Raw genomic sequence first — 144,179 nt, forward strand, 5'->3', positions numbered from 1 at the left:
TTAACCTTCTCCCTTCCCCAGATTATCTGCAGGGTTGGGATGAAAGTCCCACCTTGACTGTCTTGATGTCCAGCCTCCATCCTGAAGCTACTTAGGGACTATCTACCATCAGCCACCATGTTAGCTGAGAAAACAACAGAACACAGATTAAAAGTTCCAGGGATTTTAGGAGTTGTATGCCAGAAAATGGGATCAAAGACCCTATGTATGTTTTGACAATATGGTGTGGATGGGGCTATCTCAGATGCTTAGCTCGCCAATGAATGAGTCCAACTGACAGCCTTAGCTCTTTAGGCAGAGATAGATACAGATATTAAGAGCAGATTTCTTAGGAGAATTGGCTCGTGGAATTACAGTGGCTGAGAAATCTCACTGCCTGCCTTCTGCAAATGGAACAACCAGAGAAAACAGTGGTGTGATTCCATCTGAGCCAAAGGCCGAGAACCATGAGAGATGGAGGTATGAAATCCAGTGTGTGTGTTTGGGGGGGTGGGGTGGGGGCGCTCATTTAAGTCCTAGAATTCCAAGACCTGAGGCTGGAGAAATGGTTGTTTCCATCCCAGAAAAGAGCAAAGTTCCCTTTTCCCCCATGGATGGGGTGTTTGCCAATGTTGGGTGAAGAGTGCCTTTTCCTAACTCAGGCCATTGACTCAAATGCATGTTTATTCCAGAAATAGCCTCTAAGCCACACCCAGAAACTCTTTCCCAGCTATCTGGGTACCCTTTAACCCAGTCAAGTTTGCCACCTAAATGAGCCTTCAGACTTGCCCTGAGGCTGAGGCTCCCTGCCTAACCTGAGCAAGGGCACCAGCTCTTGGAATCATCAGGTGCAGGAGCTGGAGCAAGGCCTTGTGGGAGGCCCATGTTGCTCTTGGGGTGGGTCTTGCTGGATGACCTTGACTTTTAGTTCCAGGACTAAGCCATCTTTCCATCTCTAGTTTGCATGGCTCTGTGGAACTGTCAGATGCAAGTTTCAAATCACGCTCAGCCCCCCAAATCCTTTCCATTCAGAATGCTAGAATTTTACCCTGCCGAAGCAAGCCCCCCGAGGGCTGGCTTCACTCTTCCTGCTCCTTGCATTCCCTTTTCCAGCTCAAGCGCTGCTCAGTCCCATCTTGACATTTAAGGCTTCTGGCTGCGGACCTCTTTTCTCCCCTTTCCCGCTCCCCCCACCATCCCAACAAAAGAGAGTTCCCTGTGGATTTTTTAAAAAATTTAATTTATTTATTAATTGAACACAAATTTTTTTGACAAGGTGTTGTGCAAAAAGGGTACAGTTACATAGTAGGGCAATGTGTACATTTCTTGTGATATCTTACGCCCTGTTTTTCTTTCCCTTCTCTAGGTCAGGTAGACATATATACAATATACAATGTATCAAGAACATATACAGTAGCCACATGGCCAAGCCCAAGAAAATTTGCCTAGGGCTTTAAATGTAATGTCGATATTAGACAATATGTCAACATTAGTCTTATATGAATGTACATACATAGCTTTTGAGCTATTGTGATCCACTGAGAGGTCGATTTTTGACCTTTATATGTTGAGTAGTTGTTTGGTTTTAGTTACATACTGTTGGGTCGCTGCCCCAATCCTGTGGGAAATACCATTTGACAAGCAGTTTTTGGTTTCACAGACCTGGTCTCTACTGTCTCTCCGTCTCCCTTTGTTAACAGTCATATATCAGGGAGATCATGCCCCTTTGTTTTCTGTGTTCTAGGCTTGTCTCACTCAACATTATTTGTTTGAGTTCTGACCATTTCCCTGCAAATAACAATATTTCACCATTCCTAATCACTATGTAGTATTCCATTGTGTATAGGTACCATATTTTTTGGATCCATTCATCTGTGGAGGGGCATCTGGGTTGTTTCCATATTTTGGCTATTGTGAATTGTGCCGCGATAAACATGGAAGTACAAATGTCTTTTTGATATCTTGGGACTTGCTGTTTAGGATAGATGCCTAGGAGTGGTATGGCTGGGTCATAGGGTAGGTCTATATTGAGCTTTTTGAGAAACCTCCATACTGTTCTCCAAAGTGGTTGTACTAATTTGCACTCCCACCAACAATGGAGAAGGGTTCCTCTTTCCCCGCACCCCCTCCAGCATTTGTTGTTGCCTGAGTTCAGAGTATAGGCCATTCTAACTGGGGTGAGGTGGTATCTCAGGGTTGTTTTTATTTGCATTTCCTTTACTACCAGGGATGTTGAACATTTCCTCATATGTTTCTTTGCCATTTTTATTTCTTCTCTTGTGAAGTCTCTCTTTAGCTCCTTTGCCCATTTCCTAATTGGTTTATTGGGCTTGGAGGGGCTTAGTTTTTTGAGTTCTCTGTAGATGACAGATATCAGGCCTTTGTCTGTTGCTGTGCTGGTAAAGATCCTTTCCCATATGGTTGGCTGTCTTTCTGTTTTGGTGGCTATGTCCTTAGCTGTGCAGAAACTTTTTAATTTATAGTAGTCCCATTTGTCGAGTCTCTTCCCTATTTGTTGTGCCCCTGGGACTCTATTCAGGAAGTTCCTTCCTGTGCCTATAAGTTCTAGCGTCTTTCCTACTCTGTCCTTCAGTAGTTTCAAGGATTCAGGTCTGATATTGAGGTCCTTGATCCATTTTGAGTTGATCTTGGTGCATGGTGATAGGCTTGGGTCTACTTTGAGTTTTCTGCATTTAGCTGACCAGTTCTCCCAGCACCAGTAGTTGAAGAGTCTATGTTTATTCCATTGTATGTCTTTAGCTCCTTTGTTGAATATCAGCTGACTGTAAGAGTGTGGTTTTATTTCTGGATCTTCAATTCTAATCCATTGGTCTTCCGATCTGTTTTTATACCAATACCAGACTGTTTTTGTTATGATGGCCCTGTAGTAGAGCTTGAAGTCTGGTATTGTGATACCTCCTGCACTGCTTTTTTTTGCCTAGAATTGCTTTGGCTATTCTAGGTCTTTTGCTGTTCCATATGAATTTATGGATTGTTTTCTCTATTTCAGTGAAGAATGTAACTGGGCTTTTGATAGGGATTGCATTGAATTTGTATAACAATTTGGGCAATATGGCCATTTTCACTATATTGATTCTGCCTACCCATGAGCATGGAAGGTCTTTCCATCTCCTTGTGTCTTCTTTGATTTCCCTTATTAGATTTTTATAGTTCTCATTAAATAGGTCCATCACGTCCTTGGTTAAGTTGATCCCTAGGTACTTTATTCTTTTTTTGGCTACTGTAAATGGAATTGTGTCCATAATTTCCTTTTCTGCTTGTACATTGCTGGTGTACAGAAAAGCTGCTGACTTTTGTGGATTGATTTTGTATCCTGCTACTTTGCCAAAATGGTTTATTAGGTGTAGGAGTTTGAGGACTGAGTTTTTTGGGTCCTTCAGATATAAGATCATGTCGTCTGCGAATAGGGATAACTTGATTTCTTTCTTGTCGATGTGGATCCCTTTGATGTCCTCCTCTTGCCTTATTGCTATGGCTAGGGATTCCAGCACTATGTTGAAAAGAAGTGGGGAGAGTGGGCATCCTTGTCTTGTTCCTGAGTTTAGGGGGAATGATTTAAGTTTCTCTCCATTTAATATGATGTTAGCAGTTGGTCTGTTGTATACGGCTTTTATTGTTTTGAGGAATGTTCCATCTATTCCTGTTCTCTCCAAAGCTTTTAATAAGTATGGATGTTGTATTTTGTCAAAGGCTTTTTGGGCATTGACTGAGATAACAATGTGATTCTTGATTTTATCTCTGTTTATGTGGTGGATTACGTTGATTGATTTACGGATGTTGAACCATCCTTGTGACTGTGGGATGAAGCCTACTTGGTCATGATGTATGATTTTCTTGATCAGTTTCTGGATCCTGTTAGCTAATATTTTATTGAGGAGCTTTGCATCTGTGTTCATTAGTGATATTGGTCTGTAGTTCTCTTTTTTTGTTGGGTCTTTGCCTGGTTTGGGAATGAGTATGATATTAGCTTCATAGAATGAGTTTGGGATTTCTCCCACTGTTTCTATTTCATGGAAGAGTTTGAGGAGTATTGGTATTAGCTCCTCACTAAAGGTTTTGTAGAATTCGTTGGTGAATCCATCTGGGCCTGGGCTTTTCTTTGTTGGGAGGTTCTTGATTACCTCCTGTATCTCACTGTAAGTTATTGGTTTGTTTAGTTGATTTATTTCTTCTTGGTTCAGTTTGGGCAGTTTATACTTCTCTAAGAATTGATCCATTTCTGTAAAATTATTGTTTTTTGCTGAGTAGAGGTTTTGGAAATAGCTCCTTATGATTGTTTGAATATCGTGTGCACTTGTTGTAATTTTTCCGGTGGAGTCCCTGATTTTACGTATGAGTCTCTTCTCTTCTTTTTGTAAGTCTTGCGAGGGGCCTGTCAATTTTATTTATTTTCTCAAAGAACCAGCTTTTAGTCTTATTTATTTGTTGAATGGTCTTTCCATTTTCGATCAGATTTATCTCTTCTTTAATCTTTGTGATCTTTCTCCTCCTAGTCATTTTAGATTCGATCATTCCTTGTTTCTCCAGTTGTTTTAGTTTCATTGTGAGGTTATTCACCTGCTCTGCTTCCATTCTTTTAATGTGAGTGCTGAGGGCAATGATCTTGCCCCTTGGTACTGTCTTACCTGTGTCCCATAGGTTTCTTTGTGATGTTTTTCATTGTCATTGTGGCTTATGAATTCGTTGATTTCAACTTTAATTTGGTTTGTGGCTCAAGTGTTAGATAACAGTGAGGGGTTTAGCCTCCAAGAATGTGTATAGCCTCTGTGGTAACCTTTGTTATTGAGGGTTACCTTTAATCCACTGTGGTCAGATATAATACATGGGATGACGTCAATACTTTTGTATTTGCTGAGGTTCTTTGTGTGGGCTATGACATGATCTATTTGGAGTATGATCCATGTGCTGCTGAGAAGAAGCTGTATTGGGTCTCTGTAGGGTGGAAGATTCTTTATAGATCTGTCAGATCCATTTGGGATATGGTGTTACTTAGGTCCTCAGCTCCCTTGCTGATCCTCTGGGTGTTGGATCTGTCTCTTGGGGAGAGTAGGGTATTTAGGTCTCCCACTATGATTGTGTTTGCGTCTATCTTGTTCTGTAATTCTGTGAGAATTTGCTTGACATATGTGGGGCCTCTTTTGTTCGGTGAGTATTCACTTATCACCGTGATGTCTTGATTCTGGATTTTTCCTTGTATTAATATGTAGTGTTCTTCTTTGTCTTTTTGAGTTGATTTTAATGAAAAGTCCAGCTTGTCTGAGATCAGGATGGCTACACCTGCTGTTTTGGTAGGTGTGTTTGCTTGGAAGATCTTGGTCCATCCTTTCATTCAGAGCCTGTTTTTGTCCCTTGCTGTAAGGTGGGTCTCTTGTAGACAACAGATGCCAACTTTTTGTTTGCAGATCCATTCTGCCAGTCTGCTCCTCTTTATCGGAGAGTTTATACCATTTATATTCAAAGAGATCAAGGATAAGAGTGTTTTTTCTCCTTCCATTTTCTTGTTGGGCTGTTTTTTCCTCTTTTTTTTTTTCCTTGTCTTTAGTGAGCTGCTCTTTCTGTTTCTGTTTCTGTCTGTGTGTCCTGTACGATCTTTGTTGCTTGGGATTCCCCTCTTAGAATTTGCTGTAGGGCTGGTTTTTTATTCACATACTCCTTTAGATCCTCTTTGCTATGGAAAGATCTGGTTTTCCCTTCGAATGTGAACTCCAATTTTGCTGGATATTTAATCCTAGCTTGCATATTGTTGGCCTGTAGTACTTGGATGGTGTTCTTCCACTCACTTCGTGCTTGGTAGGTTTGTGTGGAGAGGTCTGCTGTTATTTGGATCCTCTTCCCATTGTAGAAAATTTCTTTCTTCGTTTTGGCTGCATTCAGAATTTGCTCTTTATTCTTGAGATCTGAAGTCTTGAATATTTTGTGCCTTGGGGTGGTTTTTCTGGGGTCTGGCCTCCAGGTGTCCTATAGGCTTCGGTTACCTGGATGGGGTCCCTTGTGAGATTGGGGAAGTTTTCTGCAATAACTTTATTGAAAATATGATGAAGCCCTCTGTTCTGGTATTCGGCTCCTTCTATTCCAATTATGAGCAGATTCTATCTCTTGTCTTTGTCCATTAGTTCCTGGATTAGTCTGCCCTGAAGCTTCACTGTTTCTTGGAGCGTGGTAATTTTCTGGTTGTTGTCAGCTGCTTCATCACCCAAGAGAGAGATTCTGGATTCCATATGGTCAATTCTTTGTGCTGTGGATTCAATTGCAGAGTTTATGGATGTCAGAGAGCTATTTATGGTTGTCAGATCAGCTTTGATTGTGGAAATTTCTTCCTTTAAAGAGTTGTATTTTAAATCTATTTTTTCATGCATTTCACGTCTCACGATGTTAAGGTCTTCTTTAACGGAGGTTTGCATTGTATCCATTTTTGCTTCCATTTCTTTCTTGGCTTCCTGTATGTCCTTCAAGACTTCCACTCTAAACTCCTGGAATTGTTTTCTGATTTCTTTTCTGACGCTTTCCATCATTTCTGTTAACATGGCCTCAGTTGATTTTTTAGTCTCCATCTCCTCTTCAGTCGTGCTGCTTTTTGGAGCTGGTGAGTTGGCTTGCCCTTTGATGAATTGTGTTATATTTCTTTGTGATTTGCACATCTGGAGATCTGTGGATAGCTTCCCTGGTTTGGTTTGTGCTGGTTCCCGCTGGTCCATCAGTGGGAGCTTTGTGTCCTGGTGACCTGGCTCTGGGTTTGGGTTTGGCTGTTGAACCTTGCTTCCCAATGGGTGATCATGACCTTCTCGGTTGTTGCTGGGGTGGTCACTCTCCCTGCACTTGGGGGCCGGTAGTTTCTGTGTCTTTCTCTGCGGGACAGTGTCCTGGCACTGTGCTGTGCTGACCCTAGCGTGCCCCTGTTGGGGGTTTGTTGGTCGCTAATTCAGTGTGGCGTGGAGGCTTATCTCTTCTTTGGTTCTTTTTTCCACTCTGTATCTTGGTCAGAGGAGCTCACCTCTCAGGCAGTTGGTCTTCCTATGTGGACCGCTCCGGGGCCGATGTTGTTGGGGTGCAGCCCACCCACTTGTGCGAAATGCGCCAAACTGAGTGGGCATGGGCCGATGGAGAGCTCTGCCCTCCTGTGTAGGCGCGCCTACCAGAGCAGGCGCTGCCGCTGTGACCCCGCCCACTTGAGCGGGGTACACCTACCAGAGCGGGCACTGTCACCGGGGGCCCCTCCCACCTGTGTGCAGTGCGCCCACAACAATGGGCACTGGCGCTGTGGCCCCGTCCACCAGAGCGAGCCCCAGGTGGTTGGGTTGTGCTTGCGCCCTCCTGCGAGTCCGCTGTGGGGGGAGGTATGTGTGGGGCCCAGTGGGATCAACTGTCCAGGCGCCGGTTAGCGCCCTCAGACTGCGCCTCCGCTGTGAGGGGGTGTCGTGATCAGGCCCAGGTGTCCCTGCTGTGCTGGTATTGCCCACCAGCGCCTGTGATTTTAGTTGTAAAGGTTTGTAAAGGTCCGCAAGGTCCAGGCGCTTCGGGTGGGGCTTGCACTGCCGGCAGTCCCCCAGCCCCTGTTGGGAAGGGGGCAGGGCCGGTTCGGCCAGTTCCGGCTAGTGGGCGGCCTTGGGGCTGCTCCGCCCTTCCCCTGCTAAACTCCTGTGATTTTCCAGTGCTTGATGGGAGCTTCCTGCCTGATTTGGGGGTTCTTTGTTCCTCAGGGTGGGGAGGGGGAGGGAGGGAGATCTAGCTTCTTTGTAGGGTTTGGGTCTCTGATAGCTGGTTTCCCGTTGGGGGAGGGGGTAATGGGGGGCTCACTGGTCCTGGATTGTGTGTGTGTCCTGCACTGCCATTGGTCCTTCGGGTGTGGCGAAAGGTCATGGTGGCGTCCCCGGCTCTCCCCTTCTGCACCGCTGGGTTCCCCAGCCACTTACGTCTGTTCTCGGTGTGGACCCGAACTTCCCGTCGCCACCATCGCTGTGTGTCTTGGTCCCTTGGTCCCGCACTCTCCCTGGTGTCTGTGAAGTCCTGCTGTCTGGACTCTGCGCTCCTGGCAGTCGGACTGCCGATCGCCGGGTCCCCTTTCCCAGCCTGGCCCTGTTCGGGCCAGGGTCGGCTGGTGGGGGGAGGGTGCCCCGTAGATTCTCCGGCTCCATGTAGGTTTTCGGTTCTTCTTTTTTGCTCCTTTTTGTTTTCCTGCGTTTCTCCACTGCTTCTGGCTGCTGATTTTGCTGGGTTCTTGATGGGGTGTTGGGTGCTGGAGTTCCCAGCTCGCTATTCAGTTGGAGCAAGTTGGGGTGCCTCCCTACTGTGGTGGCGCCATCTTTGCAACCCCCTGTGGATTGTTAAACATCAAACTCATCATTTGCAAGCAGAAATTCTTCTCTCTTCGTTCCAAGTGATCATGCCACTCATTTCTTAGGGAGGCCATTTTTTTTCCCAAGAAAATTTCCAATTCTTTTTATGGTTATTTTTCTGAGGATTTTTTTTGTGGGGGTGAGGACTACCATTTCAATTTTTGGCTGGTAAATCTATAATTAAGATTCCTATTGTCTATTTTATGTCATATCTGTGTTCTTTCATTCACATGAAACCTTTTTTTTTTTTTTTTTTGGCCAGTCCTGGGCCTTGGACTCAGGGCCTGAGCACTGTCCCTGGCTTCTTCCCGCTCAAGGCTAGCACTCTGCCACTCGAGCCACAGCGCCGCTTCTGGCTGTTTTCTGTATATGTGGTGCTGGGGAATCGAACCTAGGGCCTGGTGTATCGGAGGCAGGCACTCTTGCCACTAGGCTATATCCCCAGCCCCACATGAAACCTTTTATTTGGCCTACATAGCAACCTCACTGGACAACATGATTGTTTGGAAGTAAATAATGTTGGGGGGGGGAATAAATGTTTAATGTGTTCTAACTTATTCTTTTGACTTCTGTGTTACTTTGCTTAACTATTTTCCTTCATAAGAATATAATTCAGGGTATTGGAATTACTACTTGGCTACTTTGTTTGCTAGTTAATTATCATTAGATTATTTTTGCCTTCTAGGAGACCAGCAACATAGCTCCATCTCCACTAATTTCTTCCCTTACCATATAAACTACCAGGGGCTAGCTGGGGATGTGGCTCAGTTGTAGAGTGCTTGCCTGGCATGCATGAAGCCCTGGGTTCAATTCCTCAGTACAACATAAACAGGAAAAGCTGGAAGTGGAGTTGTAGCTTAAGTGGTAGAGTGCTAGAGTTGAGCAAAAGCAGCTCAGGGGGCAGTGTTGAGGCCCTGATTCAAGCCCCATGACTGGCAAAAAAAAAAAAAAAAAAAAGAAAAGAAAAAAGAAAAAACTACCAGGTGATAAGTTAGTACTAGGTATGATTTAGAAACTCTGACTACAAATGGCTTTTCTCAATGAACAAATAAGAATAGCATAATATGGAAAAATGTCTTCTTGCCAAAAAGCTTTCTGAGTTTCCTGTTGATTTGAAATCTGGAATAATAAGCTGGGATGTAGCTCAAATGGTAGAGTACTTGCCTAGCATGTACAAGGCCCTTGGTTCAATCGCAAACACTGCTAAAGCAATTGTTAACTCATCCAATGATAGTCTATATTTATTGACTATTTGCTATGTGCCAGATGCTATTCTAAACACATGAGCTACATCAGTGAGCAAAAGAGATCCAATGTGCTGTATACAAGGGCTCACATATGACAGAAGGCAATAAATAATAAATATAGTAAGTGACAGGTGGTAAAGGAAGAATAATAAATGCAGGGAGTAGGGTCTGGTTTTGGGCCTGGTTGTCAGGCCCTTCCCTGAGCAAACGACTTTAGCTGGGTGATTGTGTGAGAACCTCACAAGCAACTGGAAGCACATTGGGTTGATTCTGGGAAGAATGAGTGGCTATCACAGGATTTGGGCAAAAGGAGGGGATATTCAGACTTCCATGGTAAAGATCTCCAATGGCGGCTGCTGAGAGAAGACTATAGGTGACAGGAGTGGGAGCACATAGCTACTTAAGTGACTAAGGAATTTCCAGGGCAAAGAAGACCAAAGCTGAAGCTAAGATGGCAGCCACAAAAGTGGATAATTCCGTGTTGCCTGATGATGGAGATGCATCCAGAGAAATGGGAAAATACCCACCATTGTGCAAGCATCAGAGTGCGCTTGTGCTACCTGACTCTCTATGTAGTAATTGTATGGAGCTACCATCGTTTGCATGATCCGTTGTTGACCAAAATATTATTTTGCAGCATTGACTGTGTTTAGAAGGTAGTGTAATTTTTTTTTGTTATGACAAATATCTCAAAGAGGCAGTTTAAAGGAGGAAAAATGCCTTTGGGCTCATAGTTTCCTTCAGAGGTTCCAGGCTATGGTTGTTTTGGCCCATCACTGCCGCTGGGGCAATGCCAAGCATTGTGGGAGATGGCACATAGAGGATCAGAGCGGTTCACTCCACTGCCACGGGGGAAGGAGACAGAGACAGACAAGGACTAGAAAAGAAGGGGCAAGATGTGTCCCAAAGGGCATACCCCCAGTGACCTTTTAGACCCACTGACCTATTCCCTCCAGCTAGGCTCTACCTCTTAAAGTCTTCACTACTTACCCAAATAGCATTATCAGTGTAGAGTAAGCCTTCAACACACTGAGCCCATGGAGGGGCATTTTATAGTAAACCCCTAACAAGAACTAAGCAGATTTCCTGTTTAAAGTCAAAGATGACTTCAGAGCTTTGAGTGCAAGTAATTATGAGGACAGAATTGCCATTTAGTTGAGGGAGGGAAATAAAATCTCAGTAGGATACACAGGCTTGCAGAAATCGGCAGGGTAGGGGAACTGTGAGTTCAATTTTGGTCATTTTAAGTTTGAGATATCTATTAAATGTCTAAGTGCACAAACTCACAAGGCAATTATAAACACAAATTGGGGCTCAGGAGAGAAGACTGAGGACTGCAGATATAAATACAAAGTTGTTGGCCTAGAAGGAATTCAAAGCCGTTTGACAGGATGAACTCATTGAAGGCCTGAGCTCAACCAGAAGGCAGTGAATGGAGGAAGTGAGAGGATCTGATGATGTTTGGTGCCTGCTGAGAGGTCAATTAAGCACCAAGAATTTGTTGCTGTATTTAGCCACATAGAAGTTATTGGTTCTGTGGCAAGAGCTGGTTCAACAATGTTGTGGTAGTAAAACTCCTGACTTGATTGAATTTAAGAGAAGGAGTTGGTAACAATGAGCATAGGCAAATTTTTTACTTATTTATTTTTGCTGGTTCTGGGGCTTGAACTCAGCCTGGGCTCTGTCCCTGAGAATTTTTTTGCTCAAGACTAGCACTCTACCACTTGAGTCACAGTGTACTTCTGGCCTTTTCTGAGTATTTTATTGGAGATTAGAGTCTCCTGAAAAAAAAAAAAGTGTCCTGGATTTTCCTGCCTGGGCTGGCTTCTAATTGTGAGCTGCAGATCTCAGCCTCCCTAGTAGCTAGGATTACAGGAGTGAACCACCGGTGATGGGCCTAGACAACTATTTTAAGATGTTTAGATGTGGATGCAAGGAGAGAAAAGGGGTAGAGAAACCAGGTACTGGTGGCTCACCATATGACCATGAGACTCAGTTGCCAAAATAATGAGCCAAAAACAGGGCTGAAGGCATGGCTCAAATGGTAGAGCACCAGTCAAGTAAGCCCAGGCCTAAAATTCAAAGCACAAGACTAGCTAGCTAACTAAATAAACAGAATAGAGAAAATAGAGAAGTAAAATTTTATCCCTGAGACTGAGAAAAATAATATCAGTTTTAAAAATGATGATGCAGCCGGACATCACAGTGTAATCCCAGCTATTCAGGAGTCTGAGGTCTGAGGATCAATGGTTCAGAGCCAGCCTGGGCAGACAAATGCATGAGACTCATCTCCAGGTAACTCGTGAAAAGTTAGAAGTGGAGGCGTAGTCAGAGTCGTAGAGTGCCAGCTGAGTAAGTGCAGAGCCCTGAGTTCAAACATCAATACTGGAAATTTTAAAAAAGATGATGCAATAGTGTGCAGTGAAAGGGACAAATGCAGAATCTAGTAAAGAGGTGGGCTTTCCACTGGAAGATGGAGGCTTCTGTAGCAGGCAGGAAGGCAAAGATATGAGCACAGGTGTGCAGGCATTTGCATTTGGGGCATTTTCATATTTATTTATTTATTGTGCCAGTGTGAGGATGGCCTGAATGCTGTCCTTTTAGTTTTTTCAGCTCAAGGCTGGTGCTCTAGCATTTGAGCCACAGCTCTACTTCTGGCTTTTGGTGGTTCATTGATGAGTCTCATGGACTTTCCTATCCAGACTGGCTTTGAACCACAATCCTCAGATCTCAGCCTCCTGAGTAGCTACGATGACAATTATGAGCCATTGGTACCCAACTCCATTTAATTTTCTTAATTTGCTGTGAAGGGAATTCTTAGTTTGGGGCTGTCAATTTAGATACACTTGCTCACCTAGGTAGGCAACCTGAAGTTTATCACTCTATGGATCCATTTTAGGATGTATAGGTCTGCTTTTCTTCTCATTCTGGTTGGTTAAGCCAAGAACACGAGTTTCAGTGTCAGCATACCATTTCTAACTATAGCAGTCTAGCAATTTCCCTTCCTCTTTGGCCTTCACGGGAAGTTACCCCACGTACTGTACCCAGTTCTGTTTCCTGCACTCTACTCTCAGTCAATTCATTTCTATTCTAGTACCCATCACTTCAGTATTCTCTGCTGTGAAGAAGGGAGACAACAGTCCATCTCCTAGTTCTGGGTCTTAGAGCTCACATGAGGTCTAAGAACTGAGATGATTTAAATCACCCAAAGAAAAGGGAAGGAAAGTAGGAGGTAGCAAGAAATGAAGATGAGAAGGCAACTGCTTTGCTGTTGGCCTAGGCTGAGAGGTTTAGATATTTTGAGGTGGTTAGATGTGAGAATCAAAATAAGGTAGAGAAACGGAGTGTTAGGGCTCACCATGTGACTATGAGACTTTGTCTACAAAAATAACCAGCAAAAAGTAGGCCTGGAGGCATGGCTCAAGTGGTAGAGTATCAGTGGAGTAAACAAAAGGCCCAGAGTTCAAAACTCAGTACTACTTAAGTAAATAGGGCAATTTAACTCAAAGCAGCCCATCTAATCTACAGAGTTCATGCCTCCTTAAACTATGGGGGCACTCTAAAATTGTTTATATTGACATTGCTATTATAAGACCAAAATAAAGACTTTTTCACACTTATAATAACTGAACATAATTATAGTAATGCTTAATGATCAATATCTATGTCCCTGGGCACTTGGCAAAGCTCTTTGCATACACTGCTTTCATAATCACCTGAAATTTGTATTACTCTCCTCATATGAGAAATACAGAGGAGGAACTAGAGGCATGGCTCCAGTGATGGAGTGCTAACCCTGATCTAAACACCGGAGAGCTTGAGGCCCTTCATTAAGGCAAGAGCTGGCAAAAATAAGTCAAAATAAAATAAATAAAATCAGTCCAGAGGGGTGTGTGTGTGTGTGTGTGTGTGTGTGTGTGTGTGTGTGAGAGAGAGAGAGAGAGAGAACTTAAACCTCTCCTCATCACTACTTTCAGGCAAATACATTTGTGGGTAGTTAGACACTTTCCTCAAGGCTATTTGTCAATTTATAAAGAATTTATCACAATATTATTCACAAACTATCCCAAGTGCATTTGGGGCCAGTTTGTAAAGTTTGATTTCTGTACCAGTTATCAAAAATATTGGGATTTCAATTGGTTCTCATATGTCAGGCACTCTACTAGGTGATGGGAAAAGAATGCAGAACCACTCGGCCAAGGAGCTCTGCTTCTTCTCTAGCAGGAAAAGTCAATTATTCATTCATTAATCAATAAGTATTTTCGAGAGTTTTCCAGCATGCTAAGTACTATGGTTTAGGTGAGTATAAATCAACATAAAATTATAACATTTGGTAAAAGAAGTACAAATAACAGTCCAGGCAGAAAAGTCTGTTAAGATTTAATCTCCAATTATCCAACAAAAAGCAGGAAGTGGAGCTGTGAGTCAAGTGGTACAGCACCAGTCTTGAGTGAAAAAGCTAAGGGACAGTGCCCAGGTCTTGAGTTCAAGCCTCGTGCACACACACACACACACACACACACACACACACACACACACACACACACCCGACACTGCAGATAATGGCCTTTACCTGGGACCACCTTTGGACAGCTGTCCTATCTACACCTCCTGCTGAGCTGGGATTACTGGCATGTACCAGCACACTCAGCAAATAGAGCTGTTTAACTTAAAACGTTGAGTGCAGCCACCTAAGTGCTGTGTGAGTTTCAGCTACTAACCTAAAAGGTGCTATCAGTGTCCTAGGGTTACTGTGAAGACAAAGTGCTGACCAGTAAGAGCTGGGCCCAGGTATGAGTTGGGGAAGTACCAGGGAGGCATTAGTGGATGTTAATTATTCTGATGCAGACCTACTGAGTGCTGGGACAGTTGCCACTTCCTGCTTTTAAGAGCTCAGCAGAGGACAGTAAGCATGCTATACATTTTTTGAACAGAATTTCCTTGAAGCCCATCTCATACCTGTGATACCTCTCTGTATTTGTTTATTCTAACACTAAGATCAATTATTGTCCTTTGCCTCTCCCTGTCCAATTGTTTTGCTGGGGAGGGTGGGGTGGAAGCGGTAGAAGTTGACACATTTTTCTGTTTTCATTTTTGTTTATATATCTTTTAAAAAATGTTTTTATTGAAAAGGTGATGGGGGGTGTTATAGTTCCATATGTAAGGTAAGGAGTACATTTGTTTTTAGACACTGTTACCTCATCCCCCATTTTCTCCCGCTCCTCCCTCCCTACTCCCTTCCCTCCCAAGTTGTAAGGTTCATATCCAACATAGTGTTAAGTGAGTATCAATGTTGCATTAGTTCATCCTTTGTCCTGCTGTTTCTCTGATTCCCTTTCTCTTCCAATGATCAAATAATCTTTTTTTTTTTATTGTCAAGGCAATGTACAGAGGGGTTACAGTTACATACATAAGGCAGTGAGTACATTTCTTAGCAAACTTTTTACCTCCTCTTAAAGAAGGAAACTTAAAAAAAATTACTTTTTAGTAGTAAGGTTTTGTGGTTGTTGCTTTGTTGGTTATGGGGCTTGAATTCAGGGCCTGGGCACTGTCCCTGAGCTATACCATTCAAGTCTAGCACTCTACTTTGAGCCACAGCTCCACTTCATTTTCTGGTGGTTAATTGGAGATAAGAGTCTCATGGAGCAGGCACAGGTGGCTCACCCCTGTAATCCTAGCTACTCAGGAGGCTGAGGCTCAAAGACAGCCTGGGCAGAAAACTCTGTGAGACTCTTATCTTCAATAAACCACTCAGAAAAATCCACAAGTGGTGCTGCTGCTCAAATGGTAAAGCACTAGCCTTGAGCACAAAGAAGCTCAAGGACAATGCCCAGTCCCTGAGTTCAAGCCCAAGGACCAGCAGAAAAATAAATAAAATAAAAAATAAGAAGAGTCACAGACCTACCTGCCCCAGTTGGCTTCAAACAGAAATACTCAGGTCTCAGCCTCCGGAGTACCCAGAATTATAGGCATAAGCCACCAGTGCCTGGCTCAGTGATAGTTCTAGTGTTATTTTTTAGCACTAGGGATTGAACCTAGGACCTCACTGAGTCCTAAACAAGCACCCTACTACTGAACTACACCCCAACCCCATTGATAGAATTCTTAATAATTTATCTCTGATGTGGTCTGGGTGTTTGTGTACTGCCCCTTCCTCAGAGTCCTGTTGTATCGAAGGTGATGTATTATGAAAGGCAAGCTGTGATGAAAGGCACTGGGCCCTGGTGAGAGACATGAGCCCTTCTTGGTCCTTTGGGTGCATGAGGACACAGTGTGCCAGCACATTCTATGAACCAGAGCATCTTCACCAGACACTGAACCTGCTGGTGCCTTGATTGTGGATGCCCCAGCCTCCAGAAATGTACAAAATGTTTCTGTTGTTCATAAGCTAGCTGTTTATGATATTTTCTTATAGCAAACTGAATGGACGAAGACAATCATTTTAATATTATTTCCTTTGTATTCTCATAATGGGAATAAAATGTGATCAATAGAAAAAGAATTCAAACACAACTTGGTAACAAAATGAAAGGCTTTGGGATATAGGCCTTGGCCAGGGCCCATACCCAGAGATAGCCATCATTTATAGTTCATTATAGAGGCTTCAGGATTTCTTCTAAGCACCAGGGTAACAACACGTATATTTTAGTACAAAAACAATGGGATCATAGTGGACATTTCACCATGCAGATGCAAATGGATTTATTTTATTTTTTAATAGGTGATTAAAGTCTCCTGTAGATGTAGCACAATTTGCTTTTAACCAGCTCCCTGTAGGGATTTTATTATTAAACTTTTACAATATTACATTTCCACTATTATAAGTAGTATTTCAGTATATATTTGGTGCTGGTCCTGGGGCTTGAACTCAGAGTTTGGCTGAGTATCATCTCTGAGCAATTTTTGCTCAAGGCTAGCATTCTACCACTTGATCCACAGCTTTACTTCCAACTTTTTGTCCATTAATTGGAGATAAGTCTCATGGGCTCTTCTGCCTGGGCTGGCTTTGAACCTCAATCTTTAGATCTTTTGAGTAGCTAGGATTATAGGCATGAGCCACTGGCACCCAGCTTCTAACACATATCTTTTTGTACATGTACTTATTCTTGGCATATACAATTTTGCCAAAGTCTAAATTTTCAGATATGGTATTGCCTTTCAAAAAGGACATACAGGCTGGGAATGTGGTTTAGTGGTAGAGTGCTTGCCTAGCACACATGAACTCCTCCCTGGGTTCAATTCCTCAGTACCACATAAAAAGAAATAGCTCGAAGTCGTGCTGTGGATCAAGTGGTAGAGTGCTAGCAAAAGAAGCTCAGGGACAGTGCGCAGGCCTGAGTTCAAGTCCTAGGACTGGCAAGAAAAAAAAGATAGAAAGAAAGAGAGAGAAAGAGAGAAAGAAAAGAATATACAAACTTTATAAAAAATTTCATTGTTTGGTGCCCAAAGCTCATGCTTGTAATCCTAGCTTCTCAGGAAACTGAGATCTAAGGTTCAAAGCCAGCCCCAACAGACAAATCCAAGAAAGAATGTGAATCAAGTTCAAACCCCAGTATTAGCATACACAAAAAAAACTTTCCAAATTGTCTTTCCTTATTTCCTTTCTTGCGTTGTCAAGGGTCTATCGTTGTTACTCAGGTCTTCTTCCTCAGCTTAGAGATCAGCTGGGATTACAGATATGTACAGCAGCACTAGATATGTTTGTTTTGTAAGTTATTGATTTTATTGATTTTATTTGCTCAATTTGTACTAATCTTGAAGTCATTTTTTTCTAATCTAGAATCATTTGAAAACCCTTGGAAGATTTATTTTTATGTGGTACCAAGGACTTGAACCCAGGGCCTCATGCATGCTAGCTAGGCAAGCACTCTACCACTAAGCCACATTTCCCAGCCCAGGGAAGATTTTTTTTTTTAAGTAAGTACAAGAGCTATTTCTACAAACAACAAAGAATTCTAAAGTGTATGATATTTTCAATCAAGATATCTTATCACAAGTTAATAGATTTAAAACTGCTCTAACCTCCTAGATCAGCAAACCTGAGACTGTAATCGGATCACTTGCTACACACGGGGTGCCCAAGCATTTCCTCCTTGGCAGGGCACATGTTATTGGAGAGGCTGCAAGAAGGATTAGGGAGGGGAAGTGAGAAAGCAAGAGGAGAGCAAATCTTGGGTCAGTTTGTAACAGGCCTATGGAAATCAGATGTGTCTGCCTGCATACTCTGGGCAATCTCGGCTCACACCCTCCCTGTCTAGGCTGTTTTCTCTACTTCCAGTGCCTGATAAGTAGGTGCTCACCATCTAAGGGGGCAGTTCTGTCATCTCCTTTCTGGAACCTTCCTAAAACTTTAGAAAACATGCTTTTATGTTGGGCGCCAGAGGCTCTTGTGATCCTAGCTTCTGAGTGCTGAGGATGGAGTTTGAAAGCCATTCCAGACAGGAAAGTTCATGAGACTCTCACCTCCAAATTAAACCAGCACCCAGGCCCTGCGTTCACGCTGCAGTAAGGGCACGGGTGCATGCGCGTGCGTGCACACGCACACACAGCGACAATTTAACACATTCTTTATAAGGCCTTGTGACAAGGCCCCACACCTTCCGGGGCAGCTCCCTCATTGAGCATGGGTTGACTGCTGACAGGGCGATTTCTTGTAGAAGAGGCCAGAGACTTGCCACTGTTCCCAGCAGTAATGGTTTCAGATAAGAGGGGGATATTGGAGGATGGGGCAGGCTCATTTATTTTGTTTGAAACAAATCATTGCGGACATCCTGGCTGATTCTGTTTCTTGTCCGTGTCTCTTTTCACTGGAGCCAAAAGGAAGCTCAACCTTTCCATGGAAATTCTGCGGCGCTGGAAAAACCACCTCTTCACACACAACTTTCTGCTCGGCCTGCCTCGTGGGAAAGGCATTTTTTGGTGAAAAGGAATGGTGTGTGTGTAGGGGAGGGGAAAACAAAATTCTCCTGTGCATAATACAGCCTCAGTAGCAGGGGCGGATTAGAAGCCGCACAGAAGCTGCAGTGCTTCACTTGCGTGCGCCCCAAGTCCTCGGATGCACTTTCTTCCCCGGGCGGGAAGGCACTTACATGACTCTTTATGCACCGCTACCCACCCCAACAACCCCCTCCCCCGGCCCCCAGTCTTATTATCAGACTTTCAGTCAGCCCCAGGACGTCTTCTGCAGGCAGGACGAGGCTCCCCGGGATCAGGACTAGCCGTCCCGGTGCGCGCTCGGTGGATACTGTAACCGCTTCGCTCGCGGCGATTTCGGGACGCCCGGTGCACCTGCTCCGCGTCCGGGCGGCGTCCCGCCACGGGTCCCAGGTCCCGCGCCTCCAGCCTCGGTCGGCAGCCCCGGGCGGCAGCCCCGGGCGGCCTCCCCCGAACCCGTCTCCGCCTCTGCTCGCCCTCACCACCCCCCCTCCCCGCGATGCATCCTGGACCCCTTCCCCGGCCCCCGCGGACGCAGCCCGGACCCCCGCCCCACCCCTGCCCGCCCCCCACGGACGCAGCGGGGACACCCGAGGGCGCGGTCGCGCCCGCCCCACCGGGGCTCGCCGTCACATGGGGGCCCCGGCCCGCCCCATTGGCTGCGGCCGGGCCAGTGGCGGCGCTCGCAGGCGGCGGTTGGTCCCGGAGCGGCGGCGCCGGCTCGGGCCCGGAGTCCATGTTCCGCTTTGTCTGATTCCCCTCGTTACAGCGTCATGTGCTGCTGCTCCCGCCGCCGCCGCCGCCGCTGCCGCCGCCCGTGGTGCCCCGGCTCCTCCGCCGCGCTCCGAGGTGGCCGCCGCGGGCGGGGCCGCGGGAACCGGGCCCAGGGCCCCGCGCGCCCTCGTCGCCCGCCGCGGGTGATGCCGCCGCCCCCCGCCTCGGCCTAAGCCCCGGCTCGGTGGCCGAGCCGCCCCCCAAGGTGGGTGCGCGCCTCTCCGGGTCGGGGCCGGGGCGCAGGTGGAGCCGCGCCCGGAACGCGCCATCCCGGCGCCCGCGGCCTGCCTGGCTGCGCGCCGCCCGCCTGGGGCTTGGGGAGGGTGGCCGGCGGGCCCGGCTGCGGGCCGAGGCTCGGTGCCGCCTTCTGGGTCCGAGAGGCGGCGGCCGAGGCCCCTCGGGGGGGGGGGGGGGCGAGCGCGCCCAGCCCGGGGCGCGGAGAGCGGTCCCCACCGTCCCGGCTTTCCCGGAGGCGGTGCCGGGCGCCCGGCCTGGGCGGCTCGGGCCCGGAAGGTGAGATCCCTCGAACTTGCCGGGGCCCGCCTCTCCCGCGCCGGGGCCGCGCCGGGCGCCCGCGGGCCGGGGCTGGGGCCGGGGCGGGGGCGGGAGGGGAGGCCGTGCTCCGCCCCCCACGCCCGGGGAGGGGCCGGGGCCGCAGGTGCACCGGGGCGCCGCGGGCCATCTCCGGGTTGGGTACCGGTATAATCCGCTTCCAGCTTGTTTGGAAGCGTGGGCTCTTGGGAGCGAGACTTGTGCTTTGGATCTTGTGCTGGGGCTGGGAAAGGAGGACAATCCATCCGAGTGCTTTCCCAGAGAGTCGGCGCCTCTGTTCACTGCAGGCTCCATGGGGGCGGCCCCTCTCTGGCCCCCTGTAATTGGGGTGTCCCTAGCAAGATAAAACAATGAGGATTTTTATTTGATTTTTTTTTTTTAAGCCATCCGCAGTGAAGAAGAATTGCCACAGGTCGAGGGGAGGAGAGGTAGGTCCCTGCTGAAGAGGGAGAGGTGGGGTTGAGGTCCCCCGGCCCGTCCGCAGTTGGGGGTATGTGGCTGGAAGAGATGTAAGATTTCGGGGAGAGACAGGAAAGACCGAGTTAAGGACGCAGGAGCTAGGCAAAGAGATGGGAATGGGAGTGGGGGATTCGAACCGTTTGACGGTTCCAACCTGAACCATTTGCGCCCCATTACTGGGCCCCTGTTACCTCAAACATTTCCTCTTCCTTGACTTTGAAAAGGTTTTGATCTTCAATTTTTATTTTGTTTTATTTTTTTCTTTTTTGGTAAGAAAGCTGTGAAGAGATTTCTTTGGAAGAGGTTTTTAGAAGAGCTAATTTCTGGAAACTTTCCTTGGCAGCTTCCGTAATAAAATTCCATCTAGGCAGCATTTATTGAGCACCTAGTACATCTTCTGTGCGGGATTGTTTGTTGGAGGAGTCCAGGCAGGCAGGGGATTCCCGTCTTCGGTAATGGTGAGGGCTTTTTTCACAAACAATCCGGGCAGGGTTGGGGAATAAGAATGATCGTGATTCAGACCTCCCTTCCCAAAGCTTCTGGAGCCTCTGCCGGCTCACAGACGCGTGGGCCGAACTCTGCACCATAAACAGGTAGATGAGTTTTCAGGCGGCATTTGCTACAGTTCATTACTGACCCAACACTTTGTGCCAGCTAATTCAGGATTAGGTCCTGTCTAACGAACTGCATAAACGCGTTAAAAACTGAAGTGTGACACAGGGAGGAATGATGACAGTACGATTAGCTCCTTAAAGTAAGTTGATTTGGCTTCTTCCCGTTGAGAGAACCCTTCACTTAAATGGCTAGTTATCTGTGGAGCTGGACCCGAATGTTCCACATTTATTTATACAACTGAACGTTTTTATCTTAGATTTGTCCAGTCTTTTAAAGTTTTCTTTTTCTTTGAGGGCGTGTGTTTGTGGACTTTGTGGTTGATTAAAACTTAACAGATTAGCGGGTTGGAGAGGAAACTGTCCTCAAATGACCCCTTTCCCTCCCCTCCCCCGCCATCACCATGCGGAGAGCTGTATGATGCAACAATGTATTGAGCCATATCTGTATCTTTGCTCCTGGCTTTTTTTTTTTTTTCCTCTCTAGCATTTAAAAAATTTGGTCACTACTTAGCCTTCTTGAAAAATTAGCGTGAAGTTGTACATTGCATACAGCTCTTTTAGAAATTTCTTTGGAAAATTTTGGTGTGCTCTCCATGTTCTAATACTTGAAATGTTTTAGTACCTGTGGTGGTTTTGTTTTGTTTTTGTACTGGGCTTGAACTCAAGGCCTTGTTTTCTCCCTTAAGCCTTTTCACTCAAGGTTAGTGCTGTACTGTTGGAACCACACCTTCCCGTCCAGCTTTTTGCTAGTTAATTGGACACAAGAGACTCTTGGATTTGTCTGCTCAGGGAAGGCTTCAGATTGAGAGCCTGAGTTCAGCATTGTGGGTAGCTAGGATTCACAGGCATGAACCACCAGACCTGACCTGGTACAGATGTTTCTTTGGGAATTAAACTTTCCCTGTACTGGCACTGATCATGCAAAGGTCAAAATTATGTCAGAAGTTTATATTTGTGTGGGCACACGTGTTCTGGAAATGGTAGTTTGAAAGGGACTAAACTTCTCTGTAACTGGAGCCGGTGTATGGCATTCTAAGAAATGCCAGGTTAGTATTTATTGAATGCCAGCAGTAAGCAGGAAACTTGGAGGATATGTTCTAGGACCTTGCACAAGCAAGGAGAAGATTCTTGTATTCAGAGAACAGATGAGACAGGCACATATGAAGACACCCATAGAAACGAACACTGACAGATACTCAGGACTTCTGGGGGTTCAGAGCCACATGAAAAAATTTGTGTTGGGGAAGGGGTGAGGGTCTGACAGTGGTTAGATAGCAGTGGCCATTGGGAGGAGAAAGGGAGCACACGGCAGGGAAGGCTTTGAGGGGTGTCATAGGTTAAGCACAATAAAAATGCCTGTCCAGCTGGAACAGAATAGAGGACTTACGAAGTTATTGGAGAAGTTAATCACTCGCCTCAGGACCAGTGTTTTTTTTTCTTTTTTGCCTCCCAGCAGACACTTGGTATTATTGGGAAATTTTAGCCACGGGGGCAGATGCTATTGGTGGAACTTCTGTTTAAACAGAAGTTTGGGCCAACCTTCTATCCCTAAAGAATGATACTGTCCACTGTCAGGAGCATCAGACTTAAGGAGCCCTGCCTGCTGTGCCGAGTGACTGAGTGCCACTGTGTGTAACATTCTGAGAAGTGAAGCTATGTTTCAAAGCACACCTTGAGCCCTGCGATCGATCATGGTTGTAATCCAAGCTACTCAGACAGCCGATATCTGGAGGTGAAGGTTTGAATATTGGGGGAACCTATAGGGCAAGAGAGATCAACCCTTGAATTTTATAGATAATAATCAGATACAGGGAGGAGGTGATAGAATGTGATAAAGTGTACGAGTATGATCACAGAGCAGGCCTTAGGATCTCTCCACCTTGAACACAGGCTGAGAGAGTGAAGATTTCTCCTCTGTTTGGAGGTGTGTAAACAGTGAGGTCCCTTGGGTCTTATTTATATAATTGGACCAAAAGAAGAGGCACACATACAGACAACAGGAAGCGCTCAGGATTATGAAATACCTAGCCAATAGGGATTTGCTCCAGGGAAATGACACTAGGATGTGTTAGTCATTAAAAGATTGTAGGTAGTTTTCTTTGTGGGCAAATAGGTTGAGTATACCATAGGTTGGTGTTTATTGGGAAAATCCCAGGAAGGGCTCTGAAAATAATTTTACAATGCTGTTCCAATGTACATTGCTGATAAAAAAAGGACACTAACTTAGTGTTCCTACATTTCACTTTTTAAAAAGAAGGCTATCCAGGTGCTGGTGGCTTATGCTTGTAATCCTGGCTACTCGGGAGGCTGAGATCAGAGGATTGTGGTTCAAAGCCAGCCTGGGCAGGAAAGTCCATGAGACTCTTATCCCCAAATTAACCACCAGAAAACTGGAAGTGGTGCTGTGGCTCAAGTGGTAAAGCACTAGCCTTGAGATGAAGAGCTCAGAGACAGCACCCACCAGAGTTCAAGCCCCATGACCCACCAAAAAAAAAAAAAAAAAGGAAAAGGAAAAAAGAAAACCTCGTGTTCTTTGACCTTACATTGGGCCTGCTGACAGTGACAAATGTCTCTCTTTAGGAGAAATGCTAATGTAATACCTGGAGCATTTGGACGCGGCCCTAGGATGTGAGTTACATGAAGTCAGGGTCCTTGCTGAAACTGTTTCTCTGATTAAAAACAAAATAACATTTCCAGTCTTGGAAAACCCAATAGAGAGATGTTATGGAAGCCTCTGAATCTGTTAGAATAAGCACATAGGAAGTCTTCATTATTCTTTGGTCCCAGTCGATCTGAGTGTATTTTGGTCACCTGCCTTTTTATCTCCCGACTCCTCCACCTGATGATGGTAGGAATATTTTTTTTCTCTTGTTGTCAATACTGGGACTTGAACTCAGGACCTAGTGCTCTCCCTTGGCTTTCTCACTCAAGGCTGGCACTCTTCCCCTTGAACCACACCTCCACTTCCACAGCTAGGGTACTTTGGGCTTGCTCTGCACTTATTTCCTAGTCCCACACACATGGAAGTCCTCCATTCATACTTATTGCCAAAAGGAATGAGTGAAGAGGTTTATTCAACCTTCGTAAGGCTTGAGTTCAGGATGAATGCAAAGAAATGCCAGCTCTTCTAAACCCTGGAATATTTAAAGAAATGTTTTTTATGTGTTGAGGCTTTTCCTTGTGTCTAGTGGATCTGAATCTGGAGGTGGGTTCAGTTTTGATTAATGTCTTTCCTGACCCCAAGTGATTCTGACTCAGACCCAAGGCCTGCATGTCACATAGTTGGACACAAAAGTTGCATACTGAGGAAGACACTCTTGGCAAGGTGTTGAGACATTTGCTATTGACAACCCTTTCGTGGGTTATTAAGACCAATGAGCTTGAAGGAGACATCAGACTCCTTAGAAGGTGATGACCAAGACTGCAAATGCCACTCAGAGGCCCCGGTATCTCCCTGGCATAGGTGCCTGTGTGGGAGGGCACCACACACTCGGCTCAAGTGGACCATGACAGAAGTTTTGCCAGCCGTGGAAAAAGGAGAACAATAAATATGATGCAGCACGTGTTTCAGTTTCAATACCAGTGTCAGCTTTGCTTAATTTCGAGAATTTTTTTTTTTTTTACTGTCCTTTCTACTTAGTTTACTTTGTTACTTTTTTCTTTTTGTGAAAAGATGGTATGATAGTTTGCTTCTGGGTGCCATTCACTTTCTTGTGAGGTAGTTGGGGTTTTGGTTGTTTTTGTTTTCATATAGGGTCTTTCTGCCTTGCTGTGGCTGGCCCTGAACTCATATTACCCAGGCTGGCCTCAAACCTGAGATCCTCCTGATTCAGTCTCCCAAGTGCTCAGATGACAGCTGTGCAGCACCATGCTTGGCTCTTGGTCGGGGTTTACATTGGTCATTTTATGGCAGTCTTTCTTTTCCTGGCCTATGAAATCAAGTCAGAACTACAACTGCTCTGAAGTGTGAGGATAGGAACGTCCTCCCTGACACCTGGCTAGTCTCACAGTGTGAGGCATTAAGAGCATTTCTTTCCTTGAAGATATTTCTTTCCCCTCCTGCTCTGTTTGCTGGTAATAGATAGTTAGGAACATTGCCAGAGAAGTCTTCACTCCTCTAGTGCATAAATGCCATTTGCTGAATCTTAGCATCAGCAGATGAGCAGAGTTGCGGCGAGTTACAGAGAACAGGGAGACGATGATAAGTAAGGTGGTCTCCTCTCCTCACAAGGATTTGGCTGCCAGAAAGTGACTTCTCTTTGCTTCACTGTGGACTGAAGCTATCAGATGAAGTATAAAATTTTCTTCACTGATTGTTATCTTACCTACTTGTACCAGTGGCTCCTGCCTGTAATCCTATCTAATCTTGAAGCTGAGATCGTAGGATAGAAGTTTGCAGCCTGTGGGGGCAGGAAAGTCTGTGAGATCCTTATCTCCAACTAATCAGCAAAAAACTGGTAGTAGAGGCTTGGCTCAAGTGGTAGAGCACCATCCATGAATAAAAGAGCTAAGGGACAGTGCCCTTAGTTCAAGTCTTAGTACTGGGACAAGGGAGAGAGACAAATAAAGTTTGTTTTTTTTGCCAGTCCTGGGACTTGAACTCAGGGCCTGAGCCTGAGCACTCTCTCTGAGCTTTTTATGCTCAAGGCTAGCTCTCTGCCACTTGAGCCACAGCACCACTTCTGGCCTTTTCTGTTTATGCGGTGCTGAGAAATTGAACCCAGGGCTTCGTGCATGCTAGGCAAGCACTCTACCACTAAGCCATATTCTCAGCCCTAAAAAATAATTTTTAAAATCTGAATTGTTTTGGTGTGTGACCCAGCTCTCTTTCTGTGTGCATGCATGTGTGTGTGTGTGTGTGTGTGTGTGTGTGCACAAGTGCATGTGTGCAAGCAGGGATTTGAACTCAGGGCATCACATTTCTGTTTGCCTTTTTGCTCGAGGCTGGCACTCATCACTTGAGCCATTCCTTCATTTTGGGCTTTTTTTTTTGCTGGTTAATTGGAAATAAGAGTCTCATAGACTTTCCTTCCTATCTGGGCTGGCTTTGAACTGAAACCCTCAGATGTCAGCCTCCTGAGTAACTAGGATTACAAGTGTGAGCCACTGGTGCTTGTCTTCTGGCTCTGGGTCCCCTCCCCCACAACAATGTTGATGACAGAAAAATGCCACAATAGTCCACATTAAACACCTCCTCCTAATTAGATCTGACTACAGTAACTACTGTTCAAAAATGTTATGTAAAGATATAGCCATTTGAATGCTATAACCAAGTTTTGCTGAATAAATACTGTAACATATGTAGTAGAAACAATTTCCTATGTTCCCCAAGTTAAAAACATGAATAAATACTGGTATTTTTCAGTCTTACTAATGTATTTGTTCTGCTCAAGTGTAATTTCAGTGGAGTGGATTCATTTGGTTAAATTCTGAACTATGAACAGGATTTTTTTTCCCATATTAGCTTCTAGCCAATACTAAAGTAGAGTTGGGAACTGGGTTAGTTACACAGCTTGCACAAAACACCCCCTTTCTGTACAGAGAGGGAGAGTGAGAGACTTCCTTCTTAGCTTGTCTTTGAAAATATTTTCCTGTTGCAAAACATTTACTCTCTTAGTTCTAAATTATTTTCCTTATTAATTATTTGTACCTGACAAATTCTGTGCTAAACAAAGTTTATAATTACATCTACAATTGCTGTGCTAATGAGAATGAGTGGGGAATGGAGGGAGACCTGGACTAGTTCTAGCCCCTGGGAAAATCTCAGGCAAATAGCAATCCAGGCCTAAAGTGGGCTTCATGTAAGATTTGTGGCATCTCTACGCAACCTCAGGGTAGGGGAAGGAATTGGAGGAGGTTGGAGTGGATGGGGCTGAAGTAGAAAATGGAGGCACTGTCTATAAAGAAGGTCTGTTTAGCAGCTGATTTTTGCCCTGTGGAAATGTGAGCCAGTTCTTATGATTTTTTTTTCACTGCAAGCCAGGGATCTGGATTATTATGTAAAATCTAATTTTAAAAGGTTGGCTAATTCAACATTTTAAATAAGAACTTCCTGTAGACTAAACAAAATAGCCTTGTGGGCTGAATACAGACTGTGAGCTTAGGCCTTTGAGATAGATAGCCCTTCAATGGCCAGATAAATGGAAGCATAGGATTTGACTAAAAACACAGAATACTTAAAAATCAGTTTAAGCTGTGCACCAGTGACTCATACTTGTAATCCTAGCTACTCAGGAGGCTGAGATCTGAGGATCATGGTTTGAAGCCAGCCAAGGCAGGAAAGTCTGTGAGACTCCTATTGCCAATTAACTGCCAGAAAACTGTAAGTGGTGCTGTTGCTCAAAGTGGTAGAGCACTAATCTTGAGCAAAACAATGCCCAAGCCCTAAGTTCAAATCCCAGGGCCAACCAAAAAAAAAATCAGTTTAAATGGAATTTACCCAAAACTTGGCATTGTTTTGTGCTCCCCCCACCCCCAACAAACAAAATAAAACAAACCCCCACATGTGCAATATTAACAAGTTTTGACCTTTAAACTTGGGATACTGCATCAAAAGCAATGTGTTTGAAGAGGCTGGCCCAGGGACCAGTAGGTTCAGGGGGAAATAGGTAAGAGTATGAGATTGGCATGAGGCAGGAAACAGTAGACCTGGGAAGGGAAGGGAAAAAAAATAGGCTCCTACTCCTCTCCTGATTTGGGTTTTTTTTGTTGTTGGTTTTTTTTTTTTTGGCCAGTCCTGGGGCTTGGACTCAGGGCCTGAGCACTGTCCCTGGCTTCCTTTTGCTCAAGGCTAGCACTCTGCCACTTGAGCCACAGCGCCACTTCTGGCCGTTTTCTGTATATGTGATGCTGGGGAATTGAACCCAGGGCCTCATGTATACGAGGCAAGCACTCTTGCCAGTAGGCCATATCCCCAGCCCTCCTCTCCTGATTTGGGGGCTGTGTAGAAGGGAGAAAGAGGACCTTTTATACAACAAAGGAAACTCATGAGTCAAGTTTACATTAACTCAGGTTCACAGTGTTGAACCAGCTAAGAGGGAGGGGCCATTCCTAAGTGCATTCCTGTGGGCTCTTGTCGTGGTCCTGCAGAAATGGAATTGGAATGAAAAGAAAAGGATTCTTCAGAAATGAGAATGTGGAAGGAGGATGGGGTCCACACAACAACCAGTCAATGGTAGCCACTAAGCCCAGAATGCTGAGAATCCTGAAGTGTAGCACAGAAGGAGTGCTGGGCAGCCCCTAGGATAAGGTGGCCTGGGACTGCAGCTTGTTTGCTGGGGGAAGGGCTGGTGGTCCTGGTCCCAGGTGTGATGTGGTGGCAGCCAGTCACCTCTGTTCTGTTGGATACATGGCTTGGAGAACTGTCCCAAGGGTTTTTACCTCCCTCCCCTGCTCAGGAAACAACCTCAGACCCGTGTTCTCCCCAGGTTTCTTCTCTTGTGCTCTAGTCTCATCTGCTGTGATGGAAGACCAAGTTTGGTTGAAGTGTAACTCATCCGTGTGCCCTTTGAGCATAGCAGCAGTATCTTGACTATCTACCAGTGGGGGCGTATGGTAGCCTGAGGATGGAATGTTTTTTCTTTCTCAGTCACCTCAAGTACCTGGTGCTTGGGTTCTGGGAATGGCAAAAGTGTTTTCTGTGGAAGAACTTTTTTGATTCATTGATAACTGTCAACACTGAAATGAACTGTATCTTTTCCAACAGGTATAAATACAAATATTTCAGTTGCGTTTAATATAAATGCATTTAATACCTTGCCCCACATTTGCTAGTTAGTTTAGTGTAGTATGGTTATCTCCCTCCCTCCCTCCCTTCCTCCCTCTCTCCCTTCCTCCCCCTCCCTCTCTCCTTTGCTTTTTGAACTCCCAGTTGACTCCTAGGCTGTCATGCTTCCAGTCCAGCACTTTGCTGGTTAACTGGAGTTGAAACTTCACGGATGAGCTTAACTGCTAGTACTGGATTCAGCTTGCGGTGCTCTGGACCTCAGCCTCACAAATAGTGAGGGGTCTTTTCCCCCCCAGTCATGGAAACCAGCATTGTGGTACTGCAAGAATAGGTGAGGGTTTCCTTTCACTGCTGCTGGGAAGAAGAAAATGCTTTAAATCCCACTGCTTGGACTTCCGGGACTATAGTCCATAGATGAAGTGTTTAGAAGATCCTATGAGGAAGTAAAACTTGCTCATAATCTTTGTACCAGCATTATGGATTAAAAAGTTGTACAGGGAGTCTTTTACTTTCTCATAAAGCATAGTTAAAAAAAAAAAAAAAAGAAGCCCAGTTCTAGTGACTGTCTGGAAATGGTTAGAGGAAAAGCTATGGGGTACGCCCTGTGTGCCAGCCATGGTTTGGAGCACTTGGTGTCTGTATTAGCTCATTTACTCGGAACAGTCCTGGTTTGTAGTAGAGGAAACCAAAGCTGGCTCTCCCATCACTGCGAACCTCCTAAGTAATTCAAGGTCACATCGTTTGAATGGCCCTTAAAGTGGCAGAGCTGTCTGCGACTTGAACCCAAACTTCTGCAACAATCACAGGTTGGCTTGAGGGATTTCTTGTGCTTTCCATGTCACTTTGTCTTGAAGTTAGCATCTGAGTGTGAGTGAAAGTTGCATACCTTCTTTCCTATCTCCTCTGATGGATAACCAGATGACACCTTGGTGACAGTCTCCATCTTGGATCACTTGGAATGCTGTCCTAAGATACTGCACCAACTTGGTGTACAACCATAGTTGAACCCTCATGGTTGTGGCAGCATTTATCCATGGGTGCTAGAATTGATTTCCAGAGCACAAACCTTGCCTTTTCTTTACCTTTGCCTTCACAAGTAAATTTGGTGAACTTAGAAGAGCATTGTTGGAATTGACTTCTACAGTTGATACGAGGCTGTGGGCTTGATGTTTATCCAACTTGAGTTCTGGTCCCATCATCTCCCTTCTAGCCTGGTGAGATCTTGGGTTTCTTTTTTTTTTTAATTTTAAGTTTTTATTATCAAACGGAATTACAGAGAGGTTACAGTTTCATACATTAGGCATTGGATACATTTCTTGTACTGTTTGTTACCTCGTCCCTCATTCCTCCTCCCCCCTCCCCCGATCTTGGGTTTCTTAAGTCTTAGGGTTCATCTCCTGTACACGGGGTGGGGGGGGATAATAATCACAATAATCACGACTATATAATTGCCTTGATGAAAAAGAGTTATTATTACATTATTATTGATTTGTGTGTACTAGTACTGGGGCTTAAACTCAGGTCCTAGGCACTGCCCCTTAGCTTTTTCACTCAAGCCTTGCACTGTGCTCTACCACTTGGACCACAGCTCCACTTACAGACTTTCAAAGGTTATTTGGAGATAGGGATCTTCTAGATTTATTTTGACGAAGCTAGCTTTGAACTACAATCTTCAGATTTCAGCCTCCTGAGTAGCTGGGTTTATAGGCGCGAGCCACCAGTGCCTGGTGAAGCTATTACATATAATAATTTTTTTGTTAAAAACAGAAGGCACATGTATTAGGCACTGAGCTGACAAAATGTCCTTTGTGAGTCTTGGAATGCATTTCCACGGGTGGGTGGGGAAGGTCTATGAACTCCATTCTTTCCTCTGCTTACCTGAGTATTACAGCTTCCACCATGGTGTGGGTGTGAACTCCATTTCTGGCCTCAACTCTTTTTTTTTTCCTTGTTTTTCCCCCCTCCTACTTTGGGCTGGCCTCCAGTCTCCTGACAAAGTGCTGTTTGTTGTGAGGGTGAAGCAGGCAGTTCTCTGGGCAGACCCTGGCTGCAGGCAGTCCCTGCAGTTCAAAGGGAAAAGCCTGCCTGGAGTGGGAGGGGACACCGGCTTTTTCCTTAGAATTTCATGCACTGATTTTTGAAGGAGGGGAGGGAAAGAAAGAGATGGGTTCTTAATAGAAATCTTATAAAAATGTCCTTCCTAGCAGAACAAAATTGAGTAAGGAGAAAGGGCCTTAAGAAGTCACTGTTTATTACTTTGAGAGCAAATCCATTTTTTGTGGGAGGAAACAAACACATTTTAAGCATTTACTCTACAGTACACTCTAGTTGAAAGTTAATTACAAATAGTAATAACAGCTTTCATGTTAGTTCATTTTAATTGGTGTTCACTCATGTACCATATCAAAGGTTAGAGCATTGTGTTAAATTGTCCAACATCACAGTGCTAGTTAGCATCAAGCAGAACTGGGCTTTGAACGTAAGTCACTGCTTAGCCACAATGTGAAAGACAAGCCAGGCCTGTTACAATTCTAGCTAACTCAAAAGACTGAGGCATAAGGATCACAGTTCAAGGCCATCCTAGGCAGAAAATAATCTATGAGTCTCTCATCTCTAATTAATCACCAAAAAGATGGAAGTTTAGGTGTGGCTCAAGTGGTAGAGTACCAGCTTTGAGTGAAAAAGCTAAGGGATAGTGCCCATGCTCTGAGTTCAAGCCCTTGTATCAGCAAAACAGAAAGAGGGGAGGAAGAGAGAGAGAGAGAGAGAGAGATTGAGGCACAGAGAGAGAGGTGAGTAGATATAGCTCTGCTTTGTTAGGATGTTTGGCATGTGGCACAGTTCAGTGCAGTCCAGCATCTGGTGTGGGCTATGTTCTACGCTTGCATGAACCATATTTTTGGTCACATTCTCAGAAAGGAGAGATTGATTTTGACTACAAAGACCATAGATAGCTAGTTGCTAGTGGTTCATGTTATCTAGGAGGCTGAGATCTGAGGATTGTGGTTCAAAGCCAGCCTGGGCAATGCTATGAAAATCTTATCTCCAATTAACAACCAAAAAAAGCTGAAATGGAGCTATGTCTCAAGTGGTAGAATGCTAACCTTAATCAAAAAAGATAAGGGACAGTGCCCAGGCCCCGAGTTCAAACCCCAGTACTGATACACACACACACACACACACACACACACACTCACAAGAGACCAGAAATACTGAGCAGAGCCTTGAGTGAAGAGCAAGATGGTGACAGGAAGAAGAAAAGCAACACTGGAGCAGTAAAGTGCAGACACAAAAGGAGATAATGCTTTTGTGGAATGGTGGTGTCATACTGTGGGTGGGGAGGAGGGGGATGGAGGCCAGAGGAGAAGTTTGGGGGCAGATTTCAGAGGGCCTGGAATGGCCTGCTAAGGAATGCCTTTGAACTGAGTATTCATGAGGAGGTTCTTGACCTCAGTGATTAGGGTGTATTGTGAGAAAGCCATAGGGTTCATGCAACAGGGGTTCCTACAGTGGCATTCCCAGCATGGCCTCTGTCCCTCTGGTTTCACAGACAGACTGGATACCAGACCACAATGCTGGGTCCTGCAGGATGTGGTGATGGAGGGTCTCTAAGGACATTAGAAATCTAGTAGGAGAGTCTGGACTCAGGCTGTCATTGTATGCAGTGTGTGTGTGTGTGTGTGTAGGTACTAGGCCTTGAATTCAGAGCCAGGGCACACTCCTTAGCTGTTTTATTTTAAATGATTATTATAAAGGTGATGTACAGAGGGTTACAGTTATATAAGTCAGTTAATGAGTACATTTCTTTTTGGACAATGTCACCCCTTCCCTTGCTGTCCCTTAGCTTTTTCGCTCAAGGTTGATATTACCATTTGAGCCACACCTTCACTTCTGGATATTTTTGTTGGTTAAATGGAGATGAGAGTCTCAAAGACCTCAGATCTCAGCCTCCTTAGTGGCTAGGACACAGGAGTGAGCCACCCCTCCCCATGCGTTGTATGGAGGACTTCTAAACCAGGAGAGGAGATCGGTCGGCAAGCCTTGGAAAAGGTCTGTCTATTCGGATTTTATGGTTTGCTTTTTATTCCCTGTAATTGATGGAAGTTTTTTATTCCCTGTAATTGATGGAAGTTTTTCACATGTGATTTCTCTTTCCTTCATAGAGTGTAGAATGGCTGTGGTTATTGTGCTGTCTTTCTTCTTTGTTTACTTAGGAGAAAATGGAAGATGCAGGGCTTATTGACTGTCATCTTTGAAACACCCAGACCATGAGCTGTGGAGTATGCTGCCTGGAGTTTTAATCCTGGTTGGCCACTGGCTAGGCATGAGACCATGGCTTAACTGTGTAAGACACAGAGAGAACAGAATTAATCTGCTAGGGTTAGTGGTGAGGATAATTTATGTGAAATGCAGTAGAAGAGTTTCTTGTACATATTTAACACTCAAATGTAGCTACTGCTGCCATCACTGCTGTAACTGTACCCTACCAAAATTCCTTTCCAGTTTTCCATAGATTGAAAGTTTGATCTTTAAAATGACTGGACAAATTGCTGTTGAGAGGAATATGGGTGCCTGGGGCAGCTTGAATTAGTGTCCTATCTTTCTTTTCCGGCCTTAATGTTTTCTAGCAACATGCTTTTGTCCCAGAAAGAAATGAGCCAGTGGCTCACGCCTGTAATCCCAGCTACTCAGGAGGCTGAGGTCTGAGGATTGAGGTTCAGAATCAGCTCAGACAGGAAAGTCTGTGAGATCACACTCTTATCTCCAGTTAACATCTGGCTGGTGCTTACTTACTGGGGTGCACATTTCCTGGGACCCAGCTTGCAAGCAGAGGCTACTTCAGTCAAATGTTGATGATTTCTCTCGCTACTGACTGCTAATAAAGTATAATTTTTGCTGGGAACATAAACAGTTCTACCAAGGGAGAAGCTAGTTCTCAACATTAAAGAAATTAGAAATTATAATTTGTGCTTAAGAAAATAATGTTAGTCCAAGTTTTAGCTATCTTTCCTCCCTCTTTCAGCTGTTCGTTACTCTGCCATGCATTTGCAAACCATTCTCATGACCTGTGTGTGTGTGTGTGTGTGTGGCATATTTATCACGAGGCCAGATTGTACATACACGACTGTCATTGTATCTCCTCAGTTCAGCCTTTGAAGCCCTTGTCTGAGTTTTGCTAACCAAGTCTTCATTTCTTTTCTTGAAAGAGATAGTATTTTCCACTGACCTTTACTGACAGTATATGGAATGATTGGATTATAATTTGTGAAATTCAGATCTTAAGATACTAAAGTTTTAAACATACTCAATTTGCCTTTTTTATTTTTAAAATCACTGCTGGGGCTTGAACTCAGGGCCTGGGCTTTTTTGCTCAAGGCTAGTGCTCTACCACTTTAGCCACAGTTGTACTTTTGGCTTTTTTGGTGGTTAATTAGAGATGAGAGTTTGACAGACTTTGCTGTCAGTTGGCTGTGAATCTCAATCCTCAGATCTCAGCCTCTTGAGAAGCTAGGATTACAGTGTGAGCCACCATTGCCTTGCCCAGTTTGCTTTTTATTAGCTCAGTTTTAGCACTTCAATGTAGAGGTGGTTACTTTTGGAGATCCACTGCCCTTTGTGCAAATTAAAGAGAGCACAAAAATAGAGGCCTTCTTATTTATTTATTTATTTTTTAATTTTTGCCAGTCCTGGGCCTTGGATTCAGGGCCTGAGCACTGTCCCTGGCTTCTTTTGCTCAAGGCTAGCACTCTGCCACTTGAGCCATAGCGCCACTTCTGACCATTTTCTATATATGCGGTGCTGGGGAATCGAACCCAGGCCTTCATGTGTATGAGGCAAGCACTCTACCACTAGGCCATATTCCCAGCCCCGGCCTTCTCATTATTCTTCGTTTCTCTGGAAATCTAACTTAGTTCATTGGCTTGTCATCATTTATCCTTTCCACACCTCCTGAATTAATGTCATGTGCAAATTTGATTACAACGGTGTGAAAATTTTCTGGGTTACTTTTTTTTTTTTTTTTTTTTTTTGCCAGTCCTGGGCCTTGGACTCAGGGCCTGAGCACTGTCCCTGGCTTCTTTTTGCTCAAGGCTTCTTTTTGCTCAAGGCTAGCACTCTGCCACTTGAGCCACAGCACCGCTTCTGGCCGTTTTCCATATATGTGGTACTGGGGAATTGAACCCAGGGCTTCATGTATATGAGGCAGGCTCTCTTGCCACTAGGCCATATTCCCAGCCCATTCTGAGTTACTTTTGAATACAGACTTAATACTTTTCCTAGTGGCTTTTTTCTTCCTCTGGCTGCTAAATGTATCTAGTGATTTTTTTTTTTTCTAGCCTGAGTAACTGCCATGTGGTTCTTCTCCTAGCCACAGAGTTTCAGTTGACTTAGCCATCCTGAGTTCACAGAACACTGTATCAACTGCTTTACAAGATCAAAGTACATGGCATTCATTTCATTCTTTCTGCTCCTAATCCAGTAGTTTACTAGCCAGGCCGTCTTATGGCCTGGAAAGCTAGGATTCTGGTCAAGGTAAGGGATCAGCCAGGCTCCTTGGCTTTTTCATTCTGCATGCACCTTTCTATTCTGTTATTCATTCATTCAGCAGCTGACCTCCAGATTTCTTTCTAGAGTCTCTGTGACCGGTAGTCACATTGTGAATACCAACAGGAAAATCTCTGAGCCTTTTACCCTACTTGTTTCCTTTGCTGTATCTGTGGCACCCTATTAACTTTCTCACTGGGGAGAACAAATCACATACTGGTTGTTAAAAACTAGGCAGTGTGGGGCTGGGAATGTGGCTTAGCCGTGGAGTGCTTGCCTAGCATGCATGAAGCCCTGAGTTTGATTCCTCAGCACCACAGAAAAAACCAGAAGTGGTGCTGTGGCTTAAGTGGTAGAGTGCTAGCTTTGAGCAAAAGGAAGCCAGGGACAGTGCTCAGGCCCAGAGTTCAAGCCCCAGGACTGGCAACAAACAAACAAAACACTCGGCAGTATGTGGAGTTGGAGGCATGGCTAGAGGGCTGGCCAATGAGTGAAAGTGGCTGCAAGTACTGAGTTCTAGTCCTGGTCTGAGACCCAGAAAAAAAAGCAAAGTAGACAGTATGGCTACCGTGGGGTTTACTGGCAGTGACTTTGGGCAAATCACTTAACATCTCTGTGTCTGTTTTCTTATTGGTAATGTGTAATCTCCAGGATTGTTGTCAGCAGTAAATAAACGAATTCCTGAAAAAGTGATAAGCATTTCTTGATCTACTGGTAATTTTTCCCCCCCTCAGGACCTAGTTTGCTTTATCAAACAAAGCTTCCACTTGAGCCAGCTCTACTTCCAGCTTTTTGGTGGTTTATTGGAGATAACAGTTTCATGGACTTTTCTGTCCAGGGTAGCTTTGAACCTCGACCCTCAGATCTCCGTCTCCTAAGAGATAGGATTACAGGTGTAAGCCTCTAGTGCCTGGAATCTTACTCTTCTTTGTTGTGCTCACAAAATTAGCCAGTGGGGTTCGCCTTACATACATATTTTCATACTAACTGGAGAATGAAAAGAAGAACTTAGAAGACATATATTGAGATTTTGTGTATCATACATAGTTCAACCAGAAGATCTCATTTCAAAAAATAATATTCAGTTTTAGTCCATGAGCATATTGAACTTTATAGGTTATATCTACTTACACTGTCATGTCTTAAAATCAGTTGGCCAGTTCCAAAGTAAAGTTTTATATTTACCCATTTGTGGCTGAGCAAGAAGATGGCATGATATATCTGAAAGAACATTACAAGATGTGTTTTATTTCAGAACTGGGGTTTGAATTAACCTGGACATTGTCCCTTAGCTTTATTGCTCAAGGCTGGTACTCTACCACTTGGGCCACAGCTCCACTTTTTTTGGGTGTTTAATTGGAAATAAGAATCTCATAGACTCTTCTGCCCAGGCTGGCTTTGAACTATGATCCTCAGAATCTCAGCCTCCAGAACAGCTAAGATTACAGGTGTGAGCCACTAATGACTGGCACAAGATGTGTTCTAAAAGTGAAAAAAAAAATGTTTGGAGTAAAAGATATGTAGCACAACTAATAAATCCATAGCCAGAATGCAGCCACTCAGTTCTGCCTAGAAGGAGGAACAACAGACCCAGGGTGAGTTTGAGCTCCATGACCCACAGCTTTGAGAAAATCAGTTCACATCTGTGTCTCCCTTTTGCTGCAAGGGTCTGCTAATGACTCCCCCCTGCTGGTTCTGGAGCTCAGGGCCCCCGGGGCCATGGGTGCCCTACAGAACTAGTAGTTCTTTACAAGGTGAGTTGGTTCTTGAGCTGTGTTTGGAAGCTAAGGATGCAGAAGGCTGTGCTGCTGCATTGTGGCTGGCTCTTCCAAGTCAGGTCCCAGCACCTCAGAGTGGTGCTTTGCTTTGTTGTTTGCTTAAACCCAGAACATTCTGCCCTCAAGGAAGCATCTTGCAGGCAGATGTTTGGAAAAGGTGATTTGCAGCCCCTCTGGAATGCTACTCTCTGGCTCCTTGAAGATGGCCCAGTACCCCTCTGTGCAGAAATGCCTGTTATTTCTGAGAAAGTCTTCCTTGAATGCCATAGACCAGGTTTTGTAGAAGCTATGACCTTCCCAGAAAATCAGGGTGTGTGTGTGTGGTACTGCAGGCAGGGTGAACTGCAGTAAAGGCAAAGACAGAATCTTTAGGAACCTAATGGCTTGTCATGTCTCTTTGTCTTGTTTGCAAAACTTACTCTGTAATAGTCACCAGTAGTCTTGGTTGGATTCGAACCAAGATCCTCAGATCTCAGCCTCCTGAATAGCTAGGATTACAGGTATGAGCCTCTGGCACCTGGCAAATAGTACTCATTCTGATGAATAAGCATCTCAGTTACAGGGAGCCTAACAGGGAATGGGGTTACAATTAACCCTAAACCCTATGTAGGGATGGGGCAGAGGGAGTATCGTTCCCTTTGTGTCTGTATTTTGTTACCTATTAAACAATACAAACTGTATCGTGAAGTTTTCACTCAGCATAGTACTAGGACAAAATAGCCATAATTTAATATTGTCTGCTTTTACATTGCTGGTTGCTGATTGAATTTTCTAGAGCTAGGAGAGGTGGGTTCCCCCGCCCCGCCCCCATAACATGGAGTTCATTTCACTTAGCATCATCTTATACATTCATAGGGGGTGTTTTTTGTTTTTTAATACAGCCTAATCTCCATTTCCCAAAGATGGCTAAGTAATTTAAACACATTTCTTTTGCTTCCTTTCCCCATCCTCAAATATCAGCTTTTTTTTTTTCTTTAGGTTCTTTTTCATCTAAGGTCTTTATCTGGCCTGGATGAGTGGTCCAGCTGGGATTACTGAGCCACCACTGGTTTCTTTGGTGAGATGGGTAGGAGGCAGTGTATCTTGATAAGTTTTTTCCCCTTGGATTGGCCTTGAACCTCCTAAGTTTCTGGGATTTCCTGGCTTTCCTAAGATTTTTTTTTTAATTTTTATTTTTTTCATAGATTGTCCTTCTGGACTCAAAGTTATAATGAGTAACAGAAATGAAGGCAGGGATACCAAAAAGATAGTTCTAAATGGAATTGTGCCTTTAGAATGTGGTAATTATTGACAGGGCTTTTCAAATGAGAAGTTTTGAACTAGATGCCTTCCTTTGAGTCTCTGTCATACTGGGTACTTTGTGGGGAAGAAGTAGTCACTGTTTGTGAAGAAGTGTTGTCAAGACAGAAGAAATGGACGGGTCCAAGGTAAGAAAGCCAGGGACTGAGAGAAGGTAGCAGGTGGACAGAATAGGATCTAAAACAATGATAAGACCCTTCAGGAAGTTATTAGTAATAAGTCTTCATTGGTCTGAGCCTTTGAAAAAGAGAAATGCATGTCACTGATTGGTGTGGCTGCTCCTTCTAGCCTGATTCATGTGGTCCCTCTTTCTGCTCAGCTCTTGCCATACTTGAAGGCGTTGCCCTGGCAGTGTGTGCTCCAAGTCTGGCCTGTTTTGCTCGAGGGGGTGTTCTGTGAAAGGTGGGCAGGGTGAGGTCATGTCACTCACTTTGTCTACAAGTGTCTGCAGGTATTCCCATTGCCTACACCCCCTAATCACCTTCTAATAGGTGCTGTTTCTTAGCCTCTCTGGAGGCTAGTAGCTACATGTTACTGCTACTGAACACAGATTCAATAATGAAGCAAATGGAAATGGAAACTGGGAAATCACCAGCATTTTCAGAAAGGTTGAGGCCATGCATTTGGTATTGTGAACAGTATCTGCCTTCTTTAAAGAGCCCCATTAGAGAATAATGAATTCAGTGAATACATAGCAGCGATTGACTTTGTACCTTGGCATTGGAGTGGCTATCCCTGGAACCTCTTGAACTTTTGCCACCAAGTAATTCTGAAAAAGCTGACAGAGCCAGTGATAGATAATAGAAAGAGCACTGTGTCCCCATCACAGTACTGGAGGAATAGGTGGGTGAAGAACCCAGCTAGCCCATAAACACAAAACACCGGTAGCTTATGATGAAGGATGGTTCTGAGATGAAGAAATGAATCCCAGGCGGCCTTGGGCTTGACTTTTCCCCTTGGAACTCACTATTGTTTTAGGAATTTAGCACTTGGAGGAAATGGTACAGATTTTCTACTTTGCAAAGACTAGTATCCTAACTTTCCACTGGATCACATTTTAGCTAAGACATTTGGACAGCTGCTTAGCTTCTCTGACCCTGTTTCCTTGTTTGCAAATATGGGAACAGGATTTTTAACAAGTCTGTTGGGAAATGTTAAAGTATATGAGATTAAAATGATATGCTTTCTAGCACTAAGCAGGAGTTGCGCTCATGCCTCAGTTTCTTCCTACTTAAGTCAACATTAGCTTTTTGTGTAGAATAGTCAGTATATTCCCTGGTCCTGGCTGTTTGTAGAAGATGGTCCTGTTGGTGCCTGTTACCTGACAGATTCCGGTGCCAGGACAGGCAGCTTACAAATGCAATTCTGGAATCGGCCCACATACCCACCAGATCACAGTCTTAAAGTGCATGTTTACTTTTTCTTTTTTAACACGATTTTGAGGTTCAACTTAAGTCAGAATTCCACAAAAATGAACGTGATCCGAGAACTTTGATTAGTGCACACAGAAATGCACTCGTCTTCCTCCATACCCCCCCCCCCAACCCCCCATGTACCTTCAAGATTGTGCTTGGTAGGCTTGGTAGGAGATTGGAGAGGGGGCTGGTGTATGGTGGGAACCTAAGAGGAACCCAGAAAACGGTAAAGTTCCTTGGTGTGTCTATGCCCCACCCCCCAGTTCGTGACAGTTCTGCCTGCAGCAGCTGCGAGCTCGCTTGCTTTCCCCTTGAGTCAGCCAGGCACAAGACAAGTCATTTCCCATCCTGGAGTGGATGTGGGGATGTGGCTGCTAACTTAGCCATTTGCATAATTCCTGCCTCCGCTCCCCTTGGAAGTCTGTCTTTTCCCTACACCTTCGCCCGAGGGGATTCCTTCCTGGGGGCTTGGGTGGAGGGTGGAGAGGGGAGGAGCCGAGGGGAAGGAAGGCTGACCTCAGGGTCCCCAGAGGAAGCGAGGAAGCGCGTGTTCCCCACAGATGAAGGTACCGCCGGGAACCCGCTAGCGGCCAGCGGCAGCCAGCAGGGGACAGGGAGGCGGGCGGAGTGGCCGCCCGGGTGGGTGCTGGCTGGGGAGGCAATCGGCGGCTCGGGTGGAGGTCGGGATCGGTGCCTGCCCCGGAGGTGGTCAGGTTGTGCAAGTTGGGACCCTAGTCAGCCCAGCGGGGCCTCGGGGCTGCTCCGCGCCCCTCCAATGCGGCCAACCCGGGGTTGTCGCCCCTCTCCCCCGTGTTCCAACAGGAAGTGCACGGCCGCCCGCCCCGCGCCGGTCCAGGTCCCGGGATGGAGGAGTGAAGTCGCTGCGGTTCCAGCCTCGGAGCGGAGCCGCCGTGAGCCGCTGCCCGCCGCCGCCCCGAGTGTCCCAGCGTGCCCTGAGGACGCGGGAGGCCGCCTGGTCCAGGTGCGCGGGTGGCTGGGGTGGGCAGTGGATGGGGCCCGGCTCCGGCCGGGCCGGGCGGGGCCGGGCCAGGCTGGAGGCTTGGCCCTTCTCTCCCTCCCCGGCGGTCAGCTGCTGCCGTCCCCAGGCCCAGCCGGCCGCCCAGGTGCTTGGGGGCTCTGCTGGGGGAGACAGCGCCCAGCCACTGGGGCCTGTCCGCATCTGTTCTCCTCCCTGTCTACCCCCTCTCTCCTCCTCCCCCCAGTTCTGCCTGGACCTCTTTGTTCCTCACTCTTTGGGCTAGGGCTGGGTTGTCCACATAAAGGTCCTGGTGGGGGGGGGGGTTGAGAGAATGGGGTGTGAGAGCAGTGTGAATGGTAGGTGAAGTGGACGGGGTGCCCTTGCCTGGCTCTTCGATCACAAATTAGGGATGCAGACACACAGTAAAATTGGGGACCACAGGTGCCCCGCTTTGAGTGCGGTGGTGCTTAGTCTGGTGTCTGTCTGACCTGTTAACTGGGTTTTCATGGTGTTTGCAAAGTATGGGCCAGGCATGTCAGTTTGTGAAGTTCTGTTTGCCACTAAAAAAAAAAAAAAAATGGAGAGTGACTTTTCTCAACTCCAGCGGGTAGATGGTCATTTCATAGCCAGGTCTTGTTCCATCTTGGATGCTAGTAGAACAAAATGATAGCAAAAGTTTGGCTGATACTATAGACTTTTTTTTGTTTTGTTTTTGTTTCTGATCCCTGGCTGCACTGCTCTCTGCAGGCTAAGTCTTACTGACTTCTCCCCAGGTACAGGCCTGGCCTTTGTTTATCTGCTTGGTGAAAGGCCAGTGTTGGGGAGAGGGTGACACAAAGGAGGCGGGATGGTTCCAGATGGTTCTATGGGGACCAGTGTTTGGGCAGTGTGCATTTCTTCCTCTCTCTTTGGAGCAAGCAGCCTGAGCAGTGACCAGAGAAGAAAGGTCTTTTTCTGTACTGACTCCACTCCTTTACCTGATGGGGCGACTGTGATTGGTTTTCTAATGAGGTGTATTTACTACGTGATTAGTTTTGCTTTGAAAGGAAAATCTTTCCTACTCAGGAAGGCTGATAAATTTTTCTTTCTTTCTTTCTTTCTTTCTTTTTTTTTTTTTTTGCCAGTCCTGGGCCTTGGACTCAGGGCCTGAGCACTGTCCCTAGCTTCTTTTTGCTCAAGGCTAGCACTCTGCCACAACACCACTTCTGGCCATTTTCTATATATGTGGTGCTGGGGAATTGAACCCAGGGCTTCCAACCACTCTTGCCACTAGGCCATATTCCCAGCCCCGGAAGGCTGATAAATTTCTTACCACCCCTCCTTCCTTTTGGTATTAACTGTACGAGTTTGAGTGCTAAGATTCCATTGTCCCAGTAGTGCTTTAGAACTTTAATTTCTTAAAATGTAGGGGCTTTGAGCTCTTTGATAATATTAGTAATTGGTGTAATTATGTTAAAAAAGTGGCCAAAGTGTTCTGTAAAACTGACAAATTCACTTTATCCTTCCTAGGTAGGTAGATGCGGATTTAAGTTTGCATTTAATTGAGATGTCTGTGATTCTCTTGCCCAAAACATCACAAAAATGGAAACCAGTCATCTTATTTTAAATCTCTTTACTCTTTCTCTCCATCTCCCCTCCTCTTCCCTCCCTTTTCCCTCTCTTGCTCCTTTATTCCCTTCCTCTCTCCTTCACCTTTCTATGCTAAGCAAGCACTCTACGCTAACATCTATGTTCAGCCCCCAGGAGAGAATCCTACAAGACCTCTGGAGCCATAGTATCTTGTATCTGTTTTTATGTGCATATATACATCTTGTCCTGATTTATTAATTTGCTTTAGGACTGTCTTCAGCATCTGTCACTCCACTCTAAGGTCTAGTATAGTGACCCTCCAAAGCTGTGCCCTATTTACCAACAGGCACAACAGTGCCTGCCTCTAAATTGCCCTTTTGTTTTTATAGACCACATTCTCTGCATCTTGTTTCTATTTAGTAGGTATCAACATGGGATTCATGTACTTCAGTTTGTGAAGACGGGTAACTAAGGCTGGTATGATGTGACTTGTCAAAGGCCAAATTAGTAAATGGAGATGCCCCATTTATGGCCCTCTATTTTTCTGGAAAGTAGCTGCCTAAGGAAGACAGCAGTGTCCATTCTGAAAGAGAGCCTGCCAGCAGGCTTGAATGCCCCCCTGCTAGGTGTTTGCCCAGACCTCTCCAGGAAGACTTGGCCTAGAGCTCACTTGTATGGTTTATTTTTTAATTTTTGTTGTGTGTGTGTGTGTGTTCACTCTTCTGTGTCTATAGACTTAGCTGTGTTTGCATGAACACGCGTTAGCGTCTATCAAAATTCTAATAGCATATTTTAAATTACAGGTATTTTTTGTCATGGCTTAGGGAGCATGTATCTTTTCAAGGGGTCAGATTAGCATACACTAACTTTTTTCTTTTTTAAATTTTTACTTTTTATTTTTTGTTCATGTGGTACTGAAGGAATGGAACCCAGGGCCTTGTGCATGCTAGGCAAGTATTCTACCACCAAACCATATTCCCAGCCCATTTTAGTATAACAACAAAACTTCTAGGAAGTTTATGTCTCAGGAAATAGGTTAGTTAATCCTCCTGTATATGTATCTCCCTATTACTCCCTCCTCGAATTTCTGTGAATTATTTTCCTTTCCCTCCCAGGTAAGGATAACCAATTACAGAAAAGCATGATTGCATAATAAATATGAAACATAATGAATTTAAAACATCCCCTGCATGGAAATTTCTGTATTCTTATCTTTTGTAATGCTTAAAGTTGAGGCCCTCTCTATGGATTTAACATTGCATCTAGAAGAGTGTAAATTAAAATTTGGGATATAATTTTACTGGGAAATACTAGAATGCTTATTTTCTCTCCAATAACCAGAGTGTTATTAACAGTCTATGAATATGCTCCCTTATAATTCCATGTCAGAATGTTAGGGGGAAGAGAAGGTAGGAAAGGAGGGAAAGAGAAAATATGGGTGCTCTTTCTTTTATGAAAGAAGAATGAAATGATACATGTATTTTTCCTAGTACACAGAACATTGCCATTTTTGTCTGTGCTGTGTGTTACAATGGCTTCTAATGTAGCCATTGTCTTTTTCCAATGAGAGGCTAAAGCAAAAGGGTAAACTAGCTTTAATGTGAAATGCCAAGGAGAAGTGATTGGCCATGAGAGGGCCAGGAGTGGAGATAAATGTGAGACAAATAAAACTGGTCTTCTTGATCAGAAATTGTAAAGCATTTGTTCTCAACTCTCACCAGCAGGGAAACTTGTGTAATGCCAAAAGATATGAGGTATCTGACTTATTTATGATCATTTTTATCTTTGTTGGTTCCAAATATTTTGTGACAAAGGTGCTTAATGTCATTCAGCTAGATAAATAATATGATGTGTGTGTGTGTGTATGTGTATGCGTGAATGTGTGCTGATACTAGGGCTTGAACTCAGGGCTTGGGTACTGTCTCCTGTCTTTTTCACTCAAGGCTGGTGCTCTACCACTTGAGCCTCAGCTCTCCTTCTGGCTTGTTGGTGGTTAATTAGCCATAAGAGTCTCATTGACTTTCCTGCCCAGGCTGACTTTGAACCACAATCCTCAGACTCCCGAGTAGCTAGGATTACAGGCATGAGCCACTAATGCTGGCTGGCCTTAGTCTCTTGTATGTTTGTATAGAACTCAGGCAGGGGTTCTGTAAACAAATCTCTCTCTGTCCCCTCTTTATTTTATTCAAGGAGGGTAATAATCTTGTTTTATGTATAAAACAACAACACCCGAAAAATGAAGGTAAGCAGAGATTATAAAGAGTTCTAAGTCACAGAGTCCAAGTCCAGACTCAGATCTAGCTTTGTGCAAACCTCAACCTTGAGACATTTCCTTCCTGTTTCTCCTGCTTCCCTCTGTCAACATAACTGGAAAGAAGTAAGGTTTATCCAGGTACTATGGCTCACCCCTGTAATCCTGGCTACTCAGGAGGCTATGACTCAAGGATCTTGGTCAAAGCCAGCCCAGACACAAATCTGAGAAACTCCTGTCTCTAGTTAACCAACCAAAGTACTGCAAGTGGAAATATGGCTCAGATGGTAGAGTGCCAGTCATGAGCAGAAAAGTTAGGCAAGAGTTCAAGGCCCAGAATTCAAGCCCCAGTACCAGCTCCTCACTCCGCTCCCCTCCCCCACCCGAAAAAAAAAAAAAAAACACCAAACAACCCAAACACAAAAGTAATCACAGTTTGTGTAGTCTTTTCTACCTTTTCAGTAAAGGTTAAGTTAAGCATATGTGGATATTGGGGGAAAAGGGGCATGAAAGAATCAACAGATGTATGTAAATAGTTCTGCCTTTCATGTAATATATACATATTTACTTTTTGATAAGGCACCTGGGGGTATGGATTTATTGGTTTTCATGGGAGTCTCTTGTGATGAGTGTTGCATCTAGCAATATTGCTGGATATCAGCATATATAAGTATGTTGCACAGGTTGGTCATGAGGTTTTTATCTTCACCAATACAGCTTAACGATTTCTTTTTATGAACAAATTTCCTGGCTGCTACCCACTGGACAGATGTTAATTGAACCTCATAGTTTAATTTTGCCTTTCTCTGATTACTGTTGAGGTTGAGAACTCTTCATTGATCTAATTTCCCTTTTCCCATGGATTGTCTTTTTGGACCTTTACTGTTTTCTGTTGAGTCTCTTTCTACCCTTTTTCTTGTAAGAAGTTCCTTGGAGGAATTCTTATGGAGTTCCTTGTATATTTTGTAAATTAACCCTTTGTTGTTTTTCACTCAAGGCTGACACACTACCACCCCAGCCACACCTCCACTTGTGACTTTCTGCTGATTAATTGTACTATAAGAGACTCAGGGACTTTCCTGCTAGGGCTTGCTTCGAAATCCCTCTCCTCAGATCTCAGTCTCTTGAATTACTAAGATTACAACATGAGCCACCAGTGCCTGGCTTACAGTTTTGGTTTTTGTTATTAGCAGTGGTGCCTCCTGTTCATACATGGCAGTCCTCTCTGTGGGGCAGTGGGCTCACTTCGAAGGCTCCTCTTTCATCTTGGATGCTCTACACGTGTTTCTGTATTTATGATGTGTAATCCTGGTCTGTTGGTGAGTGAATGCTTTACGAAGTGTGACAGCGGAGTACATAGGTACATACTCTTGAACGTGTATTAATTCTTGATGTCTATTATTAGGGAAACGTCATTAGTTTCAGCTTAGTTTGTTTCAGGTCTACTTCAGTGCAGTCTGTTCTTAGCTTCATTCTTCCTTGAGACACCACTTGTTTTACTGAAGTGAGCACATACTTAGCACCTGTGAAAAATGCAGTGTATGTTACAGGAGTTTTTATTATAAATTGATATGACTGTGGGAAACAAATAGTGGTCCTACAATAGGTATCACATGATAAGATGTGAACATAAGCTGAAGATGCTACCCCATATAGATGATAGTATTTAGCTTTATTTTTCTTTTGTGTCAGTCTTATTTTTTTCTTTCATTTTGTGCCATACTGGGGCTTGAACTCAGGTCCTGGGCATCTCCCTTAGCTTTTTTGCTCAAGGCTGGAGCTCTAAAACGTGAGCCACGGCTTCATGTCTGGCTTTTGGGTGGGCAACTGGATATAAGAGTCTCACAGATTTTCTTGTTCAGGCTGAACCATGGTCCTCAGATTACAGCCTTGTGAGTAGCTAGGATTACAGCCATGAGCTACTGGCGCTTTTGTGTTGGTCTTAAGATGCCTTATAGCTATAAGAAGAAACAATTGTAGTCTTCAGTTAACTATGGAGATCAACTAAGCTTGCCCGAAGTCTGTTAAAATTATACCAGAATGTTCTGGAATCTAAAACCTGCATAACCAGATGAAAATGTCTATAATCTTAGAATTCTTTTCCTTATGTGCTAAAGAGGGTTTATTGGGGTTGGGAATTTAGCTCAATAGAAGAGCACTTGCCTGGCAAGTGCAAGGCCCTGAGTTTGGTCCCTAGCTTGGGGGGGGGGCGGGGCAGGGGGACAACAACCCAGGGTTTATTAGGTATTCACCTGAGTTTGTAACAGTTGCATGTAGTGACCTGGCTGAACTTCCACACTTCTTTCAGGCCCTTCTTAGTGTGATGTTTTCTGTTGCTTGTTCAGAGGCCTGTTGGCTCCCTTCACCAGCTGTTGGTTCACCTGTCCTGACGACCTTTCCTGGCTCGGTTATTCTGGTGGATTTGACAGCCAAGCTGCTTGGTCCATTCGGCAGACATTTGCTGAGCTTCAGCTATGAGTGTGTGTTCCCTCGTCTGTCCCCCTCTGCCCTCCTGGGCTCCATTCGTGTTATAGTGTGAAAATCACAAGGTGCCTGACCTCAGCTCATGGACACAGGCCTTCACTGCAACTCGAGAGTTAGAAATACATTGGGATAAATAATGGAGAGTATGGAACAAAGGCAAGAATAATTTGTTCTTTTTGAGGGAAGAATTCCTGAAGGAGGTGATTTGGGTGCTGGATGTGGAAGGGATGAGGAAAACGCATTCTAGATGGGAGATGGAATATAGGTTCAGTGTGGGGCAGAGGAAAGGTGTGTCCAACAGGCGGGACTTCTGCCCCTGGACTCCATCCTGATTGCACTGTGGCGTCATCACAGGTGGAACAAGGGCTCCAATCTCTGCCTTATGTGGAAAGAAGTCCAGGATCAACTGTAATCTGGGCAGAGATAAGGAGGACCCAGCTGAAGTAATGATGCTGAGCCCAGAATGGTGAGAATGGATTAGAGGAACATTTAGGAGAGAGCCTAGAGTTCTTCATTCAGATGAGGGAGAGAATGGGAGAGCTGGAAGAGGAAGAAGGATAGCTGAGTTTTCTGATAGGAAAATCATTGCTTAAAGTTATCTTTAGTAAGGTTGTAAAACAAAGGAGGAACAAATTTGGAGAGAGAATAATTAGTTCATCTTGCAGTGAACCCTAGGGTGTTGTGAGGGCATTGAGAAGTGCAGGCCTGGAGAGAATGCAGGATATGTATTAGGGAGTATTAGAACTGATTGTTTTAGCCAAGAATGTAGTTGAGATCTTAACAGACATGCCCAAATGATCAGAGCCTGAGCACACAAAGAGAAGCTAGGAAGAATTAGGAAAATCTGAAAACAGAAAAGGTTTTATACATATACATATGCACATAAACATAGGCATGTATTGTGTGTGTATATATGTATATAAATCTATATGCGTATAGGTACACATTTATTTTGTTTCCATATATTATGTCCTAAAATTCTACATCAGTGCTCCCTGAAAGCTCAGTCAAGAAACTTGGCAGCTAGTAAATAGGGAGCCATTGTTTTTTTTTTGGGGGGGGGGTCAGAGGACACAGGAAGGTCACTTAGCCAAAGAGACAATGGGAGAGTCTCTGGCTTCGGCAATCAGGCATTTACTTCATAGGTCAGAAGAGGTATAAAGTCTAAAGCTGGATTGTCACTGTAAGGCAAGTAGGAGAAAGGTTTATGAAGGATTATTTTTGTGTGAATGGATCATTTAGCTGAGAGTAGTGAACAGGAAGTGACTAAAAGCGGAAGAGGGAAGAACTCTTGGAGAGGCTCCAGAAGAGATAAGGGGCCAGGCACCCTCAAGGGAGCAGTCTTAGAATCTTAGAAGGGACTCAGGACACTCATTCTATTGGGGCAAATAGAAGAAAAGGGTAGACATGACTGCAGATGAATGTCCAGGGGAGGGGACAGATGGGGACAGTGTTCATTCTCGTTGGCTGGAGTATTGCCAGTAAGGGAGAAGAAGAGATCTGCTCTGAGTGAGGGGCCTTGAGCAGTGAGCTGGAAGTTCAGAGGAGTTTCCTTAGGAAAGGGACCTCCTGACTCAGGGTGAGCAAGAGCGGTACATTGTTCAGCAGAAGTTAGGCATTGGTGCTGGAGTTTTGTTTTTATCTTGGTGGATAGATAATGTACAGAGCATGGATGACCTTTGAGGCTAGAACACACAGGCCTTGCCTGAAATGTTTAGATAGTGACTGGAGGAAGCTTAAGGATCTGGGGAAGGAAAGAAAGGGAAGACAGAAGGAACAGTAGGTTGATGAGTAGGGAACTTGAGTTCTGGTTGTAGACATCTCTTAAGGCTTTTCAAGGCTTTCCTCATCTTTCTCCATCTTTCAGGTGGAGGTCTCCTATAGTTCTGAGGACTTCTGACAAACATTAAGTGTTCAGGATAGTAACACAAGCTGTTTCTCTTCTGTGGGGGTCTTCTGAGAGCGGGTCTTAGTCCAGGACCTTTGGGAGTTGACAACACAGACCAAGACAGCTGTCGGGTCACCGTGCCCATGTGTCTGCTTTCTGACTGCATGACAGTGGGAGGGCAGTCACAAGGTGGCATAAGGGATAGACAGGAGCAGGAAGCTGTGAAGAGACCTGCACAGGAAGAGGGAACTTTGCCCTATGTCCCTCTTGCTGGGGGTGTGTGTGTGTGCAGTTCTTGGCTGAATCACTGGTCATGGATGACTTGGTCATTCCTTAAGAGAAGGGATGGTTACTATGCATCTCTGTTGTTCCTTTCTGCGCTTTCTTCTCTCTCTCTGTCTCTGTGTGTGTGCGTGCGTGTGTGTGCGTGTGTGTGTGTGCGCGCGTGCGCGCGCGTGTGCGGGCTGGTACTGGTACTGATACTGGGCCTAGAACTCAGGGCCTCATGCTCTTGCTTGACTTGTTCAAGGTTGGTACTCTGCCACTTGAGCCATACCACCACTTCTGGCTTTTTGCTGGTTAAGTGGAGATAAGAATCTCAGGGACTTTTCTGCCCAGGCAGGTTTTGAACCATGATCCTCAGATCTCAGCTTCCTTGAGTAGGTAGGATTACAAGCATGAGCCACAAGCATCTGACTATATTTTCTTTTCACTGGGCTGCCCTCTTGTTAAAAGTGTGGCACCCAGATGAGACATGCTTGGAGAAGGTAAATATTACAGCCCTTACCTTTTTCCATCACCTTCTTTCCTGAACCTTGACTTCCTTAGCCATATAGAAGTCAGATTTCTCTTCTTGGTAGGTTTACTCCCAAATTATTTAACTGTCTATCTGTGCCTTCATTTAAGAACAGGGATAATACTTTAAAGCCCTTGGGGTGTGGCTGATATTAAAAGGTGAATCCAGGCCAGGTAAGTGGCTCCAGAGATTATTATAATAATTTAACAAGCCTAAGCAGGTGATAGGACACTCATTTTTAAATTAAGCCTAATCTTTCTCCAGGCTCTTAGAGATTTAAGAGAAATGTGAGCATTTCCTTTTATTCCCATTATGCTATTATACAATTTAGTGCTTAGAAAATTCTTTACAGGAAGAAATAGGGTGTTAGAGTTTTTATAAAACCCTGTACAAAATTCACCCTTTTAGCTTGATCCTGAGAGGGCTGTGCTCTCCCTGTTCCACCCTTCTCTAGTTACTTTCTGAGAAAACCTTAACTTCTCTCCACAACTAAATATTCTTCGAAGTGAAACATTGTTTAAACATTAAAACCATTTAAACTTGAAATTAAGACATAGTCTATAAATGTACCCTCATTTCCTGAGAAGCAACAGGAAGGATTTGCTTTCTCAAAATAAACATAAGGAGCCTGATTATGAACTCAGAACAGCAGAGATCAAAGATTCCAGCCTTACTTGACAATGGGAAATTGTCCTGTCATTTTTTGTAACCTTAGAAAATCAAGTATAATTGTTGGATTTGTTTTTTAAGTATATGTGTGTGTGTGTGTGTACACACACACACATATATATAATTATATATACACACATACATATATAATATATATGTATATAATACATATGTATATGTATATAATACATATGTATGTAATATATATAATATAAATATATATAATATTTATAATATATAATAATTATATATAATATATATAATTTCCAAGATGTATTGGTTAGCATAAACATACAAAAATGGAAAAATATCCTTCTCAGGCATTAAGTTTAGGAAGAATAGAGGAAGACCCTTTGATTTTCTGCCCCTAGGTAGATATTAAGCCCTCTAGATCAAGAAATTGCTTTGTAAGTTTTTACTCATCAGTTGAAAGTCCTCCAAACAGAACTATTGGGAAACTATGGTTTGTGGTGGTGGTAAAGAAAAGCTCCCTTAGTTTTTGGAAGGAATAACTTAAAAAATACTTTAAATGGCTAAGTTTACTTGGTGCAGTTAAGAATTAAACTTGTCAATTTTAACATTGCTGTTACATCTGAAATAAACTTACGTGATGTTCTGGTAAAAAAAAAAAAAAAAGAAGAAGAAGAAAATTGCTTTACAGCAGTTCCAGTAGGAAAAGTTAGGAACTCAAATGCTGAGCTGCATTTAAAATGAAATCTGCTATAGTAACTGCATGTTCTTCTTAGGTAGGAAGGACATTGACTACTACTTACCTATTCCAGAACAAGTTATGATAGCCTATTTTGAAGAAAAAAAGTTAGTTAATGATGGTTGGCAGATTTATAATTATGCAATATGGGCAAAATGAGAGAGAAATAACATGCAGTCAATATTCCTCTATCATTAATTTATGTCAAATAATATAAGTAAAATTGATCAGAGTTTTGAAATATAGTGGGCAGTTGTACTGGAACAATTCTGTATTTATTGACAATGTTAGAGAATTTTTCAATAGACTATATAATTTTGTCTGAATTTGCCTTTCAAGTAAAAGCTGAAGGGATAGAGCTTAGTAGTATGCATGAGTCCTTGGATTCAATCCTCATCACCAACAAAAAATTAAAAAAGAAAGAAAAAGGGAGAATTGATAAGGCAGCTATATGATTGCTTTCTCGATCATTATTTTAAACTAAGTCCTTATTTGAAAGTAGGTCTCTTGTAGACATAGGTTTGAGTATTTTATCCATGGTAGCTAGATCATTTACATTTAATGTGATTATAGATAGAAAATTGGACTCATGTCTACCCTGTTTTCATTCGATTCCTACTTATTGCATTTGTTTCTGTTTCTTCCTTTATTCTGCCTCTTGTGGTTTATCCTGAATTTTTTTTTACTGGGATTGAACTCCAGGCCTAGGCAAGCATTCTAACAGAGCAGCCACATGCTCAGCCCTTTTTATGTGGTTTTAAGTGAATGTTTTATGCAATTCCATTTATTTTTTTATCATATCAGTTATACTTTTTTAAACTATATAGTTATTGTCCCTAGAGTTTACAACTGATATCAATTTTTAAAAGGAAATACAATTATGTATGTGTGCATATGTGTAGAAAAGAATTTGGAAGGTTGTACACTTAATCATTCAGAGTAATGAAATTGAAAGTGATAGTTTGAAGTACATTATATGCATGTATGGAAATGTCACAGTTAACACTTTTCCTTGTATAACTAATGTTTGTTAATAAAAATCTTTAAAAAGTAGTAGAAATTATATAAGATTTTTACTCTTAAAATACCTTTATGTATCACATGATTTTTAAAAAAATTTTTACATTATAGCTAGGCACTGGTGTTTCATGTCTGTAATCTTAGCTACTCAGGAGGCTGAGATCTGAGGATCATGGCCAGAAGCTAGCCTGGGACTTTTCTAAGTCCATGAGAGTCCATTTGTAAAAATACTGGGCTTTTGTGGGATGGAGTGGGTGGGGTTGAACTCAGAGCTTGGTATAATGATGTTCTTAGCACCTGAGCCACACTCCCAGTTTTAGTTTTATAATCAGAAAAGATAAAGCTCTTTAAAATGAAAAAAAAAATTCTCTCATGGTTCTAAAATGTTTACCCTGTCTGTTCCTAGTTTGTGGTGAGCACATATTTGCAGCACCTGAACTCTACTGACTGGAATAAGACAAGGCTGGATGCTTTTTACCTGCACTGGAAAGATTGTCACCCCTGACCTATTCCTTCTCAGGCTACACAGTGAAAACGAACCCTAAGAATGACTTTGGAATCAGTCCATGTTGTAGTTTTCCAATTTAAAAAAAAGTTTTAACATAGAGTTCGTTGGACCTTTCTCTTTTTTATATATTTGAGGTTTTCCCTTAACCAGAACTTCTTTATATCTTTGTCCTCTTTCAAAACTAATAAGCATAAGAAAAGCACTTACCAACTAAACTACAGCTTTTCACAGAGAATATGTGATAGTTTTTGGTTTGTTGGAGAGACGTGAAGGGTTGGATCTTTTGGAAAAGATAAGGATGATTTCAGATGATCTTGAAATATGATTGGATTTTTACTACTTGTAGTAAACAGAAGACTACTCAGTAGCCAAGGGAAATAAGGGGAGGTGTTTTCACTTCTGTTTCTGAGTGGATGTGGGAAGTGAGACCACATATGGAACAGGAGGGCACTGTTAAGGGGGCAGTGATTAGGGACTGTAACTATCTTGGCTCACTTCTCTGTGGGCCTTGGTGTCTTTGACCGGCTGTGTCTTTAACTTGCAAAACTTTGCAGTGTAACATTGTCTGCCATTATGCTCCTTCCATACAGCCGTGAGCACCAGAAATTGGGGGCTTAGGAGTGTAAATGGAGGAAGGGAGTAATCCACTCATTATTTTCAATACAGGAAAAGAGGATTAACCTGTATTTACCCACCCCGACCCCAGAAGCCCAGAGTGTAATAGGTGACCTTTGCTTTTATAAATATAAACCATAATGCTGAAATAACTACTCTTAGGGAAGATTGGAAAGCACTAATTTCAACTTGCCTTTTCATCCATTTGTGGCATGAGGATTGCGCTGTGTGTCTACTCATTTGCTCTTTGAAACGAGAGTTTGTGCTCCCTCTTGCCACAAATAAATGCCATGTATGAAATCTAGATATTAGAGAAATGCATTATGAAAAGTGAACTGAAAATTCTAAAATTACTTGGAAAAACAAAAATTACTTTGGCTGTGCCTTATAAGAATAATGAGTAGCAAAGTTATGGCTACAATGGTTAAATGAATGTCCATTTAATAATTATTTCCATGCCATTTATAAAATGAGATATTTTAGATATTTGCACATATAAATTTCATTATTCTTTTTAGTGTGGATGTGTGTGTATGCATGTGAGCACTTGCATGCATGCATGTGCTGGTACTAGGAATTGAACTCAGGGCCTCTCTTGCCTGGCTTTTTTGCTCAAGGCTGGTACTGTACAAGTTGAGCCACATATGCACTTTCATCTTTTTTTCAGGTTAATTGGCAGTCTCATGGACTTTTCTGCCCAAGCTGGCTTTGAACTGTGACCCTCATATCTCAGCCTCTTGAATAGCTACCATTGATTATAGGCATGAGCCACCAGTCTCCCTGCTTAGTGTTTAATATTAGATGAGTAATTGGTATATTTGGAGTGGGGGTAGCAACAGTGAGGCTTCAAACTACATTTTACAATAATTTCAAACTCCTGTTGCCCAAGTATTATTATTCCCATTTTATGGATGGAGCCCAGGTACTCAGTAGTTCGAATGGAGGGTCAGTCACCCATTAGGATGACTTCTCATTCCTTCCTCAGTGCTGAGCCAGGAAGCCTGACAGCTCTTCTACTTAAGATAGGTGTCTGCCTCCAGCCATTTCCAGACAAGAAAGATGTGCAACTTAAAGCTTTTCTGGAAGACATCAAAACGTCTGTACTTCCCTCCCTCTCAGATCAGTAACATTTGAAATTAACTTTTATGTTAAAACTTAACAGAAATATGGACACAATTTATCCCCCATGAAATAACTAACCCAACACAGGCTCACCTTCATCTTTCTCCTTACTAACTCTTACTCTTCACCTTCCAATCCAGTTGGTGTAATTAGAAATGTATTATAGGATTTTTGTCTTGAGATTTTTCCTTGAGGTTCTTTGAACATTTTCCATCTCACCATTTAAAAAAGTAGGCAACAAGGGCTTTGACAGGAAACCTCATTTGCTCCAGATGTGGTGGTTTATTGGGATAAAAGCAGCAAAAGTTGCTGGGAGACCAATTTAGTTTTGTAGGAGGACAGGTTTCCTCCTGAGCTGGACAGCCGTGCCCCTGAATGAAGGGTCCCTGCACTTGCTTTCTGTTGTTGTTTGATTTTGGTGACGCTGTGGTTTGTGTTCTCTTGGGTCACAGTCTGCCTGTTTTAAGGGTTTCTGTTGTATCTGGGATGAGAGGTGTATGCCACTACGCTCCACCTTGTTTCCATTGAGGTGAAATCTCCTGGGCTCCTCTGCTTGGGCTGGCTGGAGCCATGATCTTCCCAATCTCAGCCTCCCTGCAGCTTAGGATGATAAATGTGGACCATGGTGCCCAACTATGCCTCCGCTGGTTTAGAAACTCAAGTCTTTCTATTTTTTGCCTCCCAAATAGCTAAGATCACATGCATGAGCCATCCTGCTGTTACATATATATGTGTGTATATAATCTCTGGTCCAGACATGACAGGGCTAGAGAAAACATTTCAGGTTCTTTATGGGGAACATTTAACATTACTTTAGAAAATTTAGCTGTGGATACTTCAGAGGCAACATAAACAATTTTATTCACTATAAATGGCTTGAAGATCTGCTTGCTTCAGCCCTCATTAGTCTACACTTCAGGGGGGAATATTGGGGCTCCTTGATGCAGTGACTTCTGTAAATAATGAAATGGGCAATCAGAGGGTGAAGTAACATGGTCCTTGAAGCATAATTCTCCATATTTTAAAAAAAAGGCATAAAAAAGGTGTGAGCGCTGGTGGCTCACACCTGTAATCCTTGCTACTCAGGAAGCTGAAATCTGAGAATCATGGTTCAAAGCCAGCTGGGCAGGGAAGTCTGTGAGACTTTTCATCTCCACTAAACTACCAAAAACATACAGCTGGAAGTCAAGCTGTAGAGCACTGGTCTTGAGTGGAATGGCTAAAGGACAGCCCCCATGCCCTGAGTTTAAGCCCCAAGACCAGCACCAAAAAGAAAAGGAAAAAAAAAAGCCTATCTATCAACTGTCGCTATAGCTCTAGTGCTGTGGTTACTTTCTTCTATACCATGCAGCTCCACTCAATACTCTAGGAGGCTTCAGACCCTGGCATCACTTCCTTGTGGCTCAGGAATGGTCTCTACTTGTTGGGCCTTTCTGTTTATCAAGACATAAATAGAAATCTTCTATTCTTATCAGACTCTTTCTTTTGTTCATGTTTATGATTTTTCTGAAAGTTTCTGCTTCTTTGGCTGCCATAACCCAGGAATAATTTAAATAAGCAAATATTTGGGTGATTTTCTTCTTCTGTGAGTGTCACTTTTGACCTCTTACTCAGTGTCAGACAGGTTTGTGTTTCTAAGTGCCTTATGCAAGTCACCCCTAGAGACAGGGCTAACTGGACCCATTTATTGGGGAGAAAGCATACTTGGAAAATGTAGCCTTTCTTCCAGGTTACAGCTTGTAAGGCAAAATCGGATTCTAAGCTGGGTTTTCAGAGTGCTCATAATTGTTGCCCCCCTCCATGTTGTCTCTTCCCCTTACTGTGTGCACGTGTGTGTGTGTGTGTGCATGTGTGTGCATGCGTGCGTGCAGAGAATGGGACTGAAGGCCCTATTTAGACAGGTAAGCCAGCTAGCATCTGTTCTGCTTCCTTGCCTTCCAACAGATTGGGAGAGTTTTCCCCTATCATTTTGTGGATGAGGTATTTGAGACCTTGTTTCTTTTTAAATTTAGGCTTGCTGTTTGAAAATAAAAATGGTCTTTTAGTTCTTTTATTATAAAATAAATCCTTACTTAATGAAAATACAGGAATAAAGGAGACAAGTAAAATAACTTTTATGGCTCCAGGGTCAGATGACAAAGACTAGATTCAAATCTTCACTGTGTCACTTAGGAGCTATTTGACTTACGGCAATTTTGGAGCCTTTGCATACTTCAGTTCCCTGTGTATGAAACAGGAGCAATCTCTGTGCCTGCCTCATATAGTTAGGCATAGTGGGCTTTTACTTGTGAAACATTTAGAATCTCACGTGCTGAGTATAAGACAAGTATTGATTAAGATAAATGACCACCCTTGTAAATTGTCTTCTTGCCTATGGCCTTTGGAGAATAGTAGAGGCAGATGATGGAGTGTAATCGAGGTGTGGGGGAGAGTGCTGGGCTCTATGGACACAGGCAGAGGCTTCGAACCCTCTGTCCTGCTTGCCTCCTTAGTCATGCTAATAGCTTGGAATAGTAGTAAAGTACTTCTGGCTCTCCTTTTCCCTTTTTCTACCCCTTGCTTTTAGGTAGCCCTTAGTTTTTAAACCAAGTTTGAGATTTTCAGTTATAGACAAGGTCAGACAAGATTCCTATCATGTGTTGTTTTCTGTGGTCTGTATTAGTTTAGCTTTTTTTTTTGTTTCATTGTGCTTTGGTGTGAAGAAGATACCCTGTTTATAAAGAAAGCTTTGCTGTCTTTCATGTTTAATGCATTCTTCAACTAAGTCCAATTGCTCTGACCCTTTAAGGTTCTAAAATTGCTTTGTTCTGGTCTTTTAAACATTTTTGGAATATTAAAAATGTTCTTGAAGGGTGGGTCAGGGAAAAGTTTCCCAGGCTTGTTTATTCTTACAAAATGATGAATTTGGGGGAGGTTCTATGTAGGGTTAAGGTCTTCCAGGTGCATTGCTCACTTAAAACTTGTGTTATCTGTGTTTGTAGTATTTGAGTTCCTCTTCAACTTAAATGCCTGCTACTCATTCAGCTGTTGCCATTGTCCCATCCAAGAAAGGTCTTAAGTAGTGCTTTGGCTTGTGTTGGATCACCATGTCATTATTGAGGATCAAAAGATTTGTCTGTTCTCTGTTTTTTGCCTTTGAACCAAGACTTTCCAGAAAGAACAGAGACTTGTTTTGAATGCTGCCAGCTCTGGGTGTGAGGAATTAGGCAAGTCAATAGTATTTTTGTGTTTGTTTTTGAACATTATTCATAATAGATGCAGAGGTATAAAATTATAAGAAAAACAAAAGCACTTTTTCATGCATCTTGCACAAAGCAGTCTTTGAGTGCAGGTGGCCCCCAATTGGCAAGGATTTGTGATTCTTCCATCTTGTGGAAGACACTTCCCATGATGGAATCTGTTCATTTAACTCTTATGCTGAACTTCAGGTCTTCAATTTATCTGCTGAACGTCACTGTGGCCACCGTGATGTCATGATTATTGCCTTGGCTGCTGCAGCTGGCACCCCATTCCTCTGACCTCCAGGGCTCTCTACTCCTTGAAGTTTTAGAGGCTGTGATAAAACAGAAATGCAGTATGACAGCCATGGGCAGTGACTTCTCCTTACCCTGCAGATTCCATAAGAAAACCTGAAGGCTTCGTATGAGGAAGGCCCTGCCACTGTCTTCATTCTAGAGCCATTCCTTCTTGTCCCTTGCCTCCCTGTCCTCTGCGTGCATGCTGTAGCCTACACAGCTTCGCTTTCAATGCCTCTGATCTCCTATTCTTCGTGATCACCAGCTTCAAGTAGGGTGGGAGTCTCCTGCCTAGTACCTGTTTTGTTCCTCTGTGACTTCACTTTTAGATAGCTAACTCATTTTTGTTTCTTCCTTTTGTATTAAATGTCATATGTTTCAAGAAGCCTTCTTTAACCTCTAAACAAGACCACATTGTGTGCCTTGCTCTTTCCGCAGTACCTCACTCACATGTCTCCCACGTTGCGTGTACTATGTTACATTTACTTCCTTCTCTTAGCTTTCAAGCCCAGAGAGGTTAAATATTTCCATCATGTTCCCCACTGTATCCTGCAGTAGGATCTCAATGAATGAACGTGGTCCAAATCACTCCCATATTATTGCTTGTAGTAGTGCTTTCCAACAGCCTGTGAATGTGTTTCTTTCCTTTAAAAGGGGTTGTTAGCAAACTCCTTTTATGGATTTTAATCAACTTTAGTTAATTGTACCACATATGTGCAAGCATGACATAGATGTATACTTTTGCATTACATAATAAGACATTAAAAATCACAAGAAGTGCAAACAATACCTGTAAAATTTAAATGAAGATAGAATGATGAGTGTTCTTTTGCCAAAATAAAATCCCATATATTGATTTTTTAAAGAATAAAAAGTTGTTGCCTTGATTCCAAACATATATATGTAAGACTTGTCTTTTTACCTTGATAATGTTAATGCAGAGAATATTTACATGCATGAATGTGTTATTCAGAATCACATTATGAACTAAAAGGCCTTCTTGCTTACTTGGGACTGCTAGGCTATCAAAGCAATGAGGGACGAGGTAACAAACAGTACAAGAAATGTATCCAATGCCTAATGTATGAAGCTGTAACATCTCTGTAATTCAGTTTGATAATAAAAATATATATATATTTTTTAAAAAGAGTTACATTTTTGTTGTTATAGTTAGTCATGGGGTTTGACCTCAGGGCCTGAGCACAGTCCCTGAGCTCTTTTGCTCAAGGCTAGTGTTCTACCACTTCGAGATGGTTTTCTCGTGGTTAACTGGAGATAAGAGTCTCATAGACTTTTCTCTGCTTGGGCTAGCTGAGATTCTGAGATCTTAGCTAGGTTTACAGGTGAGAGCCACCAGCACACATCTTCGGTTACAGTTTTAATGTTAATGACTGCTAATTTTTCCTTCCTTCCTTCCTTCCTTCTTGCCTTCCTTCCTTCCTTCCTTTCTTCCTTCCTTCTTTCCTTCCTTCCTTTTTTCTTTTTTTTTTTTTTTGCCAGTCCTGGGGACTGGGATCTGTCCCTAAGCTTCTTTTGCTCAAGGCTAGCACTTGAGCTACAGCACCACTTCCAGCCTTTTCTCTTTATGTGGTACTGAAGAATCAAACCTAGGGCTTCATGCATGCTAGGCCAGCACTCTACCTCTAAGCCACATTCATTCCCAGCCATGGCTGCTAATTTTCTAGAGATCCAGTGGTTCTGTTCATCCAAATGTAAGATTAGAGCTAAGTAAGATAATTCCAAATATCAGAGGGACATTCAAATTCCAGCCAGCCTGGGCAATTTAGTGAGAGCTTATTTCAAAATGAAAGAAAGGGGTAGATGGGGGTAGGGGTGACATTGTGGTATAACTCTAGGTACTTGGCAGAGATGGGAAGATCATGGTTCAAAGTTAGATGTAGACTTTACCTGAAAAACAAAATAGAAGCAGAAGGATTTGAGGATGTGCCTCTAGGAGTAGAATAGGTCCTGAGCTCAATCCTAGCTCTTCAAAAAGAAAACATGATTTTTTTTTTAAGGGGCTGTATAAAGCTCAGTATTAGAATGCTTTCCTAGCATGCAGGAAGCTCTGATTCAATCCCTAGTAAGCTTCCTCTCCCCCCATACCCGAAAGATAAGGTTAACATTCCAGCATGTGTGTGTGTTTGTGTGTGTGTATGTATGTGTGTGTATGTGTGTGTGTGTGTGTGTGTTTGGTGTATTTCAGTTATTGCTAAGACCAGTAACAGAAATATAGTCATTTCTCATTTTGTATAGATGTGGGAAAGTTTTAATGTTTTCAGCATGCAGCTGAGTGTCAGACTATTGAAGGAAGTCAATCAGTGACAGATATGACTCACTGACATTATTTTGAAACAACTTGCCATCTCCTTTCCCTAATCTTGTTGATCTTCTTGGTCCTCTTTGAACTGGTAAACCCTTTGTGCCACTTGACCTTGGTGGGGTGTGGCTGTGTGGCCCATGTGTCACTGCTACCTGCCACGTCCCCTTTGTCAGTCACAGTGAGTACAGTGGTCACTCTTCTGCTCGTCATGGCATGGTGCCATGGAGTCAAGGTCTTGCTCGATGATGAAAGTCTTCAACTCCACGTTATTGCTGTGGTGTGTGACGCCCTGGGAGCAGTCTTAAAAGCAACCCTGTGCATCATGGGGGTAACCTGGTTCACATGTCCGGCGTGTCGCCAGGTTAACAGTGAAAACAGAAATCGAAAGGTCACCTTGGAGAAGACTCTTCATAATCCCGGTTTTTCAAGCACACATGTACCACCAGATTACGGTGCTTCTGAAAGATTCTGTATTACATGATTCATTTGTTTCATTTTCTTTACTCCCTAGCCTCCTTGTCTATCCTTTCATCTTACAAAACCTTTTCTTGGTGAGAGGGTAGTGAAGCTGCTTTCTGGTGTGACTGAGGCTACTCAGTCTCTATTGAAGTTTCTGTCTGGCTGTTTCTGGTTACCTAGGTAACCCTGCAGCCCTGCTCCCACAGTGGTGTGAAGCACTGGTGGAGCAGGGAGCACAGCCCAAGCCCTGTCCAGCAGCCTAAGAGCACATCAGCTGGGCCCAACCCTTGCACTTTTTTTTGCCAGTCTTGGGCCTGGGACTCAGGGCCTGAGCACTGTCCCTGGCTTCTTTTTGCTCAAGGCTAGCACTCTGCCACTTGAGCCGCAGCGCCACTTCTGGCCATTTTCTGTATACGTGGTGCTGGGGAATCGAACCCAGGGCTTCATGTATACGAGGCAAGCACTCTTACCACTAGGCCATATCCCCAGCCTCTTGTTTTTATTTTCTTATGCTGCTAAAGATGGGACTCAAACCCATGCACATGTTAAGCGAATGCTCTGCCTCTGAGCTCCATTCCCAGATTGTTAAGGATATATTTGAACCACCTGATTGATAATTCCTATACTACACAACTAGACTGTGTAAAGGGTACAATTCAGTGGTACTTAATACATTTACCCAGGTGTGGAACAAACAGTCACCACTGTTTAAGGTATTTTCTTATGCATGAAGAAACTGTCCTCACTGGCAGTGATTCCCTGTCCTCCCAGCACCATCCTTCCCTGGAAAACGTTGGCCTTTGTAGATTTGTTTATTTTGGATGTTTAATAGAAGTGGAGTCATGCAATTTATACATCCTTTTTTTAAAAGGTGCAGCAGTGCTGCAGAATGTGTCAATGTTTTATTTCTTACAATTGCCATATACTCTTTTATTATAAGCCATGTATTGGTGGTTCACACTTGTTTATAATCCTGGCTACTTAGGAGGCTGTGTTCTGAAGGTCGAGGTTCAGAGCCAGCTCAGGCAATCAAGTCTGAGAGACTCCAATCTCCAGTTAACTAGCAAAAATCCAGCAGTGGAAGTATGGCTAGGTGGTAGAACACACACTAATAATAATAATAATAGTGTTCGTTATATAAATGTGGCTTATTTTAAGCACGTTATTCAGTAGTCATATAGTTCAAATAGGTGGGAAACATCTTTTTAACTTTTTACATGGCAAAACACAGTAAATATATCATTTTTATTGATCCATTTTCACTGGTCAGTGGGCATTTTGTGAATCTCATGTTTGGGCCATTGTGTATAATGTAGCTATGAATGTTAGTGCATATGTTTTGAGGAGGGCATTGGGTTTTAATTTTTCTTGAATACCTACCAAGGACTAGAATTGATAGATCATATCTTTAATCCTGTATGTAATGTTCTGAGGAACTGTGAAATTATTTTCCAAAATGGCTGCACCATCTTACATTCCCACTAGCAATGTGTGGCTTTTGTTTCCTCACATGCTTGCCAATACTCATTATCTTTTTGATTATACCCATATTAGTGGATGTGAAATGCTATCTCATTGTGGCTTTTGGTCTGCATTTATTTAATGACTAAGGATGTTGAGCATCTTGAAGCTTCTTTGTTGTACATTAAGAAGGAAACAAACATTTGGAATTTCTAAAGGGCATAGATTGTAAACTAAGTTACTGCAAGAGGATGCCTCAGAACTGAAGTTCCATGTAAGGAAAACAGTCTCTGTTGGAGTCAAGGACCTAAATTCCTCTCCCACTTCATGTTATGAGTAGTTGCCCAGTTTGGTTGATTTTATAGTGGAGCTAGTATTTTGCTGGGCATTGTATTCTTGGAAGATGTAAGTTTGAGTTGTTCTATAGGAGAGTCCCTACATTCAGCCTAGGCCTAGACTTCCACTTTAAGTAATGCAACTTCAAAGTCAATGTCTAAGATGAGGAATTTAATAATCTAGCACTGGAATGATACATGCCGTAGTTACTTCCTGTGTTTTCATCTGTGCCTGAAGGTTGCAAAGTTATGTAAGCTGTTTACAATAAAATACTAGTAAAGACAAATTTATTTGCCCATCGCTGGGAGGTACAGACCCTAAGCATTGCCGGTGATGACTATCTGGGGGCTTTTCCAGCAGCTGTCTTACGTTCACAAAGTCAACTTATCTTCTCTGTATCTAGGGTTAAGTATCACAGTCTCCTGGGTAATGCAAGGCAAGAAAGTTTGTCTTTTGTTCTTTGTTAAAGAATGCCAGTGGATGATTACCTGAGGTTGAATTGGTATTTGGAATCTCATTAATGATTAATTGAAAACACACAGACATACTTTCCTCATGTGTGCCTCTCCATAGTAGTCTTTTGGGGTTCAAATATTCAGGATACACCATTTTACCACAGTATCCTTTAAATATATTTTAAGAGTAAATGTTTGTGTGTGTGTGTGTGTGTGTACATATGCTTATATATACATATCACATACATGTATGTATTAGGAATAAATACACAGGAATAGTATAAAAATATAAGGAGTTATAGTAAGACTGGTATACTTATTCAAAAGATACATTTAAACAGAACTCAAGGTTTATGATTCTTAGGGTGCATTTGTATTAATTTAGATAGGAGTATAATTACTCTATCATAGCAATAGAGCTTCTTAATGTTCAGTTAATTCTCTTGTTTTGACAACTGACAGGAATATTTACAAGGTAACTAAATAATCATCTCAAAAGCTACTGGTTTCTGTGAATATATACTTTGTTATAAATTCTTAGTGACTTAGTGACTTATATACAGTTGGAAAATGTTGTCAACCCTAATTTCCATTCATCCATGATTTAATACAAATGAGTAGACTGAACATTTTTAATGTCCATTGGCAATCTTTTTATTGGTGTTTTGGTCTTGAACTCAGGGCCTGGGCTCTGTCTCTAAGCTCTTTTTGCGCAAGGCTAAGTCTCTCACTTTGAGCCACAACTCCACTTCTGGTTTTCTGGTGGTTAATTGGAGATAAGAGTCTCATAGCTGTTCCTGCCTAGGCTGGCTTTGTACCATGGTTCTCAGATCTCAGACTCCTGAGTAGCTAGGATTAGGCCAGTACCTGACCTCCATTGGCAGTCTTATTAATTGTTTTTTATACTTTTGCCATCTTCTATTTGAACTTTATCCATGGTAATGTCACTTTCCTGAAGGTATATTCTATATCCAATTTAAATACAAATTCTGTTAGGATCCAAGACACAGTAAAATGTCAGTATGTGTCATGTGGTGCTTTCTCAGGAAGTGCTCATTGGAGCAAGCAGCCTTGGGTACATGATGGACCAACCTTATTATTTGGAGATGGAATGTAGAATGTTCTGTTGTTAGAAATGGTAACCTATCCAGTCCAGGTTACACTACTCAGTGCCAAGACTATAAGCTCTAAAAGTAGCCAAAGAGGAAATAGAGTTAGTTAGTGATCTGTAAATATTTTGATTTTATTTATTTTTTATTACTAGTTCTGGGACTTGAACTTTGGGGGTGCTGTCTCTGAGCTTTCCTGCTCAAGCACTCCACTACCACAGAAGAGCAACAGCTTCCTCTGTTGTTTTGTTGGTTAATTAGATGTAAGGATCTCACAGACTTTCCTGCTCAAGCTGGCTTTGAGCTGTGATCCTCAGGTCTCCGCCTCCTGAGTAGCTGGAATTACAGGTGTGAGCCACTGGCACAAGTTGTTAATGCTTTCTTTATGCTTTGTGGGGAGGTCCTTTGGTTTTGTCACTGAGAAGATGAGACATGAACCAGTCCCAGCACATTAATCATCTCTCAAGCTCTGGTTTCTCAATTCTTGATCTTCTAGAGTTTCTTTAAGGATTATGCAAAATGTCAGGAATAGATTTGATTGATGACAGAGTACCCACATTTAGCTATTTGACTTTGCTGTGGGTTCTGTCTGTGTACTTCATGCAACTGCATTCCCATAAAGTGAAATTTGGAAAATGAAAATTCCAAATTCTACTGGAGATGGTTCCAAACTTTGCCTCTGGGTTCTTAACCAGTGAGCGTGCATAAGCCAGTGAGCATGCGCCCTCTGCCTTCTGTGCTGCTGCAGGGAGAAGTAAGTGCTCAGCAAGGCACAGGCAAATATTGTCAATGAGTTCTTAAGAGATTTAGTGCTTAATATTTTGCTTTCATTTTCACAAGTTTGGGAACATGATTGAAAAGAGTTGAATTGGGGGGAATAATTGTGATCCAAAGCGAGTGCTGATTTTTCATAAAGACAGGAAACCTGAAAGATTTCCTTATTCTGTCCAGACTGTGAACAGTTGTCATGTTCTCTCTCACCAAAGGCAGTTTTGCCAAAATGTTCTTAGAAACTGTGTGTAGAACCTTCTGTGATTGTAGAAGAAAGTGTGCATAGAGATGCAAGGGACATGAAGATCCTAATTCAACCTGTCCTCTTTGAGGCAAGCATTTTTTTTTTCTTTCTGCCAGTCCTAGGCCTTGGACTCAGGGCCTGAGCACTGTCCCTGGCTTCTTTTTGCTCAAGGCTAGCACTCTGCCACTTGAGCCACAGCACCACTACTGGCTGTTTTCTATATATGTGGTGTTGGGGAATCGAACCCAGGGCTTCATGTATATGAGGCAAGCACTCTTGCCACTAGGCCATATTCCCATCCCAACCTGTCCTCTTTGAAAAGGAGCTGACCATGTCCTCTGACTCAACATCAGCCTTTCAGCACTGCTGCACAATTAAAAAGGTCTGTGACATAGCCTACTGGCAAGAGGATTCTAGGAGAAAAAAAATGTTGCTTAAAATAGAGAGTTGCATAGATACCCTTCTTAGGCACTTCTTTTGTATGTAAGGACCAAATTTTGATAATTTAGCTCTTACAGACACACAGAACTACCAGACACAAAAGTTTGCTGGAAGCAATGAAGACTAACAGTGTATTGAATCTCCTGGCTTCTTCTCAGAGGCTCCTTCTTTGCAGATGGGGCCATGTTCGTGTCCAGACAGACTGACAGTATTAACATGTTCCAAGTATGTTACCCAAATAGTGGGTGAGAAGTGTTATCACCACACAAAAAAGGACCCTTCCATAGAACAAAAACTACATAGTTGAAAAATTAAAATATGAACTACATCTTTGCCATCATATAGGATTGAAAGTGTCTATCATTTAAACCACTGAATTCAATTTGTGTCACAGTTCTCAAAATCCTAAATCTTACAACCCCACCTGTTAATAAAGCCCAAGTGTTTTCCTTTATATTCTTAAGATGAATTTTCAAGGTCAGAGTATCAGCTATATCATGGCAGATCTGTGCTAACTGACCAAATCAGTTCTTTTTTTCTTTCTTTTTTTTTTTCTTTTTGGCCAGTCCTGGGCCTTGGACTCAGGGCCTGAGCACTGTCCCTGGCTTCCTTTTTTTTGCTCAAGGCTAGCACTCTGCCACTTGAGCCACCGCGCCACTTCTGTATATGTGGTGCTGGGGAATCGAACCCAGGGCCTCATGTATACGAGGCAAGCTCTCTTGCCACTAGGCCATATCCCCAGCCCCTCTTTTTTTCTTATGTAGAATTTTTTTTCTCATTAGCTGTCTAAACTATTTGAGAAATCATATCTTGTGGGAGTTGTCATTCACCAGGGAATGCTGGTTCACAGATGTAAGCCAGACCACATGGAACAGTAACTGTTATTCATCACTATAGAAACCAAAAATCACAAATAGGATAGTCTTAAGCGTCTTGCTTCTTTTGTGGTTAAGTCATATTCAGATTTGATTCAGTTTATTCACATATTTATGGGGCATCTTTTGATCCAAAGGCCTGTGGGCACTTTGTTTAATGATATTTCTTTTACACAAAGCCAAAAGGGTAAAGAAAGTGCTAGTTTGCACGGATTCTCAAGCTTGTAAATGCAGACCCTTGAGTGCAAGGCCAAAGACTAGGATTGTTGCTCTGAGATAGACGGAAGCTAGCTATGTGGCTTTAGACAAGACTTCTAACTTCTTGGGACTCAATCTTTTCTTCTATAAAAATACAGTTGAAGCTGGGTGCTGGTGGCTCATGCCTGCAATCCTTGCTATTCAGAAGGCTGAGATTTGAGGATCATGGTTTGAAGTCAGCCAGGGCCAGAAAGCCTGTGATACTTATCTTCAGCTAATACCAGAATTCAGAAGTGGAGCTTGTGTCTTCATCTTTTGAGCAACTACTTGGTTAGATGACGAGTGTTTGCCCCCATGACAGGAAAGAAATGAAATGAGAAGAGTTAATAGGAGAGAAATTTCTCTCCACAGAACACAGGAAAATTCTCTGATTCTACTGGAATTCTTTTGTCTTCTGGTTGGGGAAGAGAGCTTGCAGGGGTGTGGGAGATCAAATATTAAGAAGAAATATAAGTACAACATTGCCTTGAGCAAAAAGAAGCCAGGGACAGTACTCAGGGCCGGAGTTCAAGCCCCAGGACTGCCAAAAAAAAAGGTGGCGGGGGGGGGGGGGGGGGAGGGGGAGGAGTCAGTAGACTGAAGCTCATGGGAAATGGGGAATGTAGCCAGTCATTTGTTGTAAAGACTGTCCTGCCTGAAAACATTATGTGTGTGCTGTCTTTCCCTTATACAAAAGCAGTTTGTTACATAGCAGAGCTAGCCAATGGAGCTTTCTTCAAAGGTTCATTCTATCTGTTCTCTCCAATATGGTAGCCTCTGGCTCTGGAAGTTTGACTGTTGAGTAATTATTGATGATAAAACTTTGTAACTGAAATGTTCATATTCCCTAGCTTTAGTTATTTTAAAAGTTAATTTAAATTTCTCTAGCCGCATCTCACTGGTGGCTATCATTTGATTAGGGTTGGTTGTAAAGTGACACATTCTGACAGCAGTCTCCTTAGGCCTTTGGGGAGAAGGAGACTAGGAAACAAAACTTCTAGAAGAAGTTTTAAATGCTTCTCTTTATTCCCTCCATGGTTATTGGACTTTCTCACTGGGTGCCAGTGGCTCATGCCTGTAATGCTAGCTACTCAGGAGGCTGAGATCTGAGGATTGTGATTCGAAGCCAGCCTGGGCAGTGGAGCTGTGGTCAAAGTGGTAGAGTGCTAGCCTTGAACAAAAAGTACTCAAGGACAGCGTCTTGGCCTTGAGTTCAAGCCCCATGACTGATGGGAAAAAAGAGCCTTTTTCTAATTCCATTTCCACCTATTTTCAAGAACTTACCTGCAAAGATTGTTGTGAGGTTTATGTGTTCAAGTGTTTTAAAGTGACTCAAATGGTAAAAGCTTTGTAAATGTTCAGTTTTAGCTTTTTGTGTGGCCTTGTATAGAGGACTCAGTTCTTACACGCTTACCCCATTCCTCCTTCTGTGTACAGGAGAGGGGATTCTGAATTGTTGGGTGACTTGTAGTTAACTGGTCAGTGTCATCTGTCCCCATTTTGGAGTCTAGCTGTGCGTGGCCTCCTTCCTTTAGGTTCATTAAAATTTAGCTGACTGTGGCCAGCATGTGAGAGAAACCCGGCAGTATGGTCTGGATTTTCCTGGTGGTTACTGTATGCATGGATAGATGGCCAGATTATTCTTCAGAAACCCTTCAAACTAAACTAGGCATATTTAATTAGAAACAGAACATTTCTATGCAGGAGAGCACTGAATAATATTTGAAAGACAGACTTATCTGAGTCTTCTAACATGAGCTTGATGAGTTCTTCCCATTTGTAGTGTGAGCAGGGCTGGCAGGTGGGTAGTTCAAGTGTTTGTGTAAGTGATCACAGTGATAGAAATGTATAAGTGAAAAAAAGGCTCAAAGCCATATTATTATGTTTTGGGTCTTTTGTGTTAGTATTAGGGCTTGAACTCTGGGCCTAAGACTCACTTAGCTTTATTGCTCAAGGCTGGGACTACCATTTGAATGACTTCTCTACTTCCAGCTTTTTTCCCCCCTGTGGAATTGAGAGTTCAGAGTCTCATAGACTTTTCTGCCCAGGCTGTCTTCAAACTGCAATCCTCAAGTCTCAGCCTTCTGAAGAGCTAGGAGTACAGGTGTGAGCCACCAGCACCCGGTTACTATGGTTTTTCCAACTGAATGATGGTGATTTGTTAGCTTTCTTGTCATTATTATGTACTACTACCACTTTAAAGACTTCACAAGCCAATGAGCGCAGCCCCTTGAAAATCAGCACTCCATTTATTTATTTATTTATCTATCTACCTATTTATTTATTTATTTATTGATGGCCAGTCCTGGGGGCTTGAACTCAGGGCCTGAGCACTCCCCCTGGCTTCTTTTTTTTACTCAAGGCTAGCACTCTACCACTGGAGGCACAGTACCACTTCTGGCTTTTTCCATATATGTGGTGCTGAGGAATTGAAACCAGGGCTTCATGTATGCTAGGCAAACACTCTGCTACTAGGCCATATTCCCAGCCCAGCAGCTAGGTTTTCTGAAACAGCATTGTGAATTCTTAGCCCTCAGAATCCCATTCAGCAGAACGCATGTGCCAGGAGTCTCCTTGAAGGTTCCTGTCTTGATTTGTAAACCACCATATAAGACCTCTAGATATGCTAATAATACTAAGAAGAAAGCCTTTTGAAGATGGTGAGGCAAGGAGCCCCATTTTTTTTTAAGGCCATAGTGCTGTCTGTTTTCTGTTTTCCCTGTCTTGAGTATTTGAGTGGCATCGAACCTGCTGAGAGTTTTCCTGAGTTTATTTTGCAGAGCAGAGAAAAAAATGATGAAAAAGAATAAAAAGGCTATTAATAATACGTTTGGCTTGAAACCATGAGAGGCCCAATACTTGGTCCATCTTGCTGAGAGAAGGCAGGGAAGCTCTGGTGTGATGTGGCTCACCCCGGATTTGGTTGTCAGCAGGCACAGCTGTTTGGCTTCAGGATCCACATTTCCTTGAGCAGCCCTCTACCTCTCTGCTTGGTGTCTCTTGGCTACATTTGCTTGCTAGACATGATCTTTTTCCCACTTATCTCTGCAGCCATAGACACCCTTTTGCATCACTTCAGCTAAAGACCATAAGCAATTTCTGTTTCTTTTGTTCTAATTTCCTTTTGTTTGATGTAGGGTGTGTGTGTATGTATGTATGTGTGTGTATGTGTGTGTGTGTGTATGTGTGTAGCTTGCTGTTTAGAAGTCTATGGTTCCAATTACCAATGTCCTGGGGGTTGTAAACCTTATAAATTACAGAGCTAGAATTAATCAGTAGATGTTGCAAGAAGACTGACATAAGCTCAGTATACAGGAACATTTGTTAAAAATTAAGAGCTGGTGCATAGCCTGCTATTGGGAGAGCTTGGCCGTGTCAGTCAGATAACTGTCAAGATAGGAAGCTGTCAGAATGATCTCGTATGCTGAGGTATTGTGCACTTTGAAGGTATTATAATGAAGGTAAAAGAAAATCTCTTAAACCATATGTGTCATTATTAAAGTATTTGTCTTTGTTCTAGTGATGCCTGTCAAATCATATTAAATTCATCTTAAAATTAATATTTTACTGATTTTAACATAGTTGAGTGTATTCAGCAGTTATTGATGTGGGATTTCCTGTATCTGTCACTCTGCTAGATTTGTGGGGGATACGCTGTAAAGGAGGCTGTGTTTTTTGCATGGAGAATGTTTTTTGACTGGAGAATGAGCCAGGGTATAAATTCTGACTGTACATGAGGCCAGAGTATAAATGAGACTATGAAAAGCATTTTAATAAATTTTGTTAGCCAGGTGACAGTGGCTCATGTCTGTGATCCCAGCTATTCAGGAGGCTGAGATCTGATGATCATGGTCTGAAGCTAGCCTGGGCAGGAAATTCCCTGCCACTCTCTAACTACCTACCAAAAACCTGTAACTATCAAAACTCCAAATATGGAGGTGTGGCTCAAGTAGTAGAACACCACCCTTGAGCAAAAAACTCAGGGACAGTGCCCAGGTCTTGAGTTCAAGCCCTAGGATTGGCACACACACTGACACACAAAAAGAATCAGTTTGGTCAAAGGTAGCATGTACCATGTGATTGCCACATTGAGGATCTTCACAAACACTTTGTATCAGACTGGTTCGTACCCTACCTGCTCTTACTGTTCTGTTAATCACTCACCTGAGTGTATCTTCTCATTTCCAGTTCCAGTCTGCCTCTAATCTTTCTAAACCCACTTCTCTATCCTTTTTTGCTCTTTCATTTCCTGTGACATTTTGCATCCTGTCATCTATTCAGCTAGTATCTGGCAGTCACCCTGCTCTGTGCATCCCACACGTGGTCATTTTATGCGCTTCCAGACCCTGCTACGCATGTACTGCTTTCAGCATAGCACTTGATACAGTGCATTTGTGACATCTAAATGCATGATAGAGGGGCCAGATCTTGGCTAAAATTCTAGTTGTACTGTGGAAGTTTCAGTAACATAGTGAATTGCTTGCTCTGCCTTTGCCTTTGTGAAATTTGTACACAATTCCTTTCATGCCCAGGAAAAAGAAATCCCTGGATAGTAAAGAAAATAGTAGTGTTTTGGATTCCTCACAGAGAAAAAGTGGTATTGATACATATTTTAAATGTAATTCAGTCCATTGAACGAGGTAATATTTGTAGAAGCCTGTTATCTTCTAACTATATGTTTGTCTTTTTTACTTTTTCAGATAAAGGTCTAGCCTCAAACTCAGGATTTTCAAACTCCTGATTCCACCTTTTGAGTGCTAGGATTGCACAGATGTGCCATTGCAAAGGCTCTGTGTGTGTGCATATATGTGTGTATGTACCTCTGTGCCTGTGTGCTCTGTACTAGGCCTTAAATTCAGGGGCTTTTCTGTTCGTAGCTGTCACTTTACCACTTGTACCATAACCTCCAGCTTGGTATTTTGCTTGTACATGGGAAATGGAGTCTTGTAGCCTTTTCTGCCTTAGCTGGCTTTAAATTATTCTTAAGTCTCAGCCTTCCGAAAAGCTAGGATTACAGATGTGAACCACTGGCACCTGAACTTAGGTGTAATGTTTGTACAAAAACCTAAATCACGTGAAAATTAAAACATACCCATCAAGCATAAAATTTTGTCTTAAAGGAGTTGAGAATGAGTAGAACCTTGAAAAGGGATGTAGACTCAGATATGAAAATATAGTACTTCATTACAGTGAGACTTTTGTATAATTCATTTATGATAACAACAACAACAACAACAAAAACCCCAACCAGATGCAATTCTTTACAAAATAGAGAATATACCAGGAAGCCTTTTTGTGTTAATATGTGTTTGCCCAAATTGTATTTTCTGAATTTCAGCTACTTAGTATAGTGTAAAATTTTAAAGCAATGTGGTTATTACCACATTGGGAGTAGCTATGTAATATTCCATTTGGTGGGCACAATTGTTTAACTGTGGTTGGAAGAAATCAGGTTGTGGGCAGTGTTTTCCTGTTGTGCAGAATGCTGTGCCTGTAACAGCTGGCCATTTGCCGTAGCCTGTGTGGGCCTGGGCATACTTCCCTAGGTGAGATTTCCTCGATGGCTCTTCCCTTTGTAATGACACAGCAGAAGCATTTGGTGGAATCGTTTTCTCAAAATGTGATACTTGTTTTCTCCATGTTTACCCCCTCACAGAACAGATAATGATTAAAGATGACATTGCTATATCAACAGTATATTGAATACATGACACTGCCTACAATGTGACTGTTTTATGCCTAGTCCACCAACTGGCATTAGCATTTGAGTAATTGTGAAATCATCTTCTTTTTTTTTTTTTTTTGTACCAGTACTGAGGCTTGACTCAGGGTCTGGGTCTGTCCCTTAATCTTTTTACTCAAGGCTAGCATTCTGCCACTTGAGCCACAGCTCCACTTCCAACGTTTTGGTAGCTAATTGGAAACGAGTCTCACAGGCTTTGCTGAATCAAATTGTCATCCTCAGATCCTAGCCTCCTGAGTAGCTAGGACTACAGGTGGGTGCCACTGGTTCCTGGCTGATTGTGGATTAATCTTGGAATTATTGACAAGCATTTGATCAAATGGAGTCTTATGCCCACTGCAGACTTCTCTTTTCTGATTTGCTAAATGGCAAGTGGATGTTTAAGTCATTGTATCAAGCTGTGTAGAGAATTGTGTGGAGTCGGTATTTTCTTTGTGGAATGACACACCTAAAATGCCTCGGAGAGTGTCCCAAGCCACACACCCCTTCTACAGGAAGAGACCACTAGGAAATGCATTTGCCAGTCTCATGACAGGAAGTATTCTGTATCTTTAGACGGTTGTTGGTCACATAGAATAAAAAAATACATGCTTTTTATAAGCTTACTAATGAAAAAGCAGAAGGAGGAAGAAAAGATGGATACCAACCAAATAAGCAAATGTATACTATGTATAATACGTCATGGGATATAGGTAACATGGAGGGCAAGCAGACCCAGGAAGGAGACCCGGGAGGGCCTCTGTGTGGGTGAGAGGTGGTGAGAGCAATGGCATGAGCCAGAGCAGCTATTTCTGGGAAGAGCAGTCCAGAAGCTCAGCCTCTGAGTGGACTCCAGGGATGTGTTGGCATGGGACAGGGTTAGCGTGGACACCTGGCTAGCTTGGTGCACTCTGGAGGTGCAGAAGGAGTGAGAGCCTCAGATTGCTTCTCTCAAATGGGAATAGGGATTGGGGAAATGGTGTCATCTCCCTTGACGAATTTTCTTATGCAGGGAACAGTAAGACCAAACATGGAAGAAGATTTGAAGGGAGTGATAGCACGCATGATACTGAGGGAGCAACCCAGTGGAGGGAGGAAGATGGTAACTTAGAAGAGAACTGTGGCAGGAGGATGAGGGGTTGTTTTGTAGAGATGCAGGAATCTGGTGTATAAGTGCGAGCATTACTTTAGATTGGGGTGATAGCTCACCCACAGAAATAGAAGGGAAGAGTGTGGGCATGAATGCAGGAAGGCTGAGAAAAACGTAAATAGAGGCTTAGAAGTTTTCTCTGTGCACTTTGTCAGGGAGACACCAAGTGCAGGGTTTTGGCTGAATTGGGAGTAGGGGAGGTGTCTGTAAAGTAGTCATCCTGGGATGGAAGGCTGATGAGCCAGGAGACACACCAGGATTGCCAAGCTGGCTGAGCGCAGTGGTCACAGATTCAACCCAGGACTTGTCAGCCTGCTCTCCCCAGCCCTGTGCACAGACTTGGGACAGGTGCCGAGCAGGCAGGGATTTGGATCAAACAAGAGCCACTGTTGGCCACAGATAGGGGTCAAGCTGCTTTCTGCTACTGTCACAAAATGCCCAGGTGATTAACTTTTTTTTGTTGCCAGTCCTGGGGCTTGGACTCGGCCTGAGTACTGTCCCTGGCTTCTTTTTGCTCAAGGCTAGCACTCTACCTTTTGAGCCACAGCACCACTTCTGGCTCATTCTGTACATGTGGTGTTGAGGAATTGAACCCAGGGCTTCATGCATGCTAGGCAAGCACTCTACCGCTAAGCCACATTCCTAGCTGCTGAGATGATTAACTTTAAGAAGAGGAGAGGCAAGTGTGAGCTCAGAGTTTTAGGAGATTCAGTCTGTGACCGGTTGGGCTCATTGCTGTGAGCCCGTGTTGGCATGGAGCCGTCATGGAGGAGCATATGGCAAAGGCAGTCTACTCATATCTGAGAACAGAAGAGAAAGAAAGAGAAGGGGCCAGGGTTCGAGGGAAATGACTAGAAGATCTCCCACCAGAAATGGCTGAACCATTCATGAAGCCCAGCCTGGGGTTCTTTGAGAATGTCCAGAGCTTGTAGGGAGAAATGTGAAGAAAGGAGGAGAGAGGACAAGGAACGAGGAGGGAGAATGGGACAGATAACAGGTAGAGCTTTGACTGCCAACCAAGTAAGTTTAGATTTTGTTTAGTAAATAGAGGACGTGTGTTGTTGCTTTGAGACAGAATCTCACTGTGTAGCTAGGCTGGCCTCAAACTCTTGATTCTCCTGCCATAGCCTCTTGAGGGCTGGGATTACAGGCGTGTGCCAGTGCTCCATAGTAGTGGAGTTCTTAAAGGACTTTCTGAAACAGCTTTTGAGGGGATTGGAAAGAATCAAAATAGTTTTTTTTTTTTTTTCATGTTTTAGAATCCCGAACAAACCTAAGCGTGAGTAGAGGCTGAGGGGTAGAGGCCTGTAGGCCTTTCTGATGGTGCAGGCTACTTTAAGATGGCGTAGAGACAAGACACTTACCTGGAAGAGCTGCCCCAAGCTGTGAATTCTGGGCCCTGGGGGAGCTGTAGACCATTTATTGGGGTTTCAGCTGTGTGGGATACAAGAAAGGGAAACCAGAGAGGCTAATGGTAGACCCCTGTATCTTCTACCATATCACCTCATAGTAATCTGTGTCATTGATAAGTGGGCAGAAAATGCCAGATCCTTCATGTTCATCTCTTGGGACCTTCATAACTTCCTTTCTGCTTCTTTTCAGCACTCAATCTCTTAGTGTCAGTGGAGACACTGGGACTTTTAAAAAGCTGAGTGGTTTTTGTTTTTTTAACTCAAGGATGCCGCTGCTCTACCACTTGAGCCACAGCTCCACTTCTGGCTTTTAGGTGGTTATAGAAGTTAAGAGACTCTTGGATTTTCCTTCCCTGGGCTGGCTTTGAACCTTGATCTTCAGATCTTAGCCTTCTGAGTAGCTTGGATTACAGGTGTGAGCCACAGATGCCACAGGAAAACAAAGCCGAGGAAAGTAGGGCACAGTGACACACAGCAGTGCCCGTTCCTGAATCTACAGATGGGCCTTTTTGCAAGACCTCAGATTTGTGAATGCAGATTCCACATTTGTTCTGTGTATCTTCGTATAAAGGGAAATGTTCTCACAGCGAGCCTTTGTATGTTCATCTTTAAGGTGTGCTGTAGACAAGGGCCCCTTCTATTTCCTGAAATTAGTCATCGAAGGAAAACACCCACTTAATAATAAAAATAATACCTAACATCTGCTCAGCATACCAGAGCTCCTAGGAGCTGCAGATTCTCACATCACAACACCAGACACCGTGCTTGGGGTGTTATAACCTATAAGATGTCAGGCCAGAGGAATGCATTTATTTAGAGATGGGCTTGTGATGAAAACTGCTTCCATGTTTATTTCTGTCTTGATACTGGGGAGGCCTGACGAAAGGGGCTAACAGCCATGGAGTTTGCAAGGCATGAGTTCAAATCCCAAGGCTATCAGCTAGTAACCTTCAGCAAGTTGCTAACGTCTCCTCATAAACTAAAAGGGTAATCACTCCCAGATTGCAGTGGAAAGAACACTTCTCAGCCATGGCCTAGGGCAGACAATAGCATCCGGGACCTTTCCTCGCCTTGGTGTCCATTCCCAGATGATCTTAGTTCCCATACATGGCTCCTTCCATCCTCTAGGCCTCAGTCCACTGGCTCAGCAGCCACCACCACTAGCGTCTGGTTCTCCATCTCCATCCACACCACCATATAGCTATATAGCTCCTCACCAGTTCACTTTCTACAGTTCTTTTATGTTAACATGAATCCGCTGTCTCCATTGTCTGGTAATTCAAATACCTTCTGGCTTTCCACTTTCTTTGAAATCTGGCAAAGCCTTAGCCTTTGACTTGCTTTCTGGTGACTGCTCAGCCCGAAGCCTTTGCTCTGGTCACACCTGGCATCTTAGCCCTAAGCAGAGCCGGTGTTCATCTTGCCTCTGTGCCTCGCTCACACAGTTCTTCCTGCCTAGGATACTGCATGTGTGCATGCATGGATTATATGTAGGCAAGAAGCCAGGTGGCCCAGAGGAATGTCTTCCTTCTAAAGAACGATGAGAACATTCACGTCGTGACATATATTCATTCCTTTGCTTACACGTAACCCCATGGCCACCCCCCTCCTTTTTTGGTGGGACTGGAGATTAACCCTAGGGCTTTGTGCCTGTTTGGCCTGTGCTTCACCAGTGAGCTTTGTCTCCAACCCTGCCTTCCATTTTGTTTCTACCTGGACAATTTCCTGGACACATTGACTTTCTTATGTCCTCAGTGCAGCCCTGTGAGTGTCTATCTACCAGAGGGAAGATCAGCTCAGGATGTGGGGCTCTTTGGAAACAGTGAGAAGCCAGTGGGAAGTTTCTTATTTATGGCACTCAAATGACAACTAACACTTTTTAAACCATTTTTGCTTTCTTTTTTTCCTTTTTCTTTTCTTTTTGCCAGTCCTGGGGCTTGAACTCAGGCCCTGGGCACGGTCCCTGGCTTCTTTTTACTCAAGGCTATAGCACTCTACCACTTGAGCCACAGTGCCACTTTCAGCTTTTTCTGTCTATGTGGTACTGAGGAATCGAACCCAGGGCTTCATGCATGGTAGGCAAGCACTCTATTGCTAAGCCCCATTTTCACTTTCTTTTAATGAGCAAAGGTCATACCTTGTCAGTGACAAATTGCATAAGTCATCGAAACTCTCACCATCTTTTCAGAGTATAATGCCCCTTTCCATGGCCTTCTCTTCGTGCTGGTCCAGTTTCCTGTGCAGATGGGAGAGGAGGGAGAACCCCAACACTGGACATTCTTTTCCAGAGTAATTGGTCACTGCCTCAAGATGGAGGTGTCCCACACCGGATTTCCTTTTCCTCTACGTCTCTTCTAGTGGAAGGAGGACTGAGTAACTCTTGCAGTCTAGCTCACTCACTAGGGCAAGTGCTATTAAATTATAGTAGCAATTAAGAGGCTGCCTTTTCCTTTTAACATTCAGTTATAAGGACAAGGACTTTTTAAAAAAAAAAACCTTAAATTAGTAATAAGAGATTAAAATGGGATGGGTGAGTGGAAACAATTTATCTTAAAAGAAATGGCATATGCTAAGCCTATAAGCTTACACTCACATAGCCTATTTAATGAGAGGGGATATATATATATATTTGAGGTTAGCCAGGTCTAATACAAATAGGCATGTGCCTTATAACTTGCATTGTAAAATTAAAATCATATGCTAATAATAAATAGAAACTTATCTAATTTGTTTTTCCTTTCTTTCTACCTATTTGTATTTTCCAAATTTTGTTCATTGAATATATTTAAGCTTTATTTTTTAAGAGATTAAAACAATGAAAGAGAGAAAGAAAACCACGTTGGACGTAGACGAGTGATTAAGAACAGCCTGTTGAATTGGTGTATTCTCCTGGGCATGGCTTGAAGAAGCCCTCAGGTGTCTGGGAGACTCACCCAAGAGCAATTTGCTTGATTACGGGAGCACATAGGAAGTGTTTGGATAGAAACTGCTTATTTTCATCATCGTATATTTGCTGGTATCTTGTACAAACACGTTTGTAGTTATATTCAGTAAATGCACATCTTAATTAAGCTTTCTAGCCTCTTCACAACTCTGGCTTGTGTAGTTCCATCACATGGGACTTTGGTGGGAAGACTGTGGGACCCCTCCCCCCTTCTCTTAGCCATTGTTCTGAAATTTGCCTTTCTTTGGATGCCAAGACCCATTGTTTCCTTGTACTGAACAACAGATCTCTGACAACACTGACATCTCTGTCAGAAAGACAAAGGCTATGAAGATTCTTCTCTGGCCCTGATCAAGCCCTTATGGATTCATTCATTCATTTGTATGCCAGTCCTTGGCACTGTCTCTTAGCTTTTTTGCTCTAGGCTAGTAGTGCTCTACCACTTGAGCCACAGCTCCACTTCCAGCTTCCTTTTGCTGGTTGGTTTAAGTATATCTCACAGGCTTTAAAAATGTGACTGAATTTCCTGCTCATCTAACCTTTGCCTATTTTTTCAGTTTGTTAAGGTACTTTTATTGCTACGTTTCCTTTCTATCTCATTTGCTCTCCTTTTCAGCTTTGTGCAATTAAACTCATCCTGAAACAATAATCTAGCTGTAAGATGGGGGACAGGACCAAAAACCATATGGTGTGGTATTTGAGGCTTTCAAGTACAACATGTCCAGTCCCATTTTCTCTGTAATATTACAGAGAGATTTTTCTCTGTATTATTCAGTCCTTTGGTTAATGACAGACAGGGTTTTGTACAGAAAGGTGGTTAAAGACTAAACACAACACTGGCTTTCAGTACTGGATTGTAGTTGATAAAACCTCTTTTCCCTGGGGTTGTATATAGATCAATGATTATGAAACTACTGTCTGTGTGTTTTGGAAGTGATAATTAAGTATAGATAAAATGGATAATCAGTATGAATTCATGTTCACCTTGATAATACATATAAATGCATACAATAGAAATATAAATGTGCACATATCCTGGGACACACACACACACACACACACACACACACACACACACACACACTTTGTTCTGGTTAGCTCAAAGACTCTAAAAAGGATAAGTGTCCAAGTAGCTACACGTATACCTAGCACCCCATCATAATTTTTTGTGTCTGTGTGTGCCAGTCTTGAAGCTTGAACTCAGGACCTAGATACTGCCCTTGAGCTGATTTGCCAAAAGCTAATGCTCTGATACTTTTGCCACTGCTCTACCTCTGGCTTTTTGGGGGGGCAGTTAATTGGAGATAAGAGTCACAAATTTTCCTTCCCTGGCTGACTTCAAACCACAATCCTCAGATCTTAGCCTCCTGAGTAGCTAGGATTACAGGCATGAGCTACCAGTGCCCAGCTCTGCAAGACTCTTATATCCAATATCTTCCAAAAAAAGCTGGAAGAGGAGCTGTGGCTCTATTAGTAAGTAGAGTGCTAGCCTCAAGTGAAAAAGCTCAAGACCCAAGCCTTGAGTTTAAGCCCCAGAGCCGGCACAGATTAAAATGTGCCAAGTCCTGATCTTATAACTCTCATTGGAACACTATATTGTGAACACAGGGGGCTACCCATACGCCTCCACAAAACACATGTGGAAACCCAGATAGAGGCATAGAATTCCATTGTATATGTACCACATTTTCTTGATACATTAATCTACTGAGGGGCATCGGGTTGGTTCCACATTTTAGTGATAACAAATTGTGCTGTGATGAACATAGTTGTGCTGGTGACTTTAGTGTGGACTTGCTTATAATCTTTTGGGTAGATGCCCAGAAGTGGGGTTTCTGGGTCATAGGGAGCTTTCCAGAGTGGTTGAATGAGTTTGCACTCCCACCAACAGTGTAGTAGGGTTCCCTTTTGGCTACATCCCCTCCAGCATCTGTTATTATTAGTTTTCTTGACAATGGACATTCTTACTGGGGTGAGGTGGATTAACAGAAGTTTTAAATCCCTATATATATACAAACCTGGGAGGCCTGGTATACTTTCTGCAAGCTATCATTGTAGATAAACAAAGAACTTAGAAAAATTTTTCTGATTCATTTCAAAAGTAACATAAGCGAACTGTGAGTAAGCCATAGATGTAATACAATTTTTATTAATATGTGTATCTTAAAAGTAACAGTATTGGGGCTGGGAATATGGCCTAGTGGCAAAAGTGCTTACCTCATCATATACATGAAGCCCTAGGTTCAATTCCTCAGCACCACATATAGAAAATGGCCAGAAGTGGCGCTGTGGGCCAAGTGGCAGAGTGCTAGCCTTGAGCAGGAAGAAGCCAGGGACAGTGCTCAGGCCCTGAATCCAAGGTCCAGGACTGGCCAAAAAAAAAAAAAAAAAGCAACTGGAAAATTTTTAGATTCTAATTTTCTATGTGAACAGATTTGACTTACATAATTGAAATTTTTTAATTATAAAAATATGTTGGTATCTGCAAGTTTCTATTTGTGTGGGACATTATGTCATTTCAGGTAGTAATTGAGCTTCTGAAAAGCTGTTGAACTTTTTTTTTTCAGTCATAGGGCTTTATACTCAGGGCCTGAATGCTGTCCTTGAGCATTTTGCTCTAGGCTAGTGCTCTACTAGTTTGAGCCACAGTTTCACTTCTGGTTTTCTGGGTGTTAATTGGAGATCAGAGTCCCATGGACTTTTTTGCTGGGGCTGGCTTTGAACCATGATCCTCAGATCTCAGCCTCCTGAGTAGCTAATATTACAGGTATGAGCCTCTGGCACCCCACTGGAACATTGAACTTTTGAAAGCCAAGTTATTTTTAGATGTCTTGAAAAAGCTCCACAAAAAAGGAATAGTCACATCTCATTCTTTCTACCAGTCTCTTTTATCACATTTTCTTAAAGCAGTATGTGTGTAACCTGTAAGGCTCAGGGACAGAGTGTCTTTAAGTCTGATACTCCAGAATATCATAGCCAATCTTTGGAAGGGTAGAAGGATAACCTCTCTGTAGGAAACCCTAGGAAAAGAAAGATATGACTGCCAGTATGTATTAAGTCCACACACAGTGTGGACATTCCATCTCCTGACAAGTGAGTGTTGGAAGCATTATTAAACATCTTAGTCATCACGTAATGCAGTTTCAGTGTCTTTTACAAATATGATCTCTAATAACTGTAACATACACAGGACTCTTAGCTTCCCATATCTATGCAGAACACTGGAGAGAATTGGCTTAAACCAGGAAAGGTTACTGTGTCTCAGGATTTTGGAGGTTTTAGTCCAGGGTTGCTTTTTTCTACAGAAGCTCTGTACATTGTGGTAGAAGCTTGTGGCAGGTGAGACTGTTCCCCTCATGAAGGCCAGAGAACACAAGAGAAGGAATCGGGGGTGTCCTGATAACTCCTCCAAGGGCACATTTCCAATAGCTCAACTTCCTCCTACCGATTCCCATCTCTGAAACTACCCCTATCTTCATGCTGTGGGAGCCAAGCCTTTGACTCACCAGGGCCTACGTGCACATTTCATATCAAAATGGTAACAGACTAAACTTCTAAAATTCACATCTCACATGGCCTCATAAATGTGTGGCCATCATTCCCATGGCTTGGGACAGAGGTCAGAGTGTGGGGACACAGCATCAGTACAACAGAACTCCCCTGAGGGTGAGCAGGAAAGGCCAGGGAGAGAGAAGGGATGGGGGATGGGGGATGGGGGAATGGAAAGAGGATGAGGAGGGAGGGGGTCATTCAGATCAGAACACCTTAGTGGTCTCTGCCATGGAGGGGTCATTCAGATCAGAAGACCTTAGTGGTCTAGTCTCTGCCATGGTCCTACAGAAGGGAAAGCTAAGAATCAAAAGGTTGTGTTTCCAGCCCAAAGTCCATATCCAGTGACCACATCACGTATCCAGTGACCAAGTTGCATCTAAAATGCAGACCAGGACTCTCAGCATTTATTCACTGGTGGGTGCTCTCAGGAACTTAAAAATACTCTTGAGACCAGGTGGATGGAGGTGGGGGTGGGGAGGCAGGCAAGAGAGGGGGAGGACTGGGACTCACAGGGTAGACTGCCACAGGGGAGGGAGCTTGGGGGTAAGGGATGCTTCTGCATAAAGGTCAGGTTTATCATCCCTGAAGGACAAATTCTCTTAGACCTAAATACCATTATATATATATTCATATGTATGTATAATGTGCTTAGATATGTATGTATATATAACTATTATATGGTCGTGTAATAATTTTAAAAGGTGTTTTGTAGTGCTGTCATCTTTTGCATCAATCAGACAAGTTACTCTGGATATATACCAGGCCTTTCCTTCTGCCTATGAATCTGGAGATAATAACCAACTCAGATGTCTGCATGGGCCACACGCCAAGCCAGCTCAGGCAGTGCCTCAGGAGGGTAGAGCCTGGCATTTGCTGCTTTCGAGCTTTGCTCCATGACTACTTTATAGAGGGCATCTCCCCTCAAACCACTTTCCTAGGCTGAGAAGCTCACGTGTCCTAGGGAGTCATGGAGGGCCAGAGGCCTCAGCTGACCCCTTACTGTCAGCTGCCCTAGTTCCCGCCTGTTGCTGTGTCTCATGCTTATGGGGAATCACCACAGCAGCCAAGTTACTTCTAGTTTGGCAGCTGGTGCAGCTGTGGCACATCCAGCTCTTTCAAGACATCTGAGGCAATGCTGGCAGTTCACCAGAGACAGTTTGTTTCATGACCTTATAACCAGATCAACTTTGTTCATATCTAATTCATGTCTAGCAGACATTTCTACGGAGCTTCGGGACCAGAAGGTCCTTGAGAAAAGAATTAATGTAAACATCTCTACTTTCAGAACAATGATTTTCCCCTGCATTAAAAAGCTTTGTGTATTTGCTCTTCACGTGTATGGGTCATGACACATGTGCCTGGGTGTGCAACTCGTGTTGTTCACTGATTGTAATGTGGTCCATGAAGACTTAATCTGGGAGCCAGTGATGTTAGATCTGATGTTTTGGGGGGTTCTTTGTAAAGATCTCTGAGTTTCTTTTTAAATCGAAACCAACAGTCCCTACCTGCAGGACCTTCTAAGAAGCCAGAGAAACCATGTGGGATTCCTTTCGCTAGTGCTCCTCATCCTGTGTGCTGATCCCTGGACGAGCAACATGAATGTTAGGGTCCCTGCCCCAAGGAAGCTTACAGATTAGTAAAGGAGACGAAAAACCAGGGCGATGGAGCAGTGAGGAGGTGGAGAGGCAGAAACTCATAGGAGACTCTGGGAGTATTAATAAAGAAGGATTAGAAGGATGGGGTTCATGGCATTGAGATTTATGGAACTGACAGCAGACAATGACGAGGAAATCTGAGAAAGCCAGAGACCCCACGGGAACAGAGTGAGCTTGGTGAGAACCTGAAAGAAAGATATTGACATGTTAATATTAGTGGATTTTTTTTTTGTTTTCCCTTGGGAGAAATGAGTTTTTACTGGAGCCAATTCAAAGGGAAAAGAAATCCGGATATACATATTAAAACAACCCATTTTCTTTGTTGCCCATTTTTTGTGTTAAGTATTTTTGATACAGAAGAGAAGTGAAGTTGAGTGATTTATGTACACCTTCAAAACCCATGGTTAAGCTGGCACTGGTGGTTCGTACCTGTAATCCTAGCTACTCCATGGATGGAGATCTGAGAATTGTGATTCAAAGCCAGCCTAGGCAGGAAAATCTGTAAGACTTTTATCTTCAGTTAACCAGCAAAAAAGCCAGAAGTAGAGATGTGGCTCAAGTGATAGAGCCTTGAGCAAAAAAATCTCAGAGACAATGCCCAGGACCCAAGTTTAAGCCTCAGGACTAGCAAACAACAACAGCCAAAAAAAAAAAAAAAGATTAAAAATAAGCCTTTGTCCAGGTTTCATATATGTTTAGCACTTGGGCATTGAAGCTTTGGAGTACTAATGGAAAGTGTCTATCCAGGAAAGGAGGCTGGTTTGATGGAGAAAGCCTTTACATTAGGAAGTCTGGGTTGCACAGCTCATGCAGAAAATGAACTCTCTTCATCCCTGTGTATTCATTTTGTGTCTGTCCCAATCTTCTAGCCTGATTCTTCCGCAATGCTCCTTAATGAGGCTGCCTAGGCGGTGAGGGTCCAACCTTACCCCTTCCCTTTGCAGTCCTTGGAGTCAAGAATCATATAGTACCAGCTGTCCAGTAGCGGCTTCAGTCCTCCTTTAAGGGTGAGCAAAGGCAGGAGGGGAGGACAGGAGGATTCAAGACCCCCTAGTGGTTCACATCCCAGAGTCAAATATCCTCTGCCCCCGTGTAGAAGTTATATATCAGAAGACCGTGTGGCTTTATCAAGAAGATGTGATAGCAGGGCTGTCCTCTCAGACTTGTGACTGTCCACACACAGCACTGGGCTGCCCAAGCCATTGAGGCCTCTTCATGGCCCTTTGAGTTCTGAGCAATTTGTCAAACCTCAATCCCCACGCCTTTTAAGTGGGAAGAGAGAGCTAAGCAGAAGGCACTCTAAGAAGCCAACCTTGGAAGCTGGCTTTCAGCCCCTGCCCTGCCTCTGATTGCCACCCGGCCTTTGGTCATTGTCAGTGGCTGGAGTAGCCATCCTGGGAAAGCAGACTGGGATCAGGTCATGTGCAGAATCCCCTGTGCTTGGACTCATTGGTGGGAATAGAAGTCACTGATCTTACTAACTGTAACTTGATCACCACTGGTCCCCAGCTGCACTCATTACTGCCCCACCCATGTCACTCCCACTGTCCACTTTCTACTGCTCTGTCCACTTGGCCTGCCCCCTACTCTTTTATGCCTTATCCTGGTGATCGAGAGGGAACTCAGTGCCAGTCAAGGCTCAAGGGCCAGAAAGGTAGTTATAAACATGTTTGAGGCACCTACAAAAGCAGAGCTACTAACTAGAATTTCTAAGAATTTCATATTCACTGTCTAGCAGACTATCCAAACAGTCATCCTGGGGAAAAGCTGACCTTTGCTGCTTTCTGATGCTATGTCATGGTTTATCATTTTCATTTAATTTGTTTGGAGAAACACTATAATTTTTGCAGTACTTAGGGCCTTTAATGGCTTTTTCTTCTTCATTCCTGTAAATGTATCAGATGGATCCTTCCATCCAAACATCACAGGGGTGTCTGGCCAGGCCTGCCCAGACCCATGCATCCCTATGCGAGGCTCACTCACTCCATTCTTCAACTTGATTGTGTATGAGCATCTCCATGCTGGGGGCTGGGGGCTGGGCTCTGGGGCAAGGGCAGATCAGGGAGAGAGGTGACAGGTGTCTGGCACACATTCGTCCTCCCCCAGAGCTTATGAGGTAAGACCAAAGTTTTCTCCACAATGAAACGACAGTGTTGGTATGCATTCAGAGGTGTGCTGTAGTTTTAGAAGGACCAAACAAGGAAAGGTGGTAGAAAGTTTGCATTAGCAGGTTATATGTGTCTGACTGGTTTATTATTTCCAAAGTCTGAACCCCATGACTCTGAGTTTTTGTCTGCTTCATTCTTAGCACTGCTCCAAACTAGCTCCTTCCAGACTTGGGCATTCTGCCTAGTGTCATAGTGTCTTGCCATGACCTGGCTTTGTCCTGAAGTCTGCCCTTTGATAAGCTGCTGGAGCCACAAAAGAATGACCAAGTTGAAGCCCCTGAGCTCCAGAATAAGAGGACTTTCCCAAGGGGCTCTGTGTGCTTGTGTAGAGGAACTGTTAGCTGTCACGTAGGCTGAGTGACCCCAAGTTCCTTATTTTCATAGTCTGCTTAAATGTATGTTACTATTGTTAAAGTCAAATGTACTTACTGAGTGTTTACTATGTGGCAGCACTGAGCTAAATGTACTTGTGTAGATGCATTTTCATTTGAAGTATTCTTTTCTCCTTTTTATTGATAAGAAAATAGAATCTGGTGGTTCATGCCTGTACTCAGGAAGCTGAGATCTGAGGATCACAGTTCAAAGCCAACCAAGTAGTGAAGTCTATGAAACTCTCATCTCCAATTAACAAATTAACAGTTCAAAGCCAGCCCAGGCAGGAAAGTGTGAGAGACTCATCCCCAATGAACCACCAGAAAACCAGAAGTGGAGCTGTGGCAAAAAGAGCTAAGGAACAGCACCTGGGCCCTGAGTTCAAGCCCCATGACTGGCAAAAAAAAAAAAAAAAAAAAGGACCTTGAGCAAGTTCAGACAGAGCAATGACACTGGAAAAAATAGAAAAGCACAAGCAGGTTGGGTGAGTGTGTGAAGTTCTGGTGGCTAAAGAAATACTGTCTACCACTAAGTAAGTGATCACCTGTGGTCATAATAACAACGCCCCGCAGCCATGATGGCAGATCCACTTGTTTCTCCTCTTTGGAGCAGTGGTGCCCTCACTCCTCGTGTATCAACTGTGACATGTTGTCTACTCTGCTTAGATTTAGGGTCAAATTCACCTTTGGGATGGGTTGTGTTTACCACAAGTCTGGCAGGCAATCAATTGTTCCTCTCATTTTGGTTAGTCCAATGAGGATTGTTTTAAAGGTTCATTTCAAAGAGACTTCAGCCAGGGGCCAGTGGCTCACACCTGTAATCCTAGCTACTCAGAAGGCCGAGATCTGAAGACTGCAGTTCAAAGCCAGCCAGCAAGAAAGTCTATGAGACCCTTATCTCCAGTTAGTCACAAAAAAGCTGGAAGTAGAACTGTGGCTCAAGTGGTAGAATGCTAGCTAGCCTTGAACACCAAAGGTCAGGGACAGGGCAGGGCCCAATCCCTGAGTTCAATCCCAGGACCAGCACACACACACACACACACACACACACACACACACACACACACAAAGGGAGGGAGGGAGAGAGAGAAGGAAAAGGAAGAAAGGTGAAGTGACACTTGTTCATTCTCCTCTTGTTATATCACCAGAGGAAGTCCCTAAACAAATTCGTCCTCCTGGCCCCTCTCTCTACCCCTTCGTTCATTCCTGTTCCTTCCTTTCTTCTCCCTGGGGGCCTGCCTGCTCACACAGGTGATGAGTTATGAGTTTTAATCCTACAGGTGGCATATGGCTCGCCGCTGATGGCTGCCAGCTGCCGATGCCCTGGTGTGCCAGGGGAAGGGGAGTGGGGAAGTCTACCTAACTCAGGGGTGAAACTTCAGGAGAACCATGAGGCTGCAGCCCAAAGTCACATTCTGCACCCAAACACACCAACAAAGCATTCTCAGGACTAAACACAGCACTTTGCTCCTATCAGCCTGACTCCTTTCTAGCCTGACTTTGAGTAGGAGATGACTTCTCAGTGCCCCTCAAAGAGGAGACAGGCTAAGACTGCTTGCCTTGATCATTATTATTTATTTATTTATTTATTTTTTGCCAGTCCTGGGCCTTGGACTCAGGGCCTGAGCACTGTCCCTGGCTTCTTCCCGCTCAAGGCTAGCACTCTGCCACTTGAGCCACAGCGCCGCTTCTGGCCGTTTTCTGTATATGTGGTGCTGGGGAATGGAACCTAGGGCCTCGTGTATCCGAGGCAGGCACTCTTGCCACTAGGCTATATCCCCAGCCCCTTGATCATTATTTTTATAGCTTTCAATGAATATTTGTTGAAGATAAACTTACCAACATGTTGTGAGAACAATAAAAAAAATGTGTCTGGTCATAACTTGCAAGTGGATACTTGGCCCTTATTCATCCCACTAAATTCTTGGGAAGGTAAATCTAAATGTATCAAAAATCCTTGGAAGTAAATTCTTTGAGTGAAACAATTTATCTAAAATAGAAAGAGCCCTGTTACAAATATTTTTGGTGTTTAGCATGTGAAAATAGGTTTCTGGCCCATGCAGAGTACTGGCCTCATGGAAAGTTACTTTGTATGCCAAATCCCAGGTGCAATGCAAGGCAGTGAACACTTCCTTCTACATGTGCTGACATAAACCAGAAGGCATCATGACATTCTTCACCAGATTGTCCTCATGTTTACAACTAAACATTCTAAACTCCTATTCCTTTAAAAATGTTATTGAAACTAGGTACTGGTGGCTCATGCCTATAATCCCAGCTACTTAGGATCTGAAGATTCTGGCTCAAAGCTAATCCAGGCAGATAAATCAGAGAACCACTTCTGTCTAATTAGCCACCAAAAAGCCAGAAATGGAGTATGGTTCAAGTGACAGAGTGTCAGCCTTGAGCAAAAAAGTCAAGCAAGACCTGGAAACTCTTGAGTTCAAGCCTCATTACAGGCATGCATATACCCACAACTCTACTATCCTAAGGCTTTCATCCTGTTCTACTTATGTTAGTTCTTCAGGCCTCACCTTTTCTGGCTGGTCCTTGTAGTCACAGCAACAGGCCTGAATCAGAGAAAAGGAAGGGAGGGGGGATTCAGGCCAAACAGAAATTGCATGGTGAGAATAATTAAGGGCAAAAACTATGGGTAAAAGGAAGCTCCCAAGTCAACACAATCAATAAATAAAAGGACAAGTAGATATTAAATTCTAAAAGTTATTAGGAGAATCCTGAAAGCATACTTAGGTTCTGGAAGAAATCAATTCAGTCAGAGCTGGTTGTCGAATTCTGGGGATCAATTCGAGACACTCAATTAGTCTTTATAAAACTCCATCAAGGGAAACAGAATATTGAAATGTTCTTATGAGATTAATTTTATGAGTCATGGTTAGTAGGATAGTTATGAAGATGAGCAAACACTCTCAAAAATAAGCACAGTAAAACAGCAGAAGAAATAATGTTTAATTTCCTCCTTTTCAAACCAACTAGCTGAATTTCAACTAGAATTCTTTAAAGACACAAGTGCATGTATCTACTTGTTTGTGGAGTACAGGGAGAAAGTAGTATCTTCCTTCTGCTAATCCTGCCATTCCTCTCAGCAGTGAGAACAGTATTAACCTGAGTGGAAATTACAGGTGGAAAATTAATATTTGTGCACCTGGCTTTTTGAAAAGATATACACCACAGATCAAGTTTTGGTCCAATTGGGTAACAAAGCGATAAAGAAAGCCAGGTGCAGTGGTACATGCCTGTAATCCCAGCTACTCTGGAGGCTGAGGCAAGGAGTATCTTAAGTTTGAAGCTTACCTAGGCACCATAGCAAGATCCTGGCTCAAAGGGAAAAAAATGTAGAGAACTGAATGATGGCATTAGAGAGAAAGAAAAGATATTACCATTTTTATTTAAGGGGATGCAGTTCTTGAAATCTCTTGTTAGTGATTGGAACAACTTTCATCATCAGAGAAACTGGAAATCAGTTTCAGCTATGCTATTCCATTCCCCACCCCACCTGAGTCCCCCATACCACCTTCTCTTCCTCCTCTTTGAACTCACTGTACACTATAATGGTGTCACACTGGCCAGAGGAAGAACCATGGATCTGCCATGTATTAGCCATGTGGCTTCAGCTCGGTCACTTCTCTGTCTCTCTTTTTGCCAATACTACTAGCCTTTGAACAAGATTTCATTCAGCCTTTTTACTCAAGACTAGTGCTCTACCACTTGAGCCACATCTCTTTTATAGCTTTTTTCCTCCCAGAGCTGAGGACCGAACTCAATGCCTTGCATTTGCCAGGCAAATGCTCTTCCACTGAGCTAACTCCCCAAGCCCTTGAGCCACATCTCTATGTCCAGCTTTTTGCCAAGTTGTATTGGGTGGTGGCCAGACCAGCCTGGGCCCAGGCACTGGGTAAAGAGCTGGAATGAGGAATTCCATGAGCCGCACAGCTCTAACCTGCATTGTGACTCTGGGCCCGAGGCGCCAGCAGCCCTCACCCCTTTGTTTCTCATCACGGGGGATGTGCATGAACAAGAAAAAGTAATACTGTAGAGCACACAAGAACTACATGAAATTTTGTTTTGGAACCTGAAAGCGAAACACTTCCAGGCCAAAAAACATACATCTTCACTCTTCCACTGGCCTTACATAACTGCACTCTTACCTTACACCACCTCGTTGAAATTTTTCATTAACTTCTTCAAGCTTTCTTCTTTTCCCTCCCTTCTTTTCCAGGTCTGAATCAGACTACTCTTAGGAGTTCACTTTTCCTTGTGAATAGTTGTTTTTTTGTTTTGTTTTTATTTGCCAGTCCTGGGGCTTGGACTCAGGGCCTGAGCACTGTCCCTGGCTTCTTCCCGCTCAAGGCTAGCACTCTGCCACTTGAGCCACAGCGCCGCTTCTGGCCGTTTTCTGTATATGTGGTGCTGGGGAATCGAACCTAGGGCCTCGTGTATCCGAGGCAGGCACTCTTGCCACTAGGCTATATCCCCAGCCCGTGAATAGTTGTTTTGAAGGAATTTTTTTATTATTATTTAATGCTTTTTAAAATACATTTGTTTGCTTTAATTTTTTAACACCTATTCTAAACTGATTATATTTTGTTATTTTTCCTTTTGTGCTGGGTTTGGAGCTTAATCAGGGCCCGGGCACTGTCTCTGAGGTTTTTTTTTCACTCAAGGCTATCACTGTACCATTTGGGCTACAGTCCACTTCTACTTTTTGGTGGTTAATTGGAGGTGAGAGTTTCATGGACTTTACTGCCCTGGATGGCTTCAAATCACTATCCTCAGATTTCAGCCTTCTAGGATTAGCAGTAGCTAGGATTACAGGAGTGAGCTACCCATGCCCAGCTAGAAATTAGTTGTTGTTGTTTTTTTTAAAACCATACTTCTTGGGTTATATTTCCAGACTTCTGATTAAGTATTTTTCTGAAGCTGGCAATCTTTATTTCATTATTGACTAAAATGAATCTTCTGTAAATTCCTAAAACATGGAAATTATGGGATAAGGCTAAGTCTGAACCTTTGAACCTTAAGAGTATTTTTTTGGTAGCAAGCACAACTATACCAATTATTGTACTTTTGCAGTTTCATTATAAATCAGCTACCTCAGGTCACCTTAATTTTGTGCTAGGAAGGAAATGCCCTGCATGCTTCTGTGTATTAATTTATTTCATCTTTATAACCTCTCTGGCAGGTAGCCACCCACATGGTGACCTTTGAAGTGAGGAAAATGAAGTGCTGGAGACCCAAATGCATTGTCCACGCTCACTCAGCTAGAAACTAGCATCATCAGATGGGCACTCGTGGCTCACACCTATAAATCTAGCCACTCAGGAGGCTGAGATCTGAGAATCTGGTTTAAAACCAGCCTGGGCAGGAAAATCAGGAGACTCTTATCTCCAGGTGGGGAGGGAGCAGGGGACAAAAGTGAAGCTGTGCTTTACAGTGGTAAAAAGCCAGCCTTGAGCAAAACATAAATAAAAGTGAATGCCTTGGGCCTGAGTTCAAGCCCCAGTGTCATCACAAAACAAGGAAAGGAGGGAGAGGGAATTGGACGGATTGATAGATGACAGACAGACTAGCAAATCTAGTTTTCACTAATTGGGTTCTAGGATTTAGTCTCAGTAGCCCCAGCTTCCAGGCTTCTGCAGACATCCTGGTATGCTGTGCACTTCAATGTTACTCTGGAAAACATGTTATCTTCTAGAATTTTTTTCTCTTATTTATTGTCAAAGTGATGTACAGAGAGGTTATAGTTTCATATGTTAGGCCTTGGGTACATTTCTTGTACTATTTGTTACCTCCTACCTCATTCCCCCCTCCCCCTTCCCCTCTCCCCCCTGAGTTTTTCAGTTGGTTTACGCCAAATGGTTTTGCATCTTCTAGAATTTTGTAGCACCCAGTTTTCTAGGTCTTTAAAGATATCTACATTATTTTTTTTATAATTTTTTCATTGGCTATGAGCAAGTAAGTCAGAGGAATTGTCCTGTGTGCACTGAGATTACTGCCTGATTTTCTCAGAATTTTAGTCCTAAGACAAGTGTTGATGAATTTGTCATCTGATTTCCTCCCCCTTTTCCCCCCTTATAAATCAATGAAATTCTTCCACAAGCCTCTTGACACAGTCATTTCCTGTTTTGTCATTCCAAAAAGCATTTTGTTAAGACTCTATATTTTAAGTAAAGAGCGTTTTGTAATTTGTCTGTTTATATGTCACTTCTTTCCACCACCACCCTACCCCCGCTGCCTCCTGGTGAATTCTTCAAGAGTGGAAAACAGGTCTAATTTACTTCTGTCTTCCACCAGCCTGGTGACAAGTGGGTGAATCACATTGCCGGGGAGGCAAAGGGACTTGCCCCAAGCAGCCACCTGGTATGCAAGTGGCCTCTCCTACATACGACTCACATGTTGCCAGAAATGTTTTCAAATGATTGCAATATGTGCTCAGATACCAGGGCTCACTGAACTATTTATAAGATGATAATAACAATAATGATGCTGACTGTGATAATGACATTGCCATCCATCCTGCTGTACTGTTTTGAGCACAAAGGAAATGATGTTTTTGAGATTTTGGAACTGGGAAACTACCTACATGCATGCGTTCATTGCTATTAGTGCTCTGGTCTGTTGTTAACTTCTCTGTAATTTACATGGTATTTCCCAGCCGTCGCCTCATCCATTAATGTTTTATTTCTCCAGTGATGTCTGGTCTTGTAGCCATTTCATGGATGAGAGAACTGAGGCCTGGGATTCCGGGCTTCCCCTATGATCACAAGTGCCTGAATGAAGGCTCAGCCCACCCCTTCACCCCTTTGTATCTTCCTCATAGTCTCTGAGGGTGCAGTCTCTAAGGGTGATCATAAGGCCTAAAGGATGAAGAGCCTTTGTGGGAGATAGGAGCCAGGCCCCTTTCAGTGTATAGATGCTAGACAGACTTCTGTTTTCCCAGGATGGCTTGACCTGGAAGCTGGAAGTGGCCCCAGCCCTGAGTGGGGAGTCTGGGCTCCAGGAGGAGCTAACCCCTGCCATGCCTTTGTCTCAGTGGGAGCTCCTTACTGTGACTCTCAGAGGAAAGGGCTGACAAATCCAGCTGCTGCTTCCGGCTCCTATAATTCTGAAATTTATTATTATTTTTTCAAAGAATAGAGTGCCTTATTTTTAAACCAGTGGAAAATACCCTTAGCCTCTTCCTTGTTACTATTCCTTACAAACTGAATGTGCTCCCTGGAGCTTTTAAAGAGGCTGTGTGTGTGTAAGTGTGTAAGAGAAATTCTCATGATGTTCTCTGGGTGGTTTGAGCTCACGCTGTTTTTCAACAACAACAGAATGAAAACCAATTAAGGCAGATTTGCCTGGGCAGGAAGTTCTGAGGCTGATGACAGCACTGGTTTAGGGGAAGCCTGTAATTTCTGCCTGTGGTCTGACTGTCTTGAAGGCTATACGTGTGTAGTTCAGGCCTGCTTTTTCCCCTGCTTGTGCTGGTGACATTCGGCAGCAGAGGTCTTTAAGCAACTGCCTCCTCCCACACCGGTGGCTCGCCCCAAGTAAAGAGTAGAGATGACTAGGATGCAACCTGGTGGGTTTAGTTGTGTAGCCTATCATGGTGACTACAATACGTAGGAATATTTTCTCTAATACCACAATGGGGTTTTCCCCCCATTTCCTGATTTATGGGACAGAATGTGTATGGACTACTGAGTAGAATTATAAGAGTATAGTAAATTCACCATATCCTCTCCCTGAGTAATCTTAATTCTGAAGTAAGGGGATAAGGAGCTATCACTTTTAAAATCATAAACCATAGCAAAGTATTTACTGCTCAATTCATAGAGGGACCATCAATCTATATTTTGAATTTATGAACAAGATGGCCTAAGTGTGTTACTGACTGTTTGACAATAATAATTAAAGTTATAGTCAATATTAAATTAACAGCATAAAAGAGAAATCTTCAGGGGCTGGGAATATGGCCTAGTGGCCAGAGTGCTTGCCTCGTATACATGAAGCCCTAGGTTCGATTCCTCAGCACCATATATACAGAAAACGGCCAGAAGCGGCGCTGTGGCTCAAGTGGCAGAGTGTTAGCCTTGAGGAAGAAGACGCCAGGGACAGTGCTTAGGCCCTGAGTCTCAAGCTCCAGGACTGGCAGAGAGAGAGAGAGACAGACAGACAGAGAGAGAGAGACAGAGAGATCTTCACCAGCTGCCAGTGGCTCATGTCTGTAATTCTAGCTACTCAGGAGGCTGAGATCTGAGGATCATGGTTCTAAGCCAATATGTGATATTCTTATCTCTAGTTAGCCACCAGAAAATCTGTGAGTGGTGCTGTGGTTCAAGTGGTAGAGCACTAGCCTTGAGCAAAAAAAGTCAGGGACAGTGCCCAGGCTCTTGAGTTTAAGTCCCAGGACTAGCTCCAAAAAGAAGGAAATCTTGATAACCTAAGTTTAAAGAAGGAACTTACACTGATTATTTGCTCTGGCTTTGTGAGACTCTGATGACAAATGGAGACCATTTTATCAGACTCAGTGTTGACAGGCAGCTCTTGCTGTCATCTTTGTTCTGCATCTTCTTGTTATAATAGACTATAAAATAAAGTTGCTATTACTTCTTTGTCTCTTAGCAGTTTATAAAGTGCCTTTGCAAAGTTAAGATGATGATAAAGAAATTAAGTGCCCATTAAATCACAATTGGGTGTAAGTTGTGGTTTCTTTTGTATGTCAGTTTCTTTTGTATGTCAGTATGTTGAGTACTAGTGAGCTATCTCTCCTCCAGTTAACATCTTCCTTACTCTTGATTGTTAAGTCTACGAAACTAGTTTGTGCTAATTTGTAACTTAATCTGAAGGGTTTAGCTAAAGCTTGGTGGACAGGTAGGCAGGTCTGAATTTGAATTATGTTCACTAATACTTCAACTTTGTGATGATCTTAGTCACTCAAATTTTTAAATTACACTTTCAGTAAAACGGAAAATATCCTATTGCTTAGAGGAGATGTGCCTTTTTAAAAAAGAATATATAGTACTGAGGTTTGAACTCAGGGCCTTGCACATGCTGAGTGGGCTACTCTACCACTTGGGCCACTCTGCTAGTCATTTTTTGTGATGGTTATTTTTAAGGTAGAGGGTCTAACCTTATGCTTGAGCAAGCTTGGACTGCAATCCAATTTGTTACTTCTCTTTGTCACTGAGATGACAGGCATATATCACTGCACCCAGTCATCCACTGAGATGGAGTCTCACAAAATATACTGCCTGGGCTGTCATCAAACTATAATCTCTCAATCTCTGCCTCCCAAGCAGCTAAGATTACGGGCTTGAGGCACCTTGCTTGGCTTGGATATGCCAATTTAACGAGCTCAGGGATGTAAAACCTTAGTTCCCCGATAACCATAGCTTTCTTCTGTCTTGCTGTGTACTTGGAGGATCTTGGTGTGGACTGGTAAGACAGCCTGGAGCTGAGGGTGAAGTCACCAGCAGAGCACAGCCCCTCCCCGGTGCCCTGTCCTTTCCACTCCATGCTGTGGCCAAGGAAATGAGAAGAAAATTAAGCTGGGTAGGTCACAGACACTCTCCTTCGGAGGAGTCATAAATATTTTTCTTCCCTCTTCCTTCCCTGCAGAATGATTGGGCTTGAGCCTCCTAGGGACTCTGAGTGAGTGAGTGAGGGAGGGAATGAGACTGACATTTTTGTAGTAGGGAACATAGAGCTAGTGGGTCATATGGCTGTGTGGTTTGTAGGGGTAAGTTATGAGTGTGGGTTCATCTTGCAAGGTTACTCTTTTTCCAAACAAAGGACATTTGAAAGTTTTACAACTGACTGAATAAAGTGGTGGCTGGCAAGGTTAATGTTTACCATTGTACTGAAGGGAAAAGCAAGCACTATATAGTCAGTTTGTTGAAGCACTTTCATAGGAATTGGAATTCCACAATCTTTATACTTTCATAAAGATAATAACTTCAAAAGCATAGACAGATCAAACTGTTACACACTTGAGTTGTTGTTCTGAGCTGAGATTTGTTTACAATTATGATTTGACTTTATACTTAAAGCAAGAATACCATCTTTGCATGTTGTTACCCTGCTTTTTTCAACTTCTAGCTCCTAACTCCTGTCCCATCCCAAGAAGCACATCCTCTGTCCGTCCGCCTGTCTGTCTTGCCTTCTTTAATTCTTGTGGTTATCCAGGTGTTATTTTCCCCCTAATTTATGTATGTTTGTAGAAATGGAGGCGGGGGCGTTATTCTGGTTCTTCCAAACTTGCACACAGAGCACTTTGACAAATCCCAAGCAAGTGGTGTGCTTGCACATGGCATGTGTGCCCCAGTACTGGGTCTTGAACTCAGGGCCTAGGTTAGCTTTTTGTTCAGAGCTGACTGCCATTTGAACCACTTCTGTGCTTTCACTTTTTGCTGGTTCATTGGAGATTAGACTCCCACAGATGTTTTTGCCTGGGCTGGCTTCAAACGTTGATCCTCAGATCTCAGCCTCCTGAGTAGCTAGGATTAGAGGCATGAACCCACCAGCACTTGGTACCACAAGCAAGTTTTGACTTGCGTGAATGAGCTCTGCGGGGTGTCAGGTGATTGTCCTCTTCCCCTCTAGCCCTCACTGGCTGCAGCTTCCTGAATGGCTAAGATGCAATGCCACTCTTCACTTGCTTCCTGAGGGTTTTCCTGCTTTGGCTCTCAGGCCAGCCTTCTCTTGCTAGTTTCCTCCTTCCCTGGCTGTTCCTTCCTCACTGTTTTGCTGATACTTTTCCTTCTGCTTGATCACTAAGTGTTATTAATTTCAAGGATTCTGCCTTTGACTTTTTTTCCTCTCCTTGGTTGATCTCAGCTTCCATATAGTAAGTAGTTCCCACTAATTATTTCCCAGATCCTTCTTCTGAGATTTGGGTTCGTACAGCATCCCTACTTAATGCTGTATAACAGTCTCAGCGATGTAGACACAATTTGAATTTATCTAGACAACATCTTCACTAGAATTGCTTTCTTATTTACTGCTCTTTTTCTAGTCTTTTCTCTCTCCAGTCCTACTTCCACACTCTGAGTAGATTTTTTTCTCAAATATACCACCAACTTGTTCAAACCTTTCAAGAGCTGCTTATTGCCCCAGCCCACCCCACCCCCATTTTAATTTTGATCTAGCCATGTCAAAGTTTTCCTGGAAAATAGCGCATCCTTGAATTTCCCAGCAGTTCCTCCTTACTCTTTTGTGGTCTTAAAAATAACCAAGAGGAGGGGCTGGGAATGTGGCTTAGTGATAGAGTGCCTGTCTAGCATGCACAAAACCCTGGGTTTGATTCCTCAGCACCACTTATATAGAAAAAGCCAGAAGTGTTGCTGTGGCTCAAGTGGTAGAGTGCTATCATTGAGCAAAAAGAAGCCTGAGACAGTGCTCAGGCCCTGAGTCCCAAGTCCCAGGACAATAAAAAATCACCAAGAACCACCTTGCTCTCAAGTATTCTGAGGACCCTTCTTTGACCTTCTCCTAACTTCTATGACATGGCTCATGTGACACCCTCTGTGACTGCCTCTGTAATATTCCAGTTTCCCTTCATCCACTCTCATTCAGGAATATTTTATTGCAACAGCCTGAATTAATTAATCTCCTTAATTGTCTCAAGCATTTTTGTCTCTCGCAGTTTTTTGTGGGTTTTTTGGTGGGGGGGGGGGCATTAGTTATAGGGCTTGAACTCTGGGCCTGAGGGCTGTCCCTGAGCTCTTCAGCTCAAGGCTAGAGCTCTGCAACTTGAGCCACAGCACCACTTCTGATTTTCTGGTTGTTAATTGGAGATAAGAATCTCACAGACTTTTCCTGCTCGGGCTGGGTTTGAACCGTGATCCTCAGATCTCAGCCTCCTGAGTAGCTACGATTACAGGAGTGAGCCATTGATGCCCAGCTCTCACAGATTTTGTCTCTATTAACTTTGTTATAGTTTTTTATTTTGGGGCCATTTATTATTTCAGTATGATTTTTTTTTTTCTTTTGCCAGTCCTGGGGCTTGGACTCAGGGCCTGAGCACTGTCCCTGGCTACTTTTTGCTCAAGGCTACCACTCTGACACTTGAGCCACAGCACCATTTCTGGCCGTTTTCTGTATATGTGGTGCTGGGGAATTGAACCTAGGGCTTCATGTATAGGAGGCAAGCACTCTTGCCACTAGGCCATATTCCCAGCCCTTCAGAATGATTTTATATTATGCTAATTTTATTTATAATAAATTGTAATCTATTGGTATATTTACTTATCTGTTATTTTATTAATCTAAAACTCCTGATTTTTATATCTTCTATTCTGAGTCCCTCAGTAGTCTTTATGAAAACAGTTGCATTATGGGTAAGGGTTAACTCCAAGTCTGTCCAAATCTTTACTCTTTCTAAATGCTTTTGCTTAAGAAGCACTCTTTTTTTTTGCCAGTCCAGGGCTTGGACTCAAGGCCTTAGCACTGTCGCTGGCTTCCTTTTGCTCAAGGCTAGCACTCTAACCACTTGAGCCACAGCACCACTTCTGGCCTTTTCTGTTTATGTGGTACTGAGCTCAGGGTCTGTGTTGGGCCTGAGCTTTTTTGCTCAAGGCTAGCACTCTACCCCTTGAGCCTTTGTTTCCACAGCTGACTTTGGGGCAGTCAGTAAGACTCTCATAGACTTCCTGCCTGGGTTGGCTTCAAATAATTTTCTGTTCCCAGCCTCCTGACAAGCTGGGATTACATATCTGAGACACTTGGGCCAGACACTTTTGATGTGAATAATATATGTTTGCATATATTTTATGTAAGTTACCTAAGGGCTATCATAATGATTTGACTTAGAGGAGCTCCCACCATTACTCTGCCCAAAGGAGGTGTTTAAGGACAAACATCAGGAGTATTATGAGGGCCTGACCAACAGACATGGTAACACCCATGTACTAAGGAGAACCGCCTCTCTCCCTTTCTTTTCAACCTGTCTGGACCTACTTGCCACATGGTTGTATTAGAATCCCCCCAACACACACACACCTTTTCCTTTTAGAAAAGCATGCCACACAAATAGGAAGATTGTCACTCTTGTCCTCGGCCACTGTATTTTTTTTTCATGAAAATTGGTGGAACAGGGACATGTTTATGGATGAGGACCTGTAGCACAGTATGTCTCATTATACCTATCTCATCACTCTTTTCTTTTTTTGGTGCCATCCTAGGGTTTGAACTCAGGACCTGGGTGCTATCAGGCTGGTGCTCTATCACTTGAGCCATACCCCCAGTTCTGGTTTGTTGGTAGGTAACAGACTTTTCTGCCTGGGCTGGCTTCAAACTGTGATACTTAGATCTCAGCCTCCTGAGAAGCTAGGATTATAGGTGTGAGCCACCAGTGCCCAGCACCACTCATATTTTCACATTTAGTACAACTTTTTTTTTTTTTTTTGGCCAGTCCTGGGCCTTGGACTCAGGTCCTGAGCACTGTCCCTGGCTTCTTTTTGTTCAAGGCTAGCGCTCTGCCACTTGAACCACAGCACCACTTCTGGCCATTTTCTATATGTGTGGTGCTGAGGAATTGAACCCAGGGCTTCATGTATATGAGGCAAGTACTCTTGCCACTAGGCCATATTCCCAGCCCCATTTAGTACAACTTTTAATGCCATCCTTCTTGGTATGTGGGGGGCTAGGGGAAATTTAATCCAGGGCTCCCACATACTAAGCAAGGACTCTATAACTACATTACACCCCAGCCAGCTTTTGGTGTCATTTATCATGATGTTCCAAACATTTTATGGAAGGTAATACTGACTGTTTCCCTTAAAAGGATCATATTCATTTCTCGTTATCATGTGTTCTTCCCACTCAGACGCGAATGTCAGTGTGCTACTTGGTTTGGGTTAGCTTCCCGGCATTGTGCCCTAGGACAACAGTAGCAGATTGAAGACCTGCTCGCCAACTTAGAGGTCCTCTCAGCCCATAGCACAGGCCATCCTCTGGCTGGGGACAAATCTAGCTGTTCACTACCTTCTGCAATATAAATACTCTACATATCTGAAACATACAAGTATGTGATGCACATGTGGGAAAATTACGTGTTGATGGTTTGTATCTATCTCCTTTTCATTTAGAATTTTTAGAAAATAATTATAATATGTAATATAGCATTCATAAAGTAATAACCATCCTTTCATCAGCCACTTATCCAAGGTAGGATGTTTTCTAAAAAGTAGTATAGACTGAAGTTGGCTTGTTGGTGGTGGTGGTGGTGGTGGTGGTGGTGGTGGTGGTGGTGGTGGTGGTGGTGGTGGGGTTTGGGCCAGTTCTGAGGCTTGAACTCAGGGCCTGAGCACTGTTCCTGACTTCCTTTTGTTCAAGGCTAGCACTCTACCTACCACTTGAATCTCGGTGCTACTTCTGGCTTTTTTTTTCCTGTTGATGTAGTGCTGAGAAATTGAACCCAGGGCTTCATGTACTCTAGACAAGCACGGTACTGCTAAGCCACATGCCCAGCCCTAGACTGAAGTTTTTAATGTGTCAGCCTTACATGTGGCATCAGGTATGTCAAGTGCATGTGGGTTACAATGATGCCTGCCTTCCTTTGATGAGTCCTTGTTTATATCTTACCATGATCTTTCACCATGGTTAACATTTCTTCCTTCATACTGGTGATTGAGCCCAAGGCCTCCATCATTCTAGGCAACTGTTCTACTACTAAATCATATTCCCAGATTTGGGTTCCAGCCCTTCCCTACTTTTTTATTTTTATTTTTTGATATTTAATTTTTATTCAATCATTTATGTTGGACATGGGGCATACTACTTGTTCAAGAAGGCTGAGTAGAGCCATTTAGAAAGCTTTATATTGTTTGTTCTACTTCAAGAAGCATTCTTCCGGGCTGGGATGTAGCTCAGTGGCAAAGTGCTTGCCTAGCAAGTGCAACGTCCTGGGTTCGATTCCTAGTACAAATAAATAAATAAATAAATAAATAAATAAATAAAGCATTCTTCCCTGCTTCTCATAAACAAAGGATAGTCTCCTGGCTCCTGAAAGGAAACATAAAAGAAGCAACTATAGGGGAAAAATACATGCTCTTCCTAACTTTTCTGCTCTTTCTTTTAGAACAAGGACATAAGGTGAAGGTGTGGCTATGAGGCCTTCATTTAGTCACTTGACCATTGTTGCAGTGTGAATGTCTTGTGAGGAAATAACTAAATCCTAACCTGAGGAACACAGGACCCAAATAAATTGAAATATTTGGAGACAATGACTTAAGGAAACATGAAAGGATTTGAAGGACAATTGCTGGAAATTTTTTTAAATTAAATTTTATTGACAAGGTGATGTGCAAAGGGGGTACAGTTACATAATAAGGCAGTGAATACATTTCTTGTGATATCTTACATCCTCATTTTTCTTTCCCTTCCCTAGATCAGGTAGGCTTATATACAATATCAAAATCATATACAGTAACTACATAGGGTACGCCACAGGAAATTTACCTAGAACTTTAAAGATAACATCAACTGTAGAATCCTCCTGTGTCCTTCTCTTGGAGTTGTTTTTGCTTATCCTCGTCTTATATGATCATATGTACATAGCTGTTGAGCTATTGTGATCCACTGATAGGTTTATTCTAGACCTTTTTATGATTAGTAGTTGTTTAGTTTTAGATACATAATGTAAAGTCGCTGAGCCAAACATGTGAAAATACCATTTGAAAAGAAGTTTGTTGTTTTGCAGACCTGGTCTCTACTGTCTTCCTCCCTCCCTAACAGTCATATATCAAGGAGACCATGCCCCTTTGTTCTCTGTGTTCTAGGCTTGTCTTGCTCAACATTATTTGTTCAAGTTCTGACCATTTCCCTGCAAATACCAATATTTTATCATTTCTAATCACTATGTAATATTCCATTGTGAATAGGTAACGCGTTTTTTTAATCCATTCATCTGTAGTGGGGCATCTGGGTTGTTTCCATATTTTGGCTATTGTGAATTGTGCAGTGATAAACATGGATGTGCAGATGTCTTTATGATATCCTGAGACCTGTTGTTCAAGGTAGATGCCCAGGAGTAGTATGGCTGGGACATAGGGTATGTCTATGTTAAGCTTTTTGAGGAACCTCCATACTGTTCTCCAAAGTGGTTGTACTAATTTGCACTCCCAACAACAGTGGAGAAGGGTTCCACTTTCCTCGCATCCCCTCCAGCATTTGTTGTTGCCTGAGTTCAGAGTATAGGCCATTCTAACTGGGGTGAGGTGGTATCTCAGGGTTGTTTAAATTTGCATTTCCTTTACTGCCAGGGATGTTGAACATTCCCTCATATGTTTCTTTGCCATTTTTATCTCCTGTGAAGTCTCTCTTTAGCTCCTTTGCCCATTTAATAATTGGTTTACTGGGTTTGGAGGGGGTTAGTTTTTTGAGTTCTCTGTAGATGACGGATATTAGGCCTTTGTTGCTGTGCTAGTGAAGATCCTTTCCCATATGGTTGGCTGTCTTTCTAGTTTAGTGGCTATGTCTTTAGCTGTGTAGAAATGTTTTATTTTGTAGTAGTCCCATTTGTCGAGTCTCTCCCCTATCTGTTGTGCCCCTGGGACTATATTCAGGAAGTTCCTTCCTGTGCCTATCAGTTCTAGTGTCTCTCCTACTCTGTTCTTAAGTAGTTGCAAGGTTTCAGGTCTGATGTTGAGGTCCTTAATCCATTTTGAGTTTATCTTGGTGCATGTGATAGGCTAGGATCCACTTTGAGTTTTATACATGTGCCAGCCCTCCCCTACTTTTTTAGACAAGTTCTTCACAAGCTGCTCAGGCTTTTTTTTTTTTTTTTTTTTTTTTTGCCAATCCTAGGGCTCGATTTCTGGACTTGGGCTCCCTTTCACTCAAGGTTAGTGTCCTACCACTTGAGCCACAGCACCACTTGCAGCTTTTTCTGTGGTTAATTGGAGATAAGAGTCTCACAGACTTTCCTGCCTAGGCTAGCTTTGAAATGTAATCCTCAGATCTCAGCCTCCTGAGTAGCTAGGATTACAGTGTAAGCCACCCAGTGCCCAGTTCTCTGGCTAATCTTAAATGTTCAAGCCTTCTGCCTCAAGCTCCCAACTGGCTGAGATTATGGGTATGCATCACCAAGCCTCACTGTCTTTGCTTTATGGCATATTTCTGTTTTTAGTTATCATATTTTCTTGACATTCTTATACTTCATTGTCATTTTCTATATTAGAAATGTTTATTCTAAATAATAGTAGGCAGTCTGGTAGTGGTGGTCCTTGTTCTATCATTTCCAGATTATTATGACAAGCATGGAAAGATCTTTAAGCTCTGGGAAAGTAGAGACAGTGTTTATCCTGCAATACAACCTACAAATGCCTGACATGAAACATATTACCTAAGCCAAACCCTTGTTGGAAATGCGGATGGCTATGAGCTTGATAGCTTAATGGAAGAGATTATGGGGTGTAGGATGGCCAAGATAAACTGTTACACTACAAATCCAGTTGTAATAGCACTTGTGATTAATTGATAAGTGAACTGTCACCCTTAATTTATATGTTTCTCAGTGTCTAATGATTTTGGTCTGTCATGACATTACACATTAATACAATTACAAGTCTAATATATTAACATACAAGTTGTATAGTTTGTTCCTTTGCTATGATTATCTATTTACTCTCTTACACTCCTATAAGGAAAAAAAGGTGACATTTAATCACTGTACAAATGACCCACATTTTCTGGATGCCTGTGGCTTATGCTTATCTAATTCTAGCTACTCAGGAGGCTGAGATCTGAGGATCACAGTTTGAGGCCACCCCAGGCAAGAAAGTTTGTGAGACTTATTTCCAGTTAAACTCCAAAAACCTGGAAGTAGAGCTGTGGTTCAAGGGATAGAGTGCCTACCATGAAGGAAAAGGCTACGAGCGCCCAAACCCTGAGTTCAAGCCCCAGTGCTGGCACACATACAAAACAATGATCACATTTGAGATGAGTAAATTTTCATCACTTCTGCAATTTAGGCCCTAGTTTATATTTTCTCTCTGGTACTTTAGGCTGGAGTTCCTAATGAACATGCCAGGAATGGGTGCTAGATAACCAGAATATCACTTCACTGGAGTGGGACAGACTGACCTCACTCCTCAGTTTACCCAGAATGAATAAGTGCGGTCCTTCTATCTCTGGACCATGACATGAAACAGCTTGGGAAACGCTGTTAGTGACTTCTCTGTGATGAAAAAACAGATTCTTAAATAGCATGGCAGGACATATATAATAGTTTTTCAGAAAATGTTATCTTGGGTCATTCTTTCAAAGTTAAACAGATACGCTTTATCAGAAAGTAAATATTTAAGCTTACTCAAAGTCAAAGTTCTTCATGTCAGTTTCAAGAAACAACTTATCTAAAATTAAATAACAACATACTGAATTCTACACTATGCTTGTCTATAGTTGGTGCCTTCCCACTATAAGGTTGAAGTTTTTATGAACTGTAGTTTGCTCTACTCATCTGTTACAACTGGGAGAAATGTTGTAAATGGCAATGTTCTAGCTGTGGCTGTCTATTAAACTCTACTAGCCAGGGCCAGTGGCTCATACCTATAATCTTAGCTAGTTAGGAGTAAGATCTGAGGATCCCTGGTGTTTGAAGCCAGTAGAGGCAGACAAATCCCAGAGACTCCTATTCCCAACTTAACCAGTAAAAAGCCAGACATGTGGCCTAGGTGTTAGAGTGACAGCTGTGAGCAAAAAAGCCAAGCAAGAGTGCAAGGCCCTGAGTTCAAGTACTAATACTGGCACCAAAAAAAAAAAAAAAAAGGAGGAAAATCAATATATACATACTTAGTCCTAAGGACACCTTCGTAAAGGGCGCTCAGTAAATGTCCTCTCAGATCTGCTTCTCTAAAGACTATTTGTCATTTTCATAAGAGTTGTACAAATAGATGCTAAGTACTTAGAAGCAAGATTAAATTAGGCAAGAATAAAGCATTTATTTGCTTTATTAAATCCTTTGAAATAGGACAAAAGTTTACCAGTTTATCATGGATTCTAAAATAAGGCTTTGTTTGTGTTACTTTCAAAAGGCCAAGGCTTTGGAGGAATTTTTAGTTAACTCTAAGATGTTTTCTAATGTCAACAGCGGGTTCTACTATAATAGAAATTATATGCCAAAGGTCATTTAATGATTTTTTAAGGTCTTCTTTGTTCTTAATTTCTACATCATTTTGTTGATTTATATCTTGGCTCTCTTAAAAGTCCTTTCTCTTATCTATTGGATTACTTAATTTTCTTTATTCTTTTTTCTTCATAGATTTTATTTTCCCCCTTCTCAGAGCTTTCCTGATCTTGTGTTTCTCCTTCTGAATATCACCACATTCCAAATGCTGAGTTTTCATTATTTTCCTTGCCACATACTCCCACCTCAGAATGTTTCCCGGTGTCTCGATCCACTTCCAGGGAGTGTTTGTGTAGCTCTATGTGCTTTCTCACAGTTGTGTTCATTCCTATTTCATTGGCAAGAAAAATGAAGGCCCAGGCTTACAGAGTCAACTAAAACTTTGTCTGTGTTCCCACTTTGCAGACGAACTCACAAGAACTGGGGAATAGAATAAATCAGGCAAACAGTGCCTGAAGCTACTATCAATTTAAGAATTGAAATTGTCAGCAGGTACTGATGGCTGGTGCCTGTGGTCCTAGTTACTCAGGAGGCTGAGATGTAAGGCTTACAGTTTGAAGCCAGCAGGGCCATAGGGTCTGTGACCCTCTTATTCCAGTTAACCAGCAAGAAGCCAGAAGTAGAAATGTGGCTCAAGTGGTGAGAGCATCAGCCTTGAGCCAAAAAAGCCAAGTGGAGGATATCAGGACCTGAGTTCAAAACCCAGTACTGGTACCAAGAAGGAAAAGAGTCATTAGAAGGAAATCTAGCTTTTCTTAGCCAGTCTTACTAAAAATCAGGCATATTTCTTGAATTTTGAGCTAGCATGCAGCATAAAGTACATAATCAATTATAGCATTAAAATAAGTAGTTGATAAGGAATATTTGTTTCCATCCATGTAATGATGTGCCCATTACTTTGGCCTGCAGTTAAGAAGTGGTATCTGTACAGGTACTGTGCATACAGCAGACTGCCAAAAGGAAAAACTAGAATTATTAATAGTTTCTCTTAACACATAATTCCTTCCTTCCTTCCTTCCTTCCTTCCTTCCTTCCTTCCTTCCTATTTTTTTCTCTCTCTCCCTCTTTTTTTCTTTTTGGTCTAAAACTTGAACTCAGTATCTAATACTTTCACTTATTAGTAAGCACCCCACCATCCGGGCTATGCCTCCCCCCATAATTTCTGTGCCTTTGCACTTACAATTTCTTTGGTAAGAACTGTACCCTCTGCCCTTACCCCTCCCTTCCATCTCAACAGTGAAGGGGATCCCGTCCTAGACGCTCATGTGGGCCTTCCGGATGCTCTGATGCCTTGCATTAACCACGCCAGAGCAGTTTTCTTTCCATGTCATTGTTTATCATCTGCCATGGAGCTAGCTGCTCCTCTGTGCTAGTTTAGGTTATCTCTGTGTCCCCACCCCTCTCCTCTCCACCCATGGTGCCTGGAACTGAGCTCTTTATTTCCCTGAATTCAGAGTGAAGGTCACAAAAGATGGCCTTATGAGCAGTTGTGATTACATAATTTTATTGCTCTATCGCCTCAAAGCCAAGGGCAACAGAGAGAAAAATCGTCTCCTTATCCATCAGCCCTTTGCTAACAACCTAGACATGAGCAGAGAAAAAGATTACGTAGATAAAGAGGCTGTGTGCACTCTTGATTCTTTAGCTCAGGCAGGTCATCCAAGCTTCTTGTATGCGCCTCAGCTTTCCTCATACCATTAGGCAATAGTAATGCCTAAGTCACTGAATTATTGTGAGAATTGGTGCAGAGACTGCATAGGAAAGCAGTTTGAAAACTGTGAAGCATTGCAACATGAGAAATCAGAGAGACATGACAATCTGGTAGAAAGAACGTGAGGTGTTTTTTTTTTTGTTTTTTGGGTTTTTTTTGGCCAGTCCTAGGCCTTGGACTCAGGGCCTGAGCACTGTCCCTGGCTTCCTTTTTGCTCAAGGCTAGCACTCTGCCACTTGAGCCACAGTGCCGCTTCTGGCTGTTTTCTGTATATGTGGTGCTGGGGAATCGAACCCAGGGCCTCATGTATACGAGGCAAGCTCTCTCGCCACTAGGCCATATCCCCAGCCCCAGAACGTGAGTTTTGACCTTAGGTGGGATTTTAACCTCCAGACTCCATTCCTGATCACTGATCTTCCACAAGGTAAATTCCACAAGTCTGTCAGGGAGACATCATAGCAGCCCAGAGTCTACTGGGATGTTAGATACGATTCAGGGGTACTACTCCTATGTTCCGTCTACATACACACATGCCAGCAGAGCTTTCACGTTTTGTATGCGCTCCGTTCCCAGCTTCTGTCCTTTGTACTCTGAGGAGGGCAATCCATTCCCTTGGGTAGGAAGGGAGAAGTGAGGAGAACTGGTAGCAGGAGGGACAGGCATGCTTAGGCGTGACTCAGAAAGCCCAGGTGTGCCTTCAAATGGCTTTGGCCAGGTCCACTGCCCCAGCACTCTCTCCAGGGCACCTCTTTGTGTGGTTGCTCCCTCTTCCATATCATTCCCAAACTTCAGATGGAAACCAAGGCATCCATCCATTCCAAAAAGAAGACAGTGTGCAGGTTACATCTTAGAAACTGAAGGTGCTCCTGTACCCAAATTATTCATTCCCATCGCTGTGAGACCTTGTATGTTGAATATATGATGTTTCATTGTTGCCTGCTGCTATTGAATGACACTTGGGTAGCATCCAGTTAGAGGCTGTTATGAATCCTGTTGCTATGACAATTCCTGTGCATGCCTTTGAGGAATCTTTCTCCTCCTGGTGTGCACTGAATGGGGGAATTGCTAGGTCCTATAACAGGACTGTATATACCCCCGTGCTCCTAGAACAGGATTGTGTGTACCCCCATGTATGCATGCAAATGCTGATACCCAACAGTACTTCCCACATCCTCAACAGAACTTTGTATTAATGCACTCTTTTGAGTTTAGGAATTCTGGTGGATGTTGTAAAACTGTATAGACTTTCTTGAAATATAGCCACTTTCTGAGCCCCCAGAACCTGCAACTCTAATCTTCATGGATCATTTAAGAATGCATTCTAGGGGGAGGGGAGAGGGGGGAATGAGGGAGGAGGTAACAAACAGTACAAGAAATGTACCCATGGCCTAACGTATGTAACTATAACCCCTCTGTACATCACTTTGACAATAAATAATAAAAAAAATGCATTCTATTAAAAGAAACAAACTAACAGTATAGCCAGATACTGGTGGCCTACACCTGTGCGTAGTGAGGACTACGCAGGAGGCTGAGATCTGAAGAAAGCAGTCCAAAACCAGCTTGGGAAGGGAAGTATGTGGGATTCTTATGTGCAGTTGACTACCAAAAAAACAGAAATTGAGTTGTGGCTTAAGTGGTAAAGCATTAGCTTTGAGCAAAAAACTTAAAGGACAGTGTGCCCAAGCCCTGACTTCAAGCTCCAGTACCATCATGCACCCGTGTGTGTGCGCGTGCATGTGGGCACACGCAGAGGATCATATCATATTTGAAGCTCCTAAGATAGTATTTAGAAGGAAGATGGCAAATGATAACTATTATTACTATCATTACTGTTGTTGCCAGATGCCTGTGTGTTCATTCAGGGGTGGGAATGGGACATGCTGACTAAAAAGGGAGTAAAACATAATCTCACAAGAGCCATTTGAAGAAACCAGGATTAGAAATGAGACGACTATCAGACACTATGGCAGGAAACTTCAGGAAAGGTTCTATGAAAGTAAAAGAAGAGAAACAAGCTGAAGGACGTGCAGGGCACAGACCTCTTGGTGTGAGGCACAGTAGACTGTGCTATAGGAGAAAACTCTTTGGGTTTGGAGTTGTTGCGTGCTACTCTGCTGTTTGGTTTTATTACTGTTGCTAGAAAACTGGGGCCGGAACCGGTGGCCATGTGTGAAGTGACCGTTCTGTGCCGCTGTGTTCTCTGCAACCATCTTCTCTCTTTCTTCATCTGCTAGAGAGGTAGTCAACCCCTTCCTCTCATGAGAGCAAAGCCTGTCATGAGCACAAGTTTACAAATCACCATGGAAGCTTTTGCCAGGACCTTGCATATGCTTGGAAAATGCTCTCCCACTGAGTTTCACTCCCGTTTCTCCAATGACAGAAGTATCACCAGTTCCAAGGATCTCACAGTTTCTCTGATGTGTTGCCCTTTCTTTATTTTGTGCTGAACTCTGGCTTCTTACATAGGTGTAAGGTTGCTTTGAAGTGGTGATTGAGTGTAATACAGCATTGCTCTGCCTGAAACCATATGTAAACAAATGTTCACAGGACTCTTACTTAACCTTGTGAAGAAGATGGCTGAGGTTGTGTTCTGTGTCATTGTATGCGCACCTGCTGTGTCAGGCACTGGACATACAGGACAAGGAGAGGGGATGGCTGTGGTCCGGGTCCTCATTGAGTTGATAACGCAGTGGGGATAGGACAGGCCAGCATAGTGTGGCAGGGGCTGTGGCCAGGAGGCAGAGCCTGGTGGGGTGCAGGATACAGGAAGCTCTGAATTAGCATAGAGCATCTGGGAAGAGGCACCTAGCAAGAGGGCCCACAGCAGGGTGGAGGACAGATTGGAGAAGGCTGGGACTGGAGACAAGGAGACAGATCACTGGAAGGACAGGGACTGTCAGAATTCAGTTCTCCCCTCAATCTTCCATCTCCATCTGACTTTTCTCTAAAATCTGACATGTACAATGACTTTAAAAGTAAGGAAGAATCCTAACAAGGAAATGTCATGTACAAAGGATTTTATTGTCTCTATTATCTGTGTGATGGCCCTTAAGAGGCATATTCCTGGGATGGGCACTAGTTTGTGAGGCTGGGCACTGGTGGCTCATGTCTGTAATCCTAGCTACTCAGGAGGCTGAGATCTGAGGATCTCAGTTCAAAGGCAGCTTGGGCAGGAAAGTTTGTGAGACTCTTCAGTTAACCACCAGAAATCGGAAGTGGTGCTCTGACTCAAAGTGGTAGAGCACTAGCCTTCAGCAAAAGAGCTAAGAGACAGGGCCCAGGCCCTGAGTTCAAGCCCCATGACCACTCCCATCAACAACAAAAATCCTGTGTGGGGGTGTACTTTCTGTGTACATAACGTCAAAGTGAAGTCACTTATAAATTATGACTCAATGTAGTGTTTTGTGCATTCTAGACAGAGACGGAAGAAGTCAAATGTCATGAGGTTGAGTTGTTTATCTTGGGAATTTTGCTTAGTTTGATGCCAGTAGCCTTTCTTCCTGCTTCTGTTCCCAAGCCAGTCACGAAAGCAAAACCATACACAAGATAGAAGAGTTCAGAGTAAGGGGTATTCAGTGGACACAGCCTTACAAAGATGCAGAGATTTCCTTTTCATGTCCCTACTTCCATGGTAAATAAATAGTAGTTGATACCATACATTTGAAGCCTGGGGATATGACTTCTAATGATTTTCACCAAGAATAAGTACAACTAATCATTTAGATGCTTGAAATTCTCAGGCTTGTGTTTTCCCACTTACTTAAGAGATATTTCAGGAAACCACCTATAAATGTGAAGATTGCTATTAAGGATGGATTTCTGCTGTACTTTCTTTATGGTGTCACCCAAGTCAGGCAGTCAGATCACTTTCTGCTGAAAATGATCAGAGTCCTTTCTATATTGGCACTGAAGGCCGCTCACATCAGCAGATTAAACTCCAGCTTCCGTTCATTTAAGCAATAAATGTATTCCCCAAGATTTGAACATTCACCTCTTCATTGTTTTGTCTTTTATCAGTGTGTGTATGTGTGTGTGTTTTAAAGAAATGGTGATTCACACACTGGAATCTGAGAACCTCTTGGGAAAGCATATGCTGCTGCTTTTCAAGAAGTCAAACCTTCCAAATTCAAGAAGATACACTTGTGATTTCAGAACTCCATTCCCCATTACCTGCCACTAGAAACTGTGTTTCTCGGTTACTTCCAGAATGACTGTCCTTGGTGTCCTATCATTTGTATAAACCTACTTGGGCTGCCAGCTGGTAGTGAATCGGGTGACCCTGCCACCAGCGCCTGGTAGGGTGACCTGCTTAACTAAGATTAAAGGTCACACCAGTCCCCAGTTAGTGTTACCACAGATTATTTCATGATTGCTCTCCTCTGCTTAGCCCATGTGCTTTCCATAGACTCTGTATCAAATGTCAATTCCAGCTTTATATAGTGAATAAATACCAACTGTATATACTAAGCCCCTTAATTTCAGCTGCCCATGGATCCTTCCTGCAGAGTAGTAAGTGCTAACATAAACAGGTGTAACAGATACATATGGCCAGGGGGTTTCACTGGCAGCCTTGTAGTCATTACTTAATTTAACCTTTCCAACATCCTTGGAAACTATCATCTATTATTGTACAGGTGCTGTACGTACAGGTTTTGCGAATTATAACTTCTGTCAAAGGTGGAATCCACTGCTACCCAGAGCTGAGCTGTACATACAGACCCTTCATTTTTGGCTTATACAAATCATCCAGGCTCCTGCCTCAAACCTTCAACCTTAGCTTTAAATCGTCTAGTCCATCAGTGCTTCCTGCTCTGCCCTTCAAGCTCCAGGAAGCACTAGAGATTTTGCGCAGGCTGCCATTATGTCATTATCTCTTTTTTTGTTTGTTTGTTTTTTAAAACTTTATTTCAATGTAACTATGTTTACAGAAATACACTCGTATCGGTTAATAGAATGCAATTTAAGTTTAACTTACCCTCCACAATTTCAACCAAAAATATTGGTACATGGTTTACAATTTTTAAAAATTTTGCATTTTTTTAATCTAGTACAAATGTATAAAAAGATCCTCTGTCAAATGCTGCTAAAGAAAGCAGCATGAACCTTGAGAAATATACCTTTGGTTTGCCTCAGAAAAATAACAAGTATTGCACTGTAAAAGTTTATAAAATTGGTGCAACAAAACATTGTTGTAATGTTACAATGCCAGTTTACCAAGTTCAGTAACTTCTGGATGTGGGAGGGAGCCTATGTACACATAGGAAACTGGAAGAGCTATCTGGTTCAGTTAATATTGCAGGCATATTGTAAATTTACACAAACCAAGACTCAGATCATTTCTTAAATCTGAATTAACACTATTAGCTAGCTCACGTCATCTTCTGAGGTGAACAAGGACACTACACACAAACAGCTGTAAGTTTTTCTGACTTATGCATCGAAGAAAATTCAGTTTCTTCCTCAGCTGTCAGTCCAAAAGTAATAGCATACTAAAGGCAAGGTATTCCTTCCACTATCAACATTCAATGGGGTGATGGAAGTTGAGGTCAACTTGGGTTTTAATTTGTACCAGCACTCATATGCAAAACAGCCCCCAAAGTTAATGACCACATAACTTTAGAAATGTATGTCATTATCTCTTACTTACAAGATCATCTTTAACTTTTCTTTTTCCCCCTTCTCTTGTACTAGGAGAGAAAACTAGAAACAAGTTAGCCATTTTCCTTACCTGTGTTACTGTGGGTGATTTCTCTACTACAGCTCTCTTGAATTTAAAAGTGGGACCTGGATGAGAAAACATGGGAACGGGCCTAACGTTTTCTCCCGCATTTACCCTTGTTACTTGCCTGTCTGAAATACTGTCTTTTGTTTTCTGCTTTTCTAGGAATGTTTACCCTTGCAGAAGTTGCTTCACTTAATGACATTCAGCCAACTTACCGAATCCTGAAACCATGGTGGGACGTGTTTATGGATTACCTGGCTGTTGTTATGTTGATGGTGGCCATCTTTGCGGGAACCATGCAACTTACCAAAGATCAGGTGGTCTGCTTGCCAGTATTGCCATCTCCTGTAAGTTCAAAGGCACACACCCCACCAGGGAATGCTGACGTCACTACCGAAATCTCCCAGACGGAAGTAGCCCCTCACCGAGAGCAAGAAGGGCAGATGACAAGTGACGTGTCCCTTGGCACACCTGCGGTGACTCCTGAAGTACCTCTCAGAGCCTCACATCCTCACACTGACACCACAGCTCCGAGTCCTGAGGCAAAGAAAGAGAAGAGAGACCCAACGGGCCGGAAAACCAACTTAGATTTTCAGCAATATGTATTTATTAATCAGATGTGTTACCATCTGGCACTCCCATGGTATTCTAAGTACTTCCCTTACCTGGCCCTCATACATACCATTATCCTCATGGTCAGTAGCAACTTTTGGTTCAAGTATCCCAAAACGTGCTCCAAAGTGGAGCATTTTGTATCCATCTTAGGCAAATGCTTTGAATCTCCCTGGACCACGAAGGCGTTATCTGAGACGGCTTGCGAAGACTCGGAGGAGAACAAGCAGAGGATAACAGGTGCGCAGACCCTACCGAAGCACGTGTCCACCAGCAGTGATGAAGGGAGCCCCAGTGCCAGCACCCCCATGATCAACAAAACTGGCTTCAAATTCTCAGCCGAGAAGCCTGTGGTTGAGGTCCCCAGCATGACCATCCTGGATAAGAAAGATGGGGAGCAGGCTAAGGCCCTGTTCGAGAAAGTAAGGAAGTTCCGGGCTCATGTAGAGGACAGCGACTTGATCTATAAGCTCTATGTGGTCCAGACGGTTATCAAAACGGCCAAGTTCATTTTCATCCTCTGCTACACAGCCAACTTCGTGAATGCCATCAGCTTTGAGCACGTGTGCAGACCCGAGGTGGAGCACCTGACCGGCTATGAGGTATTCGAGTGCACCCACAACATGGCATACATGCTGAAAAAGCTCCTCATCAGCTACATATCCATCATCTGTGTGTATGGCTTCATCTGCCTCTACACTCTCTTCTGGCTCTTCAGGATCCCTCTGAAGGAATATTCGTTCGAGAAAGTTCGAGAAGAGAGCAGCTTCAGCGACATTCCTGATGTCAAGAATGACTTCGCCTTCCTCCTCCACATGGTGGACCAGTACGACCAGCTGTACTCGAAGCGCTTCGGGGTGTTCCTGTCGGAAGTCAGCGAGAACAAGCTGAGGGAGATCAGTCTGAACCACGAGTGGACCTTCGAGAAGCTCCGTCAGCACGTGTCCCGCAACGCGCAGGACAAGCAGGAGCTGCACCTGTTCATGCTGTCCGGGGTGCCCGATGCCGTCTTTGACCTCACAGACCTGGACGTGCTCAAGCTCGAGCTCATCCCCGAAGCAAAGATCCCCGCGAAGATCTCCCAGATGACCAACCTCCAGGAGCTCCACCTGTGCCACTGCCCCGCCAAGGTGGAGCAGACTGCCTTCAGCTTCCTGCGTGACCACCTGCGCTGCCTCCACGTGAAGTTCACCGACGTGGCTGAGATCCCCGCCTGGGTATACCTGCTCAAAAACCTCCGCGAGCTCTACCTGATAGGCAACCTGAACTCGGAGAACAATAAGATGATCGGACTGGAATCGCTCCGGGAATTACGGCACCTGAAGATTCTCCACGTGAAGAGCAACTTGACCAAAGTCCCCTCCAACATCACAGATGTGGCCCCACATCTGACCAAGTTAGTCATTCATAATGACGGCACGAAACTCCTGGTACTGAACAGCCTTAAGAAAATGATGAATGTCGCTGAGCTGGAGCTCCAGAACTGTGAGCTGGAGAGAATCCCACATGCAATTTTCAGCCTCTCTAATTTACAGGAACTGGACTTAAAGTCGAATAACATACGCACAATTGAGGAGATAATCAGTTTCCAGCACTTAAAACGACTGACTTGTTTAAAACTGTGGCATAATAAAATCGTCACCATCCCTCCTTCCATTACCCATGTCAAAAACTTGGAGTCACTTTACTTCTCCAACAACAAGCTCGAATCCTTACCGGTAGCAGTATTTAGTTTACAGAAACTCAGATGCTTAGATGTAAGCTACAACAACATTTCAATGATTCCCATAGAAATAGGATTGCTTCAGAACCTGCAGCATTTACATATCACCGGCAATAAAGTAGACATTCTGCCAAAGCAATTGTTTAAATGCCTGAAGTTGAGGACTTTGAATCTGGGACAAAACTGCATCACCTCTCTCCCAGAGAAAATCGGTCAGCTGTCCCAGCTCACCCAGCTGGAGCTCAAGGGGAACTGCTTGGACCGCCTGCCCGCTCAGCTGGGCCAGTGTCGGCTGCTCAAGAAAAGCGGACTGGTTGTGGAAGATCACCTTTTTGACACCCTGCCACCAGAAGTCAAAGAAGCATTGAATCAAGACATCAGTGTGCCCTTTGCAAATGGGATTTGAACGGAGGTGACGCAAGTGGGGGGGGGGCGTGCACGGGAAGCCACAGCCTCCTGGATAGCAGTTGCTCACCTACCACTTCCTGGGAGATGAGAAGTTTTGTGTTGATCCCTCAATTTCAGACGCAAACGTGGAGAGGAGGCATAGAAGGGCCGGTAGAAGACATCATTGAATGTTCAATGTTGATAGGGTTTTCAAGTCATTCATTTCCAGATCTTTTTCTCTCTCTCTGTTTTTTTTTTGTTGTTGTTGTTTTTTGTTTTTGTCTTCTGGGGCCAGGAAGGAAAAATTATAATCACTAATCTTGGTTCTTTTTTAAATTGTTTGTAACTTGGATGCTGCCGCTACTGAATGTTTACAAATTGCTTGCCTGCTAAAAGTAAATGATTAAATTGACTTTTTCTTACTCCACTACCTTTTATGAGGTGTCCTAATCTCTTTTTGCTTCATGGGTGCAGTAGTGAATTCTCTAACTCAGATCACTAAAGACCACAGTGAGTCCAAACTAATTTTAGATTTGCTGAAATAATGATTCCTCCCTTCCTGTTTTAATTTTCAGTACTTCTTATGGTATTTGACAAGTGCTCTGTAGATTTTACGGTCTTGCAGGTGTGGAATACAGTAAAGGTGTGTAGATTGTGGGGGCTTTGATTTGTTTCTTATGAATAAATAATAAGAAAAAATAAAAGAGCATATCCTTCATAGTAACTTTTTCCCAATGGCCTGGAGTTTTGATTATATGGTTCATTTTTAATTGATACTATAAAATTTTCAATAAAAATAAATTTCTCGGGCTGGGGATATGGCCTAGTGGCAAGAGTGCTTGCCTCGTATACATGAGGCCCTGGGTTCAATTCCCCAGCACCACATATACAGAAAACGGCCAGCAGCGGCGCTGTGGCTCAAGTGGCAAAGTGCTAGCCTTGAGCAAAAAGAAGCCAGGGACAGTGCTCAGGCCCTGAGTTCAGGCCCCAGGACTGGCCAAACAAACAAACAAACAAAAATAAATAAATAAATAAATTTCTCCATAGAAACTATAAATTTTTAAATAAAAATTAACCTAGTTAAACCCAAAGTAATTTTAGGAACTTAATAATAAACAACTTTCCAGTATCACCATGTGGAAGACAGCACAAAATCAAGGCAAGTATTGCTTAATTTTCTTTTCATGGTAGTATAGTGTTAGTATTAGTGGTGGCGGTGGTGGTGGTTAAAAATAAGACTTAAGCTGAGCACAGGTGGCTCGCACCTGTGGACCTAGCTACTCACAAGGCTGAGAAGACCTAGAGGGTTGAGTGAGGTTCAAAGACAGCCCAGGCAGAAAATTCTAAGATCTCAATTTAGTCATCAGAATGTCAAGCTGGAAGCATGGATCAAGTGGTTGAGAGCCAGCCAAGCAAGCAAGCCAAGTGAGCATGAGACCCTTGAGTTCAAACCCTCCATCTAACCTCTGCCAAATAAAGTAGAATATGTATCATTGAGATGGAAACGTCTTGGCTTTCCTATTCATTTCAGTGACAAGCTGTATTTCCTGTGTTTGTCTACAGCAAGGAGGGGGTGTATTGGGGGAAGTGCTAGTTGAATGCACTTTGCACTTTTTTAGATAATGATTTTCTTTTGGGAATTTACAGTCTCAAAGCCTGGTACAAAAAAAACGAAAAGAATTCCTTGTCCTTCCTCTAGATATGAACTGGCAAGTATCTCATAGCCCTTCTACAAGAATGCTTTTTCAAGAGAAGAGAACTGTTTGGCACTCCACATATAAAATAATGCCTCTTTGTCAGATGGGACTCACTCAGTGACACACTGGGCATCTTTTGGGCCCTCTAAGCCCAGCTTGAAGGATACATAAGACTGGAGAAGAAGGACACCTGCCCTTAACACTACATCATTCTGCAGGTGCTGCCCACCAGCCAGAGGAGGTAGCTCTTTGCTTGCTGAACAACTCAATAGAAAGGCTGAAGCCATGGCCACTGAATTAGGAGCTGACCTCCAGCTCCAGCATCCTGGCTATTCCTTTTCATTCTAGCTTATAAAAGGCCATGTTTGGGAAATCAGAGGACAATGGTGATATTTTTTTTCTTTTTATAAAACCAATTTTTTTTGTTCTGATATGTTATCTTCCTGGTTCTCTCAGCTTGCATTTGTGTAGTCACTGGGATCTGTCATGCACCTGCTTCATGCCTTGCCTGCACTTTCAGTGAACACAGTCAGATAGGAGTGAGAAGAGTAATATGTAAATAGTATGTGTAGGAAACAGTACAGAACCTATGTGAATAGAGCAGTGGTTCAAGTGGAAGAACTTAGGTACAGGGGTCTTTGGGGACATCTGCTGATGTCTCCAAACTATCCAGAACACCCTGAGCTCGTCCTCCCTGTTATATTTGAAAAGCATGTCATACCTGTTGCACACTGGTGGCTAATCCTACAATCCCAGATCCTCAGAGGCTGAGATCTGAGCACTGAGGTTTGAAGCCAGCCCAGGCAGAAGAATTTGGGAGACTCTTATCCCCAATTAAACAGCAAAAAGCCAGAAGTGGAGCTGTGGCTCAAGTGGTAGAGGTGTAAGCCTTGAGTGAAAAAGATAAAGGATAATGCGCAGGCCCTGAGTTCAAGACCCAATGACAGGCAATTCTCAAAAAAGGATGAGGTCAACAATGGCAAGATCTTAACAATTGTGCTTTACAAGCTAAGAAACTCAATTTCTGTTTTTTGGTGTTTTTTTTTTTTTAAAGGAGAGTAGTGTACCAGTTCTTGAACTGAGGGTCTTGTGCTCTTGTTTGTCTTATTTGCTCATGTCTGGTGCTTTACTACTTAAGCCGCACACCTATAGTCCTTTTTTTTTTTCTTTTCAAATATCCTGTTGGAGGACTAGGAATTTAGCTAGCAGTAGAGAATATGTTTAATGTACATGAGGCCCCAGGCTTAAACCCCAACACCAAAAACAAGACATAACTTGAAGTATGGTTAGCACATCAAAGGTTGTACAGGACGAAAATGTCAACATCACATTGAACTCTCTCAGGACAGACACATGCACCTTTACTTTGAACACTGCCCACCTCACTTTCCAGCTCTCTGCAGGCACTAGAATCTAGTATTCCAAGACTCGGCCCCTATCAGCTCCGCCTATTGGCAGGTGCTTCTACTTAATCCTTAGGGTTCAGTCACTTAGAACTGATGGGTGTTCAATGCCTTAAGACAGTATCAAAGGGACCTTTTCTTCTCCCAATATAATGATGTCCTTGAATTTGGAATATTTCACAGCTTATTTAAATGCCACTATTTACAAACAGCACTATTTTAACAGCACCAGCTGTCCTGGTGAGGCTCTGGTGGCTCACACCTATAATCTTAGCTACTGAGGAGGCTGAGATCTGAGGATTGCTATTCAAAACCAGCCTGGGCAGACAAATCTGAGAGACCCTAGGACCAGCAAAAATCCAGAAGTGGAGCTATGGCTTATGTGGGAGAACACCAGGCTTGAGCAAAATAGCTGTGTGACAGTGCCCAGGCTCTGAGTTGAAGCCCCTGGACCAGCAAAAAAATGAAAGCACTGTCCTGAGAAAGGCTGGTGCATGTAACAGAATTTAATCACACTGGATCTTGGAGTTTCAGAAAAAGATCTTGAGGGGATGTACTGTGTGAAGCACTTGTCTTACAACAGCAAAGTCCTAGGTTTGATCCCCACTGCCGAGAGAAATATGGGAATTATTTTCTGAACTTGTGAATTATATTGGTGTCACATGCACGAGACGAGTTTAACTATTCCTTTTTTAGGTGAGTCCTAAACAGGTCTGATAGAATGTGGTTTTCTTCTTTAAACCTCTGTGTGCACACGTGTGTGGGTGTGTACTCGTGTGCATGCACATGTGTGTGCACTAGTCCTGGGGCTTGAACTCAGGACTTGGGCACTGTCCCTTAACTTTTTCACTCAAGGCTAGCTTCTACCACTTGAGCCCACCTCCTCCACTCTAGCTTTTGGCTGGTTATTGGAAATAGACATCTTAGATTCCTCTGCTGGGTCTGGCTTCAAATCTTGCTCCTCAATCCCAGCCTCCTGAGTAGCTAGGATTATGGGTATGAGCCACCAGTAAACCTTTCCCCCCCCCACTTGTATGTAGTTGGTTGAGCAGAGGGGACTGGCTTTCTCGAAGGCTCCTAAAGGGGAGCTTGAATCATTAGTAACCCCCATTCTTTTAGTAACTTCATAATAGATTCCATACTGTATAACTTCTGCCCTTTAACGTTTTTATGTATAAAGCAAAAGTTTTTTTTTTTGTTGTTTTTTTTTTGCCAGTTCTAGGGCTTGAGCTCCGGCCTGAGCACTGTCCCTGAGCTTCTTTTGCTCAAGGCTAGCACTCTATCACTTGAGCCACAGTGCCACTTCCGGCTTTTTCTGTGGTGCTGAGGAATCAAACCCAGGGCTTCATGCATGCTAGGCAAGCACTCTACCACTAAGCCACATTCTCAGCCCCTAAAGGAAAGTTTTATGTGCTATAAATCTCTGGTACTTTCTATGTCTCCCCTGGTTTCTTCATTAACCAGTAACCAAACTCTTCAAGTTGCTGATGGCAGCAAACTCCAAAGTGCCCTTGAGACCAACACCCCACAGTGGCTCCCATTCACCTGGCTGATCCAGAGCCAGGTTACTGTCCTCACGCAAAGACTTGGGGCAGTGCTTACGTCAGTAATTCATTCCAATAAAATGGTCCTTTTATTAACTGAATCCTCAAACAAAGGCAGTGCAAACAAAAAGCCCCTTTCATGAAAAGAAGGGAAACCAAGACCAAACCTCTGGAAACAAGTTTTCAAATGTCCTCTTGAGTCCCCTCTAGTCCTGGCCAGCTGTGGCTCTGGGGTTCTAAGTCATAGGCATTCAGGGCTGGTGGCTCCTGGAGTCAAGGACAAGCTGAAACAAGAACATAAAAGCAGCCAGGCACTGGTGCCTCACGTCTAATCCTGCTGTTCAGGAGACTGAGATCTGAGGATTGTGATTTGAAGCCAGCTGGGGCAGGAAAAGCTTTTCTCCAGTTAGCCTTCCAAAAGATGAAGGGGAGGTGTGACTCAAATGGTAGAGCCCTAGCCTTGAGCAGAAAGAACTAAGGCACAGTACCCAGGCCCAGGCCCTGAGTTCAAGCCTGTGTATTGGCAGACACATACACACACACACACACACACACACACACACACACACACACACACGAGACAACCATTCACTTCTGAATGAAACAGCACTTACATTTTTTTTTCCTGGCCTTGGGTATTAAGCCTGTAACCTTAGCTCTATCTCTAATCTGTGCTGTCAGACCCTTTTTTATTTGCTTTTGGGGGCCTTTTTTGAGATGGTCTCACCACACATTCCAGGCTGACCTTAAGCTTGCAGTTCTTATTTCAGCCAAGCAAGTGCTGGGATTATAGACATGCTTGGCTCCTCTGTCTTTTTTTTACTTGGGGAAATACACTGTACATACACTGTCCCAGTGCATGGAAATCATGAGGCTCTTCATTTAGTGTCAGTCCTGGAAAGTGTCACTTCTGAGTCACATTCACCACCTCTACCCAGCTGCCAGCCCTGTACACTGGCTTTCCTTCGCTCTTAGGATTCCAGCCTGGAGTGAGGCTCTGGGTTTGACTCCTACCTCTGCCCTGGCTGAGGGTGGTGAGCAACCTATGTAACCTCTTCATAATGTAAATGACAATAGTGCCTGTCATGTATGTTTGGGGGGGAGGGGTTGTATTGTCTACAGATGATTTATTTATGGTACTGTGGCTGGCAAATGGAAAATAATAACACATTATTTTTATCCCCCAGCTCCAAGAAAGATGGTTAGGTTTCCCTAATATTCTCTTGTTGGACTTTTCAGTGAGCACCTGAAACACGGAATAAGATGTGTATGAAATAAATCATTTCTCAACCTTATTTCCCACTGGTTGTGGCCATCTGATTGAATGGGAAAGGAGGGGCATCTCTGCTCACCACTACACTGCCAGTGCAGGAATTGCTTTTGAATGTGGTCCTTGCAGAAAAGTGCCTGCCATCCACTTTCCACATTACTGCTGCCTCAACTACAGGTTAGAAATGTGGCCAGGGGAAAGTGATGCTGTGGCTCAAGTGGTAGAGCACTAGCCTTGAGCACAGAGAGGCTCAGAGACAGAGCCCAGGCTCTGAGTTCAAGCCCCAGGACCAGCACACACACAAAAAAATGCACCTCACTAGAAATGTGGCCAGGGGCAACTACGGATGGGATGGGGTTCACACAGCAGAGGCTTCCTGGGCTCCTAGCAATATCAGGATCTAGGTTACATAAAGAAAAACAAACCTCTACCTTGTTTAAATTATTATTAATTAGAGGGCTCTGCTCTGATGTAAGCAGTAAATCCTAAAAACCTTGCTATTCTGAACCACTCTAGCAGTAGCATCAGGAGCCGGTTAGCAATGCACAATCGCCTCAGACTGGCTCCTAGACCTTAGCCAGATGAAATCTAGGTGATCAATGAGCATGATAAAAATTTGAGAAATATTGTCCAAACTAACATGTATATCAAAAGTGTGGCAACTGGTCCTCAAGAAGCAGTGGAGAATGTGGCACTGGTAACTGATGTGTTTCCTCTGCCATTGGCTTCTATCTTTCCCATCAACCTCCTGGCTCTCTGTCCACATCCATTCATTCGCTCCTGCTGGCAGCCTTATCACTATAGCAACAGTAGAATGGAAGGATGATAGTCAGACAGCCACTGGAGACATCCCAAGGGGATGGCAATATACTTGGCCTTCCAGGAGTGTGAGGTACTGAAGGTAGGTCTTGTAACTGCCTCAGTAGCATATGTACTCACTGTCCTTTGCCCACTGACCCTCCCTTATGCCCAGGGAGGGTCCTGCCCCTTTCATTGTTTAGCCTCAGGCTCGATCTGAGTTAGCTCAGCCACAAGGAACCCTCAACACAGGCTTTTCAGAATGCCCCTGGGAAATTGCCAGCCAGGCCAGCAGAAAAGCTGATGGAAGTGATCTCTGATCTGCTCAAAGGAATCACATAGCTGTTAACCCTGACAGTATAAAGAGGTGAAAACTTTCACCAGGTGCTGGTGGCTCATATCTGTAATCCTAGCTACTCAGGAGGCTGAGATCTGAGGATCATAGTTCAAAGCCAGCCCAGGCAGGAAAGTCTGTGAGACTCTAATCTCCAATTAACCACCAGAAAATTGGAAGCAGTGCTGTGGTTCAAAGTAGTAGAGTGCTAGCCTTGAGCAAAAAAACTCAGGGACAGTACCCAGGACCTGAGTCCAAGCCTCACAAGGAGAAGGGGGAGGAGGGGGAGGAGGGGGAGGAGGAGGAGGAGGAGGAGGAGGGGGGGGGGAGGAGGAGGAGGAGGAGGAGGAGGAGGAGGAGGAGGAGGAGGAGGAGGAGGAGGAGGAGGAGGAGGAGTAATAGGAATTAAAATGGAAACTACCTAATAAGAGCCACACAAACTCAGCACTTGAAATGAGGCACAGCCTGGATGGAAACATCTTTCACATGCATTGCCAAGGATTCAACACAGATTCTTCCTGCAGCCGAGACCTTCTGACTCTGGCACCGGCTGTAGGGGCAACATCTGGGTACTATTCTCATGAAACCCTCCTTCTTCTTGGCAGCAGTGATTAAATCACTCATCTTCTCTTCCCCAGGAGACAGCAGAGATTATGTCAGCCTAGTGCCTGCCACACCCTGAAGATAAACTACCTAATAACAGAGCACCGTTCATTTATCCTCAGAGCAGGCAGGAAATTCAGTTAAAGACATGTTCATCTGAGCTTGAGAAATAACACAGCCAAGCCTCTACACCTTCCAGCCTCCATACCAAGTCCTGCTAGGCGTTAGGGATTCTGTGCTGCCAGCTTCCCATCTCTAGAAATGGCATTAAGATGGCACTGGTGGCTCACACCTGTAATCCTAGCTATTCAGGAAGCTGAGATCTGGTATCACAGTTCAAAACCAGCCCAGGCTGGAAAGTTTGTGATATGAGACTATTATCTCCAATTTTGCCACCAAAAGGCCAAAAGTGGGATTGTGGTTCAATTGGTAGGTTGCTAGCCTTGAGTGAAAAAGCTAAGGGATAGTCCCAAACCCTAAGTTGAAGCCCCAGTACTAACACACACACACACACACACACACACACACACACACACACACACACACAGAGCAAGTCACTCCTCACAGCAGACCGAGTGAAGTGAAGTGTCCCCATTTACAGATGGAAGACCTGGGGTTAGGCCATCACCCACCCATTGAGGAGTGCTGACTCACCAGGCACCCCCTCCCCCACTCAACTAAGCAAAGGATGCCTGGTGTTCTGTTAGCAATTCCAAAAGATCTTTCAAAAGCCCTGTTGACATCCTGGTTATAGAAATTTGCCTGGAGCTAGGATTTTCTTTAGTATTAGGGGCAAGTTTTTGGATGTGTCTTAGTGCTAGTCCTGATGGTCCTGAAAGGCCAGTCCACCCAAGGTAATGTAATTCTTTTCCCTTGCTAAATGTTAAAGGTATGACCATCTTAACTTAATGGTCACTTACTGAGAAATGAGAAAGCACTGTCTGGGTTGTTTGAGGCTCAGTCAATGGGGAGAGCAACATTCAACAGATCAGCAGGAAAAGGTGGCTACAGGAGGGTGCTGCAACATTTGCTGTGCCCTCTGGGCAGAGGTGACTTTTCTTTCCAGAATGGCATTTCAAACAGATTCTCAGGCCTTCACAACCCCCGCTGCACCAGGCTCCTGTGTGGTCCTGATCTTTATTTTCACTGTACCGTTCTTTTTCTGTGGATGATCACTGTGCTCGCATCTGGATGAGGACAAAGTAGATTTTTGTGGTCTGTGGAGAGGAAGGAACCAATTTCATATTGAAGAAACTGCCTAGAACAGAGAAGGGAGAAGAAACCTTATTCAGGGCACTAACTTCACATTCTCACCCCTGCAGGACCAAATGTGCCCCCCCGCCCCCCACACACACACTAGATTTGCGTTTCAAAGCCTCCAGGATATTTTTACTTTTTTTTTTTTTCCTTCCAGTCCTGGGGCTTGAACTCAGGGCCTGGGCTCTGACCCTGAGTCTCTTTGCTCAAAGCTAGCACTGTACCACTTGAGCCACAGTGCCACTTCTAGCTTTATCTGAGTAGTTTATTGGAGAGCCTCATGGATGTTCCTGCCGGGGCTGGCTTTGAACTGGGACCCTCAGTTCTCAGCTTCCTGAGTAGCTAGGATTACAGGCATGAGCCACAACTCCTAGCTGTTTCATTTTTTTATTTTTGGGGGAGTATTTTTGTTTGGTGCTGAGGAATTGAACTCCAGGCTTCATGAATGCTAGGCAAGTACTCCACCACTAAGCCACATTCCCAGCCCCCAGCTTTCATTAAGAAAAAAACAACCCTCCATATTCAGTGTATTTTGTCCTAATGCCTTCTTTCAAACTCAATTTGGTGAAATGAATTTTAACCAAAACACACCAATTGTCATATGAGACAACCTTTGTGTGTTTTGTTTTTGACCCCCTTAAAAAAGTGAGAATAGCTTTTACAAGTTAATACAACTTATATATGTCAATATTAGCAGGAACTCTCATTCACCAGGGATAAAGACAGGCCTGACTGACCAAGAAAGCCATTCCATAGAGGAATAAGAAGAAACTCTATGGAAGCCTGGAAATGGGTGTGGACCTTTGAAAAAAATAAACAGTTATTCTATTATTTACAGAATAAAATTAGCCCAATGACACATTCTAAGTTTCGCCTCAGTTCTTCCACCAGACAGAGTTAATAACATGTGTTCAGTTGAAAAAAAAATGGAAAAGAAAATTGGTTGTTCTGCCAGGTACTGGTGAGTCAAGCTTGCAAACCCATCTACTCAGAAGGCTGAGATCTGGAGATCATAGTCTGAAGCCATCTGGGTCGAGTGTCCTGGGGACTCTTATATCTAATTAATCAACAAAAACTGGAAGTGGAACTGTGGCTCAAATGGTAGAGCACTATCCTGGAGCAGAAAAGGCCACATGAGAGCACATAGCCCTGAGTTCAAGACCCAGGACCAACACATACCCAAAAATTCTTTGGAACTCATGCAGTTGCATTTGAGAACACAAGCCGTCCTAAGATAACCTTGTTCTTTTGAGTTCTTAGGGTTACAGCCCTAATTGGAAGAAGCAAAGCTAATTTTCTTGGCCTCAGGCTCCACTGTCGGTGAGTAAACAGAGCCTCGGGCCAGCCACAGCTTAACCCTCTACTTTCTGTCACTGGCCTGAAAAGTTGCAGGTGTAGTTGGCTCTGGCTTCAGCTGCTGGAACATCCTGCCAGAAAATGAGCTGACCCCCTACAGGCAAATAAATGGTGTTTCATCAAGTGTGAAATGCGCTTCTTGAGGCATTAACCTCAGAGCATTGTTAGGCTGATACACTGTATGTCCTTGGCAGTATTATTTAATGCATCTTAATACACTTAGTGCTTAATTAATACATCTTAGTGGTTTTCTCTAAGACGTTTCTGTATCCATCAACAAAAAATACAAATGAGCTGGGCACTAGTGGCTCACAGCACTAAGATTGAGATTTGAGGATAGTGATTTGAAGCCAGCCTGGGCAGGAATGATCATGAGACTCTTCTCTCCAATAAAATACTCAGAAAAAGCCAGAAGTGGCACTGTGGCACAAGTGGTGGAGCGTTAGCCTTGAGTAAGAGAAGCTTAGGGACAGTGCCTAGGCCCTGAGTTCAAGCCCCAGGACTGGCAAAAATAAAATAAAATAAAAGTGAAACCTGTAACACAAAGGCTATGCCAACATAAGCTGAGGAAATAAAACATGGCCCAGTAAAGTCATGTGGTGCTTTTCCTTTCAAAAGTCAGCAAGGGGCTTAGATGTAGCTCAGTGGCAAAGCACTCGCCTAGAAAGTTCGAGGTCCTGGGTTTGGATCCCCATTACCAGAAAAGACAGACAGTCAAAAGTCAGCAAGGACACATGATTAGTGACTTAACTCTCACCAGCAGTTCTTCACATATCTATTAATTTGTTTATTTTGCTTAGCAAATCAGGGTAATCAGACATTGTAATGTTAAGAACCCTCTTTAGATGGTTATGACTGTGTCTAAGTAGTTCTCTAAACTTGGGCCAGGCCCAATAATCCATCTGGCAAAGGGCTCCAAGACAGATTTCTGAAGAGTAGAGTCAAAGAACCATACCTTGGGCCACAGTGTTGGGTCTCTAGTCAGAAATACTGCTTGTAGTTAACACTTGATTATTGAGACTGAAAGCATTGAACTTTCTTAGTGTATTCAAAATAAAAAATCTTCTCTATTGCCACAGATGGTTGGTGATCTACTTGTTTTCAGCAATTAATTTCAATTAAGAAACGCAAGTCAGGCACTGATGGTTCATGCCTATAATCCTAGTCTCAGGAAGCTGAGATCTAAGAATGGAGGTTCCAAGCTATATGAAGGACTTGCCTCTCCCCTCTAGGCCCATTCTTCCTAAGATGGAATATGAAAGACTGACCCACACCCAGTTTTCCCAGGCCCATACAGGCATCAGGCAAAACCCCAGGTATAAGCTGACCTGCTTTGATGTTCAGGCAGGGCAATTCACCTAAGCCCAGCTGTAAACAATCCATTGTGAGCCCAAGGAAAAGCCACCAATTTCCTAGACTTAGTGGCACTTTCAATAACCTCTGCCTCCTTGCTCAGACCCCATATAAGCCTGGTCCCAAGTTCACCCCCTCACACAACCTCTAAACCCGTGGGAAGGTCTATGCCCCTCACTGTTCTTCAATAAACAGTCCTTGCCTGATGATGATTGAGTTCAGCCTATTCCTTTTCCATTCTCCATTTTCCTAACACTATCCCAGGCAGAAAAACCCATGAGATCCATCTCCATTTAACCACCAAAAAGCTGGAAGTGGAGGTGTGGCTCAAATGGTAGAATGCCAGCATTGAACAAAAAAGCAAAGCAAGAGAGCAAGGCCTTGAGTTCAAGCCCCAACGCACACATACACACACACATGCACACACACAAGCCCCAACACACACACACACACACACACACACACACACACACGGAAATGCCATCTGTTGCTTACTGTGAAGCACACTCATACTCTATATAAGCTTACATTGACCATTCCTGCATTCCCCCTCCCCACCACCACACCCCATCTGCCTAGCTAAGGAAGGGAGAAAATAGTAAATGTTTTTTACAAGATAAGACTACTACTGCAATCTTTCCAGTCCCTTTAACCTGTCACACCAAGAAACAATGATCATGTGAGAGGATTCTCTGAGAACCTGTGAGATCTCAACCTTACTTGAAGATTCAGCTAAACTTGCTACATTTTCATAACTATAAACAGCCCTGAGATTTCAAACTCTACAACAAAGCCATAGTAACAAACACAGCTTGATAATGGCACAAATTGGAGATCTGAAAGTCAATGGAACAGACTAGAAGACCCAGAAATAAAACCGCATACTCACAGTCATCTGCTATTTGACAAAGTCATACAGTGGAAAAAAACATCACCTCTTCAACAATTGTGTTGGGGAAACTGGGCTGCCGTGTGTAGAAAACTAAAGGTGGATCCCTGCTTGTCACCACGCACTAACATCCATTCAAAGTGGATCAAAGGCCTCACCATCAGACCTGAAACTCTGAAACCACTGCAAGACAGAGTAGGAGAGGCATTAGAACTTACAGGTACAGGCAGGAACTTCCTGAATAGTCTCAGGGGCACAACAGATAGGAGAGAGATTCCACAAGTGGGACTACATTAAAATAAAAAGGGGTTGCACAACTAAGGTCATAGTTACTAGACTAGAAAGACAGCCAACCTTTACCAGTAATACATTAGACAAAGGGGGCTGGGAATATGGCCTAGTGGTAAAAGTGCTCCCCTTGTATACATGAAGCCCTGGGTTCAATTCTTCAGCACCACATATATAGAAAAAAGCCAGAAGTGGCGCTATGGCTCAAGAGGTCGAGTGCTAGCCTTGAGCAAAAAGAAGCCAGGGACAGTGCTCAGGCCCCGAGTTCACGGCCCACGACTGGCAACAAAAACAAAACAAATAAACAAATACATTAGACAAATGCCTAATATCCAATATATACCAGGAGCTGCAGAAACTAACCCTCCTAAACATAAACAGCCCTGAGGTAAGCATGGCTTCAATACAGCACACTTTTGATGTTTCATTGCATGCAATAGCAATCTTCTACTCTACCTGCCCTGTTTTAATCCCCCGTCTCTTAAATTTCAGTTGTACTAACAAAGGAGGTACAAACAAGGAGAGTAATTTTTTTTTTTGCCAGTATCAAGGTTTGAACTCAGGGCCTGGCACCCACTTGGCTTGCAGGTCTGGTGCTCTCCATTGGAGCATGTCTCCAGCCCAGCATTTTGCTGATTAAAATGGATTCTCCTGGACTTTTCTGCCCAGTCTGGTTTCAACCCAAAATCTCTAAAGATTTCAGCCTTTTGAGTGGTTAGATTTACAGATGCGAGCCACCCGAGTCCAGCTCACAATTGGCACTTCAGATCCCCTTTAATCCATCCCCTTTCCCCTTTCTTCCTCTCCCTCCTGCCCCTTTTCTCTGCACCCACGTGTTTGCATTAAAGGGCACAGCTTGTACTTGTTTGCATCTTCTGTAGCCTCCTAAGTGTTCTGACATCTTTTTTCCTGATTACAAAAGTAACACATGTTCATGGTTACACAAAAGTCAAATATTACAGAAATGCCTGTCCCATGAAAGTCTGTCACTCCACCCTCCAAATTTGGTACCAACTTTCCTTTGAACTCAGAGTAAAAGGCAAAGTCATTACGTGGCCAGTCGATATGCATCCCCCCTCCTCCCCTGGCTTCCAGCCTGATTCCCACCTCCCTAGCCAATCCCACACTCTCATGCCATTTCTCCCCCTCCCTACCCCCCCAGCCTATCCCCCACATCCCCAATCTGTCTGGTGAGCTCTACTCAATATTTATATGGCCTCTGTATTTTTGGTTGGCCCATGTTGCCATGACAAAATACCATAGACTGTGTGGTTTATATTTTCTTTCACTATTCTGCAGGCTACATGGTCAAGATGAAGGCTCTGGCCTATTAGATTTCTGGAGCAGGCTGTCTGCCTGACTTGCTATCAGCTGCCTTCTTGCTCTCTCCCCACATGTCCTTGTTTTTTTTTGCCAGTCCTGGGCCTTGAAATCAAGGCCTGAGCACTGTCCCTGGGTCCTTTTTTGCTCAAGGCTAGCACTCTGCCACTTGAGCCACAGCGCCACTTCTGGCCATTTTCTACATATGTGGTTCTGAGGAATCGAACCCAGGGCTTCATGTATATGAGGTGAGCACTCTTGCCACTAGGCCATATTCCCAGCCCCCACATGTCCTTGAGTCCTTGCCTAGGTATGTGCTTTGGCTTTGGGATGAATGAGTGCACAAATTCCCTACTATCTTTTTTTCCTGGTCCAGGAGCTTGACCTCTGGGACCTAGGTGCTATCCCTGAGCTTTTTTTTGCTCAAGGCAAGCACTCTACCACTTGAGCCACAGCGCTATGTCAGCTTTTTGAAGTAGTTTATTGGAGATAAGAGTCTAATGGACTTTTCTGTCTGTCTGGCTTCAAACTGAGATCTTCAGAATTTAGCCTGTTGAGTAGCTAGGATTAAAGGTGTGAGCCACCAGCTCTCAGCTCTATGTTTTTCAAAATTTCTTTTGTGGGCTGGGGATATGGCCCAGTGGTAAAGTGCTCGCCTCGTATAGATGAAGCAGCACCACATATATAGAAAATGGCCAGAAGTGGCGCTGTGGCTCGTGGTAGAATGCTAGCCTTGAAGGGACAGTGCTCAGGCCCTGAGTCCACGCCCCAGCACTGGCAACAAGAACAAAACAAATAAAAATTTCTTTTGTCCTTCCCAGTACTGGAGATTGTACTCAGTACTAAGAAAGCACTTCATTTCCTGTGCCATACCCTAGTTCTTTTCTTCCTCTCCTTCCTTCCTTCCTTCCTTCCTTCCTTCCTTCCTTCCTTCCTCCCTCCCTCCCTCCCTCCCTCCCTCCCTCCCTCCCTTCCTTCCTTCCTTTCTCCCCACCCCCTTTATGTCAGTATTTGGGCTCAGACACTAGATGCTGTCCTTCAGCTTTTTTGCTCAAGGCTAGCACTCTACCAAGTGAGCCATAGCTTCATTTCCTGCTTTTTGGTGGTTAACTGGAGTTTAGATTCTCACAGACTCTCCTTCCCAGGCTGGCTTTGAACCTTAATCCTCAAATTTCTGCTAGGATTTCAGGCATGAGCCACCAGTGCTTGATTTCCAGTCCTTTTTTTAACTTTGTTTTTTAGTTAGTGACTCATGCTAACTTTGTCCCATCTGATCTGGAACCACTATACTTCTACCTCTACCCTCCTGAGTAGTTGGGATTGTGTTTCTGCAGAGCCACAACTGCTCTGTGGCTCTTCTTAAAGAACACTAATCCTATTTGATCAGTTCCTCTTTTATTTATTTTTTGGTGTTGGGGCTTGAACCTAGGGCCTCAAGTTTGCTAGGACTCTACCCCTTGTGCTATACATTCAGCCCCAGCCCTACTTACTTATCACCTCATTTGACCTTAATTACTTCCTTAGAGGTCCATCTTCAAATATGGTTTTGGGAAAGAGCACACACACAGCTTCCTCCTGGCCATTATTGAAATATCACCTCAGAGAAGCTTTGGTCTTCTCTTAAAAACACTAACTTCTTATTGTTCACAATGTTGTGGACCAACTAGGGTCAGGGCTGTTGCTGTTGGCAAGTCTCTCTCCTTCACGGGGCATTGTGTTCTTACACAACAACATGAATGTTTCATAAGGGTAAAGTGGCCGCTTCAAGGTCTCTCAGGGCCCAGGCTCCTGATTGGCCTGTTAGGAACAGCAGAGGCTTCTGATTGGTCAGTTAGGAACAGCAGAGTCCATTGCAAAGAGGGTGTGGTCCGAGGAATGCATGATTTACCTATTAGGGGGCCACAGTTTTAACAGCCTGCCAAACCATCCTGTAGAATTGTACCACACTCTAGCTTTTCTACATAGTTTTACCTTTGGCTAACAACTTAAAAAGGTCTGGTTTTGTTCTCTGATTTTCTCCATTGCCTGTAATAGAACCTGGCCTCTGGGAAGTGCCTAAAGCTGTTAAATGAATAAGTAATTTGGAAATGTTTTCTAGAACATATCATCATTAGTCACATTAGTAACATTGGGCATGTTTTTACTGTGAAAAAGTACTTTCTTCATAAAAAAGATCAGTTTACGCTGGATGCTGGTGGCTTATACCTATAATCCTAGCTACTCAGAAGGCTGAAATCTGAAGATTATGGTTCAAAGCCATCCTGGGTAGGAATGTCTGTGAGACTTCTATCTCCAGTTACAGCAAAAAGCTGGTAGTGAAGCTATGGCTCAAGCAGTGGAGCAAAAAAGCTGAAGGACAGTGACCAGGTCCACAGTTCAAGTCCCATTACTGACATTAAAAAAAAAACCACATATTTTATTTTCACAACAATCTCACTATGCAGGTGGGGCCAATGCCTACCAGGGAAAGTGAGGCTTAGACTGGAGGAGTGACAGCAAAAGGAAGTAAGCTACTGGCTTCCTGGCTTTCTACCAGCCAGTGTACAAGCTCCTGGTGAAGTGGCTTTTCAGCAGCCTTTGATTCTCTCCACTGGATGTGGTGCTCAGGGAGCTCTGTAAATAGTTCTAGTTGGGCAAGCTGCTGTGCACCAGAGGTTGAGAAGCTTCTGTTTCTCTGATCATTTCCTCAGAGAGGCAGAGCTGTGGAGACACTTAACAGATAAAGGTGTCCTTTCTTCGTGGACCTTGCCCCTGCACAGCATCAAATTCTTTGTGTAAAGTTAACCATGTGACCTCTAGTGGCCTGGGTTGTTCTGGTTTGTAGCAAACAGAACCATCTTCATGCAAGCCTTGCAGCTGCTATTGCACCCCAACAGGGATTGGTTAATGAGCCCCATCTTAATATTCGAGATGGGGGAAAGTACTCATCCAGTAGATTCAAACTGTATTTTGAGTCTAATGGAGGTACATTATCTGTATACATGGACATGTCAAAATGATACAAGTAATTGATGCTAACAAAAAAATGTGGGGGGCTGGGAATATGGCCTAGTGGTAGAGTGCTTGCCTCATATACATGAAGCCTTGGGTTCGATTCCTTAGCACCACATATATAGAAAAAGCCAGAAATGGCGCTGTGGCTCAAGAGGTAGAGTATTAGCCTTGAGCAAAAGAAGCCAGGGACAGTGCTCAGGCCCTGAGTTCAAGCCCCAGGACTGGCCAGGCACTGGTAGCTCACCTGTAATCCTAGCTACTCAGGAGACTGAGATCTGAGGACCATGGTTCAAAGCCAGTGGGGGCAGGAAAATCCAGGAGACTGTTAGCTCTAACCATTCAAAAACCAAAAGTGGAGCTGTGGCTCAAAGTGGTAGAGTGCTAGCCTTAAGCCAAAGAGTTCAGGGACAGTGCCTGGGCCCTGTGTTCAAGTCCCACAACCAATAACAACAATAACAAGAAAGTGAGGAAGCTACAGTCCTGGTGGTTCACACCTGTAACCCTAGCTACTCAGGAGGCTGAGGTCTGAGGATCACAGTTCAAAGGCCAGCCCAGGCAGGCAAGTCCACGAGACTTATCTCTAATTAGCCACCCGAAAACCAGAAGTGAGGCTGTGGCTCAAGTGGTAGAGCACTAAGCCTTGAAAGCCCAAGTCTTGGGCTCAAGCCCCACAGTTGACCTAAATAAATAAATATAAAGTGGGAAAAATGTACCTTGATGATTTAAGTGGTAGAAAGATTTGAGTTTTCAAATAAAAGCCCAATAAGCTGGGCACTGGTGTCTCAAGCCTGTAATCATAGCTACTCAGGAGGCTGAGATCTGAGACTTATCTCCAATTAACTTTTTTAAAAAGCCAAAAGTGGAGCTGTGGCTCAGGTGGTAAAGTGCTAGCCTTGAGCACAAATTTTCAGGGACAAAGCCTAGACTCTGAGTTCAAGTCCCAGTACTGGCACAAAAAAGAACAGTCCTCTGAAAGTAGAGCACTGGTTATTTAGGCCTATCATTCTAGCTAGGTAAGAGGCTGAGAGCTGAGGATCAAGGTTTGAAGATAGCCCAGGCAGACAACTCTGCTGACTTTCATCTCCAGTTAATCAGAAAAAAGCCAGAAGTGGAGGTGTGGTTCCAAGTGGTAGAGCACCAGCATTGAAGGAGAAAACTAATAGGCAACACACACCCCCATGTGCAAGCCCCAGTATGGGCACGAACATACACATCCTCCAAAGTGACGTTATTTCCTTAGATGTGAAAACAAAACCAAGTAAACCCAACCAATTTGTTTCTATATTTAGTAAACAGAAAAGGGAATATCAACAAGAATGACTTAGTTCTAAAGAGCCTTGTTTGTATGTGTGCTGATGCAAATCCCATTTGGAATTTGACATTAAAACGTAGGTAGCGGGAGAGCCCAGGCATGTGGGAGTTTATGTGCATGGTAATAATGTGTCATGTAAAAAAGGCTGTCTGGATATGCTGTGGAAATACTCCAGCAAGTGATGTTTTGCATTATAATACAAGTTAATTTGCCTATGCCTGGAATTTTCCATTGGAAGTAGGTGATTTCTTACATCGGGGCTGAGTGGAAAATTAGGGTATTTCTGAAGACCCACTAATAAAATGCCAGGATTTCTCGCTCAGAAATTGTTCCCCTTTTAGATGCTGATAAGTTGATTTCTCTGCTTTGAAGTCGTTTAAGGAAAAGTTATATTTTCCCTATCATGTCTCTAAACACATTTTTCTGGCACTGTGGATAGACTCACATTTCCAATTGAAATATAGTTAAGGTTGAATTATTATTGTTTCCACATTGTTTTTCCTTGAATAAGCTTCTTTGTCATTGTCAAGGTTAAGTGAAGTCACTACTGACAGAAACAGCAGAAGGCATTTCGAATACTTTTCCATAAACTTCTGAACCCCAACAATCTATCCCCTGAGAATCCCTACTCAGACAGGCTTAAAGCTTTTCAGATAAATTATTTGGGAAGAATGTTTTTTTCCTTGCCTATAAGGCTGTTGTGGCACAAGAAATAATATTCGTGTCAACCTTTCTTTGGTCTTGATATTTCTTAGTGTAACGTTGTTGAAATCATAAGAATTTCCCCTTGTATGATACAAAATGACATCTTTGCCTCAAATACTATGCATAGTAGATATTCCATAGAGGTTAGTTGACGTACATGGAGTTCCAAGAATCTTCTAGAAATGTCACAATGGTTCCTTTCATGTTGCAGATACTAAGTTGGAAAAAGAGGTCTTTGGGTCACACAGAAAAAGACTCATTTTAAATCTCACTATGTCCTTTAAAAGTGAAGATACAGGGCTGAGAATGTGGCTTAGCAGTAGAGTGCTTGCCTAGTATGCACGAAGGCCTGGGTTCAATTCCTCAGCACCACATAAATAGAAAAGGCCAGAAGTGGCGCTGTGGCTTAAGTGGCAGAGTGCTAGCCTTGAGCAAAAAGAAGCCAAGGACAGCACTCAGGCCCCGAGTTCAAGCCCCAGGACTGGCAAAAAAACAAAACAAAACAAAAGTGAAGATACATTTTTTTTTCTTTTAAGGACATTGTAGATTAAGGCCTTGAATTTACAAACATAGCCCTTACAATGATCGTATTAATCTTGTATATAAGCATCTAAGTTTCTACTTACTGTTTGTGACAAGATAAACTGGAAGTGAAGCAGTGGCTCAAGTGGTAAAGCACCAGTGTTGGGGGAAAAAAACCAAGGCCTAGTCTTGGCGAGCACACACACACACACACACACACACACACACACACACACACGGAATTTTAATTATAAAAGTAGATGAAGAACGTATCGATAAGCTGAAAATGACTTTGCTCCTGTTGGCCTGCATTGTCCTTAGAATAACAGTAATAATGGTTGTGGGAAGATATTTATCCTTAGGCAATAGAAAGAAATCAGTCCCTGCCAACAGTCTTCAAGGCCCCAGTTAAAAGCACTTAAAGCAGCTCCACTACAGGCCCGGCCCACATTCTTCCCGCCTGAGTGGCCAGGGCAGGGTGAAAAAAATTCTTCCCTAATCACTCCATAGAGGCCTAAGTAGAAACCCTGGCCCTTCACAGAAGAGACAGCCCATTGGAGTACTTCCTCTTATGGGGGTGGGCAGCTCACAGCAGATCTCTGTGCAAAGGAATGGGAGCCCTAGAAACGAATCTCAGAAAAGGATTTCTGGGAGGGGAAGTAGAGGCCTGGGAGGGAGGAGAACAAGGAAGCACTAGCTGATGTTGTCTCCTGAAAACCCAAATTGCTCCTTGTCTGGTCAGCAATCCTGACCCCTTCTGCGTACAAATAGGAGGCAGTTATTCAGCTGGGGTCCTTTTGTTCTCTCTCTCTCTCTCTCTCTCTCTCTCTCTCTCTCTCTCTCGCTCACTCGCTCTCTGTCTGTCTCTCTGTCTCTCTCTCTGTCTCTCTGTGTGTGTGTGTGTGTGTGTGTGTGTGTGTGTGTGTGTGTGTGTGTGGCTTTTCACTCAAGGTTGGCACTCTACCATTTGAGCCATACCTCCACTTTTTGCTGGTTAATTGGAGGTAAGTGGTGAGAACTTTTTTGTTTGTTTGTTTTGCCCAGGCTGGCTTCAAACTTTGATCCTCAGATCTCAGCCCTCTTGAATAGCTAGGATTACAGTTTTAAGTCACCTGTGCCTGGCTTCAACTCCCCAAGATTTATTGCTATATTTTCATATGTGCATACAAAGTACAGCAATTATATTCACTCTACATGCTCCATCCCTTTCTCCCCACCCACTACGGCCCCTCCCCCTCCTGACTTTACTGTTCAAGTATCTGTTATGACCTCTGTGATGCTGGCGTATGGTGGTGCCCACCTAGAATCCTGGCACTGCCCAGTATTTAACCGAAAGATAGAAAGTTTGGGGACTGCCTGGACTACATAATGAGACTCTTGTTAAAAAATAACAAAGCAGAAAAAAAAAAGAAAGAAAGAAAAGAAAAGAAAAAAAGGAAGAAAATCCAATATCTAAGCAGGCACTGGTGGCTCACACCTGTAACCCTAGCTACTCAGGAGGCTGAGCTCTGAGGATCACAGTTCAAAGCCAGCCCAGGTAGGAAAGTCACTGAGACTCTTCTTTCCAATTAACGACCAGAAAATTGTAAGTGGCACTGTGGCTCAAAGTGGTAGAGTGCTATCCTTGAGCAAAAGAGCTCAGGGACAGTGCCAAGGCCCTGAGTTCAAGCCCCAAGGCACCAAAAAAAAAAAAAAAAAAAAGAAAATCAAATATTTTTTCACCCCTTTCCCAGGCCAGAAGGTAACCCCATATCACAAGACCAAGATATCTCCTTGGTCTTAATCCCACCTGGAACACTGTCAAAACCCATTCGCACAGCAGAGAAGGAAGGGATCTGGCACACCTGGGTCCTGTGATATATGTCTCCCCCATCCCAAAGCTGGTGCTCCATCACTTGAGCCACACCTCCACTTCTGGCTCTTTGATGATTAATTGGAGCTAGAAGTCTCTGGGACTTGTCAGCCTGAGCTGGCTTTGAACTACAATCCTAAAATCTCAGGCTGCTGAGTAACTAGGATTACAGGTGTGAGCTGCTGGTGCCCAGCTAAATGCCTTTAGATGTCAGGCTTTATCTAGGCTCTGAGGAAACTGTTTTCAGTCTTTGTCCTTATGGCTGTCAGAATCTGTGGTGAAGACCACCCTGAGGAGACATTCAATTCAACTCACCTAGATGGAAAGAAAGGCTGAGCAATGGGATCAGTTAATGCACCTAGGATATGAAAAGGAGCTAAACAGAAGCAGGGATGCAAGGACAGAATGAGAGGAGAGCGGAGTACCATGTCTTGAGTGAATTCAGTTAGATTTGGCAGGCCTTGGATGAGGTTCAACGGCGGAGTGAGGAAAGAAGCCATTGAACTCCTGCAGGGTTATTCTGACCTTACTTATTTTAAAAATAAGAAAGCTGGCTTCCAAACATCACTATGGTCAAAAGGAAGAGAAGAATGGAGCAACTACTCTGACTTGACAAGACTAGGTTTGATTGACTTGACAGTTGCATCATTTTTAAGCTTTCATATGGCTTCCAAGACAAGCCATGGAACAAAATTCACTTCCCATTAGTGTCAGAGCTGTCCCTTGATTTCCAAGCCCAGAACAGACTCAGTAGAGGTCAGGTGAGGTGAGGGTCAAGGAGAGGCTCCAGTGTGGCATCAGGGCTTTGGGTCCTCTGTCATGAATGAGGGTGTTGTTCAGTGTTTTTGGATGAGTGCATGTGTGTGTTGGAGAGTTTGTAGATTCTGGCAGTTCCTAGAAAGGGTGGGACAGGGAAAGGCAGGGAACAAAGAACATAGGCAGAGTAAGACATCCAAGACCAACAGCTACTACACCATTTTTCTTATGCAAAAAAAGAAGCAAGTGTCAAGTTCACAGAGAAATATTCTATAATGCAGGGGACCAGTTGAGCAAAGGAACCAGATTTGCCCCAAGATCCTGGGCTTGTCCCCAAGCCATCCAGACTCTCAACAAGAGCCTGGGACCCAGCTAGTACACAGTCAATATTAGCTTCTACTATTCTAAGTAATATGGGGGTAGGAAGGGAAAATCAGCTAGTTTTTCCAATCCTGAACAGGAAGGCTAGGAGAAAAAAATAAGTGCTTTCAAAACAGATATTAAGGCTGGGTGCTGGTGGCTTAAGCCTGTAATCCTAGCTACTCAAAAAGCTGCCAGCTAGAAGAGCAAATCGTCCCAGAGACTCCATCTCCAATTAATGATAAAAAAAAAAAAAAACAGACTGGAGGGTGTGGCTCAAGTACTAGAGGACCATTTGTGAGCAAGCAAGCTGAGGGAGCTGGAGAGGCCCTGAGTTCAAGCCTCAGTATGTATACAGAGTATTAAGGAAGGGATGGGCTGTACAGCTCAGTAGAGGAGCATAGGCTTAGCCTTTGCAGGGCCGTGGGTTCTATACCTAATGCTAGGACAAATCACATCTGTTATTAGAACCATAATTCCAAAAGTATGTACAACCAAAGAGGGAAACACAAATAAATTGCATGTAATCACAATTAAAAACTTGACTTAAAGAACATCATCAAGAAAGTGCAAAGAGGGCTGGGAAGTAGCTCCATGGCAAAGTGCTTGCCTTGCAAAAGCAACATCCTGGGTTCAATCCCTAGTATCAAAAAAAGAGACAAAAAAAGAAAAGAAAAGAAAAGAAAGCACAAAGAGAATGGTAATGTGGCTTAGTGGTAGAGTGCTTGCCTAGCATGCAGAAAGCCCTGGATTCAATTCCTCAGTACCACATAAACAGAAAAAGTGGTGCTGTGACTCAAGTGGTAAAGTGCTAGTGTTGTGCCAAGTTGCAAGACCACCCCCAAGAAGACCACCGAGATTCAGACACTCCGAAATGCAAAAGCAAGGCAAGGCTTTATTTAACGAGCTGCCAACTCGGGCCTCGTCCTACCCACCGACACAGCGGAGGTTAGGAGGAAGCCCCGAGCTGTGATTACACAGGGCTTATAAAGGCAAAGAACAAGGTTACAACAATCAGCTGTGCAAGCAAGATTAGAACACAGGTACAAATCTGATTGGCTCAGGGTTCGATTCTAAAATGGGGTTCACGTGGTGGGGCCTAACTTCAAAGTCTGGCACCTCATTTCCCCCTTTTTCTTTTTGGTACCTTGGGAGCCAATCATGGCTCCATTCTGTCCATTTCAATGGCTTGCATGTCTAGGGGATGATATAGAGGTAAGGCATGGGCCAATAGGGCCAAAAGTAGTATCCGAAAATAACTCTGGTCCCTCGGTTTTAAAGGGGGGCTGATGGGTGAAGATCATCCATCTTCTGTAACTTCTTCAGGCTGACTCAGGGGCGTAGACCTTACCTAGCCAGGAACCTATAACCTTAGTCTCAGTCTAACTTTCTTTTCTTGAGGCGAAGGCAAAGCGGCTGAGTTGGGTGCTTGGAGACCTCCCATGTTCCATCACGGTAGTTGTCATCCAGGGCAAAGGGGTCAGCTGGCCTGGCGTGGAAGCAATGAACCCAAGTGGCGATGCCGTCTAGGGTCCCTTCCACCGTGGTTAATCTGGAACTTATTAAGGGTCAGTATTAGATCTTGACAAACTTGTAGGAATCACCTGTGCTTCTCTGTGGGCCTGCTGGAAACTGTTACAAAAAACCTACAAAGAAGCTGGAATGGCAATTAAACATTTTGGTAGCCATAATTCTCCTTTTCTCACTTTGCAATAATTATTTAGGACAATTTTACTTCCAAATTTCTTCCAAAAGGCTACAAAAACAAAACAATTAATACAAAAGGAGGAAAACACACAGGCCTAAGAAAAGTTACGAGTTGGAGATCTCCCAAGCTGGGCCACAACCTCCTACAAGGGTGCAGAAGGAATGGACCCGAGTTGGCCCACAACCTCCTGTAAGAAGGAGTGGACCCGAGTTGGCCCACAACCTCCTGCAAGGGTGCAGAAGGAGTGGACCCGAGTTACGAGTTGGAGATCTCCCAAGTTGGCCCACAACCTCCTGCCAGGGTACGGGAGGAGTGGACCCAAGTTGGTCCACGACCTCCTGCCATATAAGCAGAAGGAGCAGACCCAAGTACAAGGTGGGCGGGTTGAGTCTCGTTTAGGAGGCCCTCCTGGTCAGTTCCGGCCAAAAACCAAACTGACTCGTGCCCTACAAGTATAAGCAAAAGCAAAACAGACAAGCAGACAAATTACAGGACAAGACAAATGAACAGTGCTGTTTTCTTACCTTCGGAGTCTGGGATCTCGGGGTCTCTGGGGCTATCCCGGACGAAACCCCAAATGTTGTGCCAAGACGCAAGACCACCCCCAAGAAGACCACCGAGATTCAGACACTCCGAAATGCAAAAGCAAGGCAAGGCTTTATTTAACGAGCTGCCAACTCGGGCCTCGTCCTACCCCCCAACACAGCAGAGGTTAGGAGGAAGCCCCGAGCTGTGATTACACAGGGCTTATAAAGGCAAAGAACAAGGTTACAACAATCAGCTGTGCAAGCAAGATTAGAACACAGGTACAAATCTGATTGGCTCAGGGTTCGATTCTAAAATGGGGTTCACGTGGTGGGGCCTAACTTCAAAGTCTGGCACCTCACTAGCCTTGAGCAAAAGCAGCTCAGGGACAATGCCCAGGCCCTGAGTTCAAGCCTCAGAACTGGCGAAAAAGAAAAAGTGCAAAGGTGGCTTAATCCTATAATCCTACCTACTCCATTGTAGATGGGGATAGATTCCTGTTTGATCCAAAAGGAAAAGAAAGTTAGCATGATTCTATTTCTTCCAGCACCTGTCTACCCATCAACTTAGGGAAGCACAAATAGGAGGACTACAAAGAACAAAGCAAGAGGCTACCTCAGTACCTCAGCCAACATAAACGGCTGGTGGAGCAGCTCAAGTTGTACAGCGCTTGCATAGTAAACATGAGGCCCACAGCCTAAACCTCAGTACTACCAAGAAAGAAAGGAAGACAGAGGGAGGGAGGGAGAGAGAGAAAGAGAGAGAGAGAGAGAGGAAGGAAGGAAGGAAGAAGGAAAGAAAGAGAAACAAGGGGGAGGCAGAGGAAAAATGAAGGAGGTAACAAGTTGGATAAGGAATGTACTCACTGCCTTACAATGACGGTAGGAAGAAAGAAAGGAAGGAAGGAAAGGAAAGAAGGTTCATGAGAAACCTATAGATTGACTTGAGTCTTGTATAGGCCTTGCACAAAGGACTCCAGCTACTGAATCAGGACCAGTCTAATGTCATTTTTTGGAAGAGCTTGGCATTTTAGCTACTTGTTCTTGCTCAACTAGACATTCTCTCTCAATGTGGGTCCTTGGCCCCTGTTGCCAAACTGCAAATTTCATGCCCCTGTTCCTGTATTGTCCTGTACCCAGTCTGGTTTCTTTCATAAATTCCTTAAAAACCCCTCAGCCTATAATGGAGGCACTCTCAACTTTGGTAGACTAAGTCTCTCCTAGATTTGTCCTGGATAAACCTGCTCAGGTCACTGAATAAATCTCCTTTGCCTGTCTCCTCTATTCTGTTTTCTTAACATGAAGTACACATCTCTACCTATTGAGCTATGCTATTTTCCTGTTTTGCTAACTGAAAGTTCTGTAAACCTCTCATCTAATTAGACTCATTTGTAAATTCTTGTTTTTGTTTTTGTTTTTTTTGCCAGTCCGGACCTTGGACTCAGGGCCTGAGCACTGTCCCTGGCTTCTTTTTGCTCAAGGCTAGCACTCTACCACTTGAGCCACAGCGCCACTTCTGGCCATTTTCTATATATGTGGTGCTGGGGAATCGAACCCAGGGCTTCATGTATATGAGGCAAGCACTCTTGCCACTAGGCCATATTCCCAGCCTCATTTGTAAATTCTTTGGCAATGTCATAAACTTAGTTGGCATCACGATCATTGATATAGAAGTTTTCTGCTGTCACCTGTGGTGGGAAGAGCCTACACAGGCCATTTGGCTTCTCAGCCCACAGAGACGATTTGAGATTACAGATTGGCCAATATCACAACTCAGCAGCAGACAATGCCTGACAGTGTTGCAGCGCCAGTCAGTGCTTCTGAGCCTCCTGGATTCTTGTCTCAGAAATTTGACAGATGAAATCCAGTACAATGGAGGATGAGTGTGAAGAACTTTATTCAGAACACAAGTTATCAGTCGCTGGGCTGGGGATATGGCTTAGTGGCAAGAGTGCTTGCCTTGTATACATGAAGCCCTGGGTTCGATTCCCCAGCACCACATATACAGAAAAAGGCCAGAAGTGGCGCTGTGGCAGAGTGCTAGCCTTGAGCAAAAAGAAGCCAGGGACAGTGCTCAGGCCCTGAGTCTAAGGCCCAGGATTGGCCAATAAAAAAAAAAAAAAAAAAAAAAAAAAACCAAACAAGTTATCAGCCGCTGCCTTCACCTTCATCCATTTTCTTGTCTTCCCCAGGTGGCGCTCCATTTCTTTCTGTGGCTGAGTCTAGGGGTTGTTATACCCTGAGCTGTGCTCTGATTGTTGCCCCTATTATAATTAGATGTTTTGGAAGATGATACTTTATCAGTTAGGGCTCACACATTCTGATTTGTTGTTAATTCCTCATCAGTTTCCTTCTGTACACCCTTTTCTCAGAGTTACAGGAAGGTTGCTGTAAATAGAAGAGAGTAGGGAAGGGCAGAGGCAAAGTGTTCTGAAATAATGTCTCTGGTTTTGGCCTGCTAGGCCAAGATGCTGTCCTGGGTAGCTGGGTTCTAACTGCATAATTATTTCATCATAAGCATGGCATCCTGTGTCAGAAGCTTGGCATCCTGGGGTGAAGTGCACACTTTTAGGGAATCTGCATGGGTTGAATCACTCTGGGTCCTATGCCCACATATGCCTCATGATGGCAGTTTCTTTCCCTCTTTCAAGGTCCACTTGGATAATTTACTGAGTGCTGGTGGCTCACATCTGTAATCCTAGCTACTCAAGAGACTGAGATCTGAGAATTGTGGTTCAAAGCCAGCCTGGGCAGGAAAGTCCATGAGACTCTTATCTCCAGTTAACCATCTCAAAGCTGGAAATGGCACTGTGGTTCAAGTGGTAGAGCACTAGCTTTGAGTGAGAGAGCTCAGGAGGAGCACCCAGGCCCTGAGTTCAAGCCCCATGACTGACAAGGAGGAAGCAGAGGAGGAGGAGGAAAAGGGGGAGGAAAACAGGTAACTTACCTAGAAGGAGACTTTTAGTCCTGGTCATGTTGTTTGTGAGCACATGTTCTTGAAGGTGTGCAAGCCAGCCCCTTGGACTTAAAATTTCCCAGGCTTTAAACAACCAATGTTTCAATTGTGTGTTATCATTTTCTATCAATTTCTCTGAGTGGATATCTGTGTCCATTGGACATTATTGACTATACAGAGTGGTCCTTGCTCTAAGGAAATGTGACTTGCCACCCAAACTGGTGCAGTGTCTTCTGTTTTGCTTCTTCTCTGGCATCTTAAGTATTTCCTTGTTCCACTGGGTAAGCGAAGCCCAGTCAGAGTTGGTGTCTATCCTGTCAAGTCCTTTTTAAAGCCCCCATGGGGACTACCAGGCACCAGTCTTAGGGGCTAGCTGGGGCTATAGCCTTTCCACCAGGGAGTCTGCCACAATGCCATCTGCAGTCTCTTGAGTCTTTTCATTTGGGGCTTGAACTCAGGGCCTGGGTACTATCCCTGAGCTTTTATACTTAAGGCTAATATCTGCCACTTGAGCAACAATGCCACTTCTGGCTTCTAGCTGAGTAAATGGAGATGAGTCTCATAAATTTTCCTGTGCAAGCTGGCTTTGAACCATGATCCTTAGACCTCAGCCTCCTGAGAAGCTAGGATTACTTCTAGTGCCCAGCTTCCTTTTACTTATTTATTTATTTTTTTGCCAGTCCTGGGGGTTGAACTCAGGGTCTAAGCATTGTGCCTGGCTTCTTTTTGCTCAAGGCTAGCACTCTACCACTTGAGCCACAGCACCACTTCCAGCTTTTTCTATATATGTGGTGCTGAGGAATCGAACCCAGAGCTTCATGTATTCGAAGCGAGCACTTTACCACTAGGCCATATTCCTAGCCCCCCAGTTTCCTTTTAATAGGCCAGATCCCACTGCCCTCTTGCCTGATTATGCAGGAGCCCAGCCATTCATCATCTATTAGCATACAAGAAAACATGTATCACTTCAGAGTTCCCAAGGGATTCAGGAACTGTGTACCAGGAAGCAGGGGCAGAGACCAAATATATATATTTCTTATTCTATTTTGATATCACAGAAACCAAATACAAAAGACCACATTTTGTGAAATTCTATTTATAGGAAATATTTAGAACAGACACAACTATAGAGACAGAAAGTAGATTACTGGTTGCAGGGAACTGGAGGCGTTGAATGGGAACCGGGAGTGAATGATAATGAGTATGGTGTTTCTTTTGGAAAATGAAAACCTTCTAAAATCAATTGCTGGGATGGCTGCATACATCTGTGAACACATCAAAATCCACTGATTTGTACAGTATAAATGGGAGAATTGAATCACAATACAATTACAGTGTATGGGGGACAAATATAGGGACTCATATATTGTAATGAGTGAATTATATTTCAAGAATGCTGCTTAAAAAATCACTGCAGGAAGAAAGAAGGCATCCTGTATAGAAAATGCAGAATACTTTTCCAGGCTACAATGTATCACATGGATGGCATGTTTCAGATTAATGTTCCACTATCAAGTTGGGTCAGTATCTTCAGTGCTGTGCTAGTGATTTTCATTCATAATCTTGAATGTTTTACATTTTAATTAGTGGCCATGGAAGTCCAC

The 144,179-nt window shown here is 43.6% G+C and overlaps 1 protein-coding gene and 1 long non-coding RNA gene across 6 annotated transcripts; one reads left to right on the forward strand and one right to left on the reverse strand.

The window, feature by feature from the left end:
• Positions 1–19,323: 19,323 nt before the first annotated feature.
• Positions 19,324–115,201, forward strand: Lrrc8d (leucine rich repeat containing 8 VRAC subunit D). Of its 5 annotated transcripts, none has more exons than XM_048351939.1 (3): positions 19,324–19,493; positions 40,497–40,656; positions 112,215–115,201. In XM_048351939.1, exon 3 carries the CDS (start codon positions 112,217–112,219, stop codon positions 114,791–114,793), a length of 2,577 nt encoding a protein of 858 aa, XP_048207896.1. In that variant the 5' UTR covers positions 19,324–19,493; positions 40,497–40,656; positions 112,215–112,216; the 3' UTR covers positions 114,794–115,201. The 5 variants fall into 5 exon arrangements, with proteins under 5 accessions (XP_048207896.1, XP_048207898.1, XP_048207894.1 ...); XM_048351937.1 differs by lacking the exon at positions 19,324–19,493 and adding an exon at positions 19,976–20,268; XM_048351938.1 differs by lacking the exon at positions 19,324–19,493 and adding an exon at positions 37,890–38,387.
• LOC125355529 lies at positions 77,482–84,204 on the reverse strand. Its single transcript, XR_007211671.1, has 3 exons — positions 84,194–84,204; positions 80,534–80,539; positions 77,482–77,929 (listed from the first exon to the last, which is right to left on the reverse strand). It is a non-coding gene; the product is annotated as an uncharacterized LOC125355529 (long non-coding RNA).
• Positions 115,202–144,179: the final 28,978 nt, after the last annotated feature.

The sequence above is a fragment of the Perognathus longimembris genome, chromosome 7 (assembly GCF_023159225.1).
Source record: "Perognathus longimembris pacificus isolate PPM17 chromosome 7, ASM2315922v1, whole genome shotgun sequence".
NCBI classification, from domain to species: Eukaryota; Metazoa; Chordata; class Mammalia; order Rodentia; family Heteromyidae; genus Perognathus; species Perognathus longimembris.

What these genes read in the sequence shown, in the direction of transcription:
- Lrrc8d (XM_048351939.1), top strand. Translation starts at nt 112,217, where the DNA reads ATGTTTACCCTTGCAGAAGTTGCTTCACTTAATGACATTCAGCCAACT.